The sequence below is a fragment of the Rana temporaria genome, chromosome 10 (genome assembly GCF_905171775.1).
Source record: "Rana temporaria chromosome 10, aRanTem1.1, whole genome shotgun sequence".
NCBI classification, from domain to species: domain Eukaryota; kingdom Metazoa; phylum Chordata; class Amphibia; order Anura; family Ranidae; genus Rana; species Rana temporaria.
In genome coordinates, this window is record NC_053498.1 from 21,338,483 (window position 1) to 21,482,661 (window position 144,179).

General features: G+C 45.3%; 4 protein-coding genes across 5 annotated transcripts; 1 reads left to right on the top strand and 3 right to left on the bottom strand.

Moving 5' to 3' along the window:
- Nucleotides 1-747: 747 nt before the first annotated feature.
- On the top strand, nucleotides 748-14,737 carry LYPD3 (LY6/PLAUR domain containing 3). The gene is made up of 5 exons (XM_040327365.1): nucleotides 748-1,029; nucleotides 5,120-5,257; nucleotides 8,561-8,731; nucleotides 11,400-11,546; nucleotides 14,047-14,737. Exons 1-5 carry the CDS (start codon nucleotides 957-959, stop codon nucleotides 14,427-14,429), a joined length of 912 nt encoding a protein of 303 aa, XP_040183299.1. The 5' UTR covers nucleotides 748-956; the 3' UTR covers nucleotides 14,430-14,737.
- Nucleotides 14,738-47,781: 33,044 nt separating this feature from the next.
- On the bottom strand, nucleotides 47,782-58,893 carry LOC120915804 (proteasome assembly chaperone 4-like). The gene is made up of 2 exons (XM_040326603.1): nucleotides 58,816-58,893; nucleotides 47,782-48,327 (listed from the first exon to the last, which is right to left on the bottom strand). The coding sequence occupies exons 1-2, from the start codon at nucleotides 58,891-58,893 to the stop codon at nucleotides 48,004-48,006; spliced, it is 402 nt and encodes a 133-aa protein (XP_040182537.1). The 3' UTR covers nucleotides 47,782-48,003.
- A 5,956-nt stretch (nucleotides 58,894-64,849) lies between these two features.
- On the bottom strand, nucleotides 64,850-78,189 carry LOC120916409 (phospholipase A2 inhibitor subunit gamma B-like). The gene is made up of 5 exons (XM_040327366.1): nucleotides 78,043-78,189; nucleotides 74,236-74,355; nucleotides 70,371-70,520; nucleotides 68,358-68,504; nucleotides 64,850-65,034 (listed from the first exon to the last, which is right to left on the bottom strand). Exons 1-5 carry the CDS (start codon nucleotides 78,092-78,094, stop codon nucleotides 64,901-64,903), a joined length of 603 nt encoding a protein of 200 aa, XP_040183300.1. The 5' UTR covers nucleotides 78,095-78,189; the 3' UTR covers nucleotides 64,850-64,900.
- Nucleotides 78,190-82,129: 3,940 nt separating this feature from the next.
- LOC120916410 (phospholipase A2 inhibitor and Ly6/PLAUR domain-containing protein-like) lies at nucleotides 82,130-114,902 on the bottom strand. 2 transcript variants are annotated; one of them, XM_040327367.1, is made up of 6 exons: nucleotides 114,818-114,902; nucleotides 109,670-109,789; nucleotides 106,318-106,467; nucleotides 105,229-105,372; nucleotides 98,074-98,079; nucleotides 82,130-82,418 (listed from the first exon to the last, which is right to left on the bottom strand). In XM_040327367.1, exons 1-6 carry the CDS (start codon nucleotides 114,867-114,869, stop codon nucleotides 82,297-82,299), a joined length of 594 nt encoding a protein of 197 aa, XP_040183301.1. In that variant the 5' UTR covers nucleotides 114,870-114,902; the 3' UTR covers nucleotides 82,130-82,296. The 2 variants fall into 2 exon arrangements, with proteins under 2 accessions (XP_040183301.1, XP_040183303.1); XM_040327369.1 differs by lacking the exon at nucleotides 106,318-106,467.
- Between the last annotated feature and the right edge of the window lie 29,277 nt (nucleotides 114,903-144,179).

The window sequence follows — 144,179 nt, forward strand, 5'->3', positions numbered from 1 at the left end:
CACAGAGGATAGGTCACTGTAGACATGGAGGAAAGGTCACAGTAGACATGGACATAGAGGAAAGGTCACAATAGACATGGACACAGAGGATAGGTCACAGTAGACATGGACATAGAGGAAAGGTCACAGTAGACAGGGACAAAGAGGGAAGGTCACAGTAGACATGGACATAGAGGAAAGGTCAGTGTAGACATGGACATAGAGGAAAGGTCACTGTAGACATGGACATAGAGGAAAGGTCACTGTAGACATGGACATAGAGGAAAGGTCACAGTAGACAGGGACAGAGGAAAGGTCACAGTAGACAGGGACAGAGGAAAGGTCACAGTAGACAGGGACAGAGGAAAGGTCACAGTAGACAGGGACAGAGGAAATGTCACAGTAGGCAGGGACAGAGGAAAGGTCACAGTAGACATGGACATACAGGAAAGGTCACAGTAGACTTGGACATACAGGAAAGGTCACAGTAGACATGGACATAGAGGAAAGGTCAGAGTGAACACGGACACAGAGGAAAGGTCACAGTAGACATGGACATTAAAAGGTGCCCACCATGGTCATGATAAGTCCCAGCAGAAGACCCTAAAGTGCTTCACCCAAAACTCTAAATTTTGGGTAAGGCTCTGCTCCGAAGCCTTGTAAAACAGCTGAATGCGATCCTTTCACCTTCATCATGCAGCGACAGCAAAGTGAAAGGCTCATAAAACTGCATTTACAAAGGCTTTCTGTAGGATTAGGGCAGAGACAGAGCTCTGCACATACCAGGATGACTCTGCCAATAGAAGATGCTTCAGGGTTAGTCTAGCTGGTGTTGTTCTACTGCTACTAAGGTTTGGATGGGAGTTCCCCTGTGGACTGGATCCAAGCACAGCTGATACTGGAGAAGCATTGTGCACTGCAGCAGCTCACCGGCTGGAACCAGAATCACCCACCTCCCAAAAAAGAGCCGTGGGGAAATGATGAAATCCAGAATTTTATGGAGTTCTTCAGTCACAATTATCTGTTTGATTCAATTTCTGGGACTCAAAGGTAAATCTAATTTTGTCTTCATATATTGAGCAGAAGTGGTAAACTTTTCATTTTATAGTAGGGACCAGATCAACGGTGTGCGCAGCCTATTGCATTAGGGTGTGCACCCCAAAGATCAAAACATATCAGTATACTGATGGTGTCAGCAGAGTTGTGGACAGTGTCAGTAGTATTTTTTTATTTATTTTAGGAGCCCCATTAGGGAGTTTTGGTGAAATATCAGGGGTCTATTTCTGTGCGTTACTGCACGTTTAACGCAGTATGTTTCTGTGCATTACTGCATGTTTAACGCAGTATATTCCAGTGCGTTACTGCATGTTTAATGCAGCATATTTCTATGCATTAGTGCACGCTTAACGCAGTATATTTCTGTGCATTACTACATGTTTAACGTTGTATATTTCGGTGTGTTACGTGCCATTTAATGCTGTATTTTTCTGTGCATTAGTGCACGTTTGACACAGTATATTTCGGTGCAATCTGCACCACATAGGGTGATTAGGGTGTGCCTAGGCACACCTGGCACACCCTGTGCGCACGCCTATGGACCAGATGTACAGCAGGGTGAAAAGAGGACCTGTCTTTAAAGTAGATCCTAACCCAAACTGAATATTAGCTCTGTGGGTTATGAACTAATGTATTTTTATTTTGTTTTATAGTATAGTATACTGTTTTCACCTCTTTTTCTGGCATCTCAGTCCTGCTAATCCTCCCCAAATTTTCTCAGGCACTTTCTGCCTACATGTGCTCCTTCCAGTGTTGGTTGCACATCATTGATCTGGCTTCCTGGTAGTGAAAACAGTGGGCCGTGTTTGCTAAAAATGTTGGGCCAGATCCACAGAAGAATTACGCCGGCGTATCTATTGATACGGCGCGTAATTTCAAATTTTGCGCGTCGTATCTTTGTTTTGTATCTACAAAACAAGATACGACTGCATCTCGGATCGATCCGACAGGCGTACGTCTAGGTACTAGGTGGCGTTTCCGTCGAATTCCGCGTTGAGTATGCAAATTAGCTAGTTACGGCGATCCACGAACGTACGTCCGGCCGGCGCATATTTTTTTTACGTCGTTTGCGTTCGGCTTTTTCCGGCGTATAGTTAAACCTGCTATTATGAGGCGTACTCAATGTTAAGTATGGCCGTCGTTCCCGCCTCGCATTTTCAATTTTTTACGTTGTTTGCGTAAGTAGTTCGCGAATAGGGATTTGCGTAGAATGACGTCACCGTCTTAAACATTGACTTGTTCCGGTTTCATTTCGAGCATGCGCACTGGGATACCCCCACGGACGGCGCATGCGCAGTTAAAAAAAAAACGTTGTTTACGTCGGGTCACAACGTATTTACATAAAGCACGCCCCCATCACAGAGATTTGAATGCCGCGCCATTACGCCGCCAAAGATACACTACGCCGCCGTAACTTACGGCACAAATTCTTTGAGGGTTAGAAAAAAAAAATAAGTTACGGCGGCGTAGTGTATCTTATATACGCTGCGCCCGGCGGAAAGATGCGCGGAGGTACGTGGATCTACCCCGTAGTCTCCATTAGGGGAACATGTGACAGCGCAGGTGCGTTATTGGGAGAAAGTTGTCGTCTAAAAACAGGAAGTGTCCGAATAAGGATCTTGGTGGCAGGATCTCCAGGTATTATTTAAAAATTAGCTACAGATTTTAAAAAAAATATTAAAAATTACTTATGGAATGACAGTAACACATCAATGCGTATTAGATTTGAGTAGTTTGCATTTTTTTTTCAAATCTAACTGTATTGAAAATGTAATACAGAGAATATATATATATATATATATATATATATATATATATATATATATATATATATATATATATATATATATATATATATATATATATATATATATATATATATATATATGTATATATATATATATATATATATATATATATATATATATATATATATATATATATATACACAATAATTTCCTCAGTGTGAAAATAATGTAATAATTTTAACAGAATCGTATCCAAAAAATAATATATATATATATATATATATATATATATATATATATATATATATATATATATATATATATATATATATATATATATATATATATATATATATTTTTTTATATACGATTCTGTTTTTTTATTCTACATGCATTGTGATTTCTAAGGCACATCCATCAGTGTTGTCCTATCTGCTTAACTTTCGCTGGACAGCTTGGCCTACATGTAAATAAAATAATAGTAGAATTGAAATAAAGAAACGTGAGAAAAAAGGAATTCATAACCTGTAAGCTACTATTACAGATACTTTTGTATGTAAAACAATCCATCAGCATTGCTTGTATTATTACTAACCTTGTCCACTCTGGAATAGGCACACTATTAATAATAATAATAATAATAATAATAATAATAATAATATTATATTGAAAAATTGATCTTTATCATCGTATATTGCATTAGGGATAATTAATAATAATAATAATAATAATAATAATAATAATAATAATATACAGGATTGACATGCCAACAATTTGCACAGTTCTTTACAATATTTAGAGAAACAGTACAGCTACAATACAATTGAAGACAAGAGGGTTAGTTGGGACCTGCTAGTGAGAGCTTACAATCTAAATTGTAGATATGTTGAAATCATTTTTTAAATACTTAACCACTTAAGACCCGGACCTTTAGGCAGGTAAACGACCCGGCCAGTTTTTGCGATTCCGCACTGCGTCGCTTTAACTGACAATTGCGGGGGACGTCCTTTTTTTCCCACAAATAGAGCTTTCTTTTGATCACCTCTGCGGTTTTTATTTTTTGCGCTATGAACAAAAATAGAGCGACAATTTTGAAAAAAAAATGAATATTTTTTACTTTTTGCTGTAATAAATATCCCCCAAAAATATATAAAAAAACATTTTCTTTTCCTCAGTTTAGGACGATATGTATTCTTCTACCTATTTTTCGTAAAAAAAAAAAAAAATCGCAATAAGAGTTTATTGATTGGTTTGCGCAAAAGTTATAGCGTTTACAAAATAGGGGGTATTTTTATGGCATTTTTATTAATATATTTTTTTTACTAGTAATGGCGGCGATCAGCGATTTTTTTTCGGTACTGCGACATTATGGCGGACACTTCGGACACTTTTGACACATTTTTGGAACCATTGGCATTTTTATAGCGATTAGTGCTATAAAAATGCATTGGATTACTTTAAAAATGCCACTGGCAGTGAAGGGGTTAACACTAGGGGAAGGGGTTAAGTATGTTCCCTGGGTGTGTTCTTACTGTGGGGGGGGGGGGTGGCCTCACTAGGGGAAACACTGATCTTCTGTTCATACATTGTATGAACAGAGGATCAGCATTTCCCCCCCTGACAGGACCGGGAGCTGTGTGTTTACACACACAGCTCCCGGTCCCCGCTCTGTAACGAGCAATCGCGGGTGCCCGGCGGCGATCGCGCCCGCCGGGCACCAGCACGGGAGTCACGGACGAGCGGGGGGCGCGCGCCTCCGGCGGTGCGCACGCGCCCCTAGTGGCCGCCAAAAGAGCCGACGTAGAGCTACGGGCCCAGGAGAGCCGACCTGCCGCCGTAGAATGACGGCAGCTGGTCGGCAACTAGTTAAACCACTCAAGTGTTGCTTTAGAGGTGTGTTTGGGGTCTTTGTCCTGCTGGAAGGTGAACCTCTGTCCTAGCCTCAAATCACACACAGAGTGGTACAGGTTTTGCTCAAGAATATCCCTGTATTTAGCACCATCCATCTTTCTCTCAGCATTTTTGTTGCAGGGGATGCCCAAAATCTTATCTTAGTGCAGACTTCTGGGAAGATCAGTGAGCCAATCACACAAGCAGGATATTAAATTTCTGGGGGTGTTCCTTACACCATCCAGTTAGCCACATTGCATTGCATTTTACAGAAAAATGAAAGTGCTGCAGATTAAATTTTTTTTTTAAATAAAATTTAATTACAATATGGCTTGTGCAACAATTGTATATATTATTTTTTTCATTATTTTAATTATTTGCTAGTTTTCCCCCACAAAAATGGAGCTACCCTTCAAGTAACATTCCTTATTCATCCTATGCACCAGGCGTCCAGGCTGAGACCATCGAATGTTACACCTGCATGGATCGAGGAGAAGGGTCCTGCTTACCGGACAGAGCGGTGAATGTTTCCTGCCCTCCAGATCATGACATGTGTGTGGAGACCATCACAGCCATAAAGACAAGTATGTAGAACAAATATTATAAGTGTTATTTATACACTTCAATATCGGACATTTTCACCCCCTTTCTGCCCAGTCCAATTTAAAGCGATCAGTGCTGTCGCTCTTTGAATGACAATTACTCAGCATTGTACCCAAACTAAATATACCGTATTTATCGGCGTATATCGTGCACTTTTTTGCCCTGAAAATCAGGGCAAAAATCGTGGGTGCGCGATATACGCCGATACCCGCTTTCCTGTGCCGAGTTTTGAATACTGCACCGACATATACCGAGCGCAGTACACTCGGGGATAGTCGGCCAGTCTCGGCTTCTTCCGCGCTCACGTCCTGGACGTACAGGACGTACAGGACGTGAGCGCGACAGTTGCCGAGCCTGCCCGAGTGTACTGCGCTCGGTATATACTGGCGCAGTATTCAAAACTTGGCGCGGGAAACGAGCGGGGAGGACGCGAGGACGCCGGACCCGACGAAAGAGGACACCCGAAGCCGCAGACGGACGCCGGATTTGCCGATGGACGCCGCGCAAGACACCAAAACTGTAAGTACAAAAAACTATTTTTTTCCACAGGAATGGGGGCAACTTTAGGGGTGCGCGCTATACGCGGGAGCGCGCTATACCCCGATAAATACGGTAATTTTTTTACACAAATTGAGCTTTCTTTTGGTGGCATTTTTTCACCACTGTTTTTTTTTGCTAATCAAAAAAAAAAAGTTAAAAAAAATACGTATTTTTCTGGTTTGTTATGAAACTTTGCTAATAAATAATCTTTCTCCATTCTTCTCAGGATAAAATATATACTGCTCTCTTTCTTTGGTAAACATAACCCAAATCAGTGTATAATATTTAGTATTTAGTTATTGGGCTAGATTCAGGTAGCTGCGCGCATTATTATGGCGGCGCAGCGTATCGTATTTACGCTGCGCCGCCGTAAGTTATAGAGGCAAGTGCTGTATTCACAAAGCACTTGCCTCCTAACTTACGGCGGCGTAGCGTAAATGGGGCCGGCGTAAGCGTGCCTAATTCAAATGAGGATGAGGGGGGAGCGTTTTATTTAAATTAATGGTGACCCCACGTATTTTACGTTTTTTACGAACGGCGCATGCGCCGTTCGTGAAAGAATCCCAGTGCGCATGCTCAAAATCCCGCCGCAAATCGTCATTTCTTTCGACGTGAACATAAATGACATCCAGCCCTATTCGCGAACGACTTACGCAAATGACGTAAAAAATTCAAAATTCGAAGCGGGAACGACGTCCATACTTAACATTGGCTGCGCCTCCTAATAGCAGGAGTAACCTTACGCCGAAAAAGCCTAACGTAAACGACGTAACAAAATTGCGCCGGGCGTACGTACGTTTGTGAATCGGCGTATCTAGGTCATTTGCATATTCTACGCCGAAAACAACGGAATCGCCCCTAGTGGCCAGCGTAAAATTGCACTCAATTATACGCCGCCGTATTCAAGTTACGTCGGCGGAGGAAGACTATTTTTTCAACGTATCTGCCTTTGAGAAGCGGCGTAAAGATACGACGGCGCAGATTTGAAATTACGGCGGTGTATCTGTACGGCGTAACTTGTTGCTGAATCTAGCCCATAGAGTCCACAATCTATTGTATATACAGTATATCTGAACATTGATCAGTCCTGATGAACTGACGGCCTATATGATTTCTTGAGGTCCAAAAATGTCAGGACAGTACAAATATCCCCCAAATTACCCTTTTTTTGGAAAGTAGACAGTCCAAGGTATTTAGTAAGAGGCATGGTGATTTTTTTTTTTATTTATTATTCATTTTTTTTCCCATACTGTATCCGATGCAGTACAGCATAATCATATAACTGATGTGGCTATGATCAGGGATACTGACTGGTGACAGTATGTAAAACAAAAAAGTGAATGGCCATATCTTCACCATGTGATCACTGTGACCAATCACAGAGATCAGCACAATAATACACAACGGGTGGCTATAAATGGAAGCCATTCTTTGTGTACAATTTTCATGTGATCTGCTGTGAGTGGCAGCAGCCCAGTACAATGATCTGTGTCTAGAGGACACAGCGGGTGACAGACTGTGCCGCAGCTCGTCCTGCGGGGCTCGCTAGATGCGTGATCCTGGGAGAATGTCCCATTACTATAGGACAGACGGGAAGTGGTTAAAGAGGTAAAAATAAAAAATGGCATGCAACTGGTTCATTTAATTGCTAAGCCTAATTTACATTTGTGGTTGGGTTGGTGGTAAAATTGACGGTTGTGCTGCATTTTTACCAGCCTCAACCGCTCCCACCTAACGTGATTGTACGGTCAGTCGTTCTATGCATTAAGATAAAAAGCCTTCTGTGTGCAGCAGCCCCCCCTGTCCCCCAATACTTACCTGAGCCCCATATCTATCCAGCGATGTCCATGAGTGAATCAGCTCTCTCGCACTCTCTCTCCTGATTGGCTGAGACACAACAGTGTCGCCATTGGCTCCCGCTGCTGTCAATCAAACTCAGGTAGCCAACCAGGAGAGAGAGGGGGCGTAGCCGAACTGCAGCTTCGTACCTGAATGGACACACAGGGCTGCAGCTCAGCTCAGGTGCCCCCATAGAATGCTTAAATAGGAAGAAAACTGCGCCAACCAAAAATGTATACTTAGCAAGCAAGGCTAAGATAAATTTAACAGTGTAAAAATACAAATCAAATCATAAAAATGAAGTGTGACCATGTAAAAAATAAAGGATTCTTTAGATCAATAAATAGTGTCCAAAATGTGTGCTGAATAGATTCCTTGATAACCAAAATCAGGACCAATACTTACCTGAGCCCCATATCTATCCAGCGATGTCCATGAGTGAATCGGCTCTCTCGCACTCTCTCTCCTGATTGGCTGAGACACAACAGTGTCGTCATTGGCTCCCGCTGCTGTCAATCAAACTCAGGTAGCCAACCAGGAGAGAGAGGGGGCGTAGCCGAACTGCAGCTTCGTGTCTGAATGGACACACAGAGCTACAGCTCGGCTCAGGTGCCCCCATAGAATGCTGCTTGATGTGAGCTGACTGGTGATCTCAGACTCTCCATATGACAACCTGTATGTACTGTATTCTAATAAAGATTCAATGGGTTTTGACAGCTGGGCTCAGAAATGGTTGTGGGTATACTTATGTCATATATCATTGTAGTAATAAAGTTTTCATTTTCAATAGATCATGACAGACATTTTTTATTTAATAATACCAATAGCCACCCTGTGCTGATGAAATCCTTATAACATGGCTGCGTAATATGTCATCGTATTAATAAAGTTCTCTTGTTCAATAGGTCATGACAACCATGTTGTGCTGAGTAAAGGCTGTGGCTATGGTGGTCCCACTATGCTGGAAAAAAACATAATATCCTACGGATTATCCATATATATGCAACTTAGCCAATGCAACACTAGCTTGTGCAACACCAACATGGACCTGAAACACTACAACCTTGCCCCTGATGGTAATTATTTTAACAAGCATGCTCTGTAGCATTTGTCATAAAAGTGCATACCTCCCAACCGTCCTGGATTTCATGGGAATGTCCCGCGATTCGCGTTAAATCCCGCGGTCCCGCGAGCAGTGCTATTGTCACACGATTTCGCGCCCCCCCCCCCCCTCCGCCCAGTGCTCATTTGTCCCTCATTCTGAAGTTGAAAAGTTGGGAGGTATGCAAGTGAGCCAACCATTTTTACCCTGCTATGTACATTACATGACTTGGGCAGAACCATGGAGGAAGAAAGGCTACCCTGATATACACTCAACATTGTAAAATTATGGCCACAGCTATTAACTGGACATAACAAAAAAGGGTAACCATGTCCCAATACACTGTATTCCTTTATTGTTAAACTGATTTTTTTAGTTTAAATTAGGCAACTACAGTGGAACCTCAGATTGCGAGTAACGTGGTTAACGAGCGTTGCACAATACAAGCACTGTATTTAAAAAAATCCTAACTCGGTTTGCAATCATCATTGGTTCTTTTTTAATGGGCCAGAATCAGTCTTTGTGGCAACCGATAGAAAGAGTACGGTAACAGCTTTGGCTGCTCCAGATCCCTATGCCTGACATTAAAGGGGAGTTCCAGCCTTTTTTTAAGTTTATTAAAAGTCAGCAGCTACAAAAAGTGTAGCTGCTGGCTCTTAATAAACAGACACTTACCTGCTCCACGGCTCCAGCGACGCGCCGGCCGGGGCTCCGCTCCTCGACCCCCCCTCGCCGGCCGGCGTCTTCATTCCTAGTGTGGGCACCCGGCAGTGACAGCTTTCGGCTTCACGGCCGGGCACCCACTGCGCATGCGCGAGCGGCACTGCGCGAGCGGCGCAGCGCCGTCCGATTGGACAGGCGCTCGCCTACAGGGAGCGGCTGCAAGAAGGCGATTAAGCTAATCGCCTTTCCAGCCCCTCGGCGGAAGGAGGAAGTGGGACAGGAAGTCCCCTTCTCCTGAAGCCCCCACTCCCCCCCCCCCAAAAAAATTACATGCCAAATGTGGCATGTAAGGGGGCGAGGAGTGGGTTAAGCGGAAGTTCCATTTTTAGGTGGAACTCCGCTTTAATAGAAATTTCAATAAGTACAAAGAAGCAGGGGCGGACTGGCAACTCATGTGGCCCCCGGGTAATAGGAGATTATGGGGCCCCTGGGCAATAGGAAATTATGGGGCCCCAAGGCAATAGATTATGGGGCCACACAGTATACACACACACGCATACAGTATACATATACAATATACACACACACACAGTATACACACACGCATACAGTATACATATACAATATACACACACAGTATACATACACACAGAATACACACACTGAAAGGGTACTGGAGAGGCGGGGCAGCTATAATCTTGGGATTTTGAAAAAAAGACAGGATTTTTTACATACTGTCCCTTGTCCCTGGTTTTACTGAGGCTGGCAACCCTGATGGGGCCCCCTAGTGGCATGGGGCCCTCGGGCAGTGCCCGAATGGTCAGTCCGCCCCGCAAAGAAGCCACCAATAATGCATTGTTTGCACTTGCATGGTCCCATTGGAAACCAACCACCACTTTAAACAATTAGGTTCTCCCACTGGTTTGCTGCAGGAGGATAACGATTGTAGCTTGGGCTCCTGGACAGGCTGTTGTCCACATTGATTCATGGATGATCCAACTCAAGTACGATGCCCTATGGGCCAGGTTCTCAAAAGAATTACGCCGGTGTATCTACAGATATACCGGCGTAATTCGAAAATCCCTCCGGCGTATCATTGTTTTGTATTCTCAAAAGAAGATACGCCGGAATTAGGCTAGGATCCGACTGGTGTAAATCACTTACACCGTCGGATCCTAAATGCAATACTACGCTGGCAGCTAGGTTGTGTTAACGTTGATTTCAGCGTCGGATATGCAAATGAGACGATTCCCGAACATTTTTGCGCCGCTTCGCCGTAGTTTCCGTAAGCGTAAGGTTACCCCTGCTATATGAGGGGTAACCTTACGTCGGTCCACCGTATGCCATGTTAAGTATGGCCGTCGGGACAGCGTCGGGTTTTTCCGTCGTTTACGTAACTCGTCGCGAATAGGGCTGTGCGTTAATTACGTTCACGTCGCAACCAATGGTTTTGCGGCGTACTACGGAGCATGCGCAGTGGCCGGCGCATGCGCAGTTCGTTCGGCACGGGGGCGCGCTTAATTTAAATACAAGCCGCCCCCTTTCATTTACGCGGGGATACGTCGGGCCATTTAGACTACGCCGCCGCAAATTACGGAGCAAGTGCTTGGAGAATACGGCACTTGCTCCAGTAAGTTGCAGCGGCGTAGTGTTAATGGCATACGCTACGCCCCGCTCGTAGATACGCTGATCTACGAGAATCTGGCCCTATATTCCTAAACTTCTGTAGTTGTAGTTTAATTTATGTAATACAAGAAATATGCTTCCATAGCTGTCAAATCTTGGCAACCTCACCATTAAACATCACAGATACCAACCTTTTTCAGCTTGTTTGGCTGGTTCCTATGTTAAAATATCTTTCTGCCTGATAACCTTATTTCTATATTCTGGCTCACTGGGTACTAAACAATAAAATATCTCACATTTGTGTTCTTGGAACGAAATCCCAAATGATCTCATTGTGTTGTATCTCTATGCAGATAATATAACTCAAGTACCTAACGATGACCAATGCTACAGCTGTGTAGGAACACCTAAAGCAGAGTGTTCGCCATCCAGCGCTCCTGTAAAGCAATGCTACAATGCGTACAACCACTGCTTTGATGGAAATCTCACCATATCCACTGGTAAGTATGTCTTTCATTCCAGGTAAATATTAATTTAATTCAGCCTAGGTTCACACTGCTGCGAATTCAAAATCGCGGTAAAATGCGCGATTTTACCGCGATTTCGCGGCTGCGATTTTGACGCGATTACGGCCGCAATTTAATGTAAATCGCGGCCCGAAATCGCAAAAAGTAGTACAGGAACTACTTTTTGAAATCGCAGATGCGGCGTCGCACTGATTAGGACAGTGCCATTGCCGACAATTGCCGCCGATTTGAGATGCGATTTGACATGTCAAATCGCATCTCAAATCGTTCCAAATCGTACCCAGTGTGAACCAGGGCTCAAGGATGCAGAATTGGAATTATTTAAACCCAACTGCAGCCAACATTTTTTGCCTCTGAGGTCTAAAGCTCCCACACTGGAGTATTACATTACACAATGGCTTTGATTAGGGATTGGTTTAGCTTACAGACTTCTTTGCTCCATTATTTTAAGAGAAACACTATTGTGCTAATAGTAGACCTGAAATACTGGGCAACCACCAAGGAGCCACTGGTTAAGATGGGTGTAACGGTCAGGGGTTAACACCGTTTACGATATTCCATTCCACCAACCCAAGACAGCTTATCAACACTCCGACAATCCAGCAGACAGGACCCATTGGATTCCCCAGAATAACGAGATACACACAGCTCTGTCTCTGTTTCCAAAACAAATGAATGCTTTAATGGTAAACTCTTAGCTTTTTATACAGTTAAAAAGCATGCTGCAGTAATCACAGGGACAATGAAACTCCACCCAAAACATCACACAATGGGTGCTTAACAAGTCCCCCTCAATCCACATCCCAGACAGACATTCTGGCACCAAATCTACATGAATCAATTACTATAGCTGACATGGCAGACATGACTTTTAGAGTGTGTTAACTCACAACACGTTTTAGCATCAATAGAACTTTCACACAATATAGGGCTAGTTAGCATAGTACAATGAAATATCATAGGAGCCAGACTCAATTAACACCTCAACAGTCTATTTGTCCCCACATGAATGAGTGACTCTGCTATTGACCTGTTGTGGACAGAATTAACCACCTGTAATATTCCAAGACATCCTGCAATACATGAATCATAATTATTGTCCCATCTCATGTAATTCATAATATCCTTTCTCAGTCATCCTATGCCCCTACTGGACATAGGAAGACCCTAGACCCAAGAGTCATTAGTGAAGCTGGCACAGGAGTACCCCGAATCCTTCAAAAGTCTCTGGGTATCACGGGCCATTCCGTTACAATAGGTCCTCCAGGCTTTGACCTTTTTAAAACCCTCAGCCCCTCTTACACACCAGGCTGATGCACCAATACACAATATTACATAAAACCACTGACCGTTACACTATTTACACAGCAATAAGGCTATTTCAAGAAATAGGCATCAACTAGTAAAAGCAAACTTAATATATTGTCGCAAGCAAAGAAAAGAATGAGTAGCAATATTACATTTTAGTATACAGAGTAAGTAGCAATGAGGACCGGGCATAAAATGACGCTTGGCATCCAGATCAGCATAACAGTAACAATGCCACCTAAAGTGCAGCAGTGAGCAGCAATACGACTTGATCTATAAAACACCGGAGCTAAACTGCCAGAGTGCACTAATGGTGGCTATGCTAAACCTAAGTGGTAAGCACTGTCAGTATTTGAGATAACAAAAATGGGTATAGGGAGATGGAGGTGGATTTGTGGACAGGTAAGTAACATGACAATGGCAATTCTTAAGACGTTTCTTCTACTGGCCATCGTTGGGGCCCATTAAGAGCATTGGTGCACTTAACGACAGTCCTGATGAACCTGCATACAGTTGAAGAGGAGTGGTAAGGTCTTTGCACTGAATATTGGGAGATACGGATCAGAAACAGTGATAGTTCAGTATAATTGTGGTATGGGTGCAGTATAGTTTTGATAGAAGTGTTGTATAAGGCTGATACAGATGAGGTCTGTTTGAATCGTGGTTAGGATCCTGTAGTCAGCAACTCAGTCTCTGATAAAAGTGTAAACGATGGGCTTCCAAGCCTTCTCAACAGTCCCAATGGTACAGCTGTGGATGTCTGCAGCAGAATGGGCAACCTCAATCTCTCCCCGAAATGGCCAACAAGCAGCGGCATGGCCAGATGTGAAACACAAGCCTCATGTAAGCCTTGACTGAGACAAATCCTCCTTCATATGTATCTCACACACTTCCCACCCAGGTACTGCAGCTCACAGTGGGAGGGTTTTAGCAATTGAGGCAGAGCTGTCAATCCAGAACAGTTGGGTGTGGCCAGGTACTGACTGACGAGCTAGAAGCCATTTAATTAGCCAGTCAACCATTGTTTTCAGAAGGAGGTCAGCAATGGTAAATTATTCTGTTTTCTTAGTACAAGTAACTTGTAGACCAGATTTCTGAATCGGACACAAGTGATTGCTCCCTCAGGCCTTCAGTGACTAACGATGGACTTTTTTCTTCTGTCCAGGTAACGAAACAACAACCGTACCACTCAAGAGCTGCTCCACGAGATACCACTGTGGTAAGCACACTCTAACCTACGGGAGCGTGACTGTCGAGATGATAGGATCCTGCTGTTCAGAAGACCTCTGCAACAGTGACCTGTCCAATAAAACACATCTGGCGGAGCTGCCGTATCTTGTCCTGCTGAATGATAAGAATGAGCAAGATCCCGTCAAAGTGGTTCCGCCTAATTTTGTAAGCGCAACACCAGAGGCAGAAGTAACTCACGATAATCGCTCCCTTGTGCCTAAGGATTATAACGTGGCTAATGGACTTTCCTTTTCACTTTGGCTTTCTTTTATTTTAATTACACTTTCTCTTGTGAACTGTAGCTCTCTTTTTTCCTAGGGAAGGGTCTGCCAATGTATCAAGGGGGAAGGGGGATCATGCCCCAATATCCCCCGCCCCCCCCGTCATTCTAACTTGATTTTTTCAAATGAGAGTTGGCACTGAGTGGGTGACAAGGCCTCTTTAAAGGTAACCTATGCTGATACAAATACTAGCGGTGGCCTCTTTCTTTCAAAAACCCTAGTGCATGCTGGTCTTCTTATTGATCTATGTAACGATCAGGTGTTAACACTGTTTACGATATTCCATTCCACCAACCCAAGACAGCTTATCCGACACTCCACAATCCAGCAGACACGATCCATAAGAATTCCCCAAAATAACGAGACACAAGCTCTGTTCTCTGGGTCCAAACGAATGAATACTTTAATGGTAAGCTCAGCTCTTCTTATACAGTTAGCAACCAAATACTCCACCCACAACATCACACAAAGGGGTGCTAATGAATCCACATCTTCTACAGACTTTCTGACTCTGCGATGAGCTATTCCCACCTGCTACATAAAACACATTCCTTTAGTGAACATATTTGACATGCTAATCCACTACACCTGAAAGGTCAGACATCTGACCTTTCAGACTGCCAACACATAACTATCATCAATAGAACATTCACACAATGCAGAGTCATTAGCATACGCAATGAAAGGATCTTGAGAGGCAGACTTAATTAGCACAATAGACAATAGAATGCAATCACAGCAAGCTTTTATCATTACAACCAGGTAGACTTAATTAGCACCTCAACAGTCTATGTGTCCCCACATGAATGAATACTGTCCTATTGACCTGTTGGGGTCAGAATAAACCACTTGTAATATTTCAAGATATACTGCAATACATGAATCATCATTATTGTCCCATCTCATGTAATTCATGATATAATTTCTCAGTCATCCTATGCCCCTATTGGACATAGGATGACCCTACAGCCAAGAGTCATTAGTGAAGCTGGCACAGGAGTACCCTGCATCCTTCAAAAGTCTCTGGGTATCACGGGCCATTCCGTTACAATCTACTTAAAGTGGAAGTCCATGCAAAAACCAAAATCCCTGCATTTTTCTACAGGCGATCCGACCCGATCTTCAGCGGCGGAAGCTCTGCTGAGTACACGTCCGACAATGTCTGTGAAATGAAAGGGAAGTGACGGCACCCATAGAGTTACTATGGGGCTTCCGTTGACGGACGTGTCCTCTGCACCCACCTCCACAGCGAAGCCGCGGCTGACAGCTCAGCGTGGGGTCAGAGCTTCTGCCTGCAGAAAAGGTGCGTATACTGACTTTTTTTCTTTTCAGGGCTAGATAGGTTAGTGTTAGAATGTTGGTGGCTATAGATGAAGGAATTTTAGTTTTTCCATGGACTGCTGTCTATACTACACTAGTGGAATTTTGTTTTGAAAATGTATAGTTTAAGAGCATTTGTGGGTCAAATTTTTTTTCTCAAAAATCACTTTAACCACTTTCTGCCGGCCGTATGACTTTGTACGGCCGCAGTGTGGATGCCAATTGCCGGGAGGCCGTCTATATACGGCCTCCAGCCACTGGGGCGCGCGCGTACCTGCCGCATCACTGAGATGCCAATGCGCGTGCCTGGCGGCTGCGATGGGGATTGATGCAGATATGCAGCACTGATGAGCACTGATAGGTGGCACTTATGAGCATCACTGATAAGGAGTCACTGGCAGGCATCACTTGTGGGCATTGATTGGCATCAATTATGGGCACTGATTGGCATCCCTGGTGGCCATGGGTGGCATACCTGGTGGTCACAAGTGGTGGACATGCCTGGTGGTCCTGGTGTCATCCCTGGTGGTCCTGGGTGGGCAGCCTCGGTGGGGGGGGGGCTGCGCTGAAAATCAATCAACGCAGACCCCCCTTGTCAGAGGAGCAGCCGATCTGACAGACGCGAGTGAGGAAAAGCCAATACACAGCTTTTCCTGTTTACACCCTGATCAGCTGTGATTAGTAATATCTTTCACAGGGGATTCCTTACGATGCCTTGCCTAGAATCGACCACATTCTAATATTCAACACTCCAAAAAAAAAAAAAAATCAGATTGCATGTATTGTGTAAGCTTTTAATAGAAGTATAGCAACTCTCTACGCGTTTCATCAACAACATTCACTTCGTCAGGAGAGTGTAAGTAAAAAATACATATGCCTTGCTCCACAGACACCAACTCCAGATAACCTCTTATAGTGGTAAAGAGTCTCTGTCAGAGACTCTTCACCTAGATTGAAGTTGCGGTGTGTCAGACCAACACGCCGCACCACCAATCGCCAGCGCACGCCGGCTCGTTATCCTGATCACGTCATATGACGTCCGGTCAGGATAACTAAACCACTCTGAGCACGTCATATTGCTATATGGCGGGCGGAAAGTGGTTAATAGGGGTGTGTCAGATCTCTGCAGAGATACAGCAACCATTTCCAGCTGGAGAGCAAATGTCCTTCTCTACAGCTTGCTAGCAGGGGATAGGCTTTTCTACTCAGGCTGTGGCTGCTTTCTAATAAAACACCCTTTGTTCTGATGCACCTGGAATATACTTAGCGGATTGAAACGTGAAGATCAATTAGGCTTTTAAATCATTTGCCAGCCAGGCAAATAGCATTTTCAGAAGGACAGATTAGTCATGGCAACCTCTATTTTTCTCTTAGCACAGGTTTCCTTTTAAGGGATACAAATTGGTATTTTATTGTGAATTCAGTTCTGAGTTATAATTGTTATTAAAAAATGTATGAGAAAAAAAAAATGTGCCTTTTTTTTTTAAATGTTTACTGTGCTATGTTTTCCTTATTGTATTTCAAATACAGAATTGTGGATTCTCATCTAGTGTTTTTTTTATAAGGCAGACAGATTTCAGTTTCAGAATTAATTCTAACGTGTATCTCCCATATTTAAAAAGCACCGATATACACTGTGGGGTAGATTCAGATAGATCAGCGCATTTTTAGATCCGCGTAATCTATCTGATTTACGATCCGCCGGTGCAAGTTTGAGAGGCTAGTGCTGTATTCAGAAAGCACTTCCCTCAAAACTTGCGGCGGCGTATCGTAAATCCCCCGGCGGAATTCAAATTCCGCGGCTAGGGGGAGTGTAGTATTTAAATCAGGCGCGTCCCCGCGCCCATTTAACTGCGCATGCGCCGTCCGCTAATTGCTCCCAATGACGTTGCTAGGACGTCATTGGTTTAGACGTGAGCGTAACTTGCGTCCAGCGCTTTTCTGAATCGACTTACGCAAACAACGTAAAAATTCAAAACTCGGCGTGGGAACGACGGCCATAGCAGGGGTAACTATACGCTGGAAAAAGCCGAACGCAAGCGACATAAAAAAAAAGCGACGGGCGGGCAAATACTCATTGCTTTAGACGTGAACGTAACCTACGCCCAGCCCCATTCACGTACGCTTACGCAAACGACGTAAAATACGACGGCTGTTCCGTCGTCCATACCTTGCATGGGCTGCACCATCTTTTTGGTGGTTTATCTTTACACCGGCGTATGTCTTACGTAAACGGTGTAGCTTACTGTGACAGGCGTATGTACGTTCGTGAATCGGCGTATCTTGCTTATTTACATATTCAACGCGTAAATCCACGTACACGCCCCTTAGCGGCCAGCATAAATATGCACATAAGATACGACGGCGTAGGAGACTTACGTCGGTCGTATCTTAGCGACAGTGAGGCGTATCTCATTTTAAGAATGCGCGCAAAGATATGACGGCGCTCATTCGGACTTACGACGCCGTATCTACTGATACGCCGTTGTAAGTCTCTCTGAATCCGGCCCACTGTGCCCAGGGCAGCTGTCCTGCCTGCCCCGCCTTCCCTTAGTCCCAGCCCCGGTCACACTAATATGGGCTTGATGGAAATTCCATTCCAAAACCATGGACATCAATATCTAGTTCCATTCCCCATTGGTTTATACACAGGGACACTGTCTTGGCTGGCACCACCCGAGTGCTGGTAACCGGCGCTGATCACACCAGTACCCCCCTAAGTGCGCCACTGGTGCAGACAATGAACCTCACCACAGAGATATCACTGCTCCTCTGCTTGGGATGCTAATGTCAGGTAAGCCAGCCCCCCAGGCAGCAGAGTAGGTCAGCTCAGTTTAATGTACTCTATGGGTTCCCAACACATACAGACTGTGCCCAGGGAAGCTGCCCCACCCGCCCACCCCTTTCTTTGTTCCAAGCCAGATCCCATGGGTATAAGCTTATTGGACATTCCATTATTGCTATAGCAGTCTACGCTCTTCTGGGAAAGCTTTCCACAAGGGCCGTCTTTAACGTGGGGCAAAAGTGGGCACTGCCCCATTGCTGTGGGGCCCAAGTCAGCTGATCTGTCCCTTGAGCCCGCAAATAGTATATACATGGGTTTGGCTCTCACTCAGGAGATGAGGGCGAAATTGAATATTGGCGGCGGCGGTGGGGATTGTTTGGGTGTTATGTCTGCAGCTGTGGGGTGATTGGCCAGCTCGGTTCCTCCACATCAAACTCATTATGCCATGTCTTTGTGCACAGGGACACTGCGGTTTTTATTTTTTGCGCTATAAACAAAAATAGAGCGACAATTTTTAAAAAATTCAATATGTTTTACTTTTTGCTATAATAAATATCCCCCAAAAATATATAAAAACATTTTTTTTCCTCAGTTTAGGCCGATACGTATTCTTCTACCTATTTTTGGTAAAAAAAAAATAAAAAAAAATATCGCAATAAGCGTTTATCGGTTGGTTTGCGCAAAATTTATAGCATTTACAAAATAGGGGATAGTTTTATTGCATTTTTATTCATTATTTTTTTTTTACTACTAATGGCGGCGATTTTTTTTCGTGACTGCGACATTATGGCGGACACTTCGGACAATTTTGACACATTTTTGGGACCATTGTCATTTTCACAGCAAAAAATGCATTGTTTTCTGTGAAAATGACAGTTGCAGTTTGCCACAAGGGGGCGCTGAAGGGGTTATGTGTGACCTTCTGTCTGTTTCTAACTGTAGGGGGGTGTGGCTGTAGGTGTGACATCATCGATTGTGTTTTCCTATAAAAGGGAACACCCAATCGATGACGGCGCCACAGTGAAGAACGGGGAAGTTGTGTTTACACACAGCTCTCCTCGATCTTCAGCTCCGGGGACCGATCGCGGGACTCCAGCGGCGATCGGGTCCAAGGGGCCCGCAGTTACGAAGCTTCGGACCTGGCGCGCGCCCGCTACCCACGGCTGGGCACTTAAAGAGGACGTACCTGTACGTGCTTGGGCCCAGCCGTGACATTCTGCCGACGTAAATGTGCAGGAGGCGGTCCTTAAGTGATTCATAGAAGTATAGCAACTATCTACGCGTTTCAGCAACAACAATCACTTCGTCAGGAGAGTGTAAGTAAAAAATACATATGCCTTGCTCCACAGACACCAACTCCAGATAACCACTTAGAGCCTGTAACTGGGCAGCAGATGCTGAGGATAATAGCCGGCCGTGAAGATTCCTTCATCCTAGCATGGGAAGAGGAACTAGAGAAAATCAGACCATGTATTGCTAGCTTAACCACTTAACCCCTGGACCATATTGCTGGTCAAAGACCAGAGCACTTTTTGCGATTCGGCATTGCGTCGCTTTAAATGACAATTGCGCGGTCGTGCGACGTGGCTCCCAAACAAAATTGGCGTCCTTTTTTCCCCACAAATAGAGCTTTCTTTTGGTGGTATTTGATCACCTCTGCGTTTTTTTGTTTTTGCGCTATAAACAAAAATAGAGCGACAATTTAGACTTTTTGACAATTTACTTTTTGCTATAATAAATATCCCCCAAAAATTTATTAAAAAAACATATGTTTTCTTCAGTTTAGGCCGATACGTATTCTTCTACCTATTTTTTGTAAAAAAAAAAAAAAAAAAAAAAAAAAAAAAAAAATCGCAATAAACGTTTATTGATTGGTTTGCGCAAAAGTTATAGCGTTTACAAAATAGGGGGTATTTTTATGGTATTTTTATTAATATTTTTTTTTTACTAGTAATGGGCGATCAGCGATTTCTTTTCGGTACTGCGACATTATGGCGGACACTTCTGACACAATTTTGGCGACCATTGGCATTTTTATAGCGATCAGTGCTATAAAAATGCATTGGATTACTATAAAAATGCCACTGGCAGTGAAGGGGTTAACACTAGGGGGCGGGGAAGGGGTTAAGTATGAAAATAAATGGAATACCCGCGCTTAGGATAGGATGTGGGAAATGTAAATAGTGGGGTGGATTCAGGTAGGGGCGCGCACTACTACGGAGGCGCAGCGTACCGTTTTTACGCTACGCCTCCGTAAATTACGGGCGCTACGCTTCATTCACGAAGCAATAGCTCCGTAATTTGCGTATGCGCTCCGGAAAACTGCCCGGCGTAAGCGCGCGTAATTTAAATGATCCCGTAGGGGGCGTGGATCATTTAAATTAGGCGCGTTCCCGCGCCGAACGTAGTGCGCATGCTCCGTCGGGAAACTTTCCCGACGTGCATTGCGGTAAATGACGTCACAAGGACGTCATTTGCTTCAACGTGAACGTAAATGGCGTCCAGCGCCATTCACTATTAACTTACGCAAACGACGTAATTTTTAAAAATCGCGATGCGGGAACGACGGGTATACTTAGCATTGGCTGCCCCTGCTAATAGCATGGGCAGCCTTACGCAAAAAAAGACGAACGTAAACGACGTAAAATGCGTACGCAGGGCGCGCGTACGGTTGTGAATCGGCGTGAGTATGCAATTTGCATACTCTACGCTGACCACTACGGGAACGCCACCTAGCGGCCATCGTAAGAATGCAGCCTGCGATACGACGGCATAAGAGCCTTATGCCAGTCATATCTTAGGCTACAGTCGGCGTAACGAGCTTTCTGAATACAGAAAAGTCGTTACGCCGGCGCAACTAAGCAATTGCGCTGCGTATCTATGGATACGCAGACGCAATTGCTTACCGAATCCACCCCAATGTAAATGATAAGACTGCGGCCCCCCCTCTTTTGTATCCCCAAGAGGATACAAATAAAAAAGGAATAAATTGGGGTGTGGGGGTAGTGGCGCTGTCTGTTCAGTAGCCAATGGCTAAAGAGAATAAGGAGACACACGGCAATATATATGCAGTAATGCACACTAGTTCCACCAGAGATGGCGTCCACCAGCCTGGAATTAAGATATAATGCTAGGCACAGCTAAGTATATCTAAACCAAAATATAAAGCAGCATCTAAAAATAGTGGGCCATATTCTCATAGAATTACGCCGGCGTATCAGCAGATACTCCCACGTAAGTCCGAATTTAAGGCCGTCCTATGTTTAAGTGTATTCTCAAACTGAGATACACTTAAACATGCCTAAGATACGACGGCCAGCGCCGTTGTATCTTAGGGTGCAATATCTACGCTGACCGCTAGGTGGCGTTTCCTTTGCGGTCAGTGTAAAATATGCAAATGACTAGTCACGCCGATTCTCGAACGTACGCTTGCCCGTCGTAGTGATTTTACGTTGTTTCCGTAAGCGATATGCGGCGTAAAGATAAACATGCCCCCTAGGTGGCGTACTCAATGTTAAGTATGGCCGTCGTTCCAGCGTCGAAATTTGAAAAATTTAACGTCGTTTGCGTAAGTCGTCCGTGAATGGCGCTGGACGCCATTTACGTTACCGTCAAAACAAATGACGTCCGTGAGACGTCATTGAGCGCAATGCACGTCGGGTAATTTACCCAAAGGAGCATGCGCATTACGATCGGCGTGGGAGCGCGCCTAATTTAAATGATCCACGCCCCCTACCAGGATCATTTGAATTAGGAGTGCTTGCGCGGGTGGACTTTACGCGACGCCGTCGCAAGTTTACAGGTAAGTGGTTTGGGAATCAGAAACTTGCCCGTTAAACTTGCGGCGGAGTAACGTAAAGGACATACGTTACGCCGCCGGATATGTACAAGAATATGGCCCAGTGTGACTATATAGTAAGTCACTAGAGTGGAAAACTATTGCTAGTTAGACCAAACATACTATAAGAATAGGCGCATAGGGTGAAATGGATGCAAATAGAAAATAAATTGAACTAAAACTCTGCTAGCAAAATACAAATATATGTGAACCTAAAGTGAGATAAAGTCCTGTGATGCCCGTAACATACTAATTGAATATAAATATGAATATGCGCACAATTGTGCAAAAAACATCAGCATATATCACCAAAAAGTATTGAATCCTGTGATAACCAGAGTTGGATAAATGTACCCAACTGTGTTAGATAATGAAAAGCGTAACACAAAAACACCAAAAAGTCATAAAGTCAATCCAAAAGTGTGTGTAAAAGATGTCTCAAAAATCAGCAGTAAAGTGATGAATCCTCAAACAGTTAATTGCAATTGAAATTCAACTTGAGTGCAGTAATCAACTTCAAACAGTGCTTCTTGCTGTGCTGGGTGATCACACTATGCAGTTTGTGTCCCGGTGCTCCCCCACTTGGGTCCCCACTCACCAGAAGCCCTCACCCCTGCAGGGGTAGGGTGCAAAACACGCTGCCATGTCTCTCGATCCCAATCCTTCCTTCCCTGAGCTCTCTGGAAACGACTTCCACCAGGTGGCAAAGATCTTCCTAATCGTCCAGACTCCTCCAGAAAAAAAGACAGGCTCCCATAGCGTGATATGTAAAAACCAGGGTAAGCTTTATTGCACTGCCACTAAGAGCTTGGCGTGCTAAATATAGTGCCGTTTCTGCACATCTGCGATCATCGCAGACAGCTCATCTTTTATTTATTTTTTCAACTTATTTTTTTTTTATTCATTTTTATTTTTAATTATCCTTGTCCTGATTAGTTTATGGGCAATACTATACACTGTTTGTACACGCTCATATTTTATTTAGCACGCCAAACTTATAGTGGCAGTGCAATAAAGCTTACCCTGGTTTTTACATATCACGCTATGGGAGCCTGTCCCGATTAGGAAGATCTTTGCCACCTGGTGGAAGTCGTTCCCAGAGAGCTCAGAGCGCAGCACCGTATTGCAAACAATATCCTGGTCACAAAGTGGGTAAAACCCTCTGGAGCTGAAGTGGTTAATTAACCACTTCCCGACGGCCGTACGAATATGTGCGGCCGCAGGGTGGTTATAAATCTCTAACAGGACGCATATATGCGTCCTCCGCTCTTCCAGGCCACTAGAGGGCGCGCGAGCGCCGCCGGCGGCGCGCGCGTGCCCGCCGCATTCCTGAAATACCGATGCGCGTGCCTGGCGGCCGCGATGTCCGCCAGGCACTCGCGATCGGCGGCTACAGGGACAAGACGTGGAGCTCTGTGTGTAAACACAGAGCTCCACGTCCTGTCAGGGGAGAGAGGAGACCGATCTGTGTCCCTTGTACAGAGGGACACAGCATCGGTCACCCCCCACAGTTAGAACACACCCAGGGAATACATTTAACCCCTTCCATGCCCCCCTAGTGTTAACCCCTTTACTGCCAGTCACATTTATACAGTAATCGGTGCATTTTTATAGCACTGATCGCAGTATAAATGTGAATGGCGCCAAAAATGTGTCAAAAGTGTCCGATGTGTCCGCCATAACGTCGCAGTCCTAATAAAAATCGCAGATCGCCGCCATTACTAGTAAAAAAAAAATATAATAAAAATGAATAATAATTCTGTCCCCTTTTTTGTAAGCGCTATAACTTTTGCGCAAACCAGTCGCTTATTGCGATTTTTTTTTTTTTTACCAAAAATATGTAGAAGAATTCGTATCGGCCTAAACTGAGAAAAATTAAAAAAAAAAAAAAAAAAATGGGATATTTATTATAGTAACAAGTAAAAAATATTGAAAATATTCAAAATCGTCGCTCTTTTTTTGTTTATGGCGCAAAAAATAAAAACCGCAGAGGTGATCAAATACCACCAAAAGAAAGCTCTATTTGTGGGGAAAAAAGGACGCCAATTTTGTTTGGGAGCCACGTCGCACGACCGCGCAATTGTCAGTTAAAGCGACGCAGTGCCAGAAGCTGAAATTTCACCTGGTCAGGAAGGGGTATACGTGCCCAGTAAGGAAGTGGTTAAACTTCAGATGAAAATTGATGATTATTAAAATTTCGATTTTTTTGTTAGCTTTTGAACATCCAGCGTTCTCATCCCAAAATGTTAGGCTTATTGGAAATTACTCTTTGTGACTTAATATACAGCACCACCTGCTGGTGAAATATGTAACCGTAGGTGCTGCTTTACAAAACTACCTGGCTTATAGCAGGGGTCTCCAAACTTACTAAACCATGGGGCTGTTTACTTCCATACAGACTTTAGGGGGGGCCGAACTGTGGCCATTGAGAATAGAAAATGTTCTGATGTCAGTGGGAAAAAATAATGTCCAATCGTTGGTGCCAGTGGAATAGTGCCCCATCTTTGATATCAGGGGAAGGAATAGTGCCCCATCGTTGATATCAGTGGAAGGAATAGTGCTTCATCTTCGGTGTTAGTGGGAGAAATAGTGCCCCATAATTGGTGTCAGTGGAAATAATAATGCCCCATCTTTGGTATTAGTGGCAGGAATAGTGCCCCATCTTTGGTATTAGTGGCAGAAATAGTGCCCCCTCTTTGGTATCAGTTGAAGGATTAGCGATCCATCATTGGTATCAGTGGTAGGATCGTTGCCCCATCCTTGGTGCCAGTGTAAGGTTTAGTGCCCATCTCTGATGTCAGTGGAAGTAATAGTGCCTATCTTTTGTGTTAGTGGGAGGAATAGTGCCCCATCGTTGGTGTCAGGGCAAGAAATAATGCCCCATCATTGGTGTCAGTGGAAGGAATAATGCCCCATCTTTGGTGTCAGTAGAAGGAATAGTGCCCCATCATTGGTATCCATGGAATGAATAATGCTCCATGTTTGGTGTCAGTGGAAGGAATAATGCCCCTTATTTGGTATTAGTGGCAGGAATAGTGCCAAATCTTTGGTGTCAGTTGAAGGATTAGTGCCCCATTGTTGGTATCAGTGGCAGGAATAGTACCCTATCGTTGGTGCCAGTGGAAGGAATAGTTTTCAGCTTGGAAGAAGTCTATCTGGGTAGCAGCTTGGAAGAAGTCTATCTGGGTAGAAGCTTGGAAGAAGTCTATCTGGTTAGAAGCTTGGAAGAAGTCTATCTGGGTAGAAACTTGGAAGAAGTCTATCTGGTTAGAAGCTTGGAAGAAGTCTATCTGGTTAGACGCTTGGAAGAAGTCTATCTGGTTAGAAGCTTGGAAGAAGTCTATCTGGTTAGACGCTTGGAAGAAGTCTATCTGGGTAGAAGCTTGGAAGAGGTCCATCTGGTTAGAAGCTTGGAAGAAGTCTATCTGGGTAGAAACTTGGAAGAAGTCTATCTGGGTAGAAACTTGGAAGAGGTCTATCTGGTTAGAAGCTTGGAAGAAGTCTATCTGGTTAGACGCTTGGAAGAAGTCTATCTGGGTAGAAGCTTGGAAGAGGTCCATCTGGTTAGAAGCTTGGAAGAAGTCTATCTGGGTAGAAACTTGGAAGAAGTCTATCTGGGTAGAAGCTTGGAAGAGGTCCATCTGGTTAGAAGCTTGGAAGAAGTCTATCTGGGTAGAAACTTGGAAGACGTCTATCTGGGCAGGGATGGACTGGCCATCGGGACTACCGGGAGATTTCCGGTGGGCCGATGGCTAAGTGGGCCGGTCGGAGGTCTACGGCGATCTACCCGTCAATCGCCGACAGCTGGTGCCTGATGGGTAGATCGAGATTTAGCGAGCATGCAGAGTATCGCAGGAAGCTTGTGTAATATGTTCTCTCTCCTGTCACGGCACTCCCGCTGCTCCCCGGCGGCCCCTCCCCTCTTCTTGTCCATCCCAATTTGCTTGTGACATCATCTAGGATGGAAGAGAAGAAAGGAGGGGCTCCCGGGGAGCTGAGTGAGTGCCGTGACAGGAGAGAAAACATATTACACACGCTTCCTGCGCTACTCTGCATGCTGGCTGGTAAACGATGTGCACCATAATGTGCCCTGTGCCCTGATGTGCCATGTGCCCCTATGTGCCATGTGCCCCGATGTGCCATGTGCCCTGATGTGCCCTATGCCCTGATGTGCCCCATGCCCTGATGTGCCCCGTGCCCCGATGTGCTGTGCCTCAATGTGGTGTGCCCTGATGTGCTGTGATGGGCCCTGATGTGATGTGCCCTGTACGTGTTGTGCCCTGATGTGCCCCGTGCCCTGATGTGCTGTGCCCTGTACCCTGATGTGCTGTGCCCTGATGTGCTGAGCTCTGTACGGTGCCCTAATGTGCACTATACCCTGATGTGTTGTGCCCTGGGCCGGTCTGGATGAAGTCCAGGGCCACATTTTGTCCCAGTCCAGCCCTGTATCTGGTTAGAAGCTTGGAAGAAGTCTATCTGGTTAGAAGCTGGGAAGACGTCTATCTGGTTAGAAGCTGGGAAGAAGTCTATCTGTGTAAAAGCTTGGAAGACGTATATCTGGTTAGAAGCTGGGAAGAAGTCTATCTGGGTAGAAGCTTGGAAGAAGTCTATCTGGGTAGAAGCTTGGAAGAAGTCTATCTGGGTAGAAGCTTGGAAGAAGTCTATCTGGGTAGAAACTTGGAAGACGTCTATCTGGTTAGAAGCTTGGAAGAAGTCTATCTGGGTAGAAGCTTGGAAGACATCTATCTGGTTAGAAACTTGGAAGACGTCTATCTGGGTGAAAGCTTGGAAGACGTCTATCTGGGTAGAAACCTGGAAGACGTCTATCTGGTTAGAAGCTTGGAAGACGTCTATCTGGTTAGAAGCTTGGAAGACGTCTATCTGGTTAGAAGCTTGGAAGACGTCTATCTGGTTAGAAGCTGGGAAGAAGTCTATCTGTGTAGAGGCTGGTTAGAAGTCTATCCAAAACTTCTCTCAGACTTTTGTTAGAAATTTTCTCCCCTGACACTTCTACACAAACAAACGTTTTATTTTGCATTGTAGTTTTATTTAACAATCAAACATATTTATGGAAAGGTATACAATGAGATCCCATAGTCTCCTATTGTTAGAGAAATATTGCCTTCCTCCTATAACTCTATAATGCAAGGAATGTTGTTATGAGGAGCGGTTATCCTATTCGAAATTCTCATTTATTACATAATTTCTAAACATTTGCTATAAAAGGTTTTGTGACAGAACAGTTGAGTGTATAGTCTCTATGAAGAGGCACAGGTTTTTTATATTGTCGTACACAAGATTCGCAGACATTTCCAGTGGTACATCCTTTCAAGGCCCAATCTTCAAATGCACCTGTAAACAAGATTATAGTTATTAGTACTTTTATTATTAATATTACTATGATTATTATTAGTAAGTAGTAGTAGTAATACTATAAGTGCTGACTTTAAATATAAGGACACGTACCTGTCCAGGGATCCTACGTTGTTGGCACCCCTAGCCAATTCGTCAATTGGCTTCGGGTGCAGGAGCCGGCATCTGTAGTAAGGGAAACAGGAAGTGAAGCCTTGCGGCTTCACAGCCTGTATCCTACTGAGCATGTGCGAGTCACGCTGCGCTTTCTGAATGGTCTCGTCGTCTTCTGGGACTTCTGTGTGTCCCAGAAGGCAGCGTGGGGAAGGAGGAGGGGCGGGAATGTCGTAGATCGGCGTACGGCGATCTTACCTAGGCCCCCGCTTAGGGTTGCCACATCATCCCTTTAATCCAGGACACATATGAATTACACAGGTTCTGAGGCTGATTTAATGCAGATAAGGCACCAAATGAGTTTAATTACCGCCTTAACCACTTGCCGACCGCCGCTTATATATGTACGTCGGCAGAATGGCACGTACAGGCATATGGGCGTACATGTACGTCCCTGCCTTTCCCTCGGAACCCCCCCCCGCTACATGCGGCGGTCGGATACCCGCGGGGAGCGATCCGGGACGACGGCACGGCTATTCGTTTATAGCCACTCCGTCGCGATCGCTCCCCAGAGCTGAAGAACGGGGAGAGCCGTATGTAAACACGGCTTCCCCGTGCTTCACTGTGGCGGCTGCATCGATCGAGTGATCCCTTTTATAGGGAGACACGATCGATGACATCAGACCTACAGCCACACCCCCCTACAGTTGTAAACACACACTAGGTGAACCCTAAATCCTACAGCGCCCCCTGTGGTTAACTCCCAAACTGCAACTGTCATTTTCACAATAAACAATGCAATTCAAATGCATTTTTTGCTGTGAAAATGACAATGGTCCCAAAAATGTGTCAAAATTGTCCGAAGGGTCCGCCATAATGTCGCAGTCACGAAAAAAATCGCTGATCGCCGCCATTAATAGTAAAAAAAAAAAATTAATAAAAATGCAATAAAACTATCCCCTATTTTGTAAACACGATAAATTTTGCGCAAACCAATCGATAAACGCTTATTGCTATTTTTTTTACCAAAAATAGGTAGAAGAATACGTATCGGCCTAAACTGAGGAAAAAAAAATGTTTATATATGTTTTTGGGGGATATTTATTATAGCAAAAAGTAAAAAATATTGAATTTTTTTCAAAATTGTCGCTCCATTTTTGTTTATAGCGCAAAAAATAAAAACCGCAGAGGTGATCAAATACCACCAAAAGAAAGCTCTATTTGTGGGGAAAAAAGGACGCCAATTTTGTTTGGGAGCCACGTCGCACGACCGTGCAATTGTCTGTTAAAGCGACGCAGTGGCGAATCGCAAAACCTGGCCTGGGCATTTAGCAACAAAATAGTCCGGGGCTTAAGTGGTTAATCAGCCACAGAACCTGTGTGATTAATGGGCTAGATTCAGATAGGTTAGCGGGTCTTTAGATGCGTTACGCCGCCGCAATTTTTTGAGGCAAGTGCTTTATTCAGAAAGCACTTGCCTCTAAAGTTGCGGCGGCGTATCGTAAATCCCCCGGCGGAATTCAAATTTAGCGGCTACGGGGCGTGTACAATTTAAATCAGGCGCGTCCCCACGCCGATCGAACAGCACATGCGCCGTCCGCAAATTTTCCCAGCGTGCATTGCTCCAAATGACGTCGCAAGGACGTCATTGGTTTTGGCGTTAACGTAAATTACGTCCGGCCGTATTCGCGAACGACTTACGCAAACGATGTAAAAAATTCAAAACTCAGCGCGGGAACGAGGGCCATACTTAACATAGGATACGCCACACTTACCCCTCCTATAGCAGGGGTAACTTTCTGCCGGAAAAAGCCGAACGCAAACGACGTAAAAAAAAAAGCGCCGGGCGGTCGTTCGTTTCTGAATCGGCGTAAATGCTCATTTGCATATCCGATGCGTAAAAGATATGAAAGCGCCACCTAGCGGCCTGCCTGGAATTGCAGCCTAAGATCCGACGGTGTTAGTCACTTACACCTGTCTGATCTTAGGCATATCTATGCTTAACCTGATTCTCAGAATCAGGCGCATAGATATGACGGCCGGACTCAGAGATACCACGGCGTATCAGGAGATACGCCGTCGTATCTTCTTTCTGAATCCGGCCCAATGTGTGTCCTGGATTAAAGGATAACAAACATGTTATACTTACCTGCTCTGTGAAATGTTTTTTTTTTGTCCTGAATAGCCCCAACCCTCCTCTTCTTGAGTCCCCCACTGGCGCTCCCGGCCCCTCCTTCCTGCCTCCTGCGCCCATAGCAAGCAGCTTTCTATGGGGGGCACCCAAACAAGCTTGCTCCTGAGCTGCTGCCCTGTGTGTCTATCCAGACACAGAGCGTGGCTCGGACACGCCCAACTCTCTCCTCATTGGCTCACTGGCATCTGGCACAAATAATGGGAGCTGTTTCCGTGAGTACATACACAATCAATTTCTGAGATCTTTGGGCTGATAACCCTAACTATTATTGTAAATAGTGACACTGATTACTCATAGATAGTTGCATTGCGCCTGCTCCTGAGGAAGTCATGTTTTCACGAAACGCGTCAAGCATATTATTCAGCAATCCCTCTAGTGTTTTGTCATGTACCCAACATATATCTTGATTTTATTGTGAATTATTGTTGTATTTTTGCCGTGGTAATTTTATTGAGTAATTTCTTCATCATGTCTCAACACGGTTACAATACCAATAGACTATCTAATAAAGATCAGTTTCATGTGCATTATCTTGTTTATGTACCGTATTTATTGGCGTATACCGCGCACTTTTTTGCCCTGAAAATCAGGGCAAAATCGTGGGTGCGCGGTATACACCGATACCCGCTTTCCCGCGCCGAGTTTGAATACTGCGCCGACATATACCGAGCGCAGTACACTCGTGTATTGTTGGGCAGTCTCGGGTCCTCTCGCGCTGACGTCCTGGACGTACAGGACGTCGGCGCGAGAATTGCCGAGCCTGCCCGACGATACACGAGTGTACTGCGCTCTGTATATGTCGGCGCAGTATTCAAACTTGGCGCGGGGAGGACGCGAGGACGCCGGACCCGACGAAGAGGACACCCGAAGCCGCAGACGGACACCGGACCTGACGAGGCCGCCGCGCAAGACACCAAAACTGTAAGTACAAAAAAAAAATTTTTCCACGGGAATTCGGGGGCAACTTTAGGGGTGCGTGCTATACGCGGGAGCGCGCTGTACCCCGATAAATACGGTAATTGTATCAAGATTGTGTTTGCTGCACCGACCAGCAGGGCTGGACTGGGACAAAAATTTGGCCCTGGACTTCATCCAGACTGGCTCACTTTGACAGGTCTCTCCCATGGCGGCCGGACAACTCCCGCACCCCCCCCCTTGCCACCCAAGCCCCCTCTCCCCCTTCACTAGCCACTACGAGTGGGGAAGCTAGACAGTATTTCACCCGGGGGGAAGAAAATCAGTTCGGTGCCCCCCCATGGGACAAGATTAGGCAGAAGTGAGAAACTCCCAGGACGTAATTGTTTAGTCAGCTGTCTGTCCCCTCCCCCATGCTCCTTCTGGTCCCCCCCATGCTCCTCTGTCGTCCCCCCTGCTCCTGTGGTCCTCCCCCTGCTTCTCTGTTCCCCACCAAGTGAGTCCTGCGGGAAGGGAGAGACAGAGGAGCGGAGGGGGGCGGCGGTCCGCTGTCACTGAAGCCGGCCCACTGAGCCATCGGCCCACCGGGATCCCTGCCGACCAGCGGTTTGCACACCTCACTCAAAGTCCCAAATCCTTTCCCATGTGTAAATGAATAGGGATGGAGGCACGTGTCTATGTGTGCCTCATTCAAAGTCCCAACCTTTTCCATATAGACATGTAACCGTGTAGCATTGGATACTATGGGCTAGATTCAGAAAGCCCGCCGTAACTTTGTGCGGGCGTAGCGTATCTCAGATACGCTATGCCGCCGTAACTTAGTGAGGCAGGTTCTGTATTCAGAAAGAACCTGCGCCCTAAGTTACGGCGGCGTAGCGTAAATGTACCGGCGTAAGCACGCCTAATTCAAATTGTGAAGAGGTGGGCATGTTTTATGTAAATAAAACATGACCCTACGTAAATTAAGTTTCTAACGAACGGCGCATGCTCCGTCCGTGAACGTATCCCAGTGCGCATGCTTCTAATCACGTCGCAAATAGTCAATGCTTTCGACATGAATGTAATTTACGCAAAGCCCTATTCGCGAACGACTTACGCAAACGACGTAAAATTCGACGCTGTCCCGACGTCCATACTTAACATTGGCTATGCCTCATATAGCAGGAGTAACTTGACGCTGGAAAAAGCCTTACACAAACGATGTAAAAAAATCCGCCGGGCGCACGTACGTTTCTGAATCGGCGTATCTAGCTCATTTGCATATTATACGCAGAAATCAACGGAAGCGCCACCTAGCGGCCAGCGTAAATATGCACCCTAAGATACGACAGCGTAGGAGACTTACACCGGTCGTATCTTAGCAACATTTAAGCGTATCTCAATTTGAGCATACGCTTAAAGTTGCGACAGTGCGGATACAGACTTACGACGACGTATCTACTGATACGCCCGTCGTAAGTGTTACTGAATCTAGCCCCATACTGTATGTGGTTGAACAAAAATGTAAATACCAGCCAATGAATAACTGAAAAGCCTTACTTCCATTAAAGACACCTCCGGAAAATTCAAAACAACGATCTTGGGATCCTGTGCAAATGGCGGTCTCCGTTGGTTTGCAATCACGTCCCTTCTTAATACACGCCGGGCACCTCAACCCATTCACCTTTGTGTCTAAAGGGGGCACTGCGATGAGGACAGAACATTTGTGTTACCAGTTGATGTACAATTTGTTTTTAATATCTGGCAAAGATATTCACATGAATAGTATTAAGAAAAAAATATATAAACTATTAGCTAGATTCAGGATGGCGAGCGCATACTTGCGGCGGCGTAGCTTAAGGCATTTAGGCTACGCCGCTGTAAGTTAGCGAGGCAAGTACATGATTCACAATGTACTTGTCTGCTAAGTTACGGCGGCGTAGCCTAAGCAGGCGGGCGTAAGGGCGCCTAATTCAAATTCGGCTGAGGGGGCGTGTTTTATGCCAATTAGGCTTGACCCGACGTGATTGACGTTTTTTTGAAACTGCACATGTGCCGTGCGCCTACATTTCCCAGTGTGCATTGCGGCTAAGTCCGAAATGTTTACGTCGTTTGCGTAAGTCGTCCGTGAATAGGGATTTACGTTGTTTACGTCCACGTCAAAATCAATAGGTAAGAGGTAATAAGGGAGTGATTCTTACTGCAGGGGGGTGTGGCTGTAGGCGTGACGTCACTGATTGTCGTTCCCTGTATCAGGGAACAGACGATCAGTGACATTGCCACACAGAAGAATGGGGAAGGTGTGTTTACACTCACCTCTCCGCATTCTTCAGCTCCTGTGACCCGATCGCGGGACACCGGCGGCGATCGGGTCCGCGGGTCCCGCAGGTGCGGTCACGGAGCTTCGGACCAGGTCGTGAGCACGCTACCCACAGCTGGGCTCTCAAAGGCAACGTACAGGTACTTGCCTGTGCCCAGCCGTGCCTTTCTGCCGACGTATATCGGCGTTAGGCGGTCCTCAAGTGGCTAAATGTAACCATATTGCTACACTTAGAGGCTCCTCTCTTCTTTTTTATACTCAGTTGTGACATGACGCTACTCTTATATCAAGACATCGCTTGTATATCAAGGCAAAATGTATTAAAACATTTTGCTTGTCTTGCAAAACGCTCTCAAACCAAGTTACTCTCAAACCAAGGTTTTACTGTATTGAATAGTTAGAACCTCATTTAGGCTTCATGTACACTTGGCTATCATTGACCTCGACCACGGGAAAACACAAAACGGTTTTGCCGTGTTTTGCATTTTCCCGCGGCCGGCGGACAAAACGTTCCTATCCTGAATGTGATTGTTCTGCATTCAGGAGAGGGAGGTTGAACCTCACCTAAGTGCAGCAGCTCCGAAACTCTGTTAAAGCCTTTGGGCCAGATTCTCAAAAGAAATACGACGGCGTATCTCCAGATACGCCGTCGTATCTCTGAGTCTGGCCGGTCGTATCTATGCGCCTGATTCTTAGAATCAGTTACGCACAGATTTCTATTAGATCCGACCGGTGTAAGTCTGTTACGCCGTCGGATCTTAACTGCATATTTATGCTGGCCGCTAGGGGCGTGTACGCTGATTTACGCCTAGAAATATGTAAATCAGCTAGATACGCGAATTCACGAAAGTACGCCCGGCCGACGCAGTACAGATACGCCGTTTACGTTAGGCTTTTGCTGACGTAAAGTTACCCCTGCTAAATGGTGGCGTACATGCGGCATACCAATGTTAAGTATGGACGTCGTTCCCGCGTCGAATTTTGAATATTTACGCTACGCCGCCGCAACTTACGGAGCAAGTGCTTTGAGAATACAGCACTTGCCCGTCTAAGTTGCGGAGGCGTAACGTAAATCGAATACATCACGCCCGCGCAAAGATACGCCCATCTACGAGAATCTGGCCCTTTGTGTACATTGAAACATGGGCATTTCATGGAGTTGAGTTTAGCAGTTTTGGTAAAAAGACACCAAAAGCTCCTTAACTCAAGTTTAAGAGCTGCTAGTGTACACGGAGCCTTAATGCCGCGTACACACGATCATTTTTCGGGTTGTAAAAAAACGACATTTTTCAGCCTCTAGAAAAAAAGTTTTTTTCAACCCGATCATTAAAACCGTCTTGCCTACACACGACCGTGAAAAAAAATTGCACTAGCAAAGCGCGGTGACGTACAACACGTACGACGGCACTATAAAGGGGAAGTTCCATTCGGATGGCGCCACCCTTTGGGCTGCTTTTGCTGATTTCCTGTTAGTAAAAGACGATTCGCGCTTTTCTGTCTGTTACCGCGTGATGCTACGCCTCCGCCTTCTGTTCCAGCAACACAGAGTTCCTGTCTTCAATACCTGCCCAGCGATCTCCAGTCATCAGGTCTCTGCCAAGGCTCAGCCAGAGCCATCTACTACACTCTGTGTCCTTCACTCCCTGTCATCTCTACCAGGGGCGTTGGACAGGAGGTGCAAGAGAAGCCCCTTCTACTGCTCGGTCCCCATCAGGTACGTGACAGGATCACTGCATTTTTGTCGGTCCAGTACAAATTTTGATTAGCGTGTAGGCAGGTGCAGCTAGCTAGTCTGATACTAGATGGCTCTGTGCCAGAATAGTGTCTGGATACACCGGGCAGTGTCATCGGTGTCATCACTGTTCTAGCAAGGGAGGAGCAGGGCAGGGACTTGTGCTTTTGGCATCAACATCCATCTAATTGCATAGCTCCTCTTGCCAAGGACTGATGAAGGGTGGACCTTTGGATCTGAGCACAGGTTGTCTAACTCTTATTCTGTCTATTTCTTGTTTATATACCTTCAGTTTCGATTACTACATTATAAATTGCCCTTTTATGGGCACACTTTGTTTAGCATGTAGACAGGTGCATTTAGCCAATCTACCACTAGGTGGCTCTGTGCCAGAATAGTGTCTGATTACAGCAGATAGTACCATCAGGTGGTAGGCCCCTTTTTAGATAGAGCCCACTTGCAGTGATTTTGTAGATGAGTCAGTTATAAGCTAGGTTGGGAGGAGCCCTAGTGCAGTTGGGGCATGGGAGCCAAACAGCCCACGCCAGCACCGATGTAACCAGTATGTAGAGGCCCTGGATAGGACTGGAGGCTGGAGAGAAGTAGACCTCCACCCAGGAGAGCCAGCTGAAGACTTCCTGACCCTTATGGAGGTGGGGGATATGGCAGGTTGCAAAAGGCTTTTCCCCTGGGGGGTCCCAGGAGTGGTGTATTTGTGAAGAAATCCTATTCCAGTGAGTACCAATGACTAGACATGTGCACACTGAAATATTTTGTTTCGGCATTTCGTTTTCGTCCGAAAAATGAATTAATTTAGTTACTCCCGAAATGTGTTTTTATTTATTTTGTTTAGTTAAAAAATGCATTAGTCTGAAAATCCGAATTTATTAAGGTCGAATCTGTCATTGAAGGCTTATGGGGCCATATTCACGAACAATTACGGCGGCGTACTGTATCCCCTTTACGTTACTCTGCCGCAAGTTTTCGTCGTAAGTGCTTGATTCACAAAGCACTTGCGTGTAAACTTGCGGTGGCGTAGCGTAAAGCCGTCTGGCACAAGCCCGCCTAATTCAAATGGGCCGTGTACCATTTAAATTAGGCGCGTTCCCGCGCCGAACGTTCTGCGCATGCTCCGTTAGGAAATTTCCCGCCGTGCTTTGCGCGAAATTACGGCGCCCGATGTGTTTTTTGAACTGCGACGTGCTTTACGTCCTTTCGTATTCCCGGACGTCTTACGCAAAAAAATTAATTTGAAATTTGACGCGGGAACGACGGCCATACTTTAACATGGCTGGTCTAAATCTAAGCCATGAAATATCAGGCTTAAGTTTGCGACGGGAAAAAGCGACTAGCGACGACGTAAGAGAATGCGACGAACGCGCGTACCTTTGTGGATCGCCGTAAACAGCTAATTTGCATACCCGACGCAGAAAACCACGCAAACTCCACCCAGCGGTCGCCGAAGTATTGCATCCTAAGATCCGAAGGCGTACGAAGCCGTACGCCTGTCGGATCTTAGCCAAAAGCTGTCGTATCTTTGTTTGTGAATTACAAATAACGATACGACGCGGCAAATTTGAAAGTACGCCGGAGTATCAGCAGATACTCCGGCGTACTTTTTCTGTGAATCTGGCCCATGGTGTCCGTCGAATGTTCTTATGCCCTTTACACACGATTGGTCAATCCGATGAGAACGGTCTGATGGATTTTTCCATCAGTTAACCGATGAAGCTGACTGATGGTCAGTCGTGCCTACACACCATCAGTTAAAAAACTGATCGTGTCAGAACGCGGTGACGTAAAACACAACGACGTGCTGAAAAAAATAAGTTCAATGCTTCCAAGCTTGCGTCGACTTCATTCTGAGCATGCGTGGATTTTAAAACAAGTTGCACATTTTTTAACCGATGGATAAATAACCGATGGGGCCCACACACGATCGGTTTGGTCTGATGAAAACGGTCCATCAGACCGTTCTCATCGGATTGACCGATCGTGTGTACGCGGCATAAGGGGTTTCGACGGAGCAGCTAAACTGTACGACGCCGCAAACGTACATTTCCGGTCGAAGGCTCCGCCCACAAGATAGTAGAATTCTAATGTTGTATGACTATTAATAATGAAATGTATTAATTATTATTACTATTCAACCAACATTAGAATTCTTCGATAGCCTATGGGTGGAGCATTTGACCATAAATGTCCATTTGTGGCGATCGTATGTTTATAGCTGCTTCGTCGAATCTTCATGTCTCTGTAATGTCAAATCTTTCCTCTCATTGTAGAATAATCTTGGACTAATAGAGTTAAGGTTAGGCACATTTGACCGCAGGTTCGATAGACACAGATCACTATTGTCACCGTCATCTCGAATCTTCTATCTATATCAAACTATTGTCGCAACAAAACGAAAATAAAGCATTTGTTTATGTCGGATCTTTCGGATTTTGGATTCTGCACGTTCGTTATCGTTTGTTAAAATGAAACGCGAAATCCCTGAAATTCGGTGCCAGGGCCTGATGTAGGGTGGCCCTTCGGATCTGAGTACAGGTTGTCTAACTCCTCACAGGTGTGAGCACCAGGCCCAGATTTCCCACAAGGCCACCGAGGCCAGGCCTTTGGGGCGGCAGGGTGCCAAAGGGGCGGCAGTGGCATGGATTCCCCCGACGGCCGTAACATACAGTTGAGGGCGGTAAGTTGCTGTGTGGGAGAATTGTGTGGGGGAATCCGCTCGCTCGTTAAGTGATTGCGGCAATGTCGCCAAAATCACTTGTCAAATGTGTGCTGCTGTCTGTCCTCCCCTCCCCCCACATACCTTTCTCTGCTTGCTCTGCCTTTGGGACTCCTCCGTCCTCCCCAGGCCGCCGAGTCTGTCTCCTGTCCCTGCCGCCGATATACACAGTGAGAGGGGTGAGCTGTGCTCTTCCCAGCTCAGCTGTGACAGGAGTTCTAGCACAGTGCTAGGATTTCTGTTTTGGAGGTGACAGGGTCAATAAAGAGAACATGTCACCTCCAATTGCTATCACACAGGGAATTGTTTTCTCCTGTGTGATAGCAATAAAGTTAAGTGAAAAAAACATTTATAAAAAATAATAATACTTAAATTAAAAAAGTAATTAAGTAAAGAATAAGAAAAATAATATTCAAAATAATAAGAAAATTACACAAAAAAAATAAATAAAGTAAACGACAAGCTACAAAAAAAAAAAAAAAGTGATAAAAAAGTAAAAAAAAAGAAACAAAAAATATTTGAACTAACCGTGCCGCCCCTGTCCCCTCCGGTTGCCATGCTCCATTGATTGGGGGGGGGGGGGGTCGGTTGGCGGGGAGGGGGGTGCATTGCGGAACCTGGCCTTGGGGCGGCAGGGAGAGCAAATCCGGCCCTGGTGAGCACCCCACTTCTACAGTATATGTCATGTCTATTTTCTGTAGTTTCTGTTTATATACCTTCAGTTCCAATTACTACACCATAAATTGACCTCCTGGGGGCTTTTTTTATTGTGATTTTCTTTTTCTTCCCCTCATTAGATATTCAAAGCACATTTTTAGTTTATGTCCTCTTTAACCACTTCTGGACCGCCGCATGTATATGTACGTCCCATCCTAGACGTGGGTCGGGGGTCCGATCGGGACCCCCCCTTGCTACATGCAGCGGTCGGAAACCCGCGGGGAGCGATCCGGGATGAGGGCGCGGCTATTCGTTTCTAGCTCCCCGGAGCTGAAGAACGGGGAGAGCCGTATGTAAACACGGCTTCCCCGTGCTTTACTGTGGCGGCTGCATCGATCGAGTGATCCCTTTTATAGGGAGACTCGATCGATGATGTCAGTCCTACTGCCACACCCCCCTACAGTTGTAAACACACACTAGGTGAACCCTAACTCCTACAGCGCCCCCTGTGGTTTAACTCCCAAACTGCAACTGTCATTTTCACAATAAACAATGCAATTTAAATGCATTTTTTGCTGTGAAAATGACAATGGTCCCAAAAATGTGTCAAAATTGTCCGCCATAATGTCGTAGTCATGAAAAAAATCACTGATCGCCGCCATTAGTAGTAAAAAAAATTTAAAAAAATAAAAACTATCCCCTATTTTGTAAACGCTATAAATTTTGCGCAAACCAATCGATAAACGCTTATTGCGATTTTTTTTTACCAAAAATAGGTAGAAGAATACGTATCGGCCTAAACTGAGGGGAAAACATTTTTTTATATATGTTTTTGGGGGATATTTATTATAGCAAAAAGAAAAAAATTTTCGCTCTATTTTTGTTTATAGCGCAAAAAAAAAAAACCCGCAGAGGTGATCAAATACCACCAAAAGAAAGCTCTATTTGTGGGGAAAAAAGGACGCCAATTTTGTTGTGGAGCCACGTCGCACGACCGCGCAATTATCTGTTAAAGCGACGCAGTGACGAATTGTAAAAACCCTTTGGGTCATATAGCAGCATATTGGTCCGGTCCTTAAGTGGTTAACATGGCCCTTGGTTTTGGCCCTCTGATCCATATTTTTTCCTTGGCTACACCCTTCTTTTGTATGTGTTTAAATTTTATGTGTGATTTTCGGACTTACAAGGTATGGGCTTATTATTGCAAAGGTCTCCCGTACAGCAGGAAGCTGTGCTAACCAACAACTTGTCACCAGTACCCACAGACATGATGAAGCCGTTAATGCATGAACCGATGTACGTAGCGCATCCTCTCGTATTCTGGTAATAGACACGTTCACCTAGGTAAGAAAAACAAAACAAAAAAACAAAGTGTAAAAAGTCTTAAAAGTCTACAAGACAGCTCAAAGGGCCAGATTCACAGAAAAAGTACGCCGGAGTATCTGCTGATACTCTGGCGTAATTTCAAATTTGGCGCGTCGTATCTTTAGTTGTAATTCACAAACAAAGATACAACAGCTTTTGGCTAAGATCCGACAGGCGTACGGCTTCGTACGCCTTCGGATCTTAGGATGCAATACTTCGGCGGCCGCTGGGTGAAGATCGTGTCGTTTTCCGCGTCGGGTATGCTAATTTGCTGTTTACGGCGATCCACGAAGGTACGCGCGTTCGTCGCATTCTCTTACGTCGTCGCTAGTCGGCTTCTCGCGTCGCAAAGTTACGGCTGCTATTTAGGTGGTGTAACAATAGACAGCCCATATGGCCGTCGTTCCCGCGTCGAATTTCAAATTTTTTTTTTTTTGCGTAAGATGTCCGGGAATACGAAAGGACGTAACGCACATCGCCATTCAAAAACACGTCGGGGCGCCGTAATTTCGCGCAAAGCACGGCGGGAAATTTCCTAACGGAGCATGCGCAGAACGTTTGGCGCGGGAACGCGCCTAATTTAAATGGTACACGCCCCATTTGAATTAGGCGGGCTTGCGCCGGACGGCTTTACACTACGCCGCTGCAAGTTTGCACGCAAGTGCTTTGTGAATCAAGCACTTGCGGCGGAGTAACGTAAAGGGGATACGTTAAGCCGCCGTAATTGTTCGTGAGTCTTGCCCACAATGTATACATTTCCTGTCCATTTTTCTTTCTCATGTTAATCTGCATCCGTAAAGCCCAACTCCAGCTTTGTTGTCATTTTAAATAGTTATTCTATAAGTTTGATCATACTGAGTGCCACTTCCTATATGTAGAATAGTATCCAACTGGCTAGGATTAGGGACCTTTTAGCTACTTAAACACAAATTATTATAAACATACACATTTATTAATGCAATGCCGTTAAAAACATCAAAATGATCAACCACAAAGGTATACAGAGACTATCATCACATCTACAGGAAACAACCATGTGTAAGTAGATAAAAATCCAACGTGTTTCAATTCAAAAATCTTCATCAGGGGGACATGATGGTCTATAATTTGTGTGTAAATGCCTCTAATCCTAGTCACTTTATTTATTTCATTGGGCCAAGCTGGCCCAAATAAACTATTTAAAGTTATAGCAAAGCAAGTAAATTCTAGGTCCATCACCCACTTACACAGTTTAACCCCTTCCCTACCGGCCCATAGTCATATGACGTCTGCAGATGGGATCTCCCATCCTGGGTGGACATCATATGACGTCCTGTGCTTGGCCGGCCGTCTAGGGGGCGCGACGCGCGGCATCGCGAGGGACTCGGTGCGCGTGCCCGGCGGACATCGCGGCCGCCGATTGCCCGCAATCAAGGCAGGACTGTGGATCTGTGTGTGTAAACACACAGCTCCACGGTCCTGTCAGGTGAGGAGACTGATCTGTGTTCCCAGGAACACAGATCGGTCTCCTCCCCTTGTGAGTCCCCTTCCCCTACAGTTAGAATTACACATTAGGGAACATCTTTAACCCCTTCAGCGCCCCCTAGTGTTAACCCCTTCCCTGCCAGTCACATTTATACAGTAATCAGTGCAGTTTTATAGCACTAATCGCTGTATAAATATGAATGGTCCCAAAAATGGGTCAAAAGTGTCCGATATGTCCGTCGCAATGTCACGGTCACAATAAAAATCGCAGATCGCCGCCATTACTAGTAAAAGAAAAAAAATGTAAATGCAATAAAACTATCCCCTATTTTGTAGACGGTATGGGCCAGATTCACAGAAAAAGTACGCCGGAGTATCTGCTGATACTCCAGCGTACTTTCAAATTTGCCGCATCGTATCTTAATTTTGAATTCTCAAACCAAGATACGACGGCATTTGGCTAAGATCCGACAGGCGTACGGCTTCGTAAGCCTTCGGATCTTAGGATGCAATACTTCGGCGCCCGCTGGGTGGAGTTTGCGTCATTTTCCACGTCGGATATGCTAATTAGCTGTTTACGGCGATCCACGAAGGTACGCGCGTTCGTCGCATTCTCTTACGTCGTCACTAGTCGGCTTTTCCTGTCGTAAAGTTGCGAGTGCTATTTGGGTGGTGTAAAAATAGACAGGCCATGTTAAAGTATGGCCGTCGTTCCCGCGTCGAATTTTAAATTTTTTTTTTTGCGTAAGACGTCCGGGAATAGGAAAGGACGTAACGCACGTCGCCGTTCAAAAAATTACGTCGGTGCGACGTCATTTCGTGCAAAGCACGGCGGGAAATTTCAAAACGGAGCATGCGCAGTACGTTCGGTGCGGGAACGCGCCTAATTTAAATGATACACGCCCCATTTGAATTAGGCGGGCTTGCGCCGGACGGCTTTACGCTACGCCGCCGCAAATGTATGTGAATCTGGCCCTATAACTTTTGCGCAAACCAATCAATACATGCTTATTCCGTTTTTTTTTTTATCAAAAATATGTAGAAGAATATGTATTGGCCTAAACTGAGGAAAAAATTTTTTTTTTTTATAGATTTTTGGGGGATATTTATTATAGCAAAAAGTTAAAAATATTGGGCCAGATCCACAGAGAAAGTACGCCGGCGTATCTACTGATACGCCGGCGTACTTTCAAATTTCCCGCGTCGTATCTTTAGTTTAAATCCTCAAACCAAGATACGACGGCATCTGGGTTCAATCCGACAGGCGTACGGATTCAGCCTACACATACATGGTTTGAATCTCGGCCAGTTCCTGTTGAACTGGCTGAGATTCCAACCATCAATAGATGGCAGAGGCGGCTCTAGGCTTTGTGAGGCCTTAAGCAAAACTTGACATGGGGCCCCACCCACACCCATGATGGGAAAAATAATTCAAGGACAAGAGCCTCTTCCCCACAAACCTGGCCGGTGGTTGTGGGGGTCTGCGGGCAGGGGGCTTATCGGAATCTGGATGCCCCCTTTAACAAGGTGGCTCCCAGATCCTGCTCTTTAATAAATAAGGGGCAGGGGCCACCCGGTGATGTCACCTGGTGAACCCACCCCCTTTGTGACGTCACTGACTGAGGGAATGCTGAGTCATTGACATCACAAGGGGTGGTGTCACCGATATTTACTGGTTGTTAGGGATCCTGGCGATCCAGGGCTCCTAACGCTGCCTGAGCACATCAGCGTTAAGGTCCCCTTTCCCTCAAAACTGGGGTAATACATTGGGTAAGTTAGGCGGCCACGAGGCCCCTGTGAGTGTGAGCCCTTAGGCGACCGCCTAATTTGCCTAATTAAAGAGCCGCCTCTGATAGATGGCTTAAGTACGAAGATCTGGAGTTCTGACTAATATGTTTCAGGTTAGTGACTCGGAAACCAGCATTTTCAGAAGGAGAGCAATAATTGTATCCTCCATATGTCTGCACGTACGTCTTCCTCCGAGTCTAATGTTGTGCTTGGAAACCCTGTCATGGTAACAGAGAGAAAAAAATTCTATTTAGGAGGTTGGGTTACCCATTTTCTCCATCATAAGATTAACATAACATCGATTGATGCCCGGGAGACAGGTCTCGTTGGTGTATGTGGTACAGATGCTTCCTTGGTAATTCTCACATTTCTGGCAGACAAGTGCCTCTGTCAAATAAGGAAGAAAGAATATTTAATCATTTCTAGAAATAAAGGAATTGTAAATACATTACAAAAGGTATTCTTTTCTTTTATCTGACCATAACTATTAATATCAAGCACAAATAGGAATTATGGAGTGACTTTGGAAGAAAAGGAAGGTCATATTTACTTTTATACACTACTTTTGTACTAATCTAAACATCAAGAGAGATAAACATAGAATGATCAGGCAGCATGCAATAAGGTCTATAGAGTTCTTCCTTGCTCCCATGAGGTTACACAGGTCTATGGACTTCTTTCCTTCCCCCATGAGGTTACACAGGTCTATAGACTTCTTCATTGCCCCATGAGGTTACACAGGTCTATGGACTTTTTCCCTTTCCCCGTGGGGTTACACAGGTCTTCCCTTTCCCCATGAGGTTACACAGGTCTATAGACTTCTTTCTTACCGCCATGAGGTTACACAGGTCTATAGACTTCTTTCCTTCCCTCATGATGTTACACAGGTCTATAGACTTCTTCCCTTCCCCCATGAGGTTACATAGGTCTATAGACTTCTTTCTTACCGCCATGAGGTTACACAGGTCTATGGACTTCTTCCCTTCCCTCATGATGTTACACAGGTCTATAGACTTCTTCCCTTCCCCCATGAGGTTACACAGGTCTATGGACTTCTTCCCTTCCCCCATGAGGTTACACAGGTCTATAGACTTCTTCCTTGCCCCATGAGGTTACACAGGTCTATAGACTTCTTCTCTTCCCCCATGAGGTTACACAGGTCTATGGACTTCTTCCCTTCCCTCATGAGGTTACTCAGGTCTATAGACGTCTTCCTTGCTCCCATGAGGTTACACAGGTCTATGGACTTCTTCCCTTCCCTCATGAGGTTACACAGGTCTATAGACTTCTTTCTTACCACCATGAGGACAGGTCTATGAACTTCTTCCCTTTCCTCATGATGTTACACAGGTCTATAGACTTCTTCCCTTCCCCCATGAGGTTACACAGGTCTATGGACTTCTTCCCTTCACTCATGAGGTTACACAGGTCTATGGACTTCTTCCCTTCACTCATGAGGTTACACAGGTCTATGGACTTCTTCCCTTCCCTCATGATGTTACACATGTCTATAGACTTATTCCCTTCCCCTATGAGGTGACACAGGTCTATGGACTTCTTCCCTTTCCCCATGAGGTTACTCAGGTCTATAGACGTCTTCCTTGCTCCCATAAGGTTACACAGGTCTATGGACTTCTTCCCTTCCCTCATGATGTTACACAGGTCTATAGACTTCTTCCCTTCCCTCATGAGGTTACACAGGTCTATGGACTTCTTCCCTTCCCCCATGAGGTTACACAGGTCTATAGACTTCTTCCCTATCCCCATGAGGTTACTCAGGTATATAGACCTCTTCTTTGCTCCCATAAGGTTACACAGGTCTATGGACTTCTTCCCTTCCCTCATGAGGTTACACAGGTCTATGGACTTCTTCCCTTCCCCCATGAGGTTACACAGATCTATGGACTTCTTCCCTTCCCTCATGAGGTTACACAGGTCTATAGACGTCTTCCTTGCTCCCATGAGGTTACTCAGGTCTATAGACTTCTTCCTTGCCCCATGAGGTTACACAGGTCTATAGACTTCTTCTCTTCCCCATGAGGTTACACAGGTCTATAGACTTCTTCTCTTCCCCATGAGGTTACACAGGTCTATAGACTTCTTCTCTTCCCCATGGGGTTACACTGGTCTATAGACGTGTTTCTTACCCCCATGAGGTTACACAGGTCTTTAAGTCTTTGAGTCCGGCCGGTTGTATCTATGCGCCTGATTCATAGAATCAGATACGCCTAGATTTGACTAAGATCCGACTGACGTAAATCTCTTACGCCATCGGATCTTAACTGCATATTTACGCTGGCCTCTAGGGGCGTGCACGCTGATTTACGCCTAGAATATGTAAATCAGCTAGATACGCGAATTCACGAACGTACGCCCGGCCGACGCAGTACATTTACAACGTTTCCGTAAGGCTTTTCCCGGCGTATAGTTACCCCTGCTATATGAGGCGTATCCTATGTTAAGTTTGGCCGTCGTTCCCGCGTCGAATTTTAAAAAGTTACGTTGTTTGCGTAAGTCGTCTGTGAATGGGGCTGGACGTCATTTACGTTCACGTCGAATCCAATGACGTCCTTGCGGAGCAATGCACACTGGGAAATTCCACGGACGGCGCATCCGCCGTTTGGGAAAAACGTCAATCACGTCAGGTCAAGCCTGATTTAAATAACACACGCCCACCTCTTCAGAATTTGAATTAGGCGGGCTTACGCCGGGCTATTTACGATACGCCGCCGAAACTTTCTTTTAAAAATACGGCACTTGCCTGTAAAAGCTGCGGCGGCATAACGTAAATAGGATACGTTACGCCCGCACAAAGAAGCGCCATTCTACCTGAATCTACCCCACAGTGTATTTCCTAAAAAGGGACTACTATGTCAATTTAGTTTTTGTTTGGGCTCAGATTGATTGTATATTTTTTCCCCTGGTTTGTCCCTAAGCTTAAGTTGGCTTGTGATCTCTTATGTTGCCAGTAGATGTCATGGGTATCACTGGTCATAGCATGAGATTTCACAAAAAAAAAGTTATGAATACCGTATAAGCCGACCCGAATATAAGCCGAGGCATCTAATTTTACCACACAAAACTGGGAAAACGTATTGACTCGAGTATAAGCCTAGGGTGTCCATCTGCATGCCTTACTGTGCCTCACTTTGCCTCACTGTGTCCATGTGCATGCCTCACTGTGCCCATGCCTCACTGTGCCCATGCCTCACTGTGCCCATGCCTCACTGTGCCCATGCCTCACTGTGCCCATGCCTCATTGTGTCCATGACTAGACTGACTGTTTAACATGGGAGTCTATGGAAGTGTGCGCGGCTTTGAAAAATCGTTGTCCCTGGCAGTAGGTCCCCCGGACAACAAACGTTGCTCACTTGTAGAGGAAGATTGGGGCTACATGTGTGCCAAGTTTGGCCGGTTCTGGGTCCCCAATGTCCGGGAGATCAAGCGCAAAAAGGTGACCCGAGGAGGGCATTTTCAGCACCAAAAAATGTGCTGAAAATCTCGGCTTATACTCGAGTATATACGGTAGTTATATTTTCTTCAGCATATCCAGTAGGTGGTTTATGCCACTGGTGTATGCTGGAGGGATATAAATACTTGGGTCAGTATTGGGTCTGCTGTTAGGTCCAATAGCCTATTTTGGGGCCTAACATGTGCTCCTGAAGCTGTCCTGCCTGGTCTAGAGGAAGGTGTGCCAAGGAGGAGACCCAGGGGAGGCCCCTTGCTGGAGAGCGTCAGGAAGAAGGATGGTCTCTCAGAAGGGCCTGGCAGGGATGGACTGGCCATTGGGACTACAGGGAGTTTCCCGGTGGGCCGATGGCTCAGTGGGCCGGCTTCAGTGACAGCGGACCACCGCCCCCCTCTGGTCCTCTGTCTCTTCCTTCCTGCAGCGCTAACCTCCTCTCCCTCCTGCAGCGCTCACCTGGGGGGAACAAAGAAGCAGGGGGGAGGAGCAGAGGAGCAGGGGGGACGACAGAGGAGCACGGGGGAGGGGACAGACAGCTGACTCAACAGCTATGGCCTGGGAGTTTCTCACTTCTGCCTAATCTTGTCCCATAAAAGGGGGCACCAAACTGATCCTTTGCCCCGAGTGAAATAATGTCTAGCTTCCCCACTGGTACTGCCTATAAAAGAGAACCAGTACCAGCCGCTCTACTCTAATAAAGTAGAACAGCTAGTGGCTAGTGAAGGGGGAGAGGGGGCTTGGGTGGTCAGGGGGGTGCGGGAGTTGTCCGGCCGCCATGGGAGAGGCCTGTCAAAGTGGGCCAGTCTGGATGAAGTCCAGGGCCACATTTTTGTCCCAGTCCAGCCCTGGGACCTGGTGACTCACTTGGAGGAAGCACTACAATTTGGGAATGTGCTTACAGTGTTCCGGGTCGGCTTAAAGGTTCTGACACCGTGAAACTGGACATTGATCTGCATCTGGAGAGTCTGTAAGCGATCCTATACGGTATCTGGGACCCCTAACCCTTACCTCATTAACCATTCTGAAATAAACCTTTAAAAAAACAAAAGTGATTGGCACCCAATGTACTTTTTTATTCCCCTCATTTTAACCATGGACTCAGCACTGAAATGCTAGTCCGCCCTTGCCGGTGTCTTTTTGCCTTTGGGTTGTTAGAGGGGTGCTACATAAGGTCCCTATGGGACATACTGGGGCCAGTTTAGACAGCAGTCAATTAACCCACAAGAATGGCTTTGGAGTGTGAGAGAAAACCCACGCAAACACAGGAAGAACTTTCAAATTACATACTGGTAATGTCTGAACTGAGATCCTCAGTGCCACAAGGCAGATGTGCTAGTAACTTTTCTTTTTTTTTTTTTTTTCAAAATAATCTTATTTGAAAATGTGAGCTTTATCCCTTGAATCCCCTAATACATTTAAATCTGGTAATAGGGGCTAATGTTATGCATTTGGTCTTTGGTACGTAATCAGCTTCTACTGGCTTCTTTTCCCAGCACTCTCTGCTGCTCCTCATTGACTTCCAATGACCGTGATGGCGCTGTAGATCTGCACAGGCAGGGTTAGGTACCTGGTCAGTGTAACATTCTGTCCTTTAAAACTTTTCAGGAAAGGTCTCCATTTCCTGCTTGATTCGTTTCTCGATCAGCAACAATAGCTGGCTGTCAGTTGTTGGAATGCTGATGCTAACAAACACTTGCTTTTTAGTCTTCATTGCCAACCTCTGTGCAAAAGAACTTGAAGTAGGATCAGACTTGTCTCCAAGTATCAAAGTAGACAATGGTACCGTGTCATATCTGCTGCACATGGCCATCGCCAGGTTCCTCAGGCTGGGAGAGAAGCCGACCCACACTAGGAAGCAGTCCTGCAGGCTCATCACATGGAAGTGCACCGCTCTGTCACAGAGATGGGACGAGGGCTAGTAACTTTTCTAAAGCTACCAGTGTCTGCTAGGTCCCCTTGGACGAAGTCTTGAGGACAAAATGCACTGGGCCGTGTCCCTGGGGGCGCAAGGGCGGATCCAGAGTCTAGTCTCGGGAGGGGCACTGCCAGAAAATAAGGTGTTGCTTACAGAACTCAATTAGATGTCCGATGTGTCCGCTGCAATGTTGAGATGGTCAGAGACTGCAGACATGGTACAAGGGATGGTCAGAGACTGCAGACATGGTACAAGAGATGGTCAGAGACTGCAGACATGGTACAAGGGATGGTCAGAGACTGCAGACATGGTACAAGAGATGGTCAGAGACTGCAGACATGGTACAAAGGATGGTCATGGTACAAAGGATGGTCAGAGACTGGAGACATGGTACAAGAGATGGTCAGAGACTGAAAACATGGTACAAGAGATCAATGCAGCCTCATCAGTGCCCATCATTGCAGCCTCACGGTACATATGAATGCAGCCCCACTGTATATATGAACGCAGCCCCACTTTTGTATATAAATGCAGTCCCACTTTTGTATATACATTCAGTCCCACTTTTGTATATGAATGCAGCCCCACTTTTTTATATAAATGCAGTCCCACTTTTGTATATAAATGCAGCCCCACTTTTGTATATGAATGCAGCCCCACTTTTGTATATGAATGCAGCCCCACTTTTGTATATGAATGCAGCCCCACTGTTGTATATTAATGCAGCCCCACTGTTGTATATTAATGCAGCCCCACTTTTGTATATAAATTCAGTCCCACTTTTGTATATTAATGCAGTCCCACTTTTGTATATGATTGCAGCCCCACTGTATATATAAATGCAGCCCCACTTTTGTATATGAATGCAGCCCCACTTTTGTATATAAATGCAGTCCCACTTTTGTATATACATTCAGTCCCACTGTTGTATATTAATGCAGTCCCACTTTTGTATATAAATGCAGCCCCACTTTTGTATATAAATGCAGCCCCACTTTTGTATATGAATGCAGCCCCACTTTTGTATATGAATGCAGCCCCACTTTTGTATATGAATGCAGTCCAACTTTTGTATATAAATGCAGCCCCACGTTTGTATATAAATGCAGCCCCACTTTTGTATATTAATGCAGTCCCACTTTTGTATATAAATGCAGACCCACTTTTGTATATAAATGCAGCCCCACTTTTGTATATTAATGCAGTCCCACTTTTGTATATAAATGCAGCCCCACTTTTGTCTATGAATGCAGTCCCACTTTTGTCTATGAATGCAGCCCCACTTTTGTCAATGAATGCAGTCCCACTTTTGTCTATGAATGCAGTCCCACTTTTGTATATTAATGCAGCCCACTTTGTATATTAATGCAGCCCCACTTTGTATATGAATGCAGCCCCACTTTGTATATTAATGCAGCCCCACTTTGTATATGACTGCAGCCCCATTTGTATATTAATGCAGCCCCACTTTTGTATATTAACGCAGCCCCACTTTTGTATACAAATTCAGTCCCACTTTTGTATATTAATGCAGTCCCACTTTTGTATATGAATGCAGCCCCACTGTATATATAAATGCAGCCCCACTTTTGTCTATGAATGCAGCCCCACTTTTGTCTATGAATGCAGTCCCACTTTTGTATATGAATGCAGTCCCACTTTTGTCTCTGAATGCAGTCCCACTTTTGTATATTAATGCAGCCCCACTTGTATATTAATGAAGCCCCACTTTTGTATATTAATGCAGCCCCACTTTGTATATGAATGCAGCCCCACTTTGTATATGAATGCAGCCCCACGTTGTATATGAATGCAGCCTCACTTTGTATATTATTGAAGCCCCACTTTTGTATATTAATGCAGCCCCACTTTTGTCTATGAATGCAGCCCCACTTTGTATAAGAATGCAGCCCCACTTTGTATATGAATGCAGCCCCACTTTGTATATTAATGCAGCCCCACTTTGTATATGACTGCAGCCCCATTTGTATATTAATGCAGCCCCACTTTTGTATATTAACGCAGCCCCACTTTTGTATACAAATTCAGTCCCACTTTTGTATATTAATGCAGTCCCACTTTTGTATATGAATGCAGCCCCACTGTATATATAAATGCAGCCCCACTTTTGTCTATGAATGCAGCCCCACTTTTGTCTATGAATGCAGTCCCACTTTTGTATATGAATGCAGTCCCACTTTTGTCTCTGAATGCAGTCCCACTTTTGTATATTAATGCAGCCCCACTTGTATATTAATGAAGCCCCACTTTTGTATATTAATGCAGCCCCACTTTGTATATGAATGCAGCCCCACTTTGTATATGAATGCAGCCCCACGTTGTATATGAATGCAGCCTCACTTTGTATATTATTGAAGCCCCACTTTTGTATATTAATGCAGCCCCACTTTTGTCTATGAATGCAGCCCCACTTTGTATATGAATGCAGCCCCACTTTGTATATGAATGCAGCCCCACTTTGTATATGAATGCAGCCCCACTTTTTATATTAATGCAGCCCCACGTTTGTATATGAATGAAGCCCCACTGTTCATGGCACTCACACATTTTGTATATTAGTTTGTTGCATCTAATTATTTCACAGATTTTTTACATATTTTTATATATATATATTTTTTTGCAATTGTGTACCCACCGGATTTCTCTGGGTAGAGATTTATTGATTGTTGGATTCACATATATTAGAGCGTTTATTCATTAGTATCACCCTGCCATTTGGGATCCTCCTAGTGAGGGTGTCCCAATTGCTAGGAATTATTCACATTAGGTGTCTTATCTCACTAGCGCCCTCTCCCACATTTCTATTCATTGCACAGTAAATAATTTTATGTATTTTGTCTTCAGAGGAGCTGCTTGTTATTTGAAGTAGATAATAATATTTCACATAGTGTTGCTTATCACATTTGGCGCGGAAATACACCCCACTTTCATAACATGTTTGTTATTTAAAATTTTTTTTGCCTTTAGCGTTCCTTTAACAAAAATATTTTCTCCTTTTAGCCCTGGTTCACACTAGTGTGGCTTTGAACAAAAATAGTGCAGGAACCTAGCTTTTTCAAAGGTTGAATCGCACCGGTTTGAACGGTTCCATTGTTGCTAATGAGGTGAGACGTGTCATGTGACTTTGAACTCTCAAGTTGAATGACAAGTCGCACTGGTGGCCTCTTATACACTATGGGCTAGATTCAGGTAGGGGGACGTAAGTTTGTGCGGGCGTAGCGTATGTTATTTACGCTACGCCGCCGCAATTTAGAGAAGCAAGTGCAGTATTCACAAAGCACTTGCTCCGTAAGTTGCGGCGGCGTAGCGTAAATCTGCCGGCGTAAGCGCGCCTAATTCAAATGTGGAACAGGGTGGCGTGTTTTATGTTAATGACTAGTGACCCGACGTGATTGACGTTTTTAAAGCGGGGGTTCACCCTTAGAGGGCACTTTTTCCCCTTAGATTCATGCTCGTTTTCTCTAGGGGAATCGGCTATTTGTTTTAAAATATGTGCAGTACTTACCCGTTTACGAGATGCATCCTCTCCGTCGCTTCCGGGTATGGGCTGCGGGAATGGGCGTTCCTTCTTGATTGACAGTCTTCCGAGAGGCTTCCGACGGTCGCATCCAACGCGTCACGATTTTCCGAAAGAAGCCGAACGTCGGTGCGCAGGCGCAGTATAGAGCCGCACCGACGTTCGGCTTCTTTCGGCTACGAGTGACGCGATGGATGCGACCGTCGGAAGCCTCTCGGAAGACTGTCAATCAAGAAGGAACGCCCGCTCCCGAAGACCCATACCCGGAAGCGACGGAAGAAGATGCATCTCGAAAACGGGTACGTACAGCTCATATTTTAATACAAATAGCTGATTCCCCTAGACAAAACGAGCAGGAATCTAAGGGGAGAAAAAAAAATTTTTAATAAATGGGTGAACTCCCGCTTTAACGAACGGCGACATATCCCAGTGTGCATTGCTCCAAAGTACGCCGCAAAGACGTATTGGTTTCGACGTGAACGTAAATCACGTCTAGCCCCATTCACAGACGACTTACGCAAACGATGTAAAATTTTCAAATTTCGACTCGGGAACGACGGCCATACTTAACATTGGCTAGGCCAGCTATTTGTTCGACTAACTTTACGCCGGAAAAAGCCTTACGTAAACGACGTAAAAAAAATGCGCCAGGCGCACGTACGTTTCTGAATCGGCGTATCTAGTCATTTGCATATTCTACGCCGAACTCAACGGAAGCGCCACCTAGCGGCCAGCGTAAATATGCATCCTAAGATACGGCGCTCGTATCTTAGTCTTATTTAAGCGTATCTGGTTTCCAGAATACGCTTAAATTTACAACGGCGTAGATTCAGAGTTACGGTGGCGTATCTACTGATTCAGAGGTGTAACTGTCTCTGAATCTAGCCCTTAGGAGTTACAAAGTAAATCATCTGTCCAGCACAGGACACATCCGTAAAATAAACAGCTATGGAACACCAAGTGTAAAATGATAAAGCTAAAACTGAATTCTTACCTGTAGCAACAGAGATCCAGAGGACCAATGTCAGGATCGGCAGAGTCTTCATGATCGATGTGATCGGAGAACACTGACCTGTCCACGTATGTTTATTCAGACTCAATAAAACTCTTATTTATGACTCTCTCTTAGGGAAGTGCCTTTAAGTAACAGACACTTGAGATGCAGAAATGCAGTAATGAGTGGGTATGAAAGTGCAATTATTATAGGATTGCCAAGATCTCAGAATTATCCAATGAGACAGCAAACATTATGCTAATTGTCTTCTCAAATACAGTCACTCTATTTGTTTCAGCGACAAGATAATTAATAATATGATAATCGGATATTGGGCAGCACTCTGAGTCAATCAGGACTGGGCTGCCAATCGGAAAAAGTTTAAATATAATTACAGTATCTCCCAAAAGTCAGTACACCCCTCACACTTGTGTAACTATTTTCTTCTATCTTTTCATGTGACAACACTGAAGAAATGACACTTTGCTACAATGTAAATGTAGCTCCCCCTTACTTTCAGTATGGGCACTACGCTAAAGTTAGTGGGGAATGGGAGAGTTACTTTGCTCCCGTTCAAAATTTGCTAAAATTGGGACTTCTGTCACTCCAGAAAAGTCAACTGGGTCAGTCTGTGCTCCAGGGATGCAATACCATCCCTGGCCAGCAGGTGGCACCAGAGGGGTTCTGGCAGAGCAACTTTCCCCAGCAGCCAATCAGAGAAGTTTCTCCCTCGCAAGGCATGCTAGGGAGGGGTATATCTGTGACAGGTAGGGGTGCAACGGATCAAAAAACTCACGGTTCGGATCGTTCCTCAGATCAAGAGTCACGGATCGGATCGGCAAAAAAAATAAAAAAAATTCTCCCCCACTGTAATATCCACACCTCTCACCCCCCCCCCCCCACACTGTAATATCCACCCCCCACTGTAATATCCATGTATGCAATATTAGCTAGAACATCATGTTACTATGTGCAGAGAGGTACCATGCTGCAAGCCCTAGAGTAATGTCATGCAACTAAAGTATTTGTTGTATGATTTTACTGTGGGCTTTTTATCAAAGGCGGGTAAAGATTTGTTTTAGAGACAGAAGTGCCATATTACCAAAGACAATACTCTCCTCCTCCTCTGTGGGTGTAAACAGAGGAGGAGGGCCTCTGCCGGGTGTACCAAGATGGCCGCGGCTCCGGAGCTAGGCCGAATCCGCGGCCTTTCCTAATGTTATGTCCGCGGCTTCGGAGCTAGGCCGAAGCCGTGGCCTTTCCTAATGTTATGTCCACGGCTCCGGAAATTGGCCGAAGCCGCGGCCATAACATTAGGAAAGGCCGTGGCTTCGGCCTAGCTCCGGAGCCGCGGACATAACATTAGGAAAGGCCGCGGCTTCTGCCTAGCTCCGAAGGCGCGGCAATCCGTGGATCACAATGTGTTCCGATCCGAAGGGGGTGACCCGTTTGGATCACGGATCTGTTGCAGCCCTATTGACAGGTGTCATGTGCTAAGCAAGTTTCGCGGGGTCCCGGTTCCAGGTGCGACATCCACCTTCAGGGTGCGCGCATCCATGGACCCCGCCAGCGAGGCCCACCAGGTCAGAATTGCAGGCTACACAAACCCTCATCCGGAGGTAAAAAGGGACTCCAGTGACTTACTGGGTCCCCAGTTTTATTGAGAGGATCCCAGGCTGGGTGCCGTTCGATTGGGGGGTCGGCTTGAGGAGAACCTGGAGGCAGGTTGTCCAACAGGGCTTGAACGAACCAATCGGGGATCTGGTGACCGGAATGCTGACAGGTACGTTTTGCTGTCATCCGGTGACCTATGCTAAGACCTACTGGGAGGATTCGCTCTGCTCATCCATTTAGCTCACCTAAAGTAATTGGCCTGTGGCAGAGGTCCTAGAGCCAGGTCTGTGAGAGAGATCTGTTCCTCCCAGCAAATCCAAAGTGACACCTCAGCTGCCAGGCTTGTGAGAGGGGTCTGACCGGGGGCACTGTACCCACTCCAAATAGAGTGGCGACGAATAACATTTGGTACTATATTGAGCAAGTACTGCTCAATTAATATCCGGACCTGACACTGCAAGGTTCTCTTTTTCCTTCATCAACCTGCTCTTCCCACTAAATGTTGATGTTGGCCGTGTTTGGCCTGGAATAAAGCATTGGAAAACCCTTTATTCGCTGTCTGGACCTTCGCTCACTGCTTTGTTCTCCACCTGCACCCATATGCCACATTAAGGTAACTCAATATGTCGATCCAATTATTTTCCAGCTTTGCCTTATCCCTCCTGGGCATGGAGTTCACCAGAGCGTCACATGTTGCCACTGGAGTCCTCTTCACTCCTCCCTGATGACATCACAGAGCTGGTGGATGTTAGAGACCTTGCGCTCCTCCACCTTCTGTTTGAGGATGTCCCACAGATGCTCAATAGGGTTTAGGTCTGGAGACATGCTTGGCCAGTCCATCACCTTTACCCTCAACTTCTTTAGTAAGGCAGTGGTCATCTTGGAGGTGTGTTTGGGGTCATTATCATGTTGGAATACTGCCCTGCGGCCTAGCCTCCAAGGGTAGGGGATCATGCTCTGCTTCAGTATGTCACAGTACTGGCATTCATAGTTATTCATAGTATTGGCATTCATAGTTCCCTCAATGATCTGTAGTTCCCCAGTGCCGGCAGCACTCATGCCGCCCCAGAACCTGACACTGCCACCACCATGCTTGACTGTAGGCAAGACACACTTGTCTTCGTTCTTCTCACCTGGTTGCCCCCACACACGCTTCACACCATCTGAACCAAATAAGTTTATCTTGGTCTCATCAGACCACAGGACATGATTCCAGTAATCCATGTCCTTAGTCTGCTTGTCTTCAGCAAACGGATTGCGGACTTTCTTGTGCATCATCTTTAGAAGAGGCTTCCTTCTGGGATGACAGCCATGCAGACCAATTTGATGCAGTGTGCGGCGTATGGTCTGGGCACTGACAGGCTGACCCCCCACCCCTCCAACCTCTGCAGCAATGCTGGCAGCACTCATACATCTATTTCCCAAAGACAATCTCTGGATATGACGCTGAGCACGTGCACTCAACTTCTTTTGTCGACCATGTCGAGGCCTGTTCTGAGTGGAACCTGTCCTGTTATACCGCTGTATGGTCTTGGCCACCGTGCTGCAGCTCAGTTTCAGGGTCTTGGCAATCTTCTTATAGCCAAGGCCATCTTTATGTAGAGCAACAATTCTTTTTATTTTTATTTTTAGATCCTCAGAGAGTTCTTTGCCATGAGATCCATGTCAGATCAGTATTGAGAGGGCATTTGACAGGTGTTGTGAGGCGGTGTTATGTCACCTCCTTATTTAACCCTGTAAATAACTCACTACCACGTGTTTTGCACATGTGCGTGGCCCCAAGGACTTTTATTGATTGCATTTGGTGGTGGTAACATTTAATTTATGTTGTGGCCACTAATCACAGCATAGCAACCATAGAATGTGCACAGCCCTGAGCAGCTGCATGCCCAGGTTCAGGTAGGTGGTAAAACCATGGCTCAAGCGCCAGGTATTACTGCCCCCTTGCTGCATGTGTGAGCAAAGCCCAAGAGATGTGTTCCCAGATGCTAGTAGTAGTCTACTGGTTCAATTTTCTTGGTTTGTCTAAGGATCAGCTAATTAAAACAAATTTAGTTCTTACTCAACACATAATTCTGATCGACTTTTTCCCATGGATTCTTGTGCATAATTGCCTTTGTTTCACAATGCTGCAAGTTAATTAGGCTTCCTAATGATGTGAGTGTACACATCACATTCTGGAAAGGTTTAACACCTTCCTGACATGATACATAACCATATAGTTACACAGGTAGCAGGGCTGCCATCAGGGGGGTACAGGCAGTACACCTTTAAGGGGCCCGGATGGCAACCCCCTTTTTTTTTTTTGTGTAAGGGGCCCGGAGGTCCCCAGGGCCCCGGATGGCAACCCCCCCCCCCCTTTTTTTTTTATATATATATTTTTTTCTTTCTTTTTTTTTTCTTTTTTCTTTTTATTAAAGAGCCCGGATTTCCCTAAATAGCTACCTTTACCTTAGTGCAGTCCTCCTTCACTTACCTCATCCTTCCATTTTGCTTTTAAATGTCCTTATTTCTTCTGAGAAATCCTCACTTCCTGTTCTTCTGTCTGTAACTCCACACAGTAATGCAAAGCTTTCTTCCTGGTGTGGAGAAAGCTTCTTGAGGGGGGGGGGGGGGGGTCCTGACCCTCCTGCTCGCCCCCTCACCCCTCAAGAGGCTTTCTCCACACCAGGAAGAAAGCCTCGCATTACGGTGTGTAGTTACAGACAGAAGAACAGGAAGTGAGGATTTCTCAGAAGAAATAAGGACATTTAAAAGCAAAATGGAAGGATGAGGTAAGTGAAGGAGGACTGCACTAAGGTAAAGGAAGCTATTTAGGGATTTTTTTTTTTTACCTTTACAACCCCTTTAAAGCCTCGTACATACGATAAGTTAACCAGAGGATAACGGTCTGATGGTCAAAACCGATCGTGTGTGGGCCCTATAGGTTATTTACCCTTCGGTTTAAAAAAAGCCAACTTGCTTTAAAATTTAACCGATGGATTGGAAAAGGATGGGGGTGGGTGAATGATTTCCTAGATTGAGAAACAGTGACTCACAATCCCATCAAAAGAAAAATAAAGGAAAAGACAGTTATAGGGAGGAGAAATTCTCCTCCGAATATAGGGATTTTTGAAGTGAGGTGTTACTCTTAATATTCAAGGCAAGCGCACAAAACACAATGGTTTTTGAAAAATATCAAAATAAGTTTAATTTTCATATAAAAATCCATAAAAGTTTTCATATAAACAGTTTACATGATTATGACCACAAAATTTTTTTGTATAAAGAAATGAGAAAGAAAGAATTATAAATGCAGACTGCCAACTAGTTTTGCACTATTGTGCTTCGTCAGGGCTTGCAATTCGTTCTTTTCTTTTTAATTCTTTCTTTCTCATTTCTTTATACAAAAAAATTTTGTGGTCATAATCATGTAAACTGTTTATATGAAAACTTTTATGGATTTTTATATGAAAATTAAACTTATTTTGATATTTTTCAAAAACCATTGTGTTTTGTGCGCTTGCCTTGAATATTAAGAGTAACACCTCACTTCAAAAATCCCTATATTCGGAGGAGAATTTCTCCTCCCTATAACCGTCTTTTCCTTTATTTAACCGATGGATTGGTAACCGATAGGTCAAAACCGATCGTTAGTACGCACAACCATCGGTTAAAAATCCATGCATGCTCAGAATCAAGTCGACGCATGCTTGGAAGCATTGAACTTCTTTTTTTTCAGCACGTCGTTGTGTTTTACGTCACCACGTTCTGACACGATCGGTTATTTAACCTATGGTGTGTAGGCGTGACGGACCATCAGTCAGCTTCATCGGTTAACCTATGACAACGGTCCTTCAGACCATTGTCCTCTGGTTAACCTATCGTGTGTACGAGGCTTAAGAGAGCAAATTTTCCAAGGATGAGGGCTGCTCTCCAAGACTTAGACCGGGAGGGAATATTGGCATTAATGAACAAAGAACAGAAACGGGAATTCTTTAAAAAGACTGTATGCAAACTCACTGCGGTCAATAAGTTTAAAAGGCTAAAAAATGAAACCTATGAGGCTCATGGCAAAAGTTAAAATATCTATAAATGATAAGAAAGGAGCTTTAAAAAAAAAAAAATTGTTAAGGAACACTATCATTGTTTAAATGCTACAAAGAATATAACAGAATATGTAAAAAGGAAATCAAAGATGTAAAAATTCAATACGAACAACAAATTGCAAAAGATAGTAGGACAAACCCCAGAAAATTCTTCAAATATATTGATAAAAGGTCAGGTCTGAGCATGTATGCCTTTTAAAAAATAATGTGGAGCGGGTAACTAGGGACAAAGAGAAGGCAAATTTATAACATACCTTCTTCAGCTGTGTATACAAAGGAAAAGAAGCAGAAAAAGGGGTGCAGTGTGGGAAAGAACTTTCAACAACAAGCATCCAAGCGGTTATTTAGGCAAACAAGGATCATTAGTCGGGTCTCAATTCCAATCCTTACGGAGGTATACACACGGGTGTGATGCATGCTGCAGTCCCCTTTATAGTGTGGAATTGAGACCCGACTAATGATCACTGGCATTAGTCTATACTGTACTATACCATATAACCTTGTCTTCCTGCTGTGCGTATGCAACTGTGCCATTCACAGGCTCACCCGAGCCACTTCTGCTAACATCAATCAACTCAAGCTATTTGTTCCCAGCCGCACCTTATGTTTGCAGGATATTGGTAGGGCTCCAGGGCATACAGGATCTACAGATGTAAATGCACCATTTTTGACCATTCCTTTTTTTAGTCCACACCTCAATGTCCTTTAGGGCATTGTATTTGCATCTGTTGTCCTCTAGTCCTTGATATGATCCGGATCTGTGTGCTGTGTGTTTGTTTCTGCTTTTGTCTGGTTTTTAATCTTTGGTGTTTCCGTGCATGCACTGAGTGACACTAAGAAGCTTTGCGCCTTTTTTAATGTTTAAAACGTTTTCAATAAAATGCAAGTTTTTTTTTACTACCCATCTAGCCTTGTCTGCCTAAATAACTGCTTGGATGCTTGTTGTTGTTGGGAATTCTTTCCCACACGGCTCCCCTTTTGGTTAGAGGGCTGACCACCGAATGGTGTAGTAGGCCTTGGAGTAGCGCTTCATTCAACTATAGAAACCCCTGTCTTTTTTCTTTTCGGGTGTATACAAAGGAGCATAGAGGAGCCCATGTCCATGATGGGGGTGGTAGTGACACAGCCCCAAATGATCCACAATGGCTCAAAATGATATGGTCCATAAATATTTAGACAGAATAAAGGTAGATAAAAGCACCTGGACCAGATAACATACACCCACAGATCCTAAAATAATTTAGCTCTGTCATTTCAAGGCCATTGTTTCTAATTTTAGTGATTCTTTAACTACTTGCCTACCAGCTGCCGTCATTTTACGGTGGCAGGTCAGCTCCCCTGCGCGAGAGCCCGTAGCTATACGTCGGCTCTTGCGCAGGCCACTAGGGGCGCGTGCGCGCACCTCGCTAGCCCCCGGCTCGCGTGCGCGATCGCCGCCGGGCACACGCAATCGCTCGTTACAGAGTGGGGACCGGGAGTTGTGTGTGTAAACACACAGCTCTCGGTCCTGTCAGGGAGAGAAATGTTGATCTTCTGTTCATACAACGTATGAACAGAAGATCAGTCATTTCCCCTAGTGAGGCCACCCCCCCTACAGTTAGAACACACCCAGGTAACATACATAACCCCTTCCCCGCCCCCTAGTGTTAACCCCTTCATTGCCAGTGGCATTTTTATAGTAATCCAATGCATTTTTATAGCACTGATCGCTATAAAAATGCCAATGGTCCCAAAAATGTGTCAAAAGTGTCCGAAGTGTCCGCCATAATGTCGCAGTACCGAAAAAAAAACGCTGATCGCCGCCATTACTAGTAAAAATAAAATATTAATAAAAATTGTAAACGCTATAACTTTTGCGCAAATCAATAAACACTTATTGTTTTTTTTTTTTACGAAAAATATGTAGAAGAATACGTATCGGCCTAAACTGAGGAAAAAAAATGTTTTTTTATATATTTTTGGGGGATATTTATTATAGCAAAAAGTAAAAAAAAATTTTTTTTTCAAAATTGTCGCTCTATTTTTGTTTATAGCGCAAAAACTAAAAACTGCAGAGGTGATCAAATACCACCAAAGAAAGCTCTATTTGTGGGGAAAAAGGACGCCAATTTTGTTTGGGAGCCACGTCGCACGACCGCGCAATTGTCAGTTAAAGCAACGCAGTGCCGAATTGCAAAAAGTGCTCTGGTCTTTGACCAGCAATATGGTCCAGGGGTTAAGTGGTTAAGAGCGGTCTGAAAAGCACCAGGCCGCGCATCGCAAAGGGACTGCGCTTTTGGGATTGCTCAATCTCTGGCCAAAAAAGTTAAAGTGAGTTAAACCGACATCTATTAATCATAATACCACATCAACCAAAGTTATTGTATAGTTACAATCAAGACATAGAAGTATGTTGTGTACTCAAAAGTCCTCGCCGGGAATTCACATAAATTGAAAAAAAGTTCAATCAAAAGGTATGCTCAAAAATAAATGGTATGTTCACAAATGGGACTGTGGGCCAGATTCACGTAGGGCAGCGGCGGCGTAACGTATCATAGATACGTTACACCGCTGCAATTTTTCATCGCAAGTGACTGATTCACCAAGCACTTGCGATGAAAACCTACGCCGGCGGCCTCCGGCGCAAGGCGGGCCAATTTAAATGGGCGTGTGCCATTTAAATTAGGCGCGCTCCCGCGCCGGACCTACCGTGCATGCTCCGTTTCCGAACTCCCGCCATGCATTGCACGCCGTGACGTCATTTTTTCGAACGGCGACGCTCGTATCGTAATTCCGTATTCCCGGACGGCTTACGCAAACTACGTTATTTTTTAAATTTCGACGCGGGAACGACGGCCATACTTTATACAGCAATACGATTGCTGTGTAAAGTTAAGGCACCAAAAAAAAAAAAGACTAACTTTGCGACGGGAAACTAGACTAGCGGCGACGTAGCGAACGCGAAAAACCATCGGGAATCGCCGTAACTCCTAATTTGCATTCCCGACGCTGGTTTACGACGCAAACTCCCCCCAGCAGCGGCCGCGGTATTGCATCTTAAGATCCGACAGTGTAAAACAATTACACCTGTCGGATCTTATGGCTATCTATGCGTAACTGATTCTATGAATCAGTCGCATAGATAGAAACAGAGATACGACGGCGTATCAGGAGATACACCGTCGTATCTCCACTGTGAATCTGGCCCTGTGTATCTTTTGTAATTAAGCTCCATGCTGCTCCTTCAAAGCATATTAGAAACATTTGTACAATTGGTATATTCGTTTTTACAGGTAAGCCCTGTAACATATCTCTAGCATTCCTTATCAAGTGCGCAGATTCACCTATAAAAAGTAATTGCGTGGGAATATTCAAATCCCATATCTCTTCATCATGCTATGTCAGGTGAATCATTCATGTGCATAGCTTAACCCATGTGATCACGTGGCTTGTGAATGAGCAGATGCATACATGTTCTCAGCAAACTATGTGCAGGTGAATTCATATAAACTTGACACGTAAATGCACAAATATGCACTGAGGAACCTTAGGGGGAACTTCACAGAAACAAGCCCATCTTGAATAGAAAACAATTCTTCATACAGGATCCATAAAATAATAATATACAAAAAGGTGTAATCTCAATGGTTCTATATACCTTATGCATGGCTCAAAATGTCAAGTCCTGAGCTACTAGCCAGGCCATAAGGGTTACTCGCCACCAGTTGCCCCACCCAACTCCTACCATGACCCGCCCCTAATCACGTCCTCGTAAATTATCTCATGAGATTACCCTTAAATGTTTTATGCAGAATTAAGTTACAAAAATAAATATTAACACATTTATCAGTGTTGCCTATCAGTGCAGCCTCACCATTGCCCATTAATGAAGCCTGACCAGTGCCTGATAAGGATTAAACCCCTGACTCAACTTCAGGGCAAAAACCCATTCTACCGTTGACCCAAATTATGAAAGCATGCAGAAAGCTGAAGAACAGACTGCTTCTTTCGGTATTCCAGCGTCAGAGAGACCGAACCCATTTATTTCCATAGCTTTATAGATAAAATGGCATCACACACATGAGCACAATTGATTGGTTCAGTCCACACATGGTGGTTTATCCTTGCAAGTCCATATTTGGCACAAACAGCCTCATGTTATACAGGGCTCTTACACCCAAGTTTACAGGGGCTTTCTTCACTCAGAGCCATATTTGGTCCTTTGGTGGAAGAAGAGGGAGGAGGGGGTTTGAAGTGACATCCGTTTCTTATTATTAGTCCTTCTGTGTCTCCATTTCAAGCTGAACTTTAAAACATTATAATCTGTTTCTTCATTTAAGGATAATAACAGTATTGTAACATATACCCATACATACATATGTATTCATATCTTATATAGATCAAGAAATAAAAGAAGATAAAACAAATAAACGATATAAGAAAAGAAAAACAACACTTCAGTGGTTATATAAAAGAAATGGCATAACACAAAAAATATTCATTTTAGGGGAAACCTATTGGATATTTAGGCTTAACACTAAGGCCCGGATTCAGAAACGACATACGACGGCGTATCTCTGAGTGTGCGGGGTCGTATCTATGCGCCTGATTCAGAGAATCAGTTACGCATAGATTTCTCTAAGCTCCGACCGGCGTAAGTGTCTTACACCGTCGTATCTTAGGCTGCATATTTACGTTTACGTTAGGCTTTTTCCGGCATAAAGTTACCCCTGCTATATGAGGCGTAGCTAATGTTAAGTATGGACGTCGTTCCCGCGTCAAGTTTTTAACATTTTACGTCGTTTACGTAAGTCGTTCACGAATAGGGCTGTACGTAAGTTACGTTCACGTCTAAAGCATTGACGATTTGCGGTGTAATTTCGAGCATGCGCACTGGGATTTTTTCACGTAAAAAAAAAAACGTCAAATACGCGGGGACACAGTTAATATACATAAAACACACCCACATCATCCACATCCGACACACATACGTTACGCCGCCGTAACTAAGGGCGCAAGTTGTTTCTGAATACGGAACTTGCGCCCAAATTTACGGCGGCGTAACGTATCTGCGATACGTTACGCCCACCCATAGATAGACAATTCTATCTGAATCTGGGCCTAAGTCTTCCAATGGCCTCAATGAGGAGCTCAATGTGAATACCTTCTTCTAATCCTATTGTGCTCTAGGCAAAGCTTTTTGATCCTCCTGGTGAGCAGTTGCAGTCACTCCTGGACTCGCTCCTATAGCACTGCGTTTATTTTCAGCGTTAGCCACTTTAGATCGAAGAAGCAACATGCTTTGAAATGTGTTCCTAACTTCCAGCACACTCCCAGCGGTGTCAAGCATGCTTTCCATCTGGGCTTATCTACCAATTAAGGATAACTTATAATTTTTACCAATAAATAAACTGTAAACCACCAAATACTACTTGGTTAACAAAGAAAAAAAAAAACTTGTAAATGTATATGAATCAATGTTTATTATTTAAGAAAAAAAGAAAGAAAAGAAAACAATTAAAAAAGTTATTTGAAGAAATTCAGATTAAACAAAATATAAAATATTTATATTAAGATCAATTAATTATCATTTATAAACATCAATCAACATATATGAATTTATTCATAAATTCATATATGCCAGTCACATTTACACAGTAATCAGTGAATAGTTATAGCACTGTTTGCTGTATAAATGTGAATGGATCCAAAATAGTGTCAAAAGTGTCCCGGGGTGTCCATCGCAATATCACAGTCACGATAAAAATCACTGATCGCCGCAAAAAAAATAAAAATGCTATAAATCTATCCACTATTTTGTAGCCGCTATAACTTTTGCGCAAACCAATCAATAAACGCTTATTGCGATTTTTTTTTACCAAAAATATGTAGAAGAATAACGTGTCGGCCAAAACTGAGGAAAACATTTGTTTTTTTTTTTATATATTTTTGGTGATATTTATTATAGCAAAAATTAAAAAATATATATATATTTTTAAATTGACGCTCTTCTTTTGTTTATAGCGAAAAAAATAAAAACCGCAGAGGTGATCAAATACCACCAATAGAAAGCCCTATTTGTGGGGGAAAAAATGACCGCGCAATTGTCATTCAAATTGTGACAGCGCTGAAAGCTGAAAAATGGCTTGGGCAGGAAGGGGGTGAAAGTGCCCGGTATTGAGGGGGTTAAACTCATACATAACCTTATCCCCACGTACACATTTTTTTTTTTAAACGCACACTCTTAAACTTTTTATTGTTTCCCTTGTATAGATAATGGAACAGTATCACACTCCTATAATTCTACAATAAGGCAATTTTATTTTAATCAGAATTCCTCAAGCATGTGGGCTTTAGTGCTTATTTTTTAGTACATTGCAACTTGGTGCTTTTATCAAGATAAGGTATATCAAATCCACCATGGGTCTCAATGTAATCGCAGACTTCTTTGTTGATACATCCCTTGAATGTCCAATCAGAAAATCCACCTGTAACTAAGATTATAGGTATTATTAGTGATGATCTGCTTGAACCCAAAATGGGTGTTTAGCAGAGCTGAACTTGCAACTGCAGCGAGAAGTACTTCTGCTAAATAAATATGTCAGTTTCCAGCTCAGAATGACCATCAGTATTCTAACAACCAGTAAGCCATCTCTACCTGGCCCATTTAGTTATCTGCCTGGGAAGGGCAGGGCCGGGACAAGGGGTGGGCAGGAAGGGAGGCTGCCCTGGGCAGAATGGTTTACTGACGCTAACCCTAAGAGAAGGGGGGGCGCAGTTAGACATCTTTGCCCTGGGCTTTGGTGGCCTTGTCCCATCACTGAGCCTGGGATTCACAAATAATTCACAAATAACTGTAAAAAAGAACAGAACAGAAATAGTGTAACCTCCCCCTTTAGAATTTACCCCAGATCATTTGATCATGTGTATATTTTCAGGGGCAAAAAAGCCACATTCAATACTAAGCCCTTTAGGTCTTTTTTGGGGGACTCCATGCTTTTGTTTATGTGTTTTTTTTTATTTTATTTTTTGTGGGGACCCACCCAAAATCCATACAACCATTATCAGAGCCTTCAAAAAAGAAGATGAACGTGTTGCCTCCTCCTGAATTTACAAGGCCACGTGCCCTTAATATCGGGCAGTGATGGTGAACCTTGGCACCCCAGATGTTTTGGAACTACATTTCCCATGATGTTCATGCATTCTGCAGTATAAATGAGCATCATGGGAAATGTAGTTCCAAAACATCTGGGGTGCCAAGGTTCACCATCACTGATATAGGGAGTTACCTTAGATAACTTCATGTTATAGGAATGTAGGGTGCCCACGTGTCCTGGATTGCCCGGAAATGTCCTGCAATTGACATGTCTGTCCTGGTCCCCGGGCACCTTCATTCTGGGACAATACAGTGTCCCAGAATGAAATAGAGGACACAGCCACCCCCTACTAACTAATAACTACATTTCCAGAACTGGTTGCTAGGGCCGTTGGCTCCCGCTGCTGTCAATCAAAGCCAGTGACACGAGAGCATTGGGCGGGGCCGAGTCCTGCTGTCTATGACAATGGAAACAGACAAGCGGCTCTCCGTGGGGGCACTTGATGAAGGGAAGGCGCCAGGAGCACCGTCGGGGCACCCCAGAAGAGAAGGGTCGGGGCTGCTCTGTGCAAAACACTAGCACAGAGCAGGTACCGTATATACTCGAGTATAAGCCGACCCGAATATAAGCCGAGGCACCTAATTTTACCACAAAAAAACTGGGAAAACTTATTAACTCGAGTATAAGCCTAGGGTGTCCATCTGCATGCCTCACTTTGCCTCACTGTGCCCATTCCTCACTGTGCCCATGCCTCACTGTGTCCATGACTAGACTGACATTTTACATGGGAGTCTGTGGAAGGGGTTCCCAGCTTTGAAAAATCGGTGCTCCCCAGCCGTAGGCCCCCCAGACAACAAACTTTGCACACTTGTAGGGAAGAAATGGGGCTACATGTGTGCGAACTTCCGGGTCCAGGGGACCTACGACCGGCTGGTACCGGGTCCCCGAAATCACCGGGGAAATGACCGTTTAACATGGGAGTCTATGGAAGGGGTGCCCGGCTTTGAAAAATCGGTGCTCCCCGGCCGTAGGTCCCCCGTACAACAAACTTTGCACAGTAGTAGAGGAAGTTTGGGGTTCAGGGGACCTACGGCCGGCCAGTAATGGGTCCCCAAAGTCCGGGAGATCAGGCGCAAAAAGTTGACTCAAATACAAGCGGGGGCATTTTCAGCACAAAAAAATGTGCTGAAAAACTCGGCTTATACTCGAGTATATACCGTAAGTATAACTTGTTTCGTTTTTTTTTTTTTTTTTTTTAATAACAAACCTTTACAATCACTTAAAAGCGGAGGTCCACTCAAATATTTTTTTTTTTTAAAGCCAGCAGCTACAAATACTGCAGCTGCTGACTTTAAAAAAATGGACACTTACCTGTCCAGCGCACCCCCAATGTTGGCAGCCGAGCAATCACTTGTCTCTCGACTGCCCCCGCCGCCATCCTCGGTGAGGGAGTCTATGCCCAGAAGTGTGTGCAAATACCTGTCTTAGACAGGTATCTGCACCCCCCTCCCCCTGAAAGGTGCCAAATATGACACCGAAGGGGGAGAGGGTTCCGTAAAGTGGAAGTTCCATTTAACCGCGATAAAATATTTGGTACCAGAAGTGGGGTTTTTGATTTGTGTAAACTAGACCTATGAATACTAGAATGTGTAGCGGCAGGATTGTGCTGTATTGTTTGTGTTGGATTTAATATTAATAGTGGGGTAGATCAGTAAGCAATTGCGTCTGCGTATCCATAGATACGCAGCGCAATTGCTTAGTTGCGCTGGCGTATCGACTGCTCCTGATTCAGAAAGGTCGATACGCCGACTGCAGCCTAAGATATGAATGGCATAAGGCTCTTATGCCGTCGTATCGTAGGCTGCATTCTTACGATGGCCGCTAGGTGGCGTTCCCGTAGTGGTCAGCGTAGAGTATGCAAATTGCATACTAACGCCGATTCACAACCCTACGCGCGCCCACCGGACGCATTTTACGTCGTTTGCGTTCGTCGGGTTCCGCGTAAGGCTGCTCCTGCTATTAGCAGGGGCAGCCAATGCTAAGTATACCCGTCATTCCCGCGTCGCGATGTTTTAAAATGACGTCATTTGCGTAAGTGAATCGTGAATGGCGCTGGACGCCATTTACGTTCACGTTGAAGCAAATGACGTCCTTGCAACGTCATTTGCCGCAATGCACGTCGGGAAAGTTTCCCGACGGAGCATGCGCACTACGTTCGGCGCGGGAAACGCGCCTAATTTAAATGATCTACGCCCCCTACGGGATCATTTAAATTACGCGCCCTTATGCCGGGCAGTTTTAGGGAGCCCACACGCAAATTACGGAGCTACTGCTTCGTGAATGAAGCGTAGCGCAGGTAATTTACGGAGGCGCAGCGTTAAAACGGTACGCTGCGCCTCCGTAAGAGTGCGCGCCCCTACCTGAATCCACCCCATTGTATTTCTGTATTGTACGCCATCGTACAATTAGAAAGCGTAGAAAATGTTTCAATTGCTTAGCTGTGTTAAAAGAAAGATTCTAGTAAGTGATCGGCGTGCGATCCCCTTTCAAGTTCACCTTCACCTTGGGCAAGAATGAATCTCACCAATATAGTGAAATGATGCCAAAATCACACAACTTCCACCCATATTTTGGGGACATAAAAAAAGAAAAGCTCTCAATTTTGCTCATCCGGTATTAGTATAACACGATCTATTGAATAATTGAAGGTGACTTCTTACTTCCAGTATAGATTCCACCAATGAGACTAAAGCATCGATCCAGATTTCCCGTGCATTTGTGGACGTTCTCTGATGTGCAGCTCTTTCCTTTCTCAGCACACATCGGACACTCCACGCCATTCTCCTGCAAGTTATCTGGGATCACAACTGTCAGGACACAATATATATGGTACTATAAAGTATACACTCTCTTAACAGCAAATATATTTTATATGAATAGTATCGAGGTCAAAAAACATATTTTCAGAAAATCTCTAATACCACGTTGTTCTCAAGCATTTCAAAAGCACTAGAATTTTTTTCTCTTAACCACTTCACCCCCGGACCATTATGCAGCCAAAGACCAGGCCACTTTTGCGATTCGGCACTGCGTCGCTTTAACTGACAATTGCGCGGTCGAGTGACGTGGCTCCCAAACAAAATTGGCGTCCTTTTTTTCCCACAAATAGAGCTTTCTTTTGGTGGTATTTGATTACCTCTGAGTTTTTTATTTTTTGCGCTATAAACAAAACTAGAGCGACAATTTTGAAAAAAATTCAATATTTTTTACTTTTTGCTATAATAAACATCCCCCAAAAATATATAAAAACATTTTTTTCTCAGTTTAGGCCGATGCGTATTCTTCAACATATTTTTGGTTAAAAAAAAAACGCAATAAGCGTTTATTGATTGGTTTGCGCAAAAGTTATAGCATCTACAAAATAGGGGATAGTTTTATGGCATTTTTATTAATATTTTTTTTTACTAGTAATGGCGGCGATCTGCGATTTTTATTGTAACTGCGACTTTATGGCGGACACATCGGACACTTTTGACACATTTGTCCTCTGCCCCACTGACACCGTCCTCTGCCCCACTGACACCGTCCTCTGCCCCACTGACACCGTCCTCTGCCCCACTGACACCATCCACTGCCCCACTGACACCAACCACTGCCCCACTGACATCATCCACTGCCCCACTGACATCATCCACTGCCCCACTGACACCAACCACTGCCCCACTGACACCATCCACTGCCCCACTGACACCAACCACTGCCCCACTGACACCAACCACTGCCCCACTGACATCATCCACTGCCCCACTGACACCAACCACTGCACTACTGACACCGTCCAGGCGTCCACTGCCCCACTGATTGACAGTGTCCACTTTTAAGGTAGGCTAGGTTCATATTTTAACTGTGACATTTCTTTTATTAATCTAATCATATTTTATGGGCACACCATGCCCCTTTAAGTCCACCCCCTCTCCACTGTTAACACAATTTGGCCACAGCCACTGTTCACTGCAGCGCACTATGCGCGCCTCCTTACTACTCTCCTAGGGTAACTCAAAGGTGTCCTAAGTCTCTTACAATCCTATAGCATGTACTACAAAAAAATTGTGGTGCGCCGCTAAAGTGTTCGGGTTTGGCTTGACGAAAAGGTGGCAACCCTAACAGTGTGTGAGTAGAAGAGGGTCGATAAGCGGCTCTCCTGACAGGCAGGGCTGGCGCTGATAATCATTGCAATGATTATCAGTGCAGCCCCACCAGTGATGCCCACCTATGCCCATCAGTGCTGCCTTTCAGTGCCCATTAGTGATGCCTGCGTTGCCTCCCCATCAGCACTGCCTATCAGTGCCCATCAGTGCTGCATATCAATGCCGCCTATCAGGGCCCATTAGTGCCACCTCATAAGTTCCTGTCAGTGCAGCCTCATCAGTGCCCATTAGTAAAGAAAAAAAATACTTATTTACACATTTTTATAACCGAAACTAAGAAAAACTTTTTTCTTCCAACATTTTCGGTTTGTTTAGCAAAATATGTAAAACTCTAAAGCTCTGTTTAAAAAAAAATGATACAAATGATGTTTGCGTACAGTGTTGCATGACCACGCAATTGACATTCAAAGTGTGACCGCGCCGAAAGCTGAAAATTGGCCTGGGCAGGAAGGGGGGTTAAAGTGCCCGGTATTGAAGTGGTTGAAATGGTTTTGTTAAATTCCCATTATTTTCCCCCCAACTTACGTTGCGGTGACTCGGTATTGCAGTTGTCTCCCTCACAGCACTTTACTCTGCTATGCGCCTCAATGGTCCCCATGGCCATATCGTAGTTACTAGCGCACAAATCCTTGCCCCTTTGACATCCTTTTGAACTCTGGTAAAGGGTAAGAGGTCCTAGGTAAGCAAGACATATAGGTTAGTATTATTGAGAGAAATTCGATTTTTTTTTTTCGATTTTGATGTTTAATCTTTATTTTATTTCTAAAAATGTAGGGGCAGATCTGGGTTAGATCCAACAGGTGTACGTCTTCGTACGCCTTCGGATCTAAGATGCAATACTTCGGCGTCCGCTGGGTGGCGTTCTCGTCGTTTTCCGCGTCGAGTATGCAAATTAGCTATTTCCGATCCACGAACGTACGAGCGGCCGTCGCATTTTTTTACGTTGTCTGTAGTTGGCTTTTTCCGGCGTATAGTTAAAGCTGCTGTTTCGTCGCGTATAGTTACACCTGCCATGTTAAGTATGGCCGTCGTTCCCGCGTTTAATTTGAATTTTTTTTTTGGCGTAAGTCGTCCGTGAATCGGGATGGACGTAATTCACATCTATGTTAAAAAAAATGAAGTCCTTGCGACGTCATTTAGCGCAATGCACGGCGGGAAATTTAGAAACCGAGCATGCGCAGTTCATTCGGCGCGGGGACGCGTTTCATTTAAATGAAACACGCCCCCTAATCGCCAATTTGAATTACGCGCCGTTACGCCGCTTGAGATACACTACGCCGCCGTAACTTATGGCGCAAATTCTTTATGGATTCGATTTAAAGCCAGGTAAGGTACGGCGGCGTAGCGTATCTCAGATACGATGCGCCGGGGCAGATCTCTGTGAATCTGCCCCTTACTGTGAGTCCTTTTTATAATTTTAATTGTAACCACTACTGATTCACATAATTAGGTGGGTGCTTCTTCAAGCACAAATACTTAAATAAAAAAAAAAGTGTAAAAACAGCAGGAAATTAGCACAGCGCTAATACCAGAACATACAAATATAATTTATTATTTTAAATCAAAAAGCATTCATAGCAAAGAACTGAGTGATAATGCATAAATGCAAACTACAGTGTTCTATTCCACAACACTAAGGAGGGTAATTACTAAAACTGGTGCACTCAGAATCTGATGCAGCTGTGCATGGATTTTTGACACCCTAGGCGAAACCTGATTTTGCCACCCCTATTGGCTCCACCCCCAACTCCACCCTCTTTGCCCTGCCTACGTATACTACCCCCACCTTTTTAATGAAACGCCCATCAAATGCAGCCCACCAGCGCCCATCAATGCAGCCTCACAAGCGCCCATCAATGCAGCCTACCAGCGCCAACCAATGAATGATTGCTTGCTTCCATTCATTCGGGGGTCGGGACAAAGACACAGTTCTCTGCCCGCGCTGCACCTCTGGCACTATGTGCAGATGGAGCGGCGGCTGCCTGCTGATGCTGAGACTTAGTTTCTTGCTGCAGAGAGAAGAGAGTAGGAAAACCAGTGGCCGGGCGCCCCTAGGCAGCAGGGACGCCCTAGGCGGCTGCCTAGTTTGCCTAGTGGTAGCACCGGCCCTGGTTTCACAATCTCCAGTTTCAGCATGCACGGGAGTGATGTCATCACGGGCCCTGGCCAATCAGAGTGCCGGAGCCGCAAACCCGGAAGTAACTCTGGTGGAAGATGTCAGCCAAGTGCTCGGAGTGCCAACGCTGATTCACGACATCATTCTGATGCAAGTATTTCATAATGAGCTAGTATGCGATGCATACTAGCTCATTATGCCTTTGTCTTGCAGGGTTTTGCTGGAATGCTGGACAGGCGGCCACCTGCTGTCTCCACCAGCACCTGGTCCAGTTGGCTTTATTTACCTTTATTTACCTGTGGCCCAGGGACAGGGTGCAGCGCTTTTTTTGGAGGATCCTCCGAGGCTGAGAGCCCATGGCCCGTAGCGTCCCTCCCTGGTGTTAACTGAGCTGTGCAACATGGTCCATGGCAGAAAGAGGACTATTTACCCACTTTTGGATACAGCCGGGGTGATCTACTGCACAGTGGTTCAGACCACTGACCAAGTAAATTAAAGCCCCGGCCTGCTCAGAGGATTGATATAGAAGAGACCGGGACTTTAATGCAATTGTCAGAACTACAGTGCAGTAGATCACACCGCCTGCACTCAAAAGTTTCTAAATAATCCCTTTTCTGCCCTCGGGTCCTTAGCTGAACAATATTTTTTTAAATAGCAGCAGAGTGTGTGTGTGTGGGGGGGGGGGGGGGGTTGCCCAAAATATGTCAGTCCGACTCAGTCCTCGCGATGTGCATGAGTGATTAGGGTGTGCCCGCGCACACCCAGCACACCCCGTGTGCACACTTATGAGAGGGACCATGGAGAATGAACGCAGCCACCCTCTAACAGGAAGTCAGGTAGTAGAGGGGAAAAAAGTAATTTGGGGATTTGCAGGAGGCTGAGAGCAAAAGAAAATACTTTTTTGAGTAAGCATACATACTTTAATAGAATATATATATATATATACATGCCCGGATTCCCCACAAGGCCATCGAGGCCAGGCCTCGGGGCGGCAGGGAGCCAAGGGGCGGCAGTGGCATGGAGTCCCCCAGGGCTGGACTGGGACAAAAATTCGGCCCTGGACTTCATCCAGACTGGCCCACTTTAATTCAATAAAATGCTGCCCCCCCCCCCCCGAAAAATCACGCCCACCAAAAGGCCCCTACATCCATTATTGTATATTATGAGAGGGTGAGAGAGGGAGGGTTGAGGGAAAGGGGGTGAGAGGGGGTGAGTGTAAGAAAAAGAAAGTGAGTGTAAAAGAGAGGGGGTGAGTGTAGGACCCCTTTTTACACTGAGGCGTTTTTTAGGCGCCTTTGGGCGCCTGTAAAGCGATTGAAAAACGCTTCCGCTGCAGTCTCAGAGTAAAAGCCTGAGTGCTTTCACACTGGGGCGCTGCCAGGGCGTTAAAAAAGTCCTCCAAGCAGCATCTCAGTTTTAAAAAACGGCCCACTGAGCCATCAGCCCACCGGGAAACTCCCTGTAGTCCCTATGGCCAGTCCATCCCTGGAGTCCCCCGACGGCCGTAACATACAGTTGAGGGCGGTAAGTTGCTGTGTGGGAGAATTGACTGGGGGAATCCGCTCGCTCGTTAAGTGATTGCGGCAAATGTGTGTTGCTGTCTGTTCTCCCCTCCCCCCACATACCTTTCTCCGCTTGCTCTGCCTTCGGGGACTCCTCCGTCCTCCCCCCAGCCGCCGAGTCTGTCTCCTGTCCCTGCCTCCTATGTATACAGTGAGAGGGGTGAGCTGTGCTCTTCCCATCTCAGCTGTGACAGGAGTTCTAGCACAGTGCTAGGACTTCTGTTTTGGAGGTGACAGGGTCAATAAAGAGAACCTGTCACCTCCAATTGCTATGACATAGGGAATTGCTTTCTCCTGTGCGATAGCAATAAATTTAAGCGAAAAAAAAAATTGATAAATAATAACAATTAAATTAAAAAAGTAATTAAAAAGTAAAGAATAAGAAAAATAATATTCAAAATAATAAGAAAATTACACAAAAAAAAAAAAAAAAAAGGAAACAACAAGCTACGAATAAAAAAAGAAAAAAAAGAAAAAGGGATAAAGTAAAAAAAAAAAAAAAAGAAACACAAAATATTTGAACTAACCGTGCTGCCCCTGTCCCCTCCGGTTGCCATTCTCCGTTGATTGGGGGGGGGGGTTCGGTTGGCTGGAGGGGGTGCATTGTGCAACCTGGCCTTGGGGCGTCAGGGAGAGCAAATCCGGCCCTGTATATATATCATTTTTTTTACCCAGAGTTTTTAGTGTCACTTTAAGAAAGAGATCTTCTTACCAATTTTCTCCATTATAACGTTAGCGTAACATTTTGTGACATTTGTTGGGCAGGTCTCGCTGGTTAAGGAGTTGCAGGTCGGTGCTAGGAAACTCTCACAAAGATGGCAGTCAAGAGCCTCTGTAATATAAGGAAGATCGTGTATTAATCGTTTCTAGAAATGAAGGATCTGTAAAGACATCACAGAATGTTAGTGACTTATAATGTGACAAATGATATCAATATCACAAGTGATTATGCAGGGGCTTTGGAAGAAACAGAAGGCTGTATCAACTTCAATAGGGTATATTTCACTAATGCCTCGTACACACGACCATTTTTCTCGGTAGGAAAAAAAAAACAAAGCTTTTCCCGACATGATTCCTCTCCAGCCTGACTTGCATACACACATTCATGCAAAAAAACGTCCGACCAAAGCGCGGTGACCTACAACACGCAAGACGGGACTATAAAGGGGAAGTTCCTTTCACATGGCGCCACCCTTTGGGCTGCTTTTGGGCTGCATACTTGATTCTGAACGTTTTTTTTCCCCTCGGAAAAGCATACACACAACCGTTTTCCGCGAGGAAGAAAAAGAATGACGGGAAACGCGACGAGAAAAAAGAGAGTCGCGAAAACTGCTAGGGAGCATACACACGATACACCAATATAAAAAATGGCAGTTTTCTCGTCGTGAAAACCGGTCGTGTGTACAAGGCATAATACACAGTACAATAAAGCCTCGTACACACGATAGGTTAAACCGATGAAAACGGTCCAAACCGATCGTGTGTGGGCGCCATAGGATATTTAACCTTCGGTTAAAAAAAAAAAAAAACTTGCTTTAAAATTTAACTGATGGATTCCTAACCGATAGGTCAAAACCGATCGTTAGTATGCAAAAGCATTGGTTAAAAACCCGTGCATGCTCAGAATCAAGTCGACGCATGCTTGGAAGCATTGAACTTCGTTTTTTTCAGCACGTCGTTGTGTTTTACGTCACCGCGTTCTGACACGATCGGGTATTTAACCAATGGTGTGTAGGTGCGACGGACCATCAGTCAGCTTCATCGGTTAACCTATGACAACTGTCCTTTAGACCGTTTTCATCGGATGGTTACAAGTCCTATCATGCCTCTGGGGGTCTTGCTTGTGGCTGTCAGAATCTTGCTATGCCTCATGGGACTTGTAGTTCTTCAACAGTTGGAGGTCCGCTAATTGCATATCCCTGCCCTAAAGGATAGGCAAGAAAATAAAAGTCCTTTCATTTTTTACTAGTCCTTTCAGCAGTTTCTACTAAAAACGGTAGAAATTGATTTTAGAGATACTGCTGAAAGAAACGGCTTGCATGCATTCTGTTCATTCTTAGGTTGGCGCTCCAAAAAATAAAATAAAAAAGTTACTCAGCTGAAAAGCTACCAATAAATGATTTCCTCTTTTCTCTCTTTTCTAAACTTTATTTGCTCTTGAAACAAAAAGGGAGGGGGGGGGGGAGGGTAACAAACCCAGGGACTTTAAACGGTGTCAATAAAGAAAAAAGTATATCAAGTAGAAAAATACATATTTTATTAGATTTAAACATACATAATTAAAAATGGAAGTAAAACAACCAAAATTTGATCCTAGGAGGATATACGTGACTTCAGAGAGAGCCACATTGATGACCTGTACATGGAGTGCCCAACATGTTTCGCCCTGAACAATGCGCATACTTAGGACAAGTATAGTATATTGAAATGATCGTTTTTACTGTTTTTATGTAAAAACGATCATTTCAATATACTATACTTGTCCTAAGTATGCGCAGTGTACATTGAGCTTATCAATTGATTATTGTCTCAATGCTTGATTTTTCATACATGATTATTCCCTTTTCCTTTTATAGTATGCCTTGTACAAGCTCCTGACGAAGCCCTGTTCAGGGCAAAACATGTTGGGCACTCCATGTACAGGTCATCAATGTGGCTCTCTCTGAAGTCACGTATATCCTCCTAGGATCAAATTGTGGTTGTTTTACTTCCATTTTTAATTATGTATGTTTAAATCTAATAAAATATGTATTTTTCTACTTGATATACTTTTTTCTTTATTGACACCGTTTAAAGTCCCTGGGTTTGTTACCCTCCCCCCCCCTCCCTTTTTGTTTCAATTAATATATGGGATGTGGTGTCTACAGTAGATTTGATCTCATATGCCTCACATTTGTCTTTTATTTGCTCTTGGCAACAAACTGACAGCCAAGTGCATAAGAATGATTTAGAGACAGCTACATCCTGTTTATTCTTATGCCGCGTACACACGATCATTTTTCACGATCATTTTTCAACATGAAACATTAAAATGATCGTGTGTGGGCTGCACATCGTTTTTCAGGTTCTGAAAAACGACAATTATTATATTTTTTGAACATGCTGCATTTTTTAACGTCGTTTTAAACTATGTAATTTTTCGGGTTGTAAAAAATGATCGTGTGTGAGCTAAAACGACGGAAAAAAAACCCACGCATGCTCAGAAGCAAGTTATGAGACGGGAGCGCTCGTTCTGGTAAAACTACCGTTCATAATGGAGTAAGCACAATCATCACGCTGTAACAGACAGAATCGTCTTTTACTAACACGGAATCAGCTAAAGCAGCCCCAAAGCGAATAGAACTTCCCCTTTAGGCTCGATTCACACCTATGCATGTTGCTTTTGAGTGTTTTTGCAATGCTTTTTGCAGTGCTTGCTGCATTTTTTGACGTACGTTCTTACCGCGATTTGCGTTTTGTTTTTTTTGCCAGTAATTTTTATTTTTTTTACATTTCCTTTAACAACCAGCTATAAACAGGTAAAAGAAAACGCAAATCGCGGCAAAATCGCTTTACTTGCGTTTTGGATGCAGGTCCATTGAATTCTATTGCATGCAAAAAACTGCTTTTTGGAGGAAAAAAAGTCCCTGACCCTTTCCAAAAATGCAGAGGCACAAAAAAGCATTGATGTTCCATAGGAAACCATGTTAAAAAATGTCTCTGCATTTCTGGAAAATGCATCAAAAAAAGCATTAGTGTGAATGGAGCCTTATAGTACCGTCGTACGTGTTGTACGTCACCGCGCTTTGCTAGATCATTTTTTAAAAACAATGGTGTGTGTGCAACGTCGTTTTAATGATGAAGTTGGGAAAACGTCGTTTTTTAGACATGCTGAAAAATGATCGTGTGTACGCGGCATTAGGTTGGCTCTTCTTGGGAGCACTTCCCAAAAAAAAAAAGTACACACAGTACATAAATGATTTCCTCTTAAGAGCTCCTTTCTAAGCTTTGTTTGCTCTCAGCATCATAATGACAGCCAAGTGTATGAGGTTGAGTAGAATGCTCCTAGAATTAGTTTGCATTCATCGGGCTAGATTCAGCAAGAATTTACGCCGGAGTATCTATAGATGCGCCAGCGCAGCTTTAAATTTACGCGGCGTATCTTCTTTCTGTATTCAGAAAGCAAGATACGCCGAAATTAGGCTAAGATCCGACTGGCGTAAGTCTCTTACGCCGTCGCATCTTAGTTGCATATTTACGCTGGCGCTAGGTGGCGCTTCCGTCGATTTCAGCGTAGAATATGCAAATGAGCTGGATACGCCGATTCAGGTACGTACGCCCGGCGGAATTTTTTACGTCATTTGCGTAAGGCTTTTTCCGGCGTAACGTTGCTCCTGCTATATGAGGAGCAACCAATGTTAAGTATGATCGTCGGGCCAGCGTCAAATTTTGCGTCGTTTAAAAGATTGTAGGGAAAATCATGCATGGTCATGTGGAACCTCCAGTATAAGATGAAATGTTATTAGTGAATTCTTCTCACCTGTAGTAACAGAGATGAAGATGACCAATATCAAGCTCAGCAGGGTCTTCATGGTCGATGTCACCCGGATGGCACTGGAGAGAGAACACTGAACCCAGTGTGCTTATTCACTCTCCGTAGCGCTCCTATTTGTACCTAATAATAAGGCAGTGCATTTATTTTGGCACATTTCAAATGCGTAACCTCAATAAAAAATGGGTGTGCAAGTACTAAATAATTGTCAGGTGGACACAGTTATCTAAGCATATATGAACCCTTCCACTGCCAGAGACGTTTTTTTTGCACATGTTAAACCACTTCCATACCAGGCACTTACGCACCTTCCTGCCCAGGCCAATTTTCAGCTTTCAGCACTGTCGCAATTTGAATGACAATTGCGCGGTCATGCTACACTGTACCCAAATGAAATTTTTATTATTTAGTTCCCACAAATAGAGCTTTCTTTTGGTGGTATTTGATCACCTCTGGGATTTTTTTTTTTTTGCACAACAACTAAAAAAACACCGACATTTTTGAAAAAAATTAAGAGCTAGATTCAGGTAGCTCGGCGCATCTTTTGGCCGGCGTAGCGCATCTGATATGCGCTACGCCGACGTAAAATAGGGAGCCCAGAATAGTATTCTCTAAGATCTGGCGCCGTACGTTGCGCCAGCGTAGTGTAAATAGGCCTGGCGTAAGCCCGCCTAATTCAAATGTGGAAGGTACCTCATATAGCAGGGGTAACGTTACGCCGGACGTAAGCCTTAAGTAAACGGCGTAGCGGGCGCAAGTACGTTCGTGAATCGGCGTATCTAGCTCATTTACATATTCTACACGTAAATCTACGGAAGCGCCCCTAGCGGCCAGCGTAAATATGCACCCAAGATACGACAGTGTACTAAGACTTACGTCGGACGGATGAAGCAGGAATTCAGGCGTATCTAGTTCTCTGAATAGCGCGCATAGATACGACGACGCATCTTTCAACTTACGCGGCGTATCAATAGATACACCGACGTAAAGGGTACGTGAATCTAGCTCTAAGTTTTTTTTTTTTTGTAAATAAGTACGTTTTCTTCTTTAATTATGGGCACTGATATGGCGGCACTGATGGGCACCGATGAGGTGGCACTGATTAGGTGGCAATGATGGGCACCGATAGGCAGCGCTGGTATGCTGCACTGATGGACATTTATAGGCGGCATTGATGGGCACTCATAGGCGGCACTGATGGGCACTCATAGGCGGCACTGGGCACTCTTTGGCAGCAATGATGGGCACTCATGGGTGGCACTTATGGCTGGCACTGATGGGTACTTATGGGTGGCACATATGAGCACTGATAGGTGGGCACTGGGCATAGATGGGCACTAAGAGGTGGCACTGATGGACACTGGGTGGCACTGATGGACACTGAGGGGTGGCACTGATGGCATTGCTGGGCATCATTTCAGCCAGTGCCCATGTTGCCAGTCAGTGCCCATTTGTGGGCACTGATTGGCATCGATTGTGTTAAATTTTTTTGGTGTTTTTTTTTTTTGTTTATGTTTATGTTTTTTGCTCTGTTGAGCCCCGGGGGGCACTCCCTGGTGGTCCAGTGTTGGCATCCGAGGGGGGGCTGCGCTGATAAACAATCAGCGCGAACCCCCCCCCTGTCCGATCGGCTCTCCTCTACTGCGCGCCCCCACGGCATGAAATCCTGCAGGACGTCAATAGACGTCCAGTCAGGATTTCACAACCACTTCCTGGACGTCAATTGACTATTGACCGGACGGGAAGTGGTTAAACAATTTTTTTTTTAGGGCTGAAGATTACATAAACCTCCAAACCTGCATATGCTATATGAAAGCAGACACTCTAACCCGCATCCAATTCACATATATATGACCCCAGCCTTACCAGCCCTACCTTCTCAATGGTTTAGCACAGAGAGACTCTGATTCTCCTCTTCTGGGGTCTCCCAATGGCTCCTCCCCCTGCCAAATAAGTGGGTTAGCTCTTGAGCCGGGTTCTGTTTGTTCATTATCCATTATTGTGGCTCCAGGATTGCTGACTGCAGTTATGAGCAAAGAGTGTCTATTACACTCTCTCTCACACTGCCCAGACCCAGAATGGACGGGAAAGGTGAGAGAGAGAGTAGGATCTGCTCCTCCTCCTGCCCCTCTCATCTTGTGTGTGCCTTTGGCCCCCGCACACATTCCAGTTACCAGAGACCCCCTTATATCAGAGTTACCCTTTACACCACAGTCTTCAGTGTCCCCCCATTACATCAGAGTTCTCACTGTTCTTCCTTAAATGAAAGTCCCCAGAGTTCTCCCTTATATCAGAGTCTGCAGAGTCACCCTTAGTGCCGGTTCACACTGGGGTAACACGACTTCCAGCGCGACTTACAAGGCAACATGGAGAGGACTTGAGCGCGACTTCATCGCTACTTGGAGCAACTTCAAGTCGCCTCCAGGACAGGCGACGTTGCCAGTGGCCAATCACATAATAATCAGCTCTGTGGGAGGGAGGGGTTTGCCTTAGAAAACTATTTTCACTTCCTGGAAAGTTGCTTCAGTTAAGACAGTGATCCGACTTGGAGGCGACTTCCATTGAAATCTATGGGTACTAGTTGCCTTGAAGTAGTACAGGAATCTTTTCTGAGGTCGGAGCGACTTCAGTAGTGTACATTAAGACTAACATGTCATTTCTCATGTCACGCGACTTGGGGGTGACACAAGTCGGATCCCAAGTCGCGGTAGTGTGAACCGGCACTAACAGTCCCTCCTTACAGTGTAAAGGAACTCTGCAAGTTCAGATGTAAAGGGGAACTCTAAGGCCTCATACACACGACCAGATCTGTCCGTTGGGATTTATCCGCGGATCAGTTCCAGCAGACAAATCCGGTCGTGTGTACGGCCTAGCGGACATTTTTCGGCGGAGATTTCTCCAGCCGATGGTTTTCAAGCGGATAAAAATTTCTTAGCCTGCTAAGAAATCTATCCGCTGGAAACCTGTCCGTTGGACTGATCCGGTCGTCTGTACAGACTCATCGGATAAGTCCAATCGATCCCCATCCCTCGCATGCGTCGAAGTGATTCGACGCATGCGTGGAAGTATTTACCTTCCAGGGTCGCGCACGTCATCGTCGCAGCGACGGCGCGGCACGTCACCGCGTATGTTTTCCGTTGGGATTTTGATCTGATGGTGTGTACAGCCCATCAGATCAAAATCGGGAGCAGAAATGTCCGCTGGAAACGGTCCGGCGGACCGTTTCCAACGGATATCCTCTCGTCTGTACGAGGCCTAAAGATTCAGGCGCAAATGGGAAACTCTGTGTATTCAGATGTAAAAATGAACTCGATGGACTCTGATGTAAAAAGGGGGGTGGGGGGGGACGCTTGTGAATAAATATATACAATTAGAATAATTATTTAATCACAAAATATATGTAAAGTGTACACTACTAAAAATAATGTTCTGTGTGCCGCTTCGGGTTAGGCTTAAAGAAAAGGTGGCAACCCTACTCAAGATGGCAGGAAGGGGTCCCGCTGCAGGGTCATAATAAAGGGCCCCATAATGGGAGAAAAGGACCCTGGGATCAGTGAGAAAGGCCCTGGAACTAGAGGTATCTTTGGTTTTCGGATATTTATGTATGAGGCTATCTCTACTAAAAGGTACCATGTTTTTATTTGTTTTTTTGGGCAGGGGCGCAACCAAACTGAAAAAAAAAACATCAATTGCAGCGACTGTGCCTATCAAGTGCAGCCACTGTGCCATCAAACGCAGCCACTACCATATGTGGATCCGGTCTGGCCAGTCATCGGCCGTCTTGGGTGCACCTGTCACTCCCCTCCCCAGGCAGGAGAAATATTAGCAATTGCTGTGCCGGCACCTCGCTTCAGCAGGGCGGGCGCGGCCCCGGGAGCTACATTAGTGCGGGAGAACAGGTGGGTGTTTTTTCATGCAGAGGGTGGCTTTTTGCTGCCCCCTCCCCAATGGCGCCCATGGCACTTGCCATGGCTGCCATACCCTAGATACGCCACTACCCCCATGTACCCCTAATTTCAACTCAGACACATATTTTTTTTTAAACACACACACAGAAATTACACTACAAAAAAAATGATATCTTGCATTGAGATTTTATTTGGCAAACATAGGTATTCAATGGGATTGAAGAGTATGCCACTCTTACAACAATGCTGCATAAGAGACAAGTAGCGGTAAGGCAGTTTTTCCCTAATCTGAATTCTTCTTTAATAGCGTCATTTTAGCACTCCTGTATAGTGCCTATTTTTTAGTACATTTTATCTTGGAGTCTTTTCTCGTGTAATGTACTTCATATCCATCATGGCTCTCAAGATAATCGCAGACTTGTTTGGTGGTACATCCCTTGAATGTCCAATCATCATTAGTGTTGCTCACGAATATTCGCATTGCGAATATTCGACTCGAATATAGCATATTCGAGAAATCGCGCTATATTTCGAAATTCGCGGTGAATATTCGCAATTCCGAATATTCGATTTTTTACAATTTTTTTTTTGAATCAGATCACATCCTAGATATCTCCATCGACGTCTAAAAGCATTGCTGGTATCATTAGAGACCCTGGGCCGAGTAGCTGAAGCGTTCATTGAATTTTCCAGAAAGATCGCAATGCGATTATTCGGCAAACGCAATATCGCGCGATTATTTTCCTCGCCCCGATCTTCCGCATCAGAGCGATTTTTACAGTTTCATTTTTAAAACAGATCACATCCTAGTGATCTCCATAGACGTCTGAAAGCATTGCTGGTATGATTAGAGCCATTGGGCCGAGTAGCTGAAGCGATCATTTTATATTGCCGAATATTCGCAATGCGAATATTCGGCAATAGGAATATTGCGCGATTATTTGCTCCGCCCTTTTGCATCAGAGCCAATCAGAGTTCTCCTTCCACACTCGTCACAGGTTAGCAACCAATAGGAACCTGCCTGCATGGACATTATATAAGCTCACTCCCAGCACCATTTCATTGCAGATTCAGAAGCTGGCTATAGAGTGTGGAGGCTGTTTCTGTGTTCCTGGTTTCCTGTGTCTTTGTTCTTGATTGATTTAGATCATCACCAGCATTGCTATTTAGTGATTCCAGTGGATCTTTTCCAGTATATCAACTGCTTTTTTCAAAGCAATAGACCCAAGAGCTTTTTTCAAAGCTACGTTTTGTGCTGTTTTGTGCTGTTTTTTTCATTTGTGTTACTGTTTGATCCTGCAATCCTCCCTGTTCAGTTATATTTGCAAGAGATTTCAGAACACATATTGATCTGAGCTTTATAAAAGAGCTTTTCTAAAAGCTAAGTTTTGTTCATCTTGTGTTACTGTCAGATCTTGCAGGTTCACTGTTCAGTGATATTTGATAGGCATCTCAGTTCAAATTTTGTTTAGTTTTCCCTAAAGAGCTTTTATAAAAGCTAAGTTTTGTGTTCAGTTTAGTTAAATTTTGTGTAGTAAGTGTACACACTGTTAGTGTACATTTATTTCATCTAGCTTAGCTTAGTGTGTGTTTAGTGTCTGTGTTTTGTGTTTAAAAAAAAAAAAAAAAAAAAAGTTAGTGTTTGTTTAGTGCTTTTTTTTTTTTTCTTTAATTTTTTAGTCCTTGTCTGGTGTACTACTTTTCTTATAGTTTAGTAGCTGTCTGTGTACGTCTTTGTCTGCGTGCCTGTCTTGTAAAAAAAACACAAAAACACATTTTGTTCACATTTTCCCCCCCAATAAAGTTTAACCCCCCCACACACATATCAGCAATTATGAGCGGCATCCGTGGCCGTGGCAGTAGGGGTAGGGGAGTTACTCCCAGTGCTGGATCGCTGCCAGCACGGGGTACCTCTCGTGCCCCTACTAGTGGTAGAGGATCGGGTGCAAGGGGAGTACGCCTGATCCGGGAGTTCTTCCCATCGGGCAGCCGCCCGATATTGCCATCTCAGGCTCAAGTAGTGGTGGACTACATGGGGCACAGCAGTGCCACTGAGTCGTCGGTCCCGACTCACAGTAGTACCACCATTACACCGTTGCCTGTACTACCCCCCCCCCAGCCCCCAAGAGTCCAGCATCTTACTGTTCGACAGCGACAGTGATAGGGATCTCTTGGGGGAGGCCATGCATCAGGCAGACCTCCAGCTCTGTCCTGATGGTCAGGACCTTTTTGAAGGGATGGATGAGGAGGATGGGATACCTGCTGGCAGTATCCCAGAGACATCCCTTCAAACTGGTGCTGCTGTTTTGGTGCAGGAAACAGCAGCACCTAGTCAGACCCAGGCGTGGGTGAGGGGACAGCGGAGCCAGGCTAGAGGCTCCATGTCACGTGGTTCCCTCAGACCAACACATCTCAGCCCTTGGTCTGACATCTCTGGGGGCGAAGAGGGTGACCCATCATGGTTGCCATCTGACGCGTCGGCTCACTACGTCAGTGACGACGGGGAAGGTAGGCACCCTGGTGAAACGGTGCGCCAGGTCACCACCAGGGAGACCATCGTCAGGGTCTCCACTGGTGATGGCAGCAGGAGGTGTCAGGAGGAGGAGCAGCAGCAGCAGCAGCAGCAGCAGGCAGCTCCACCTGTGCGCACCGAATCCCAGCAGGTGCAAGTAAGCGTCACCCCATCTGACAGGAGGGCGGTGCTGAAGTCACCTGTCTGGAATTTCTTTACCCTGGTGGCAGACAACCCTACCGTGGCCATCTGCCGGATTTGTAAAGTGAGGGTGAAGAGAGGGAAGTGTTTGGCTCGGGTGGGTACCACAGCCCTGAACCAGCACCTCAGGATAAACCACTGGGCGTTGTATGAGGAGATGAAGCGTGGTGGTGGTAGCAGCGCCACCACCACAAGTGAGCAGGGTACAGCAGCCCCTGCCACATCTTCATCTGTTTCCAGCAGGTCATGCCCCCCCGCTCCCTCTAGTAGAGGTACTGGTACCGGCAGCCAGACCTCTACTTCCACAGCACCCTCCACGTCTGTGTCCCGCACTGCCGTCCGGCGCCAGGCGTCGATTTCAGACGCCTTTGACCGCACCACTCCCTTCCCCCCTGGAGACCGACGTGTGCGTTCCCTCAATGGGCTCCTGGCAAGGGTTATTGCCCAACATCTGCTGCCCTTCAACATAGTTGACAGCAACCCCTTCAGGCAGATGTTGGAGCAGGCCCAACCCCAATGGCGTGTCCCCAGCCGCCATTTCTTTGCCAGGACTGGTGTCCCTGCCCTACACCAGCACATTGTTCAGAATGTAACCCTGTCGCTGGATCACGCTGTCAGCGACAGGGTTCATCTGACAATGGATGGCTGGACCAGCAGGCATGGGCAGGGACGCTACATCAGCTTCACGGCCCATTGGGTTTCCCTCCGAGGCGTCGGTGAGGGATCGTCGGCAACCGATCTTGTGGTGCCGCCCCGGGGTGTCCAGGGGAGAACTGCTGGTCTCCCTCAAGCCACTGTCTCCGCAGCTGCTGAGCCTCCCAGCAAGCGCCCCCGTAGCTACTCAAGTGTGGGGCACGTGCGCTGTCAGGCCGTGCTCCAGCTTGTTAGTTTAGGGGACCGGAGACACACTGCAGAAGAAGTGCTGAAAGCACTTCAAGCTCAGGTCCAGAAGTGGCTGACACCCCGAAGGCTCCAGCCAGGTATGGTTGTCTGCGATAACGGCAGCAACCTACTCGCCGCCCTCCATGCTGGCAGTCTGACGCACGTGCCCTGTCTGGCACATGTCCTCAACCTGGTGGTGCAGAAGTTCCTGCGCACTTATCCAGGGTTGAGTGACATTGTGGCAAAGGCGCGTAGGATTGCCAGCCACTTCAGGCGCTCCCCAACCGCTACCGCGTCCCTGTCCAAATTGCAGCGGAAGTACAATCTGCCCCTTCACAGGCTGATTGTGGACAGTGTGACGCGGTGGAACTCCACCCTCCACATGCTGAAGAGGTTGTGGGAGCAGCAAAGGGCGGTGAGGGAGTACCTGATGGAACTAGGCACTCAGAGGGCTTCACCACAACTCCCTTTCATCGCCTGTGCGCAGTGGGGGCAGATAAACCAGGTCTGCCAAGTGTTGTCCTCCTTCGAGCAGGCGACCAAGATGGTCAGCAGTGAGCAAATTGGCCTCAATAGCGTGCTGCCAATACTGTTCATGCTGGAGAGGACACTAGATCGCCTGCTCGAGGCTGGGGAGAGTGCCTTGGTGGAGCAGGAGGAGTCAGCAATGCTCCACCGAGACCAGGGCCAGGACCAGGAGGAGGAGGAGGAGGATGATGATGAAGAGGAGGAGGAGGTGGTTGCTGGTGTCGTCCCGGAGTCAGGGCCTGGTCAGGAGGGAGAGCCGGTGTTGGGGGCACCGATAGTCCGGGGGTTGGGCATGTCTGAGTTTGACCAGCAGCGCCTCAGGGAAGAAGAGTCGCACCTCATTCACCTGGCCAGCATTGAGGAGTCACAGCGGGCTGTGCTCTTCCCCATGGCTGCCCACATGCTCAGATGCCTCAGGAGGGACCCCCGGGTTAAGACCATCAAGACGAGGGATGATTTCTGGATGGCCACCCTTTTGGATCCCAGGTGCAAGGGGAAACTGGAGCAGTTCATCCCAGCCAGCCGGAGGCAGCACCGGATGGAGGAACTGCAGGCAGCCATTGTCAGACGGTTGGAGCAGGCAACTCCCCGGCCTCCAGTTGTCCCCCCTCATCTCACCCAGCAGGTGGCTGCACCCAGCTGCAGCCGAGCAGGGGACCTAATGGAAGAGATGAGGATGTTCTTCCAAACCGAGCGACCCAGTACCACCACCAGCAGCAGCAGCAGCAGTCACCACCAGCGGCTGGCCCACATGGTGGCAGACTACATGGCGTCCGTCGGTGCTTCTGACAGTATGAGCACCGACGACCCCATGGAGTACTGGGTTGCCAGATTGGACACCTGCCGCGAGCTCGCTCAGTATGCGCTGGAGTTATTGTCTTGCCCCCCCTCCAGCGTACTATCTGAGCGGACATTCAGCGCGGCAGGTGGGGTGGTCACGGACAAGAGGACCCGTCTGTCCACAGAGTCCGTGGACAGACTCACATTCATAAAGATGAATGAGTCCTGGATCGGCGGTGACTTTCTGGCACCCGTCGTCGGTTCAGGGCGCTGAAGGGTCCCTTGCCATGCATTCCCTGATGAAGCCCCGGACCTGATGTATTTACAGTGCTGAATATAACTATTTCAACATCAGAGAAAATCAATGTTAATATTTGGTACAGTAGGCTTTCTTTGCAATTACAGCGGTCAAAAATTTCTTGTAGTTTTACACCAGCTTTGCACACACTGGAGGAGGGATTTTGGCCCACTCCTCCACACAGATCTTCTCTACATCAGTCATGTTTCTGGGCTATCGCTGAGAAACACGGAGTTTGAGCTCCCTCCAAAGATTCTCTATTGGGTTTAGGTCTGGAGACTGGCTAGGCCACGCCAGAACCTTGATATGCTCCTTACAGAGCCAATCCTTGGTTATCCTGGCTGTGTGCTTTGGGTCATTCTCATGTTGGAAGACCCAGCCTCGACCCATCTTCAAAGCTCTAACTCAGGGAAGGAGGTTGTTGCCCAAAATCTTGCAATACATGGCCCCGGTCATCCTCTCCTTAATACAGTGCAGTCACCCTGTCCCATGTGCAGAAAAACACCACCAAAGCATGATGCTACCACCCCCATGCTTCACATTAGGGATGGCGTTCTTGGCATGGTACTCATCATTATTCTTCCTCCGAACACGGTTAGTGAAATTATGATCAAAAAATTATATTATAGTCTCATCTGACCACATGATTTTCTCCCATGACTCCTTTGGATCAGTCAAGACAATTATGTCAGCAGTTATTTCACACCCTATATACTCTTATTAAGACTGCTGTACATCATGGCAACTCCTGCCCATGTGATATGACTCTGTATCAACTACTACTGTTAATACTACTACTGCTGCTTCTGCTGCTGCTGCTGCCCAGTCAAGACACCTATGTCAGCAGTTATTTGACACTCTATATACTCCTATTCCTACTGCTGTTCATCATGGCACCTCCTGCCCATGTGATATGACTCTGTATCAACTACTACTGTTAATACTACTGCTGCTTCTGCTGCTGCTGCCCAGTCAATACACCTATGTCAGCAGTTATTTGACACTCTATATACTCCTATTCCTACTGCTGTTCATGATGGCACCTCCTGCCCATGTGATATGACTCTGTATCAACTACTACTGTTAATACTACTGCTGCTTCTGCTGCTGCTGCCCAGTCAAGACACCTATGTCAGCAGTTATTTGACACTCTATATACTCCTATTCCTACTGCTGTTCATGATGGCACCTCCTGCCCATGTGATATGACTCTGTATCAACTACTACTGTTAATACTACTGCTGCTTCTGCTGCTGCTGCCCAGTCAAGACACCTATGTCAGCAGTTATTTGACACTCTATATACTCCTATTCCTACTGCTGTTCATCATGGCACCTCCTGCCCATGTGATATGACTCTGTATCAACTACTACTGTTAATACTACTGCTGCTGCTTCTGCTGCTGCTGCTGCCCAGTCAAGACACCTATGTCAGCAGTTATTTGACACTCTATATACTCCTATTCCTACTGCTGTTCATCATGGCACCTCCTGCCCATGTGATATGACTCTGTATCAACTACTACTGTTAATACTACTGCTGCTGCTTCTGCTGCTGCTGCTGCCCAGTCAAGACACCTATGTCAGCAGTTATTTGACACTCTATATACTCCTATTCCTACTGCTGTTCATGATGGCACCTCCTGCCCATGTGATATGACTCTGTATCAACTACTACTGTTAATACTACTGCTGCTTCTGCTGCTGCTGCCCAGTCAAGACACCTATGTCAGCAGTTATTTGACACTCTATATACTCCTATTCCTACTGCTGTTCATCATGGCACCTCCTGCCCATGTGATATGACTCTGTATCAACTACTACTGTTAATACTACTGCTGCTTCTGCTGCTGCTGCCCAGTCAATACACCTATGTCAGCAGTTATTTGACACTCTATATACTCCTATTCCTACTGCTGTTCATGATGGCACCTCCTGCCCATGTGATATGACTCTGTATCAACTACTACTGTTAATACTACTGCTGCTTCTGCTGCTGCTGCCCAGTCAAGACACCTATGTCAGCAGTTATTTGACACTCTATATACTCCTATTCCTACTGCTGTTCATCATGGCACCTCCTGCCCATGTGATATGACTCTGTATCAACTACTACTGTTAATACTACTGCTGCTTCTGCTGCTGCTGCCCAGTCAATACACCTATGTCAGCAGTTATTTGACACTCTATATACTCCTATTCCTACTGCTGTTCATGATGGCACCTCCTGCCCATGTGATATGACTCGGTATCAACTACTACTGTTAATACTACTGCTGCTTCTGCTGCTGCTGCCCAGTCAAGACACCTATGTCAGCAGTTATTTGACACTCTATATACTCCTATTCCTACTGCTGTTCATCATGGCACCTCCTGCCCATGTGATATGACTCTGTATCAACTACTACTGTTAATACTACTGCTGCTTCTGCTGCTGCTGCCCAGTCAATACACCTATGTCAGCAGTTATTTGACACTCTATATACTCCTATTCCTACTGCTGTTCATGATGGCACCTCCTGCCCATGTGATATGACTCTGTATCAACTACTACTGTTAATACTACTACTGCTGCTTCTGCTGCCCAGTCAAGACACCTATGTCAGCAGTTATTTCACACCCTATATACTCTTATTAAGACTGCTGTTCATCATGGCACCTCTTGCCCGAGTGATTTGACACTGTATTGTCAATGTCTACTACTACTATTACAGCTCAGTCAAGACACCTGTGTCCCAATTTTTTGGTACACTATTGACTACTATGACCACTACTGATGCTGTAAAGTATTCCCCAAGTGTTTTTATGCTATGTATTACTATTACCACTACTGCTTGTAAATCATGCCTGTGTGATACTTAGTGGGAATGCTTTAATAAGCATTCCTAGTATGGATACCCGTAAATGTATTAATCTTAATTAGTGTGAATGCTTTAATAAACATTTCCAGTATTGATATCCGTAAATTTAGTAATCTTATTATTCCTTAAGTTTTTTGGTTCTGCGTAACTTCGGCATACTTTCAACTATTGAGACCATTCAACTGTAAAAATGTTCGTCTCGTTCAGCTAATGATGGGACTTCTTCAAGTTTTTTTCTACTTTTTACACTTTTATAAATTTTAAGCTTTTAGACCCTTTTTTTAAACATTGAAGTCAATGAGAACATCCTTTTCCCCTTTGAATTCACATGCCATGCCAAAAGTTTCAGCTACTTCATACTTTCACTTACAGACACTGAAAAAACTTTAAAGCGGTCACAAAATATTTAGCTATCCGGCTATGACTTTTCAAATCGTTATCGTTTACAATTTTTTGGTGAAAACGCAATTTACGTTTTGCGAATTTTTCACAAAAATGCAATAGGTTATAATGTAATCCTATGGAGGGGATTTAGAGTCTGTCAGGTGACCTTAACATTGGAGATCTTTGTAATTAAAAATATCTTTACAAAAAGGGGAAACAAATTGGTCTCACGCCCACAAGATCTACTTTTCATACACAATTTTTAGATCAAAACGTAGCTATGCTTGTCTGGTTTATGGCAATGTGACCAATTCTGCGATACGTATTTTAGTTTTAATTATTGGAGCAACAGCCAGAAATTATGTCTCAAAGACTCTCATGTGAAATTATCTAAAAAATGTTGCTGCAGAACTCACAAAGACGCTCTTTTCTAAATCGCAGAAATGGCCACATTTTTAAGTTTATCTACATAAATTTCATATCGATGCGTTTACAAGGGCCGTGTATTTCAAACGGTGTAGTCGTTGTATCAATTGCATGTACGTTTGAGGATTTATTAAGCTTTGTTTGGAGGCTTAAATCATGTATTAGATCTGTGAATTAAAAGCGTTTGTAATGTTATTTCTTTCCATAAATAACTTTCCTGACCTCAGTGCAATATTCCTCCTCACTGACCTGGGGGGGAGGGGAAACCTATTGAGGGGGGAGGGGCGACCAGGAAGTCAGCATACTCTATACTTTGCAGATAGAGAAAGAAGCTGTGTGTCCTAAAGATAGTGTAGTGGTTATGGTGAATGTCTTTGGCAAGGGGCTCACCAATTAAGCTATTCAGCATTCCCACTCGCATTTTCCTCAGGAAATGCATTGTCTAGTTATATTATATTTTAATACTCCTGCTGCTGCCTCCATGCTGAGTAAAGCTTCATGAGCTTTCTGGCACAGCGGATCCACCAACAGCCTCCGCTACAAGCTACCAGACCGGACTACCAGACCGGATCTAAACAGCAAGTGTAACTATAACAATGAACCTTATGTTAAACCCTGTTTTGCGGCATTTATACTGCAACCATTGGGCTGACTGCAAGAGCTCATCTGCATTCTCTCTCTTTCTTGCTCTCCCTCTCTCTCTCTTTGTATATATATATATATATATTGTTGCTTTTGTTATGTTCATTTTTCAACAGTTTATTTTGTGTTCGTCGTGTCTGTGTCGTGTGCTTTAGTTTGTCCTAGGTTAATGTTAAATAAAATAATAGTATAAAATGTTTTTGCTTATTATGAAGTTAAATGTGTTGATGTTGATTTGTTTGATGTGAAGTTAGATGTGTTGAAAAACCTACAACTCTATCTCAAAAAGAAATGAAACATTTCCAAAAAATAAGTTTTTTTAATACAAAAATAAATTTAAATATAGCTCTCAATCCGTTTTTGAATGCGGTGCATTTCCGCAATCTGACCCGATAGCTGCTGCTCTAGCAGAGCATTTTGTTGGTTGAGGTAGCTCATCTTACGCTGGTTCTGAAGGATCTTCTGGTGCGTCTTTTCAATGAGTATATTTTGCCTCTTCAGATCTCTTGATGCTTTTAGGATATAATAAAAAAACATTTGGATTTCAAATAACGTTACCAAATAAATAAATATTTTTTTTTGCTTATTAATCAATCATTATCATGTGTATACACTTGTTATGTGTCTAACACATCCCGGGAGTGCAGAATTATTAGGCAAATGAGTATTTGGACCACATCATCCTCTTTATGCATGTTGTCTTACTCCAAGCTGTATAGGCTCGAAAGCCTACTACAGATTAGGCATATTAGGTAATGTACATCTCTGTAATGAGAAGGTGTGTGGTCTAATGACATCAACACTCTATATCAGGTGTGCATAATTATTAGTCAATTTCCTTTTCTTTGGCAAAATTGGCCAAAAGAAGGATTTGACAGACTCTGAAAAGTCCAAAATAGAGAGATATCTAGCAGAGGGATGCAGCACTCTTAAAGTTGCAAAGCTTCTGAAGCGTGATCATCAAACAAAAGAAGCGTGTGGAAAAACAAAGGTGCAAAATAACTGCCCATGAACTGAGAAAAGTTAAGCGTGCAGCTGCCAAGATGCCACTTGCCACAAGATTGGCCATATTTCAGAGCTGCAACATCACTGGGGTGCCCAAAAGCACAAGGTGTGCAATACCCAGAGACATGGCCAAGGTAAGAAAGGCTGAAAGACGATGACCACTGAACAAGACACACAAGCTGCAACGTCAAGACTGTGCCAATAAATATCTCAAGAAAGATTTTTCTAAGGTTTTATGGACTGCTGAAATGAGAGTGAGTCTTGATGGGCCAGATGGAAGAGCCCGTGGCTGGATTGGTAAAGGGCAGGGAGCTCCAGTCCGACTCAGACGCCAGCAAGGTGGTGGTGGAGTACTGGTTTGGGCTGGTATCATCAAAGATGAGCTTGTGGGGCCTTTTCGGATTGAGGATGGAGTCAAGCTCAACTCCCAGTCCTACTGCCAGATTATGGAAGAGACCTTCTTCAAGCAGTGGTACAGGAAAAAGTCACCATCCTTCAAGAAAAACATGATTTTCATGCAGGACAATGCTCCATCACACGTGTCAAAGTACTCCACAGCGTGGCTGGCAAGAAAGGGTATTAAATAAAAAAAAGTAATGACATGGCCTCCTTGTTCACCTGATCTGAACCCCATTGAGAACCTGTGGTCCATCATCAAATGTGGGATTTACAAGGAGGGAAAACAGTACACCTCTCTGAACAGTGTCTGGCAGGCTGTGGTTGCTGCTGCACGCAATGTTGATGGTGAACAGATCAAAACACTGACAGAATCCATGGATGTCAGGCTTTTGAGTGTCCTTGCAAAGAAAGGTGGCTATATTGGTCACTGATTTGTTTTTGTTTTGTTTTTAAATGTCAGAAATGTGTATTTGTGAATGTTGAGATGTTATATTGGTTTCACTGTTAAAAATAAATCATTGAAATGGCTATCTATTTATTTTTTGGTTAAGTTGCCTAATAATTCTGCACAGTAATAGTAGTCACCTGCACACACAGATATCCCCCGAAAATAACTAACACTAAAAACAAACTAAAAACTACTTCCAAAAAAATTCAGCTTTGATATTAATGAGTTTTTGGGGTTCATTGAGAACATGGTTGTTGTTCAATAATAAAATGAATCCTCAAAAAATACAACTTGCCTAATAATTATGCACTACCTGTATACTTCTAGCATCAATACCATATTATGGTTATACAATCTGACAGGTGCGCTTTATATGTTGTCCATTTTTATATCTACATTTTGTTGTTGAAATGTTATTAATCATTGTGCACATATTTACCTTCCTGAATGAGGCTCACAGGACCGCTCTCTTCCTCCTGCTCTTCTGCTTGAGAAGTTGGGGTGGTGGGGGGGGGGAAGCTCCTCAGCTTGCTCCTCAACAGGAGCTGGGGTTGGGGAGTGGGAGGGCCCTGGCTGCTCCTCCTCATCCATGTCCTCCTCTGCCGCATCCTCCTCTGCCGCATCCTCCTCCTCCTCCTCATCGGCCTGGCGCCTTCTGCGCTTGGCGCGGACAACTGGCATTGGAGCTCCTATAATAACACAATGTTCATATATTATAAAAATGTTTTCTAATGACGTATGCAAATTCTGTGTACTGTGCTGTATTGTATATGAATACAAATTGATTTATATAGACAGTTAACCAATGGGACAATGTTATATTAAAGGGTCTTGTGGGCACTACAGGGGACTGAGCGTGAGCTGGGATGCAACCATGTTAAAATGAGCTGTTTTTGTCTCCTTTGTTTTGTTCAGACCATCTCATGTTAAAAAAAGGGCCTGATGGAGCACACGGGATTACTATAACAACCCCACTCCTAACACAGGAATTTAGTGGTAATCTATATATATAAAACTCAACGTGTGTGTGTGCATAAATGTATGTATGTATGTATGTATGTATGTATGTTCCAGCATCACGTACAAACGGCTAAAGATATTTATATGAAACTTGGCACACAGGTTACTTATATGTCAGCCACAAACATAGGATAGGTGGTTTAAACCTTACCCACCCCCACTTGCCATGGTCGGGGTTTTTCTTTAAAGTCCCATGCAAAGCAATGGGAAAATTATGTTCCCACATAACTTCTGTGTTCCTGTCTGCTGCCCCATGTCTTTTTTCAACAGTACTATGAATACCTTGGCCGGTGGTGATATATGTTAGCACAACATGGCATCTTGGTTAACAACATCTGACCTTACATGAATTACATATGACCTTACATAACTGTCACCAAAGGAGCTGCGGTGGCTCCACGCGATTGCCACTGCACTGACAACTGATTCACCTCTGCAGCTAGGGGTTCGGATCCCGCTCTCGGCTACCTGTGAATTGAGTTTGGTGGTCTCAGCCCCGCCACTGGTGGGTGTGCTATGCGAGGTTGGGTTGGGAGGACCCCCTCACACCCGCCATTGCCAACCGGGGCATGGAGAAAGGTGGCAGATTGCCTCTGGGGGAGGCCTCCCAACTCCTGCAGGCCGGCTCCTCTCTCTTTCGAGTTCACGCACAAAATACACTTTTTTAAAAAAAAACATAACTGTCAACAATAACTTACCTGGATGATATTTAGCCCGAAGACGTCTGACATTACCCATTTGGCGCCTCTTGAGGTCAGACCACTTCTTAACAATGGCCTTGTGGTCATGTTGGCCGCCAAAGTCAGCGATTAGGGCGCTGACCACAGCCCTTTTCTGTGGCTGCCGCCGCAGGTCATCGTATCCTGTTTCCAGGAACTTCTGCAAGATGAAGAACAAAGTATATTGTAATACTTCTGTTGACAGCCTTATGGATATATGACGTAAATGTATGCTATTCAACAATTGGAAGCATTCTCGCCTTATTAATCAATGACAGGGGTAACATGAAAGATTTTATATCCTGCCATTTCGGTCGCCACCTTTTTTGCATAAATATAGCAGCCATTATCATTTGCATAATTATGAATATATTATTAACAACACAGGATACACGTATAGGGGAGATATGCGTTGCTAACTCTTTTCCCTGTCAGGAGCCTAACGCCCCGGGGGGTCAGAGACGGGACCTTTTTCGGAGGACCACTGACGTATGTACCAGTCGCAGTTTTTTGTGATGTCACTCTTTAGGTGTGTGCACATTTTTCACTGCATCCGGGTGGAGTTTTTGGGTTGTGTTTTGCACGCCACAGGCTTTTCAACAGGAAAAAAACAGCTGGAGGCAGAATGGTTGCAAAACACTACGTGTTTGTTACTTAACTCTGGGTTTCAAGACCAGTCCACCTCCAGCTGTTGCAAAACTACTACTCCCATCAGCCACGGTCTGTCAGTGCATGCTAAGAATTTTACTTTTGCTGCATTTAGGGTGCCACAGTTTAGAGACCCGTGCATAAAGGCCTGAAAAATGGGGGCCTGCAGAACTTACAATACTAGAAGTGCCAGCATTCCCAGGCATGCTGGAAGTTGTAGTTCTGCAACATCTAAAGGGCAATATGTATTCGAACGTCCTTGGGCCTTGAGGACACTGAAGTCAGGACGTTCGCATACGTCCTATGTCCAAAAAAATTTTAAATTCATTATGCTAAATAACAAGGAAAAGTGCCTAAATACACATTTGCCAACCAGGGTGTCTGCAGCTGTCCAGGCATGCTGGGACTTGTAGTTTTGTAAAAGCAGGAGACACATTTTTTGTGAAATACTAATATATGATCATATATACTAACTTTTAAACTAGACTTAAATGCTGGGCTGGGCTGGGACTTGTAGTTTTGTAAAAGCAGGAGACACATTTTTGGTTAAATACTAATATCTGATCATATATACTAACTTTTAAACTAGACTTAAATGCAGTTGAAGATGATGAAATAACAGTGGTCAAAATACTTACACAAATCAGCAACTTTTCCTCAGACTTAGTGAAATTGCTTCCAACCATGTTGCTGTGTGATTGCGCTGCGATCATAAGTTGGAAACTGGCAAGGCTCCAGGAAATGGTCGCGTGTTGTTCGCGTGTTGATTGCGCTGCTTGGACCGAGATGGGTCCATATGGCTTCGGCTGTATGGACCACAGTAACTCTTTTCCCTGTCAGGAGCCTAGGAGCCTAACGCCCCGGGGGGTCAGAGACGGGACCTTTTCGGAGGACCACTGACGTATGCAACCGTCGCAGTTTTTTGTGATGTCACTCTTTAGGTGTGTGCAAATTTTTCCTTGCACCGGGTGGAGTTTTTGGGTTGTGTTTTGCACGCCACAGGCTTTTCAACAGAAAATAACCAGCTGGAGGCAGAATGGTTGCAAAACACTACGGGTTTGTTACCTAACTCTGGGTTTCAAGACCAGTCCACCTCCAGCTGTTGCAAAACTACTACTCCCATCAGCCACGGTCTTTCAGTGCATGCTAAGAATTTTACTTTTGCTGCATCTAGGGTGCCACAGTTTAGAGACCCGTGCATAAAGGCCTGAAAAATGTGGGCCTGCAGAACTTACAATACTAGAAGTGCCAGCATTCCCAGGCATGCTGGAAGTTGTAGTTCTGCAACATCTAAAGGGCAATATGTATTCGAACGTCCTTGGGCCTTGAGGACACTGAAGTCAGGACGTTCGCATACGTCCTATGTCCAAAAAAATTTTAAATTCATTATGCTAAATAACAAGGAAAAGTGCCTAAATACACATTTGCCAACCAGGGTGTCTGCAGCTGTCCAGGCATGCTGGGACTTGTAGTTTTGTAAAAGCAGGAGACACATTTTTGGTTAAATACTAATATCTGATCATATATACTAACTTTTAAACTAGACTTAAATGCAGTTGAAGATGATGAAATAACAGTGGTCAAAATACTTACACAAATCAGCAACTTTTCCTCAGACTTTGAGAAATTGCTTCCCACCATGTTGCTGTAATATTGGGAAACTGGCAAGGCTCCAGGAAATGGTCGCGTGTTGTTCGCGCAATTGCGCATGCGCGATCGAAAAATCGCAATCGCAATATGTATTTTGGTTAAAATATCATACATATTCGATTTCAGAGTGCTGCTACAGCAGTTTTCGAAATATCTGCAATAAATTTCGCATTCGCATGTTGCGATATTTCGATAAAATATCAGGAATATTCTGAGCCAATCAGAGCGCTCCTCCAGCATATCTCGAAATTGCGCAATAAATATCGCATTCGCATGTTGCGATATTTCGATAAAATATCAGGAATATTCTGAGCCAATCAGAGCGCTCCTCCAGCATATCTCGAAATTGCGCAATAAATATCGCATTCGCATGTTGCGATATTTCGATAAAATATCACGAATATTCTGAGCCAATCAGAGCGCTCCTCCAGCATATCTCGAAATTGCGCAATAAATATCGCATTCGCATGTTGCGATATTTCGATAAAATATCACGAATATTCTAAGCCAATCAGAGCGCTCCTACCGCAGTTATTAAAAAAATCGCAATTATTTTCGCATTCGCAATAGCGAAAAATCGCATTCAATTAATTTCGATAAAATATCACGAATATTCGAATTTAGCGAATATATCTCGAATATTCGAATATATATTCGAGATATATCGCGAAATCGAATATGGCATATTCTGCTCAACACTAATCATCATATCCCTCTGTAAAATAAAATTATAGGTATTACATAGTTGTCAACATTCTCCAAAAAAACTTTAGGGACACTTTTTTTCTGTAAGTGGAGTATTATTTTAATTGGGGGCGGGGTATTCATTTGCAGACATGGTCTAGCAGGAGCGGGAAAATGCTGTATGTGAAGTGAGATGTGGCGAAAAATTGCGTGGTTTTAATCACGTTAAATAGAAGGTGGCGTTTAAACGAAAGCCTGCTACAGAACTCTGAAGTTAGGGAAGATGTGGCCCGGGAGATCATAGCGTATTTCCAAATGAATGATACACCTGGGAGTGACCCGGGAATGGTATGGGAGGCGCATAAGACTGTGATCAGGGGGGTCCTGATTAAACATGGATCGAATTTGAAAAGGAGGCGAGAACAACAGGTTAAAAACCTATTATTGGAAATTCAGGAATTGGAACTCCAACACAAAAAGACACAAGCCCCCCAAATAGGAAGAGAGTTAGGTCAGTTGAGAAGGCACATTACAGAGATCTTACGTTATAAGGCCAAAGCAATAATACAAAGGGGAAGAAAAATAAACTACGAACTGGGAGACAAATGCAGTAAATTGTTGGCCGGGAAATTGAAGGAAAAAAATCTTTCAACGTACGTCCCGCAAATTAAGGGGAAGGAGGGACAATTAAAACGAAAACCAAAAGATATAGTGGAAGAGTTCAGTAGATACTATTCTACTCTGTATAATTTGGCACAAACACCAGTGGCCCCGTTGAAAATTGAAGAATATCTCTCTTCAGTAGACTTATCGAGGCTCTCATCACCTGCCCGAGCTAGCTTAGAAACCCCCATCTCGATAGAGGAATTAAATGCAATATTAAAAACCATGAAGGCCGGGAAAGCCCCGGGGCCGGACGGCTATACAATAAGATATTATAAAGAATTTGCTACACTATTAAGCAGCCAGATAATAAAGGTTTTTAATGCAATGGGCCAGACTGCTGCATTTCCGCCGGACGCACTGTTAGCACACATTACAGTTATTCCCAAAGAAGGGAAGGACCCGGCGGAGTGCAGTAGTTATAGGCCGATCTCATTATTAAACACTGATTTAAAACTTTTTACGAAGATACTAGCAATGCGGCTTCAGACGTGGCTACCTGAGTTGGTAGACAAGGATCAGGTAGGATTTGTCCCTACAAGGGAGGCAAGGGACGACGGTACAATAAAGGTCCTTAACTTGGTACATTGTGCCAATGAAGGGGACATTCCCTGCGTGTTCCTAAATACCGATGCCGAGAAGACATTTGATAGAGTAAGTTGGGGTTTCCTTTTCTCAGTGCTGCGTCACGTGGGGCTGGGGGAGAATATGATTAGATGGATAGGGAGTGTTTATACAGCCCCACGGGCCGCAGTAAGAGTTAATGGAATATTTTCCAAAACTTTTCAAATCACAAATGGTACACGGCAGGGATGCCCTCTGTCACCTTTATTATTTGCATTATCTTTGGAGCCTTTATTAAACAGAGTACGTCAAAACCCGGACATACAGGGAATACAGATAGGAGAGGGGAAGTACAAAGTATCAGCCTATGCGGACGATCTGTTATTCTCTATATCAAACCCACATGTCTCACTTCCCAATCTTGTGAAAGAGCTTGTAAAATATGGCGAATTGTCAAACCTAAAGATAAATCAGGCCAAATCCGAAGCGATGAGTGTGGCAATGTCACCTCAGAAGCGTAAGACAATACAGCAAAATTTTGGATTCAAGTGGAAAACTGCACTAAAATACTTGGGTACCCTGATTCCAGCAAACATAAAGGAAGTCTTTAAAATACATTTCCCACCACTTTTTAATTCGGTAAGAACTCTGCTTGAGAAATGGCAACATGGACTACACTCATGGTTCGGCCGAAACAACATAGTTAAGATGAGTATCCTGCCAAAAATTATGTATCTGTTTCAGACTCTGCCAATTACTATACCAGCGGCCTTTCTCCGGCAAATGAGTTCCCTCCTAATGAAATTTATATGGGCAGGGAAACGACCAAGGATAAAAAAAGAGGTGATGAGGCTACCCAAGTGCTTTGGGGGGATGGCAGTCCCAGATATTGCTAAGTACTATCAAGCGGCCCACCTGACAAGATTGGTAGATTGGTGCAGACATAGGTATTACAAACGTTGGGTTGATATAGAGCAACAGATTAGCCCAATATCATTATGTAGAGCCCCCTGGTGCTACAATGTATTACCAAGTAAGTTGAAGAAACACCCTATAATCGGCCCAACGCTGCTAATTGCAGCTAACGTCTGTAGAAATCCAAAGTTTTCAACGAGCCAATCTCCCTTGTTCCCTATAATGGGGAACCCAGGTTTTAAACCAGGAACAGAAGGAGCAGTATTCAACAAACTAAAAGAAAAGGGCATGGTGCAGGTCTCACATTTTTTGCAAACAGAAACTTGGCCATCCATTGATGTCTTAATGAAGCCAGGGGGAAACTTTGAGTTAAGCTTTTGGCAAGCTTTACAAGTAAATCATTTTATGAGATCCCTAGGACAACCGTTTAATTTCCGGCGACAGTTAACAAAATTTGAGAGCTATTGCGATGATGAGGAACCAACACAACGAGTGAGTTCTAAGATGTATAGACTGTTGAATTCTCCTCAGGAGGATTTTGTGTTGCCGGGAATTAATAAGTGGGAAAGAGACCTGGGGAGGAAGTTTTCACTAACTCAGCGTAAACACATTATCTATCTAGCACTAAACTCCTCAGTATCTACGCGAATACAGGAATCCAACTACAAACTATTGACCCAATGGTACTACACTCCAGTAAAGATGCATACATTTTCTATAGAAAATTCAGAGTATTGCTGGAGATGTGGACTGGAGCAGGGAACTTTGTTGCACATATTTTGGTCTTGTGTAAAAGTAATAAAATATTGGTTGGAAGTCCAGAGAATATCTCCAAAATTCACGGAAATTCAGATACCGGATGATCCGGCTTTTTTCTTGCTCCACAGTTCACAGATCCCGGTGCGAGCGTATAAAAAAATCGGTGCTATGTCATTTGATAAATGATGCTAAAAGTGGAATAACTTTACAGTGGAGAGACACTAGACCACCCTTCATTACGAGATGGCTTAATAGAGTCAGAGAGATAGGAGCCATAGAAGATCTAGTTCTTTCAGCCCGAAATAAAAGAGAACAGTATGTTGAAACATGGACAGGATGGAATCTGTTTATGTATTCTGAAGAGGGGATGAGACTGTTTGAGAAATAGAATAAGGAGTGAAGAGTCCTCCCCGGGAGGAGTGTGTATAGGAATCCGATGAATAGAAATAAGAGATAGTCCCTCCATTTCTTGTGCAGGGGATGGGGGGGGGGGGGGGGGGGAGACAAGGGTTGGAAGGGGAGGGTTTTTTTTTTTTTTTGGTTAGAGGGAGGGATAGGTAGGGTATAGGGACAAGGGAACAGAGAGGTCTAAGGTGTATGAGAACAATACATTTTTTCTAGAGATTCCGATTAAAAGGTTTAAGATGTGTTGTTAATTAGTACAACAATAGGGTAAGGGAGAGGAATGGACATGCCTTTGTTGGTTGCTATTTCTTTGTGTTTTTCGCTGACTGGAGCGATAATATGTATATGATTATGAATTCCTTGCTTTTGTTATGTTAACATCTCTTTGTGACCTTGAATATAAAAATAAAAACAAATGATATGAAAAAAAAAAATATTGGGCGTGGCTTAAAGATGGTGTGGTTAAATAGAGTCTGAGATTACTTGCATAGTGGAGAATGTGGTAATATATAGGGAAATTAAAAAAGAAAGAGGGATGGAGGGAGAGAGAAAGAAAAAAGAAAGAAAGAGGGATGGAGGGAGAGAGAAAGAAAGAAAAAAGAAAGAAAGAAAGAGGGATGGAGAGAGAGAGAAAGAAAGAAAAAAAGAAAGAAAGAGGGATGGAGGGAGAGAGAAAGAAAGAAAGAAAGAGAAAGAGGGAGGGAGAAAGAAAGAGAGAGAGAGAGGGAGGGAGGGGGGAGAGAGAGAGAGAGAGAGAGAGAGAGAGAGAGAGAGAGGGAGAGAGGGAGGGGGAGAGAGAGAGAAGGGGAGAGAGAGAGGGGGAGAGAGAGAGAGAAGGGGAGAGAGGGGGAGAGAGAGAGAGAGGGGGAGAGAGAGAGAGGGAGGGAGAGGGAGAGAGAGAGAGAGAGAGAGAGAGAGAGAGAGGGAGAGAGAGGAAGAAAAAAAGTAGGGGGAAGAGAGAGAGAGGGAATTGGAGTGGGGATAGAGAAGAAGGGGGGTAAACAGAGTTGGGGAGGGGGTGGAGAAGAGAGGGGGGTGAGCAGAGTTGGGGTGGGGAGGGAAAAGAGGGGAGTGAGCATAGTGGAGGGGGGGGGTGGAGAAGAGGGGGGTGAGTAGAGTTGGGATGGGGTTAGAGAAGAGGGAGGGTGAGCAGTGTTGGGGCTGGGGATGGAGAAGAGGGGAGTGAGCAGAGTTGGGGGGGATGGAGAAGAGGGGGGTGAGCAGAGTCGGGGTGGGGATAGAGAAGAGGGGAGTGAGCAGAGTTGGGGGGATGGAGAAGAGAGGGCTGAGCAGAGTTGTGGGGGGGGGGAACACAGTGCAGCCCACCTCTTGTTACCTCCTCAGCCAATGACTAAATTCCCCATGAATAAGCTCCGAGGGGCGGAGCGAAACACGTTGGAGGCGTGGCCTGGCTGGAGCCCAGGCTGAGGTTATCTTTCCTACCATCGCACCACTCACGTGGGTGTGCGGAATCGGGGATCCCTTCCTTCCTCTCTCCAGTGGTTACAGGAGAAGGAACAAGCTCCACTCCCTTGCTGGTACTCCTGCAGCAGTGGACACATACACCATCCACATTATTCCCCTAATCAGCACACCAGTCTTCCGTGGGTCCTGCTACCTCCTCAGCCGATAGGGAGCTACAGTAAAGTTTGTGGTTACATCCCTCCATTTTTACATGATCCAGAATCTCCCAAGTCCCGACTCCCAGCCCACCCAGATTACTATGTGGGCAGGCTGGGATGACACCTTAGGCAACCATCCAACCATGCACATACCCCATACGGTGGAGTGCTGCAGGCTTTTTATGGGGGGATCAGATCTAGGACTCTGCCCATGACAAAGGCTATTTTTAGGGATTTTGCCCGGGACAGGCTCAGACCGGGATATCGGTCTGTTTTCCATGAATGTACCGGGTAAACCGGGACTGTTGGCAACTATAGGTATCATCTCCACCAGGCCAGTCTGTCAGCCTGGGATTCCTAGTTGACAAAGAATTGTAAACAAAGGGTGGGAATAGTTTTACCCCCCCCTTCAAAATTGACACCAGATCCTTTATGCCTCGTACACACGGGCAAACATGTACGATGAAAACGGTCCGCCGGACCGTCATACAGAAATCCATCGCCGCGACGATGATGTGGCGACGTGCGCGGCCCTGGAAGTTCAATGCTTCCACGCATGCGTCAAAGTCATTCGACGCGTGCGAGGGATGGCGGCCGCTCGGACATGTACGGTAAGTCTGTACAGGCGACCGAACATGTCCGACGGGCAGGATTCCAGCGGGCATGTTTCTAAGCAAGTTTAGAAACATTTGCCCGCTCGAAAACGGTCTGGCGGCCAAATGTACGCTGGAATCCTGTCCGATCGGCCGTACACACGACCGAACATGTCTGCTGAAACTGGTCCGCGGACCAGTTTCAGCAGACATGTTCGGTCGTGTGTACGGGGCCTTAGGTGTAGTAGAGAGGGGCACAACAACAACACAACAAACAAAGACCCAAATTCAATACCAGACCCTTTGGGGTTGATTTACTAAGACTGGAAAGTGCAAAATCTGGTGCAGCTGTGCATAGTGACCGTCTACTGATCAGCTTGTAACGTCATCTTGTTCAATTAAACTTTGACAAACAAAAAAAATAGAAGTTGATTAGTTTCTATGCAGAGCTGCAACAGATTTTGCACTCCCCAGTTTTAGTAAATCAACCTCTTTGAGTCTTTTTGGGGGGACCCCGTGCTTCTAATTTATTGTTTTAATTGTGTTGGATCCCAATATAAATATCCATATGACCTTTGACATAGAATTCAGCTTGACAGGCCAGTAAAGGAGGAAGACGAGCGCATTGCCTCCTCCCTCTACATAGGGGGGGGGGGGTAGCTTTTCAGAGGGAACCTTTCTGGCAGAAAAGCTGAAAGGAGCTTTTGTAACCATGGGGAACAATTTGAAGCCAATTGCACCCCTAAAAAGCACAAAATCCCCCTTTGATTTCACCTTTACCTTTAGGAAGCAATGAATTTCACCAGAATAGTGAAATTAGGCCCAAATCACACAATTTTCACCCACATTTAGGAAAATGTTTTAAAAAAAACTATGGCCCGGATTCACATACATTGGCGAATATACGCTACGCCGATGCAGCGCACAGAGGCAAGCACAGTATTCACAAAGCACTCGCCCCCAGTCACTCTCAAATCTACGCTGGGTTTCCTCAGCGTAAGCCAGCGTATGTGGAAGTGGGCGTGAGCCTTGCTAATGAGGCGTGACCCCATGTAAATGAAAGACTGAGCGTCATAAAGTTACGGATAACGTACGGCGCATGCGCCGTCCCGCGGACGCATCCCAGTGCGCATGCTCAGAATCACGTCGAAACAACTGCCTAAGATACGTCGAATCACTGCCTACGACGTGAACGTAACCTACGCCTAGCCCTATTCACGTACTACGTAAACGACAAAAGATACGACGGCTTGTGTTCCCTGGTCCATACCTTTGCAAGAGTTGCGCCTCCTATATGGGGAATAACTTTACGCCGGACGTACGACTTACGGAAACTGCGTATATTATGCGCCGGGCGCAACTACGTTCGTGAATCAGCGTATATCCCTCATTTGCATATGTGCATAGATTAAAAATCAATGGGAGCTGCAAATGCACCCAGCGTAAATATGCGCCCACAATACGACGGCGTAGGAAAGTTACGTCGGTCGGATGAAGCCTATTTTCAGGCGTATCTCAGTTTATGGGCACGGCACATACTTACGCGGCGTATCTGGAGATACGTCGGCGTAAGTGCTTTGTGAATCCGGGCCTATAAATTTTGCTCATCCATAATTAGTATTTCTATCAGCTACTGAATAATTAAAGGTCGCGTCTTACCTCCATTATAGAGTCCACCATAGAACTCAAAGCATCGATCCTGAGTTCCTGTGCATTTGTAGATCTCTGATTTGCATTGCTTTTCCTTCTCATTACACGCCGGACACTCTACCCCATTTTCCTTTAGGTCTTTTGGGGTCACAACTATGAGGACAGAATATTTGGTGTATTATAAAAGATGTACTCTCTTTACAGCAAATATATTTTACATGAAAAGTATTAAAGGCAAATCCCAGACAATGCCACATTGTTCTCTAACATTTCAAAAGCCCAAGAATCCCTTCTTAAGCCTCGTACACACGCTCGGTTTTCTCGGCCAGAAACAGAAAGAAAACTGCTGGCAAAGCTTTTATGCCGAGTATACCGTGCGTGTGTACGAGGCTTTGAGGTTTCTCGTCGAGAAAACTGCCCAGAATCTTGATGAGAAAAATAGAGAATCTGCTCTCTATTTTCTCGTCGGGAATTTCGGCAGTGTTTTCCGAGAAACCCGAGCGTGTGTATACTTACCTGCCTCCATGGAAACCCTGCATGCTCGAAATTACTTCAACGTATGTGCGGTAGCTTCCAAGTCATAGGTAGGGTGAAACAAGATGGCGGGCGACGGTATCGAATGTGACGAGCGCATGCATGTCGTAGTCAATGACGACACCGCATTCGTGCCATTCAAAAGAACCCCCCCCCCACCCCCGGGCTGCTCAGTCTAAAATTCCCGGGCCTATTTTTTGTCCCAGTCCGGGCCTGGGTGTGGAGTGTATGGCGGTACATGTTACACAATTTTTTATGCCACATGATATTTGTGCAGCAATTTTTCCAAACACGATTTTATTGATTAAAATAACATTGTTTTCCATTAGTGCAGTTCACATCAGTGCGGTATGAATCTAAGCTGCGGAAAAAAGGGTCCTGTGCGAGTTTGATCTGTGTGCTATGCAAATTCAGTTCTATAGACTGGCATTCCCTGAAATCGCGGCTGCGAATCGTGGTAAGTCGTAATCGTGAGAGCCTAGCCTAAAAAAGGTTGTGTCTGATTTCCATTTTTCATTGGTACTTTACGTACTTAATTTTTTTCCCTGTGGTTTTCCAACTTACTTTCCAGCTGGTCAGTATTGCAGTGGTCTCCCTCGCAGCACTTAGTAATGCTATGTACCTCCGTTTTCCCTGAGCTCATGCTGAAGGTACCGGCGCACAAATCTTTTCCCTTTTGACATCCTCTTGTACTCTGGTAAACGGTAAGAGGTCCTGGTGGAGAAGCAAGTAAGCAATAAATTTTAGTCAACCTTAAAGTGCTATTAAACCCAGGACCCTGCATTCACTATATCTGGTTTCCCACAATGCACAGAACATGGAAATTCAATTATTTTAGTAAATATAAAACTGCTAAATATTTGATTATAGTTCCGCGCTTAGGTGTGTGCTAAGCTGCTGCCTCCCTATCAGTGGCGGTGCGTCCATAGAGGGCGCAGGAGCGCCACCCCCCTCTCTCCTGCACCGCCACTGAAAAACAATACATAGAGATTCATGCATTGCAATCTATGTATTGTCGCCGCTGCCGCCCACTATTCAGATGGCCGGCCCCCTGGCGAGCGCCGGCCATCTGAATAACGGCAGCTGGTTGGCTGTGGAAGTGTCTATCAGAGCCAGCGGCCAGAGGGCACGCATCTCAGCAAATCAGGTTCACCGGATCTGGTTACCGGTAACCTGATTGGCTGAAGTGACATCGAGGGTGGGACTACATTGAGGGATCGTGGAGGAGGATCCAGGGATGGCTGACCCAAAAAGGTAAGTGCCAGGCAGGGTGGGGGGGGGGGGGAGCAATCTGGCAGAATTTTAGGGGCAAACTGGTGGCAATTGATGGGCAAAGTGGCAACAATGACATGGCACAGTGGCTGTGTTTGGCATGGCACAGTGGCTGTGTTTGGCATGGCACATTGGCGACAATTGATGGGCACAGTGGCAACAATGGCATGGCACAGTGGCTGCGTTTGGCATGGCACAGTGGCGACAATTGATGGGCACAGTGGCGACAATTGATGGCACAGTGGCTGCGTTTGGTGGCATGGCACAATGGCGACAATTGATGGGCACAGTGGCTGCGTTTGATAGCATGGCACAGTGGATGCGTTTGATGGCATGGCACAGTGGCGACAATTTTATGGCACAGTGGCGACAATTTTATGGCACAGTGGCTGCGTTTGATGGGCACAGTGGCGGCAATTGATGGGGTTTTTTTTCGTTTGTTTGCGCCCCCCAAAAAAATTTGAGCACCAGCCGCCACTGCTCCCTATTGAAAACTTTACAATAGTAAAGTCCAATAATTGTTTATAAAGAAAAGGGGGCATTGGCGCTGCTTTAGAATACTTTTAAAACACCTGTGATCCTATAATTAGTGACAGATACAAATACTAATAAACATAAGTAACCAGAGGTTTAAAGTGAAAAAACCTGTGTAGAAATTGGATAGAAAGCAGTGAAAGCAGATCAATGTCAATGTTGAGCCCCCCAGGCACTAAAAGACCCCAAATCGGCAGTGGCGGTGCGTCCATGAAAGGGCGCAGGAGCGCCGCCCCCCTCTCCTGCTCGCCCCCCCCCTCCTCCTGTCACTTACCATAGATAGATTCAGTCATTGCATGAATCTATCTATGGTCGCCGCTGCCATCCTCTATTCATGTGCCCGGCCCCTTGTCGGGCGCCGGGCATATGAATTACAGCGGTGGCTTTTGTATCGAAGCACCTGATTAGAGCCGTAGGCTCTAATAGGCTTACGGATTAGAGCCGTGGGCTCTAACAGGCTTCCAAAAGGGTAAGCAGAGGGCCCAACGCTGTGCGTTCGCTGCTTACTCAGTGGTGTGTTAGGGAAGCTTCCCTAACACTGACCCGCCTCTCAGCCAATCAGGTTGCTGGGTATGTTACCAGTCACCTGATTGGCCGAAACGACAGGCGCCTATCAGGCATCCAATCATAGCAGAGACAGGAAGAGAGGATGGAAGATTAGAAAACATCGAGGAGCGTGGAGGACCATGATCGGGCCCCACCGAGACAAGTAAGTGCCAGAGCGGGGGATGCACAGTGACAGCATTTGATTGGCACACTGGAAACAGTTGATGGGCACAGTAGCGGCAGTTGATGGGCACCCTGGCAGCAGTTGATGGGCACACTCGCAGCAGTTGATTGTCAAAGTAGCGGCAGTTGATGGGCACACTGGCAGAAGTTGATGGGCACACTGGCAGCAGTTGATTGGGCACAGCACTCAAATGTTTTTTGCAGAAATAAGTTAAAAAAATAAATATTAACAACAACTTTATACGTGCCCAACAATGCAGCCTGCCCGTGTCCACCAGTGCAGCCCATGCCCACCAATGCAGCTTCTCATGCCCACCAATGCAGCTCCTCATGCCCACCAATGCAGTCCGTGTCCACCAATGCAGCTCATGCCCACCATTGCCTCCCGTGCCCACCAATGCAGTCCGTGACCGTGTCCAACAACGCCTGCCGCCTACCAATGCCTCCCGTGCCCACCAATGCAGCCGTGTCCACCAATGCCTCCCGTGCCTCCCAATGCACCTGTGTCTACCAATGCCTCCCGTGCTCACCAATGCAGCCGTGTCCACCAATGCAGTCCGTGTCCACCAATGCCTGCCGCCGCCCACCAATGCAGCCGTGTCCACCAATGCAGTCCGTGTCCACCAATGCAGCCATGTCCACCAATGCAGTCCGTGTCCACCAATTAAGCCTACCTGTGCAGGGGAAGAGAGGAGAGGAATTGCCGGCCTGGATAATGAGAGCGCAGGGAACATCACAGCTTTCATTTCAATTGCTGTGTTTTCCAGCCGTAGGGTACAGCCCCGCCCCCTGGCTGGTGAACTTTGAAACACATCACCTGGCCTGTCCCAGGATTGGATGGGTGATCTGTCTATCAAAGTCCCCGGACAAAGAGGAGGGCTGTATGTGACAGTGAGTGGTGGAAAACACAGCAATTGAAATGAAAGCTGTGATGTTCCCAGCGCTCTCATCATCCGGATGGCGGCTCATCTTCTCTCTTCCACTCCACAATTTCTGGGAGAAAAGCTCCCATGCAACCCCCCTGCCGGCGGCGTTTGCCTCCCCCCCTGCTCACAGTCAGCTCTTCCTCGCCAGCCCTCAAAATCCACTCGCAAAATGCGAGCAGGTGAGTGGAATTGTTGATGGCTGCACTATAGGATTGTAACAGACCTGGGACACCTATGTGCTACAAAGATAAGAGTAATGTGGCACACATAGTGCCCCCTCACACTCCTGTTAGGCCCTGTTGCAAGCCACATTCTTATCTGAATGTTGTGTCTGGGTTTCAGGCGCACTGAAACTCGGACTGTCCGGGGGAATCCTGGACAGGTGGCAACCCTATTTAAGCTGCCTGTGGATTAAAGCTGACGTGGATGTTAAAAAGAAATATAGTCTAGGTTACCAAATTTCTCCATCATGAGATTGGTGTAGCATTTTTTGACATCCTTGGGGCAGGTCTCACTTTTTGTGGCTTTGCAGTTGGGTCCTGAGAGATCCTCACAGAAATGGCAGATCAGTGCCTCTGTAATATAAGGAAGAGCGTGCATTAATAAAGGAGCTGGGAAGACATTGAACAATGTTAGTGATTTATAATGTGATCATGGAGAATGCAGGAGCTGTGCAAGAAATGGAAGATTTTTATCAACTTTAATACACAATATTCTACTAATATCTGCTTTAGAGAGATGAACACAAAATGAACAGAGAGCATGTAATGGAAGAACAGAGATTTATCTTCCTTTTTACAGACTATGATCTACCCCACTGTCCTCTGTACATGTTACGTTGTATCTTGTTTAACTACTTCATGACCAGACAGTTTCACCCTCTTTCTGCCCAGGCCATTTTTCAGTTTTCAGCACTGTCACACTTTGAATGACAATTACTCAGTCATGCAACACTGTACCCAATTGGATTGTATTTATTAACCACTTAAGGACCGGACCAATATGCTGCTAAATGACCCAAGGGGTTTTTACAATTCGGCACTGCGTCGCTTTAACAGACAATTGCGCGGTCGTGCGACGTGGCTCCCAAACAAAATTGGCGTCCTTTTTTCCCCACAAATAGAGCTTTCTTTTGGTGGTATTTGATCACCTCTGCGGTTTTTATCTTTTGCGCTATAAACAAAAATAGAGCGACAATTTTGAAAAAAAAATCAATATTTTTTACTTTTTGCTATATAAAATATCCCCCAAAAACATATATAAACATTTTTTTTCCTCAGTTTAGGCCGATACGTATTCGTCTACCTATTTTTGGTAAAAAAAAATCGCAATAAGCGTTTATCGGTTGGTTTGCGCAAAATTTATAGCGTTTACAAAATAGGGGATAGTTTTATTGCATTTTTATTATTTTTTTTTTTTTTTTTACTACTAATGGCGGCGATCAGCGATTTTTTTCGTGATTGCGACATTATGGCAGACACCTCGGACAATTTTGACACATTTTTGGGACCATTGTCATTTTCACAGCAAAAAATGCATTTAAATTGCATTGTTTATTGTGAAAATGACAGTTGCAGTTTGGGAGTTAACCACAGGGGGCGCTGTAGGAGTTAGGGTTCACCTAATGTGTGTTTACAACTGTAGGGGGGTGTGGCTGTAGGTCTGACATCATCGATCAAGTCTCCCTATAAAAGGGATCACACGATCGATGCAGCCGCCACAGTGAAGCACGGGGAAGCCGTGTTTACATACGGCTCTCCCCGTTCTTCAGCTCCGGGGAGCGATCGCGAGGGGGGCGACTAGAAACGAATAGCCGCCCCCTCATCCCGGATCGCTCCCCGCGGGAACCGCCGCATGTACAGGGGGGGGGGCCCGATCGGACCCCCGACCCACGTCTAGGCAGGGACGTACAGGTACGCCAATGTGCCTGTCCGTGCCATTCTGCCGACGTAAATGTACATGCGGCGGTCCGGAAGTGGTTAAAAAAGAACTCCAGGTTTTCACATAATTTACTTTACAAAGCTTCCTCTGATTGGCTGGAGTCAGAGAGGCAGGCTGATGATGTCATCTCTGACTCAAATCAAAGGAAGGTTTGTATTTTATTAATTGAATACATCACTCCCTGTGAACGGCTGAGCGCCGCTGCTGTAGAGCCTCCTGTGTTCCGGGTATGAGACAGGAAAGTGCGGTATGTAGCCTTCCCCCCAAAATAACTCAACACACATGACATTAATGTCTAAACCGCTGGCTACAAAAGTGAGTACACCCCTAAGTGAAAATGTCCAAATTTGGCCCAAATTGTCAATATTTTGTGTGGCCACCATTATTTTCCAGCACTGCCTTAACCCTCTTGGGCATGGAGATCACCAGAGCGTCACAGGTTGCCACTGGAGTCCTCTTTCCCTCCTCCATGATGACATCACAGAGCTAGTGGATGTTAGAGACCTTGCGCTCCTCCACCTTCCGTATGAGGATACCCCACAGATGCTCAATAGGGTTTAGGTCTGGAGACATGCTTGGCCAGTCCATCATCTTTACCCTCAGCTTCTTTAGAAAGGCAGTGGTCATCTTGGAGGTGTGTTTGGGGTCATTATGTTGGAATACTACCCTGCGACCCAGTCTCCAAAAGGAGCTGATCATGTTCTGTTTCAGTATGTCACAGTACACGTCGGCATTCATGGTTCCCTCAATGATCTGTAGCCCCCCAGTGCCGGCAGCACTCATGCCGCCCCAGACCATGACACTCCCACCACCATGCTTGACTGTAGGCAAATCACACTTGTCTTTGTACTCCTCACCTGGTTGCCGCCACACACGCGCGTCACACCATCAGAACCAAATATGTTTATCTTGGTCTCATCAGACCACAGGACACGGTTTCAGTAATCCATGTCCTTAGTCTGCTTGTCTACAGCAAACTGTTTGCAGCTTTCTTGTGCATCATCTTCTGGATGCAGTGTGCAGCGTATGGTCTGAGCACTGACAGGCTGACCCCCCACCCCTTCAACCTCTGCAGCAATGCTGGCAGCAATCATACGTCTATTTCCCAAAGACAACCTCTGGATATGACGCTGAGCACGTGCACTCAACTTCTTTGGTCGACCATGGCGAGGTCTGTTCTGAATGGAACCTGTCCTGTTAAACCGCTGTATGGCCTTGGCCACTGTGCTGCAGATCAGTTTCAGGGTCTTGGCAATCTTCTTATAGCCTAGGCCTGTGATGGTGATCCTTGGCACCACAGATGTTCTGGAACTACATTTCCCATGATGCACATGCTTTATGCAGTATAGTGGAGCATCATGGGGAAACGTAGTTCCAGAACATCTGGGGTGCCAAGGTTCCACATCACTGGCCTAGGCCATCTTTATGTAGAGCAACAATTCTTTTTTCCAGATCCTCAGAGAGTTCTTTGCCCTGAGGTGCCATGTTGAACTTCCAGTGACCAGTATGAGAGAGTGAGAGCGATAACACCAAATTTAACACACCTGCTCCCCATTCACACCGGAGAACTTGTAACACTAACGAGTCACATGACACTGGGGAGCGAAAATTGCTAATGGCCCAATATGGACATTTTCACTTAGAGGTGTACTCACTTTTGTTGCCAGCGGGTTTAGACATTAATGGCTGTGTTTTTGGTTATTTTGAGGGGACAGCAAATTTACACTGTTATACAAGCTGGACACTCACTACACAACATTGTAGCAAAGTGTCATTTCTTCAGTGTTGTCACATGAAAAGATAGAAGAAAATATTTACAAAAATGTGAGGGGTGTACTGACTTTTGTGAGATACTGTATATGTTTGAAAATTGATCAGTCCTGATGTACCGACTGCCAATCTCATTTCTTGAGACCCTATAATGCCAAGACAGTACAGAGACTCTCCACGTGCCCCATTTTTTGAAATGTAGACGGTTCAAGGTGTTTAGTAAGAGGCATAGTGAGTTGGTTTGTCACAATAATGTTTTGTAAATTTTGGGGGAAATTAAGAAATTTAAATACAATTTCTCACACACACCATACTCTGGGGGGTGGTTGGGATATTTAATGTTAACATTTTTATTTATTTTACACTGTAATTGCTTACACAGCCATGTTTTGTATTTCTACTTCTACTCACAACATAACTAAAGTTGCTACAAATACCAATATGTTATTTCCCATCTAAAAACAACTATAATAATGAGTATAGCAAAAGTAAATAAATAGAGCTCCCTGCTACCCTCTACTGGCTGTTGTTGTAGTTGCATTCCTGTGCCTCCCTCATACTCGATTCACACCCATGCATGTTGCTTTTGAGCGTTTTTGCGGTGATTGCTGCATTTTTCGACACGCGATTTTACCGCGATTTGCGTTTTTGCTGTATTTTTTTTATGTATTATTTATTTATTTTTTTTAGCCGGCAATTTTTATTTTTTTTACATTTCCTTTAGCAACCAGCTATTGTTTATAGCTGGTTGCTAAAGGAAATGTAAAAAAAAAAAAAAATTGCCGGCTAAAAAAAAAAAAAAAATTATAAAAAAAATAAAATACAGCAAAACGCAAATTGCGGTAAAATCGCATGTCGAAAAACCACTTAAGGACCGCCTCCTGCACATTTACGTTGGCAGAATGACACGGCTGGGCACAAGCACGTACAGGTACGTCCTCTTTAAGTGCCCAGCCGTGGGTCGCGGGCGCGTGCCCGCGACCCGGTCTGAAGCTTCGTGACCATGACACCCGCGGACCCGATCGGTCCGCGATCGATCACAGGAGCTGAAAAACGGGGAGAGGTGTGTGTAAACACAGATTCCCCGTTCTTCACTGTGGCGCTGTCATTGATTGTGTGTTCCCTTATATAGGGAATCACAATCAATGACGTCACACCTACAGCCACACCCCCTACAGTTAGAAACACAGATGAGGTCATACATAACCCCTTCAGCGCCCCCTTGTGGTTAACTCCCAAACTGCAATTGTCATTTTCACAGTAAACAATGCATTTTTTGCTGTGAAAATGACAATGGTCCCAAAAATTGGTCAAAATTGTCCGAAGTGTCCGCCATGAAAAAAATCACTGATCGCCTCCATTAGTAGTAAAAACATTTTTTTTATAAAAATGCAATAAAACTATCCCCTATTTTGTAAACGCTATAAATTTTGCGCAAACCAACCGATAAACGCTTATTGCAATTTTTTTTTTTACCAAAAATAGGTAGAAGAATACGTATCGGCCTAAACTGAGGGAAAACATTTTTTTTTATATATTTTTGGGGGATATTTATTATAGCAAAAAGTAAAAAATATTGCATTTTTTTCAAAATTGTCGTTCTCTTTTTGTTTATAGCTCAAAAAATAAAAACCGCAGAGGTGATCAAATACCACCAAAAGAAAGCTCTATTTGTGGGAAAAAAGGACGCCAATTTTGTTTGGGAGCGACGTCACACGACCGCGCAATTGTCTGTTAAAGCGACGCAGTGCCGAATCGCAAAACCTGGCCTGGGCATTTAGCAACAAAATGGTCCGGGGCTTAAGTGGTTAAAAAAATCATAATTAAAATCATGCATGGCCCGTGGAACCCCCAGTAAAGGATGATATGTAAAGTTATTGCGGAATTCCCACCTGTGGTAACAGAGATGAAGATGACCAATATCAAGCTCGGCAGGGTCTTCATGGTCGATGTCACCCGGATGACGCTAGAGAACAGTAACTTGACAAAAGTGAGTTTCTTCAATCTCCCTAGAGCTCTTATTTATACCTAATAATAAGGCAGGGCCTTTATGTTGGGTACATACGAAATGCAGAATTTCAATAAAAAGTGGGTGTGCCATCACTAAATAATTGTCAGGTTAGCACAATTATCTATAGATATATATTTAACATGACAATAATAACTCTTTAACCCCTTCAGATCCGCACTATAGCTGAATGAAGGTTACAGTGCATACCCACTTTGCCGGGAGGCCGTCAGACATCCTCCCCTTTGCATGCTCCCTGCGCGCCCCCTGCAGGGCACAAGTGGCGCGCTGTGATCACCGATCCTGGCCCCTTACCACGTGATCGGCTGTCAGCCAATGACAGCTGATCATGTGATGTAAACCAACGCTCTGTAATTGTTTTTTTTTCTCCTTACGCTAACAGTGCCACCTATCAATGCCCATGAGTGCCACCTATCAATGCCCACCAGTGACACCAAACAATGCCACCTAGCAGTGCTGCCTATCAGTATCACCTTATATAAGGAAATCCTGCGGACCACCACTTCCTAGTTGCTTAAGCTGAATGAATTACCTAAAAAGCTGCTAGCGTTACACATGTCACATCACATATATCGTGCAAAGACAGAATAATAAAACTATTTACGCTGCACTAAAGTGATATAAATAAGTGCGCAGTAAATAATTTATACTTAATCCAAAAATAAGAATACGTAAAAATATATAAATACAATAAATATTAATACTGTATATCATAAGGTGAAAAACATAATTAACCACTTAAGACCCGGACCTTTAGGCAGGTAAAGGACCTGGCCAGTTTTTGCGATTCAGCAATGCGTCGCTTTAACTGACAATTGCGCGGTTGTGCGAAGTGGCTCCCAAACAAAATTGTCGTCCTTTTTTCCCCATAAATAGAGCTTTCTTTTGGTGGTATTTGATCACCTCTGCGGTTTTTATTTTTTGCGCTATAAACAAAAATAGAGCGACAATTTTAAAAAAATATCCCCCAAAAATATATAAAAAAAAAAAATTCTCATCAGTTTAGGCCGATACGTATTCTTCTACCTATTTTTGGTAAAAAAAAAAATCGCAATAAGCGTTTATCGATTGGTTTGCGCAAAATTTATAGTGTTTACAAAATAGGGGATAGTTTTAGTGCATTTTCATAAAAAACATTTTTTTTTACTACTAATGGCAGCGATCAGCGATTTTTTTCATGACTGCGACATTATGGCGGGCACATCGGACAATTTTGACACATTTTTAGGACCATTGTCATTTTCACAGCAAAAAATGCATTAGAAATGCACTGAATACTGTGAAAATGACAATTGCAGTTTGGGAGTTAACCACTAGGGGGCGCTGAAGGGGGTTAAGTGTGACCTCATCTGTGTTTCTAACTGTAGGGGGACGGGGCTGGACGTGTGACGTCATTGATCGTGTTTCCTTATATTAGGGATCACACGATCAATGACACTGCCACAACAAAGAACAGGGAAGGTGTATTTACACACACCTCTCCCCGTTCTTCTGCTCCGGGGACTGATCGCGGGACTCCAGCGGCCATCGGGTCCGCGGGTCCCGCGGTCACGGAGCTTCGGACCGGGTCGTGGGTGCGGGCCCGTGACCCACGGCTGGGCACTTAAAGAGGACGTACAGGTACGTGCTTGTGCCCAGCCGTGCCATTCTGCCGACGTATATCTGCAGGAGGCGGTCCTTAAGTGGTTAAAGTGCCTGGTGCATAACTGTGTATTTAAACAAAGATAAAAGACAGTAATGTATCAAAGTGCTCCTGTGCTTTCATACAGAGTCCAAATCTGCCAATGATGACCGTGCTGAAAGAAAATGGGTGGGGGCTATCTTCCCCTCACTCTCCATGTCAGCCCAGGGACAGCACTTAATCGCCTCCGCTGCTGCCGACGGCTCTGGTAAGTGGCGGGGTGCACCGGAGAGCGGCGGAGGGGGGGGGGGTCTTCTCCCACCGCTGATAAAAGTGATCTTGCGGCGAATCTGCCGCAGAGATCACTTTTATCTGAAAGCCCGCTTTAGTAGGGGATATCGGGGGTTATGGTAGCTAGCTTCCACCATAACAACGGTATTCCTCTTCAAAGTAGCGACGTATTCATGCGGCGGGCGGGCCGCAAGTGGTTAATGGCACAACTACGCAAAGCCATAGGAAGGTTCATTTGGGCTCAGAATCCATCACAAATAAAAAGAGACATCCTAATTGGAACAAAAGAGAATGGAGGCCTTGCCCTTTCCGGACTTTATAATATACTTGCGTGCAGCGTCTATAATTAGGATTATAAATTGATTTCACAATGCAAAGTATAAACAACGGGTAACCTTAGAAGAAGATATTATTTCTCTGCAATTTAAGTCACTCCCATGGATTAAAGCCCAGTTTCGACCCAGGAAAAAAGAACCAACACTTTTTGTTACATCAACATTAAACATGTGGGACACTATGACCCAGATTCTCAAAGGACTTACGACGGCGCAGCGCCATGTACGCCGTCATAAGTCCTAATCTGACCCGTCGTATCTATGCGTCTGATTCTTAGAATCAGTTACGCATAGATATCCATTAGATCCGACAGGCGTAAGTCTCTTACGCCGTCGGATTTTAACTGCATTTTTTTTGACCGCTAGGTGGCGCTTCCGTCGAATTCCGCGTCGAGTATGCAAATAAGCTAGATACGCGAAATCCCGAACATACGCACGACCGACGCAGTAAAGTTATGACGTTTACATTAGGCTTTTCCCGGCGTAAAGTTGCCCCTGCTATATGAGGCGCAGCCAATGTTAAGTATGGCCGTCCTTCCCGCGTCGAAATTTAAAAAAGTTACGTTGTTTGCGTAAGTCGTCCGTGAATGGGGCTGGACGTCATTTACGTTCACGTCGAAACCAATGACGTCCTTGTGGCGTACTTTGGAGCAATGCACACTGGGAAATTCGCATGCGCCGTTCCGCAAAAACGTCAATCACGTCGGGTCACAGTAGTTTTGCATAAAACACGCCCTCCTGATCCAAATTTGAATTAGGAGAGCTTACGCCGGCCGATTTACGCTACGCCGCCGCAACTTACGTTACGCCCGCACAATTTTTACGCGGTTCTACGTGAATCCGGGCCTATGACCCCACTATTTTCTAATCCCGAATTCCCATCAGCATTAAAGGGATACACATTTTATCAAATGGAATAGGAGAGAGAACACAAGGATAGTACAGACCTTAGTAGATGGTAAGCTTCCCCCGTTAGCTGAATTAGGGCATGAATACGGACAACAATTGATGCAATGTTGGCTAATTATATACATATAATGGATCAAGTTTACAATTCTCCGTGATCGATAGACCATTAACTAACTTTGAGTAAATCTTAATACGAGAACAGAAACCGACTCATAATTTGCCAATCATATATACCGTATTTATCGGGGTATAGCGCACTCCCGCGTATAGCGCGCACCCCTAAAGTTGGCCCGAATCCTGTGGAAAAAACGTTTTTTTTGTACTTACAGTTTTGGTGTTTTGCGCGGCGCCCATCGGCGGCCTCGTCGGGTCCGGCATCCGTCTGCGGCTTCGGGTGTCCTCTTCGTCGTGTCCGGTGTCCTTCTGCGGCTTCGGGTGTCCTCTTCGTCGGGTCCGGCATCCGTCTGCGGCTTCAGGTGTCCGCTTCGTCGGGTCCGGCGTCCTTCTGCGGCGTCCTCCCCGCTCCGAGTTTGAATACTGCGCCGACATATACAGAGCGCAGTACACTCGTGTATTGTCGGGCAGGCTCAGCAACTCTCGCGCTGACGTCCTGGACGTGAGCGCGGAAGGAGCCGAGACTGCCCGACTATACCCGAGTGTACTGCGCTCGGTATATGTCGGCGCAGTATTCAAACTCGACGCGGGAAAGCGGGTATCGGCGTATACCGCGCACCCACGATTTTGCACTGATTTTCAGGGCAAAAAAGTGCGCGGTATACGCCGATAAATACGGTAAGCTTCTACTCCCTTCTGGGAGGCATTTCAGTTAATACACAAATTATCAATGGCGACTAAACATCTGAAAAAGAAATTATAAAATTATGATGAGATGGTATTGGAGCCCTGTCACTTTACATAAAATAAATGGAGATAACTCGGAAACATGTTGGAGGTGTTTTAAGGGAAAAGGTACAATGATACATTATTGGTACTGGTGTGGTGTCCAATGGTGAATTTATATATATAACCATCTTCTGAAATTCGAAATTCATATAGAATGAACTCAAATTCGAATAGAAAAATATTAGAATAGAGTAGGATAAAAAAAAAAAAAAAATATATATATATATATATATATATATATATATATATATATATTTTATTATTCTACTATTCTAATATTTTTCTATTCGAATTTGAGTTCATTCTATATGAATTTCGAATTTCAGAAAATGGAAGATAGATAGAAGAAGCCAGGTCATATTCTATTGTATTTGATTACATTCTATTCAATTCCATTCTGTTCTTTACTATTCTTTGATTTTCATTCTATTGTTTAATTATTTTATATTCTATTTTATTGTATTCTTTTTTAGAAATCGATTTATATTTTTTAAGATTTTGATTCAAATTTGGTTTCAATTTGTTTTCGAATTCGATTCGAATAGAATTTGTTTTCGAATCCGATTGAAATATTATCGAATCCGGCCGAAATATTATCGAATCCGGTTGAATCCGATCGGGTTTTTCGAATTCGGTCAAAAACGAACAAATTCCGAAAACGAATTTAACACATGTAACGAGTCTAACAAAATTAATTAAATAACTAATTAAAACGAAACAATTTTTTCCCTTTGGCACATGCCTGGCCACTATTCTTCTGACAGAAGATTTGGGAGCCTGTTCATCTCTTGGGGCCACTATTCCACTGTCAACAATGATTTAGCGGACTATGCTCCCGGGGCCACTGTCCCACTGACTGTGACGGGAGGGCCCGTGGAACCCAGAATCCCTTGGGTGTCGTTACACTGACTGACCTCAATGATTTGGTGGCTATTCTTCCTTGGGGCCCACTATTTCACTGACCTCAATAATTTGGGGGTGCTCTTCTCACATGGAGGTCACCGACACCAATAGTTTAGGGATCATTCTCCCTTGGGTGCCATTATTCTACTGACACTAGTGACCCAAGGAACTATTATTCCCAGGAGCCATTATCACCAATGATTTTGGGGGTCACTATTCAACTTACAGTAATGATTTTTAGAGGCTCTGGAACCCTCACTTCCACTGACATTGAAGATTTAGGGGCTAATCTTGCAAGGCCTGGCTCACGGTATCACGGGTCTGCAGGCTGGGTTTGCGTGGGCATGGCAGGTCTTCTGTTTGAATGGGTTTGCTGTGCCTGCGTTACATGAAGGTAAAAGGCTCCTGCGCCATTTTCAGAATGCAGCAACCAGGAAATTACATGATGATTTTGCACCATGCGATTTTTCCCACGGTCCCTGCAAATGCACTGCGTTTTTAGATGTGTGGGGGTGCCATTAAGAAAGAATGGCAGCCCAGTGCAGTTTTATGCAGCAGTGAATTTTATGTTCGGTAACAGGTGCGATTCCCCCACCCACAATAGTGTGAACTAGACCTGAGGGGCCGCTATTCCACTGACAGCATCAATCTGGGGGGCTGTTATCCCCTGGGGGCCACTATCCCATTGATCTCAATGATTTGGGTGCTAACTTACTGTCACCAAAGATTGGGGTTCACATTCTCCCCTGGAAACCATTATTCAATTGACCCCAAAAATATGGAGTGCTATTCTCCTCTTGGGTTAACTATTCCACTGACAGCAGTGATTTGGTGGCTATGGCTATGCTCAGGGCCGCTATCACAATAACCTCAATGATTTTTGCGACTATTTTCTCTTGGGTCTCACTGTTCAGTGATGCAAATAATTTGGGGGCTGTTTTCCCCCTGGGGCCACTTACCTACTGTCACCAATGGGTAAAGGGGCTATTTTTCCCTGGGGGACATTATTCCAATTACAGCAATGATCTGACTATTATTTCCTGGGGCCACTATCCCACTGACATCAATGGTAATCTTCCATGAGGGCCACTACTACAATGAAAGCATCAGTTTGGGGGCTTTTCTCCCTGGGGGTCCTCTCTTCCACTGACATTAATGATTTGAGGTGCTGTCATTTTCATGGGTCCACTATTCTATTGACACCAGTTATTTGGTGACTTTCCTTTTTAATGTTTCTATTGAAATTCCAGATGCCCATATCATTTTTTTATTTATTGACAGATAGCAAATAGACCATTACAAACAATATCCTGACAGATCCAGACGTTCACATCTTTAACTGAATATTCCCTTTTCCCATATTTTGCATTTGTGTACTTTCATGATTAGTAAAGTGTAAGTCCACTCTTACTCTACATCGAGGTATCCACGATCTAAGACTAACCTAACTAGTCCTGTATAGAAGAAATCAATATACATACCTTTTCTGAAGCCGCTTCGGTCTCCAGCGGTGGAAGCTCTGCAGAGGAGACAGCCAGCAACGGCTGTGAAATGAATGGGAAGTGACGTCACCCATAGATTTACTATGGGGCTTCTGTTGTCGGCTGCCTCTCCTTTCTAGCAAACTTTGTATAACAAACAGGGATTTTTAGTTTACATACATTGCAATGCATGTTTAAGCTGGCCAATTGTATCACAGTAATCCCTCTCTGGCCAGTCCGTAATCTGCTCTACAAAATGCAGAATACTGATTTGCTTATAGTGTAATTCAGTTAATTTAGTGCCAATATGGGGAAAATAGACACAAGTTGTAGGAGAGCTACAGGTTCAGATCTTGTCACTGACCTACACCATAAATACACACCAATATACACCCTTTCTAATAACCGCAGAATAAAAACGTGGATTTTTAGTTAACATGCATTGCAATATATGTTTAAGCTGGCCAACTGCGTCAAAGTAATCCCTTTCTGGCCAGGCCCTACACTACAGCGCTTTACTCTCTACACTACAGCGCTCTATTCTCTACACTACAGCGCTCTATTCTCTACACTACAGCGCTCTATTATCTACACTACAGCGCTCTATTCTCTATCTTACAGTGCTCTACTCCCTACACTACAGCGCTCTATTCTCTACACTACAGCGCTTTACTCTCTACACTACAGCGCTCTATTCTCTACACTACAGCGCTCTATTCTCTATCTTACAGTGCTATACTCTCTACACTACAGCGCTCTATTCTCTACACTACAGCGCTCTATTCTCCACACTACATCGCTCTATTCTCTATCTTACAGTGCTCTACTCTCTACACTACAGCGCTCTATTCTCTACACTACAGCGCTCTATTCTCTACACTACAGAACTCTACACTACTCTCTACACTACAGGGCCCAGATTAACGTATCTGGGCATATCTTTGTGAGGGCGTAGCGTATCCTATTTACGCTACGCCGCCGCAACTTAGACAGGCAAGTGCAGTATTCACAAAGCACTTGCTCCCTAAGTTGCGGCGGCGTAGCGTAAATGGGCCGGCGTAAGCCCGCGTAATTCAAAGTAGGCTGGTAGGGGGCGTGTTGTATGGAAATGAATCGTGACCCCACGTAAATGACGCGCCTAACGAACGGCGCATGCTCAGTATCACGTCAAATTTACTCCCTAAGATACGCCGGCTCAATGCCTGTGACGTGAACGTAACTTGCGCACAGCCCCATTCACGTACGACTTACGTAAACGACGTAAAAATATACGCTTGTTCCGACGTCCATACTTTGCATTACCTGCGCCTCATATAGCAGGGGTAACTTTACAACGGACGTAAGCCTTACGTAAACGGCGTAGTCGGCGCAAGTACGTTCGTGAATCGGCGTATCTAGCTCATTTGTATATTCGACGCGGAAATCGCCCCTAGCGGCCAGCAGAAATATGCACCCCAAGATACGACGGCGTAGGAGACTTACGTCGCTCGTATCTTGGCCGAATTCTAGCGTAACTAAATTCTAAGAATCAGGCGCATAGATACGACGGCGCTCATTCGGACATACGACGGCGTATCAGTAGATATGCGTTCGTAAGTCATTTGAGAATCTGGCCCCAGCTCTCTATTCTCTACACTACAGAGCTCTATTCTCTATATTACAGTGCTTTACTCTCTACACTAGCACACTGCACTACTCTCTAAACTACAGTGCTCTACTTTCTACACTACAGTGCACTGCTCTACTCTCTACACTACAGTGCACTGCACTACTCTCTGCACTACAGTGCACTGCACTACTCTCTACACTACAGTGCTTTACTCTCTACACTACAGTGCACTGCGCTACTCTCTACACTCATGGACTCAAAGAAACAGATATTTCATGAGTCAAACAGGCTTAGGGATCGATATACATTCCAGAAGGATCTCTTATGTAAAACATTAGGTTAACATTAAAACAAAGTAACATTACATTTTAACAGTAAGACCCTACCATACCATACCTGCAAAGCAAATACCAAAAAAAAACATAGTCAAAAATAAAAAAAAATGTAAGGCAACTTGTGCCTAAAATATATATATGCCGAAGCATGGGGACATCCTCCCGCAAAAAAAGTTATGCCGCGTACACACGGTCAAACTTTTCCACTTTCAAGCCTCCGTCGGAATTTCGACCGTATGTACCCGGCATTAGGAGCAAAATCGCTCCTCCGCCCCTGCTGCCCCCATGCTTCGGCATATATGCTCTTTTTTTTTAACTGTGGTGGTAAAATCACCTCCTACAGCACTGGAGTCACGGCTTTATGTATCGTGGGAGCAAACGCTGTTGTTGTCAAGATACATAAATCCGCACTACAGTTGAATGGTGTACATGCTAAGCAAATGATGGTCAACAATAAAACAAACCTTACAGTATAACATACCATACCTGCAAAGCAAATACAATAAAACATAGTAAAAATAGAGAGAACAATAGATATAGAACAATAGTGAGTGGACAGTAGAGAGAGAACATAAGACAGAACAATAGAGAGAGAGGAGAAAAATAAAACCACAACTATTTTTGGATTTTTTATTTTATATATTTTTTGTGTTTTTGTGTGAGTTTTTTAATTTTTTTTCACTTCTATAAAAACTGTAAAAAAAAACTATAAACTGAACGTTGCAGAATAGGGTCTCTCAAAATGTGATGGCCATCACATCATCCGAGACCCTCTGTTAGTGTGCCTAGGACTGTGTGGTGCTGTACCCTACGCTAAAACTCAACTAGTGTTGAAGAAATATAATGTATAATAAAACAATTATATTCAGATACAATGAAAATAATAATATAACAAATACAATTATATATAAATAGTCCAGTAAATATTGCACAAAAGATGCAGTTGGTGTGCGGTAATCAAACCAGATAGTTAAATGTCCATAAAAAACGATATGTGACAAAACATCCACCACGTGTCACAACTGTGATTAAAACTCAAACGTTGAAGTGAATAAATCTGTTAGAAGTGACTTCTCAAGTGCAGCAAAACGACCCACCACCAATGAAGATGTAGGCTTACCAGAAATCATGGACTCAAAGAAACATATATTTCATGAGTCAAACTGGCTTAGGGATCGATATACATTCCAGAAGGATCTCGTATGTAAAACATTAGGTTAACATTAAAACAAAGTAACATTAAATTTTAACAGTAAGACCCTACCATACCATACCTGCAAAGCAAATACCAAAAAAAACATAGTAAAAAAAAAAAAAAAAATGTAACGCAACTTGTACCTAAAATATATATATATGCCGAAGCATGGGGACATCCTCCCGCAAACAAAGTTATGCCGAGTACACACGGTCAAACTTTTCCACAGGCAAGCCTCCATCGGAATTTCGACCGTATGTACGCGGCAATAGGAGCAAAATCGCTCCTCCGCCCCTGCTGCCCTCATGCTTCGGCATATATGCTCTTTTTTTTTTAACTGTGGTGGTAAAATCACCTCCTACAGCACCGGAGTCACGGCTTTATGTATCGTGGGAGCAAACGCTGTTGCTGTCAAGATACATAAATCCGCGCTACAGTTGAATGGTGTACATACTAAGCAAATGATGGTTAACAATAAAACAAACCTTCCAGTATAACATACCATACCTGCAAAGCAAATACAATAAAACATAGTAAAGATAGAGAGAACAATAGATATAGAACAATAGTGAGTGGACAGTAGAGAGTGAACATAAGAGAGAACAATAGAGAGAACAATAGAGAGAGAGGAGAAAAATACAACCACAACTATTTTTGGATTTTTTATTTTATATATTTTTTGTGTTTTTGTGTGAGTTTTTAAATTTTTTTTCACTTCTATAAAAACTGTAAAAAAAACTGTAAACTGAACGTTGCAGAATAGGGTCTCTCAAAATGTGATGGCCATCACATCATCCGAGACCCTGTGTTAGTGTGCCTAGGACTGTGTGTGATAGCGTTTGAAACATTCACCAATGCAGAGACCAGGTTGGTCAGGACAGAAGGGACAATAAAAGCGGGTGTCATGCCTAAATCCACGTTTGCTGCAGACACGACATCTTTTTAGGGGTGTCTTTGGGTAGGGGTACCAGGGAGGACAAAAGGAAAATGCCTCTCATGCAGCCGGCTCACTGCATTTGCGTTGGGAAGTTGGGCAAGAGCACAGTCTGGAAACAGAAGGGCTCTGAGGATCTCTTCCTGGAATTTAGGGAGGGATCCAGTCCGTACTGAAGCTCTGTATAGAACATGAGCATTAAGCAAAGCCAATTGAAATAAATATACAGACACTTTTTTGTACCAGCGTCTGGACTTACGGGCAATTAGGTGCGGCGCCAACAACTGGTCATTGAGGTTCACCCCTCCAATGTTAAGGTTTTATTCGTTGATACAGAGGGGTTTCTCCACAAAACCAGTCGCCGTAGGAATTTGGACTGCTGTGTCTGCGTGAAGCAGGGCCGTCTTAATAGCATTATGGGCCCCTGGGCAAAGTAATGCACTGGGGCCCCACCAGCTTTCCCTAATCTACACACCTACTTTCAAGAAATAAAGTATAAATAGTTGATAGAATTAAACATATATTCATTAGTACCGTACTTTAAATAAAATACATTTTACAAAAGGAAAACATTTCATAATCCAAAGACTAGTCAACACAAATGGCACAGTACAGGGGGGAATGCAGAAGGGCACAGTATGGGGGGGGGGGGGTCAGGAGGGCACAACACTGGGATCAGGATGGCACAGTATAGGTTCTGGGACACTTCCTTGGACACGACCATATCGGGACAGTTTAGTAAAAAGCATGACTGTCCCAGCAAATCCGGGACAGTTGGCAAGTATGATGTAATGCAAGATTATTGTGGGGCCCCCATGTACCTGGGGCCCCAGGGAAAAGCCCAGGAGTGCCCTTGCATTAAGATGGCCCTGGCGTGAAGCGAAAACATTCCATGAATCCCTCCACTTCACTGCTAACAAAATATTACACTGCAAGCAGGCTCTCTCCCCCGACTAAGACAGGATTCTACAAGCCGTTAGGGGAAGCCCCGGTGATTAGGTCGCACGGTGCCACATGTGCCAATTCCACAATCAAAAAGGTGACTAAAAAGTGGCACGCTCGTGTAATAATTGTCCACATACACCTGAGCGATAGAGGCTGCATCAGGATGAAGGGACTCCCCTTTTGGCGGCATTGGTCTGGTAGCCTTCACCCGACCGCTAGAGGTTACATCACGGTGAAGGGACTCCCTTTTGGTGGCAATGATCTGGGAGCCTTTACCCGAGGGATAGAGGCTGCATCAAGGTGAAGGAATTCCCCTTCGGTGGTATTGGTCTGGGAGCCTTCATCCGACTGCCAGAGGCTGCATCAGGGTGAAGGGACTCCCCTTCGGCGGCATTGGTCTGGGGGCCTTCACCCGAGTGATAGAGGCTGCATCAGGGGGAAGGGACTCCTGTTTTGCGGCATTGGTCTGGGAGCCTTCACCCGACCGCCAGAGGCTACATCAGGGTGAAGGTACTCCCCTTGGTGGCATTGGTCTGGGAGCCTTCACCCGACCGCCAGAGGCTGCATCAGGGTGAAGGGACTTCCCTTCGGCGTCATTGGTCTGGGAGCCTACCCCCCCAGTGCTAGAGGCTGTGTCAGGATGAAGGGACTCCTGTGCATTGAGGTCCCTTCACCATCGCCCACTTCTGTGCACTGCGATTTCAGCCATACAGTTTGTATGGCTTAACTCACATTGGATTCGCACAGAAAAGGTGCAGGGACTTTTTTTTCCCGTACTGGAATCGGATCACAATTGGTGTTCACACCCATCCTATCCAATTCCTGTCCGAATCCACATCACCAGAGGCGACATCAGGGTGAAGGGACTCCCCTTTCGATGGCATTGGTCTAGGAGCCTTCACCCAAGCGATAGAGGCTGCATCAGGGTGAAGGGATTCCGCTTTGGCAGGATTGGTCTGGGAGCCTTCACCCGACCGCCAGATGCTGCATCAGGGTGAAGGGACTCCCCTTCGGTGGCAATGATCTGGGAGCCTTCACCCGAGCGCCAGAGGCTACATTAGGGTGAAGGGACTCCCCTTCGGTGGCATTGGTCCAGAAGGCTTTACCTGAGTGGTAGAGGCTGCAGCGGGGTGAAGGGACTCCACTTTGCGGCATTGGTCTGGGAGCCTTTACCCGAGTGATAGAGGCTGCATCAGGGTGAAGGGACACCCCTTCTGCGGCATTGGTCTGGGAGCCTTCACCCGACCGCCAGAGGCTACATCAGGGTGAAGGGACTCCCGTTTGGTGGCATTGGTCCAGGAGGCTTCACCCGAGCGATAGAGGCTGCAGCGGGGTGAAGTGACTCCCCTTTGGTGGCATTGGTCTGGGAGCATTCACCCGAGCGATAGAGGCTGCATCAGGGTGAAGGAACTCCCCTTCTGCGGTATTGGTCTGGGAGCCTTCACCCAAAAGCTAGAGGCTACATCAGGGTGAAGGGACTCCCCTTCGGTGGCATTGGTCTAGGAGGCTTCACCCGAGCGATAGATGCTGCATCAGGGTCAAGGGACTCCCCTTCGGCGGCATTGGTCTGGGAGCCTTCACCTGACCTCCAGAGGCTGCATCAGGGTGAAGGGACTCCCCTTCTGCGGCATTGGTCTGGGAGCCTTCACCCGAGCGCCAGAGGCTACATCAGGGTGAAGGGACTCCCCTTCGGTAGCATTGGTCTAGGAGCCTTCACCCGAGCGATAGAGGCTGCATCAGGGTGAAGGGACTCCCCTTCGGTGGTAATGATCTGGGAGCCTTCACCCGAGCGATAGAGGCTGCATAAGGGTGAAGGGACTCCCCTTCTGCGGCATTGGTCTGGGAGCCTTCACCCGAGCACCAGAGGCTACATCAGGGTGAAGGGACTCCCCTTTGCGGCATTGGTCTGGGAGCCTTTACCCGAGCGATAGAGGCTGCATCAGGGTGAAGGGACACCCCTTCTGCGGCATTGGTCTGGGAGCCTTCACCCGACCGCCAGAGGCTACATCAGGGTGAAGGGACTCCCGTTTGGTGGCATTGGTCCAGGAGGCTTCACCCGAGCGATAGAGGCTGCAGCGGGGTGAAGTGACTCCCCTTTGGTGGCATTGGTCTGGGAGCATTCACCCGAGCGATAGAGGCTGCATCAGGGTGAAGGGACTCCCCTTCTGCGGTATTGGTCTGGGAGCCTTCACCCGACCGCTAGAGGCTACATCAGGGTGAAGGGACTCCCCTTCGGTGGCATTGGTCTAGGAGGCTTCACCCGACCTCCAGAGGCTGCATCAGGGTGAAGGGACTCCCCTTCTGCGGCATTGGTCTGGGAGCCTTCACCCGAGCGCCAGAGGCTACATCAGGGTGAAGGGACTCCCCTTCGGTAGCATTGGTCTAGGAGCCTTCACCCGAGCGATAGAGGCTGCATCAGGGTGAAGGGACTCCCCTTCGGTGGTAATGATCTGGGAGCCCTCACCCAAGTGCCAGAGGCTACATCAGGGTGAAGGGACTCCCCTTCGGTGGCATTGGTCTAGGAGCCTTCACCCGAGCGATAGAGACTGCATTAGGGTGAAGGGACTCCCCTTTGGCAGGATTGGTCTGGGAGCCTTCACCCGACCGCCAGAGGCTGCATCAGGGTGAAGGGACTCCCCATACAGTTTGTATGGCTTAACTCACATTGGATTCGCACAGAAAAGGTGCAGGGACTTTTTTTCCCTGTACTGGAATCGGATCACAATTGGTGTTCACACCCATCCTATCCAATTCCAGTCCGAATCCACATCACCAGAGGCTACATCAGGGTGAAGGGACTCCCCTTTCGATGGCATTGGTCTAGGAGCCTTCACCCGAGCGATAGAGGCTGCATTAGGGTGAAGGGACTCCCCTTTGGCAGCATTGGTCTGGGAGCCTTCACCCGACCGCCAGCGGTTGCATCAGGGTGAAGGGACTCCCCTTCGGCGGCATGGGTCTGGGAGCCTTCCCACCCCAGCGCCAGAGGCTGCATCAGGGTGAAGGGACTCCCCTTTGGCGGTAATTGTCTGGAGTATATATATATATATATATATATATATATATATATATATATATATACACACGCATCAGGATCAAGCGACCCCTTTTTGGTAAGAATTGTCTGGGACGTCCACCTGAGAGCTAGAAGCTACATCAGGATCAAGAGACCCCTTTTTGGTAGAAGGTGCAGGATCTGTAGGAAGACTCTGGGCCAGATTCATGTAGCACTTATGCCGGCGTATCTCGAGATGCGCGGCGTAAGTCTAAATGTGCACCGTCGTATCTCTGCGCCGTACCCACAGAACCAGATACTCCTCAAAATAGACTTCTTCCTACCGGCGTAACTTTTCTACACCGGAGCGGCGTTGGCGCATATTTACGCTGGACGGATCTGGCGCGGCCATGGTTTTTTGGTTTTAAATATGCAAATGAGGGAGATACGCCGATTCAGAAAAGTATGTTTGGCCGGCGCAGGCTACTCCCGGTGCGTGTAACTGGAAATTCCGGCACAAAGTTACCCCTCATAAAGCAGGGGTAACTGTGCACCACACTTGCACAGGTCAGCTGGAGAGCAGCTGCAGCAGCACTGTTACAGACGACCTGAGCAACCACACTTGCTGGACAACACATCTGTGTGCCAACATGCCAGGGGCAGCCATGAATGAATGAATGAATGAAAAACTTATAAAGCGCGGCGCATGCGAACTGAATCGCCTCTGGTCATAGCACTACTGCGTCGACGGGTACGTAGGGGGGCACGGGAGAGGATCTCCAGCAGCCATAATTCCCCCAAAAACCAAGTGCAAAAGACCTAGCAGGAACCAAAAATGCTTGGGTACTTTTGCACTTGTAGGGCGCATGTCTGGGTGTATTTATGGACTGGGTGGAGGCAGTGGGCCGGCGTATCTTAGGGGTCACGCCGGGGCGCAGTTCTGAGCATGTGCAGATGGGGGCAGTCAGCCCGTCGATGTCACTGAGCATGTGCAGTAAAAGTTGCGCCCGGCGTATCTCCCTGCGCCACCGTCGGAGCTTCATTAGCATAGGGTGACGCCCACTTACAGTTACGCCGCCTTACGCCGTCTAAAATACGCCCCGCTGGTGCATCTGGGTGAGAATTTTTTTTGTGAATCATGTACAGGCCTCTCCGCGCTGGTCCGGTGCAGCGGAAAAAAGATTCACTACGCCGGCATAAAGATCCGCCATTGTATGTGAATCTAGCCCTCTGTCTACATTTATTAATTTTTATAAATAACATTTTTTTTTTTTTTTGCAAAGCATAAACAATTATCATTACAAGCATGCTATATAAAAAGACAATATCTGATATATTTATACCTATAAACTAATAGGCCCAGATTCACAAAGCACTTACGCCGACATAGAACAAGATACGCCGACGTAAGTGCAAATGTGCGCCATCGTATCTGTGCGCTGGACCCACAAACTAAGATGCGCCTAAAACCAGGCTTCATCCCGCCGACGTAACTTGCCTACGCCGGTGGGCGCACATTTAGGCTGGACGCATGGTGGCGCTCCTATTGATTAGCCATTCAAATATGCAAATGAGGAAAATACGGCGATTCACGAATGTACGTGCGCTCGACGCAGGCTACGCAAGGTGCGCGTAAGTTGTACGTCCGGCCTAAAGTTATGCCCCATAAAGGAGGTGCAACCCAGCAGCAGACATGCAAAGGTCTGCACCAGGGAATACAAGCCGGCGTATTTTACGTACTTTACGTTGGACGTGTGTCTGGCTGGGCGTAGGTTGCGTTAACGCCGTACGCAGTGATCCGGCGTAGTTTAGGCAGTTGTTCCGACGTGGTAGTGAGCATGCGCAGAGTGATGCGTCCACGTCACAGGGCATGCGCAGTTCGTCATATGTATTTGTCTGGCGCTCTGCCCATCATTTGCTTGAGGTCACGCCTCATTTGCATGGCTCACGCCCACTTCCACCTACGCCAGCGTACGCCTTCGAAAGCCAGCGCAGTTTTGGGAGCACTGGCTTGGTGAATTCCATGCTTGCCTCTCTGCGCTGCGTTGGCGTAGCGTATATTGTTTTTTTTTTGCAAAGCATAAACAATTATCATTACAAGCATGCTATATAAAAAGAAAATATCGAATATATTTATACCTATAAACTAATAAAAAAAAAAATTTATGGGGTATTTTTTTGTTTTTTTTATACAATTTTCTTTTTCAAATCGCTAACTAATACAGAAACCTCTATATATAAAGAAAAAAGATGTTACGCTATAGTGATCATCACCACATATTTATTACCATCTTCATTACCCTGAAAGTTATAACAACTCTTCAAGGTTAATGAACCAAAAAATATAATTTTCAAAGCACTTGCCTGTAAAGTTGCGGCGGCGTAGCGTAAATCCCCCGGCGCAAGCCCGCGTAATTCAAATCAGCCGAGTAGGGGGCGTAGAACATTTAAATTAGGCGCGTTCCCGCGCCGAACCTAATGCGCATGCGCCGTCCCTAAAATTTCCCGACGTGCATTGCGCTAAATGATGTCGCAAGGACGTCATTGGTTTCGACCTGAACGTAATTGACGTCCAGCCCTATTCACGGACGAGTTACGCAAATGTCGTTAAATTTCAAAATTTCGACGCGGGAACGACGGCCATACTTAACCACTTGCTTACTGGGCACATAAACCCACTTCGTGCCCAGGCGAAATTTCAGCTTCCGGCACTGCGTCGCTTTAACTGACATTTGCGCGGTCGTGCGACGTGGCTCCCAAACAAAATTGACGTCCTTTTTTCCCCACAAATAGAGCTTTATTTTGGTGGTATTTGATCACCTCTGCGGTTTTTATTTTTTGCGTTATAAACAAAAAAAGAGCGACAATTAAAACAATTTATATATATTTTTTACTTGTTGCTATAATAAATATCCCAATTTTTTTTTTTTAAAAAAATTATTTTTTTCTCAGTTAAGACCGATACGTATTTTTCGACGTATTTTTGTAAAAAATCGCAATAAGCGACTGGTTTGCGCAAAAGTTATAGCGCCTACAAAATTGGGGACAGAATTATGATTTTTTTTTATTATTTTTTTTTTTACTAGTAATGGCGGCGATCTGCGATTTTTATTGGGACTGCGATATTGCGGCGGACGTATTGGACACTTTTGATACAAATTTGGGACCGTTCACATTTATACAGCGAACAGTGCTATAAAAATGCACGAATTACTGTATAAATGTGACTGGCAGTGAAGGGGTTAACAATAGGGGGTGAGGAAGGGGTTAATTGTGTAGCCTGGGTGTGTTCTAACTGTGTGGGGGGAGGGGGGTGACTGGGGGAGGTGACCGATGCTGTGTCCCTATGTACAAGGGACACAGATCGGTCTCCTCTCCTCTGACAGCATGTGGAGCTCTGTGTTTACACCTCATCATTACACACAGAGCTCCACGTCCCTGCTGTGTTACCGACGATCGCGTGTACCCGGGGGACATCGCGTGTACCCGCCGGGACAGTGTTTACCCGCTGTGCGCCCCCCAGAGGCGCGCGCGGGTAATGCACTTGAAATGATGTCCAAAGACGTCCAGTTGGCACCTGAGAGCCGCGCTGTTGATGTCTTTTGTCAATAGCGCGGGTCTCAAGTGGTTAAAATAGGATACGCCACCTAGGGGGCATTTTTATCTTTACGCCGCGTATCGCTTACGGAAGCGGCGTATCTTTACTGCGACGGGCAAGCGTACGTTCGTGAATCGGCGTAACTACTCATTAGCATATTATACGCCGACTTCAATGGACGCGCCACCTAGCGGCCAACGTAAATATTGCACCCTAAGATACGACGGCGCAGGCCGTTATATTTTAGGCATGTTTTTTTTGTTTTTTTTTTAAATCTTTTTTTATTTTATTTGCGTATCTTAGGCATGTTTAAGTGTATCTCAGTTTGAGAATACATTTAGAAATACGACGGGCTTAGATTCGGAGTTACGTCGGCGTATCTACTGATACGCCGGCGTAACTCTTTGTGAATCTGGCCCTTCATATATATATATATATATATTTATGTCATGAAAAAAAAAAAAAAAATCCGGCCTCCACCAAAAGCCCCAATAGCCGGCCAGTCACACACCTTTTTTGCTAGATGGTCTGGGGGCCTTCACCCGAGCGCCAGAGGCTGCATCAGGGTGAAGGGACTCCCCTTTGACGGTAATTGTCTGGAGAATATATATATATATATATATATATATATGTATACACACACATTAGGATCAAGCGACCCCTTTTGGTAGGCATTGTCTGGGGCGCTCTCACCTGAGAACTAGAAGCTCCATCAGGATCAAGCGACCCCTTTTTGGTAGAAGGTGCAGGATCTGTAGGAAGACCCTGTCCTCCTCTAAGATTTCTATATTATACATTTAATTTTTATAAATAAATGTTTTTTTTTGCAAAGCACAAACAATTATCTTTACAAGCATGCTATCTAAAAATAAACTATCTTATATTTATACCTATAAACTTATAAACATTTTTTTTTTTTTTTAGGGGATTTTTTTGTTTTTTTTATACAATTTTTTTTTTTTTTTAACTAATAACAAAACGTCTATATATAAAGATATATAGCTATAGTTACCCTGAAAGTTATAAAAACTCTACAAGGTCAATGAAGCGAAAAATTCCATTTTCATCCTCATCCACATTAAACCTGTACCTTCTCCTCTCTGCGATGTTAGTGAACCACAGAGGACCGTTTCCAACACGCTGAATGGCAGACCTGTACATGAGCATCTCTATAGGGTTAAGGAACCACATATAACCATGTCCATCACCCTGAAGCTCAAACCTGTACATCATCAGCTCTCTAACAAACCACACATTACCATCTTGGTCATCCTGAGTTTCAATCCTGTTGTCGGTTAAGGCGTCCATGTTAAACTGGAGTCTCTGGTCCTGTTGGGGGATGGGAGCTCGGCACAGTGGACAGGTTGACGTTTCCTCTATCCACTGTTGAATGCATCCTGCGTGAAATCTGTGAGCGCAGGTGAGAATTGTTGTTTCTTCTCCAAACTCTATCCCTGCAAAACAAATGACACAGTTTACCTGCACCTCGCCACGCGGCTCCATGGCCGGCGGCGGTGCTGGGAGATGTGCAGCGGGCCTGACGCGTTGTCTTGGCGAACGTCTCCTTGGTGGGTCCTCCTGTTGTCTCTGCCGACGTAGGGTTCTGGATCTCGTCCGGTGAGCGATTGGTGATTCGTCGCCGTCCTGACGTGAGCGTCGTCGCCGGGATGTCAGACGAGGCATCTTGTTGGTGTTGAAGACCTGAAAAAGGCCAAAAAAATATAATTTTAATAAGAATATTACTATAAGAGTTAGTAATAGTGATAAATATCTATAAAAATGATACAAATTGCGGTTATTCGCCGTAAGTCGCTGAAAATCGCAGTGAAATACAGGAGATATCTCTCTGAATGTCACTCTGGCAACTTAGTAAGGAGAAGTGAGCTGAGAGGTCCTCAGACTGAAGTGATCAACAACCTGTGACCAATCACAGCGCCTCGCACTGAAGTAAACAACCTGATACCCCTCACACCAACAGTCCTATAACACAAACCCTTATCAATTTTATATCATTTTATTGATTTTACTTATAATTAAAGAGTATTGGGTGATTTTAATGATTATTATTGAATTTGGCCACAAGATGGCAATCTCTGTCTTCTCTGGCTGTAATACCGATCCCCGCCATCGATGTCACCTATCCCGAATGCTGTGATTCTATGGTTTCATCATCAGCCGTCGGCCATTTTTATTACTGGATATCTCTATATCTGTAGAGTAAGGATGAGCTCTGGCGTGTTCGCGTAGAACATGTGCAGAGCCCGCCAGGAAGTGTGCACGGCGCTGCGCTAATAACAGCCAGGGAGACATTTCACGATCCCTGCAGCCGAGCATCGGGACAATGTCTCCCTGGCTGTGATTAGCGCAGCGCCGTGCACACTTCCTGGCGGGCTCTGCACGTGTTCTATGCGAACACGCCAGAGCTCATCCTTACTAAGGAGAGACTGTTACTGAGGGGGAGAGCTGAGAGGAATGGTCCTGGGGGGCAGAAATGGCGGCCAGGGGGAGCAGAGCTGTGCAGGTGAGGAGGAGAGACCGCAGGAGTGGTGAGAAGGAACATCCGGGGGGACAGAGCTGGAGACCACCAATCGACCCCCCAGTATTCACTTATCTGCCCCCCTCCCCACATTCACTCATCTGCCCCCCAGTGTTCACTTATCTGCCTCCCATCACCCCCCCAGTGTTCACTTATCTGCCTCCCATCACCCCCTCCATGTTCACTAATCACCCCCCTCTGTGTTCATTCATCTACCCCCATCATCCCCGCATTCACTCATCTGCCCCCCATTACCACCCCCTGTTCACTCATCTGTCCACCCCATCACCCCGTTTCACTCATCTGTCCCCCCCATCACCCCCCATTCACTTATCTCCCCCCCCGTTCACTTATCTGCCCCCCCATCACCCCCCCCATTCATTTATCTACCTCCCCATTCACTCATCTGCCCCCCCATTCACTTATTTACCCCCCCCCCCGTTCACTCATCTGCCCTCAAATTTACTGTCCCGTTCACTCATCTGCCCCCCATCACCCCCCCTATTCACTCATCTGCACCCCTTCACCTCCCCTATTCACTCATCTGCCCTCCCATCACCACCCCCATTCACTCATCTGCCCCCATCACCTCCCTTATTCACTCATCTGCCCCCCATCACCCCCCCATTTACTCATCCCCCCCCCCGTGTCTATTACCCCCCTGAATCTGATCGCCACCAATTCCCAATAAGTATTTCCTGTATTACTTTTGGTGACATTTGAATTGTCTGTGTGAAATTTTGTGGGTTCAGCTGACATTTCTATCCCCTCCATGTGATCCTCCTGGGAGGAGTCTGTTTTTTTTATCAGCAGAACAAGCTGTCATGCAGATGTAGCAGTTCGAGGGTTGAGACAAACCATTTTTTGCCACTGATAGGTGATTGCAACGATCGGCTCCTTTATTTATCCATTCATGTAAAACCTTTATCCCAAAATATCTTTCTCTAACTGCTTGTGAGTCTAAAGTGTGACCTGGAGATTGGCTTCAATTTGGTAGTGTATCTAAATCTGCTAGTACATCTAATACCCCCTCCCCCCCCCAGACCACCAATGCTGCTGTCCTAAGGTGTACCCCCTGTGCTCCTTCATCCAGAGTGTGGGCACTCTAGTACAGGATGTCTGATACTGGTCGGGTTACCAAGGGGAAAAGCCTTACAAAAGAAAAGGAATACAGCCACCACATCTAATGATTACAATAGATGACACCCAATCAGACGGCTGGCTGAACGTGTCGCCACACGTCCGTTTTTAGCGGATCGGATGGCAGGCCGGTGTTGGGGGGACACATCTCTGCTGACATCCGTCTCCTCATAAGAGTCAATGGGAGACCCGCTCAGATCCGCCTGAAAAACTGACAAATCAGATCAGAGCGGGCAGATCGTGTGGGAGGGGCCAAAATGTTTGTGTGTTCCTTTATTTACTCTTCAGGTACATTTCATGTTCTATTCCAATGGAGAAGACAATGGAAGTGGAAATAACGGCGACATGTAAGGAGATGTCAGGAACACTTAGGGCGACTTCACATCGCAAAAACACGCTCTGGGTGCATTTTGCATGCATGAGTTTAATGCGTTTTTGGCACGTTCCGGTGTGTGTTTGACGCATTTTTTTCAGTTTTTCTCTGTATTGGGGTCCGATGCATTTTTGATGCATTTCAGGAACTGAAGCATTTGTTTTTTCTGGAACTGGAAAGCCCCGGTGCTCTGCACTGGTGTGACTGATGTCATTGGAAACCATATAACCTACTTTCCGATGCGCTTGGGGAAAAAACGCACTGGACTGTATGTGGTGTAAATCACATTTTTTTTATTTCGGACATTAACCACTTCAGCTCCGGAAGATTCCCCCCCCCCCCCTCATGACCAGGACATTTTTTTGTGATAGGGCACTACGTTATTTTAACTAACAATTGTACCCAAACAAAATGTATGACCCCCCCCCCCCCACACACACACACAAATAGAGCTTTCTTTTGGTGGAATTTGATCACCTCTGCGTTTTTTGTTTGTTTTTTTTTGTTTTTGTTTTTTGTGCTAGAAACAAAAAAAAAGACAACATTTGGAAAAATAAATATTTTTTGCTTTTGTGCTATAAGGGCCGGTTAAATGAATGACTCTGGGCGCTTTTTGCAGCCAGTGTCTTCCTGGCTGGTGCGGTCATTTTACCCCGTAGGATCTTGACACGCTTGGGACACACAGTCCTACACACAGATATACATATATATACTGGGCCAATTTGGCCAAGACCCAATTAACCTACCAGCATGTCTTTGGAGTGTGGGAGGAAACCAGAAAACCCGGAGGAAACCCACTCAGACACAGGGAGAACATGCAAACTCCAAGCAGATGGTGTCGTGGTCGGGATTCGAACCAGCGACCCTTTTGCTGCTAGGCAAAAGTGCTAACCACTACACCACTGTGCTGCCCCTCACTGGTTCACACTGGTGCGCTGTGCGAGATCGCATGTGATTCGCACCGCACTGCAAATCACATGCAATGTTCATGCGATTTCAGACACAGATAGTATGGCTGAAATCGCATCACATTCGGACTAAACTTGCACAGGACCCTTGTTTTGGTCCGCACCAGAAATCGAATTGCAGGGGTGTTCACACCTATGCGATCCGATTCATTCAGTTTCCAGTGCAATAAGCAAGCTGAAATGGGGGTGTCATTACAATGTATTGACGCTCCCAGCAGTTCGCATATGGCGGTGCGAGCTGCCGTGCGAGTCGGGTGCGATGCGGGAACCCACAGTGGATTCGCAGGGTGTGAACCCGGCCTTGCACACATCCAATAAAAATATAGAAAATCACATTTCATTATCAGTTTAGGCCAATATGTTTTTGTTACAAAATCCCAATAAGCAAATATTGACTGGTTTGCACAAAAGTTATTGTGTTTATAGAGTATGGCAGGGTTCAACAAAATCCGGGCGCCAGGTCGCAACTGCGACTAGAATAAGCGACCTGGCACCTGGGGCGGCACAGCTGGGGTATCCTGTGTCTCTGTGCGCCCCCACCTCCCCCGCCGCGCAATTACGTGGGGACGCGCCGGCCGGTAATTGAGGATTTGCGGCCTTCTACAGGCCTATGCTTCCTTCTGTGATCTGGCGACATCTTGTGGTGGTCGTTGGTATGACAAGACAACCAGCAATGCTAATAGAGCTTCCCCTGTCTGTTTTCACTGCCATCCTTCCCTCTAATTAGAACCCCTAAATATATATAAATATTTATATATATATATATATATATATATATATTTTTATTCTAACACCCTAGAGAATAAAATGGCGGCCGTTGCAATACTTTCTGTTACACCGTAGCTGCGCAGCGGTCTTACAAGCGCACTTTTTTGGGAAAAAATAAGACAACAGTAAAGTTAGCCCAATTTTTTTTTATATTGTGAAAGATAATGTTACGCCAAGTAAATTGATACCCAACATTTCACGCTTCAAAATTGCGTCCGCTCGTGGAATAGCGACAAACTTTTACCCTTTAAAATCTCCATAGGCAACGTTTAAAAAATTCTACAGGTTGCATGTTTTTCGATTTAGAGGAGGTCTAGGGCTAGAATTATTGCTCTCGCTCTACCAATCGCGGCGATACCTCACATGTGTGGTTTGAACACCGCTTTCATATGCAGGCGCTACTCGCGTATGCGTTCGCTTCTGCGCGCAAGCTCGGCGGGACAGGGCGCCTTCCTGGCTCCTAATCTTTTTAGCTGGCTCCTAGATTCCAGATGTCAAACCCTGGACTATGGGATATATTTATGGAATTGTTATTGTTTTACTAGTAATGGCGGTGATCAGTGACTTATAGCGGGACTGCGATATTGCAGCAGAAAAATTGGACACCTTTCAAACTTTTAGCACATTTTTAGAAACCAGTGACACCGATATAGTGATCAGTGCTAAAAATATGCACTGTCACTGTACTAATGACACTGGCAGGGAAGGGTTTACCATCTTGGGCGATGAAAGGGTTAAATGTGTGACCAACGTGTGTTCCTGTGTGTGTTCTGTTCTGTTTTCTACTTCCTGCTTTGCAGGGAGAAACAAACCGCACATTGCTGCTGTCAGAAGAGATTACATCCGACTCTCTTCAGGAACGTCCGGAGAAGATCTTCGGGCGCAACGACCAATCAGCAGGCTGCACCCTCTGGTTGGTACTGCAGCACAGCTGAGGGCATCGGCAATGTACTGGTGTTCTCTCCACCCTACTAGAGCAGCCGCGGTCTACTGTGGGCGGTCCGCAAGCGGTTAAAGTTCACCTTTGGGAACATGTTACATGGTCCACCTGATTTTAGGGTGGAATATGTAACCCGTTTCCAGTTCTGTAGCTGCCCTACAAAGTCCACACCTCATCAGTGCCACCTATCGGTGCCCATCAGTACTGCATATTAGTGTCGCTGTCACATGACATAAGATTAAGGCTTACCTGTAGGTGCAACAAATATCTCCCAAACCTAAAAGGTTTAGGAGATATTTGCAGAAAAAGCGGCACCAATGTCCAGAGTGCCACTTCTAAAGGCGATCATGCCGTTAGTGGCGGCACCCGCGCTGGAGAGACGTCATCGCTGCTCCAGCCAGTCACAGCGCCGGAGCAGCGATACCCAGGAGTCACTCCGGGTATCATGGCGGCGACGGAGGAGGTGACCGAGGAACGCTGCAGGGGCTTCGATCTCAGGTAAGTAATTCATAATGAGCTAGTATATTTTTCTAGATTTTGTGTATTCTTTATTACACCAGGAGATTTTTGATTGTTTTCAATGAATAATGGAGGTCCCAGACGTATTCCCCCCCCCCCCCCCCCCCCCCCCCTCCTTGTAGCTTTTTTTAATTTGTTTTTTAAAGGACGTTTAGTCTCCATTCACATCTAGGCGACAAAACGCCCGACGCCGGACGCTTGTGCCGCTAGAGGGGGAAATTCCCATTGCTGTCTATGGAGATGGTTCACATCTCATAGACGCCGTACGCCTGTCGCCTGAAAAAAAGTCCCGGACCCTTTTTTTCAGGCGACATTGGCGTTCGCCCATTGACAGCAATGGGAAGAATTTGAATTAAAAAAAATGATACTATCCGCGGCAAAATACGCCGCGTACGCGGCGTTGCTTGTCGCGGAGATGTGAATGGAGCCTTATAGTGCAACTCTTGGTTACCCCAGCAGTATTTTCAACTATAAATTTATGTACTTTATTTACTTGCTCTCTTAATTTGTTTTATTCATTTTTTTCCTCCACTGCTTGTGTGTAAAAAAAATAAAAATGTTCTCCATTTATTTACAGTATTTATCTCAATTTGCTGATATTGAATACATTATAATATGTTTGTTTAAAAAATAAATAAAACGTTTAAACACAATTATGGCTTTGTTAATGTGTCCTTTTTTTTATTCAGTCCAGCAGACATTGTGTGTGGTATTAGCAAGGCTGTTTAACCACTTAACCCCCGGACCATATTGCTGGTCAAAGACCAGAGCACTTTTTGCGATTCGGCACTGCGTCGCTTTAACTGACAATTGCGCGACGTGGCTCCCAAACAAAATTGGCGTCCTTTTTTCCCCACAAATAGAACTTTCTTTTGGTGGTATTTGATCACCTTTGCGGTTTTTAGTTTTTGCGCTATAAACAAAATAGAGTGACAATTTTGAAAAAAATTAATATTTTTTACTTTTTGCTATAATAAATATCCCCCAAAAATATATAAAAAACGTTTTATTTCCTCAGTTTAGGCCGATAAGTATTCTTCCACATATTTTTCGTAAAAAAATAAAAAAACAATAATCGTTTATTGATTGGTTTGCGCAAAAGTTATAGCATTTACAAAATAGGGGGTATTTTTATGGCATTTTTATTAATATTTTTTTTTTTTACTAGTAATGGCGGCGATCAGCGATTTTTTTTTTTTCGGTACTGCAACATTATGGCGGACACTTCGGACACTTTTGACACATTTTTGGGACCATTGGCATTTTTATAGTGATCAGTGCTATAAAAATGGGTTGGATTACAATAAAAATGCCACTGGCAGGGAAGGGGTTAACACTAGGGAAGGGGTTAAGTATGTTCCCTGGGTGTGTTCTAACTGTAGGGGGGGGGGTAGACTCACTAGGGGGAAATGACTGATCTTCTGTTCATACATTGTATGAACAGAAGATCAGCATTTCTCTCCCTGACAGGACCGGGAGCTGTGTGTTTACACACACAGCTCCCGGTCCCCGCTCTGTAACGAGCAATCGCAGGTGCCCGGGCACGGGGGTCAGGGGCGCGCCCGCCTCTGGCGGCGCGCACGCGCCCCTAGTGGCCTGCGTGAGAGCTGACGTTATATTACGGTTATATTACGTGCTCTCGCGCAGGGGAGCCGACCTGCCGCCGTAAAACAGCGGTGGCTGGTCGGCAAGTGGTTAAATGGGCTTTTTCCTGCATCCTCTGCAGCATAAAAGGGTATACTGCAGGGCACATATTAACAAGGTGCATTGGCTCGATCAGATTCAGGGTGAAAGTTTGTTCTGCTAACTCCAAGCCAGGATGTGGTATGAGCATTGAAAAGTATACCAGAGGTATGTGGCCTGCGCAGGCTAAGGTGTGTGCGAAGAGATCCAGTCAGAGTATGAGGTAAGGTCAGGCCCGTCTTTAAGGCGGGGCAAAAGGGGAAGCTGCCCCGGGCACCAGTTATTTTTGTGGGGTCCAAAGCAGCTGCCCCTTGAGCCCAGAGGTTGCTCATGGCTACAAGGGCCCATGCTGCCTCCCTATCATATCAGTGTAGCTGAGCGCTCTCCCCTCACACCGCTGCACAGGCCACTACAGGTCTCGGTTTACTGTGCTATCACAGGGAAAATGCGCAGCTGCAGGTTGTCTGTGTTCTTGCAACCTGCTGCCCCCTCCTGTCAGCAGCCAGCTCTGTCTAATTGCTGCTCTTCCCCCTCGCTCCAGCTAAGCAGAACGAGCTGCCAATCAGAAGAGACTTGAGGGGCATGAATGGGACATGTAGTCTCAAGGAATGGCCATGGGGTCTGAACCCGACCCTGCTTTTTGAGGAGGGAGCAAGATGTGCCCAGGCAAAAATTCACCAGGGTGGCGCAGTGTTATGGGAAGAGTTGGTGAGTGGTACAGTTACAGCCCCCCCCATGAGAGACTGCGGAAAAACCACCAAGCGAGTACTATGTGGGGGAGACTGGAAGAGTGAGAGGACGTGTTGCTGAGCCACTGCCAGGATACAGACCTTCCTGCAGTGCCTACTGGAGATGTCACAGGCAACCAAGCAGTGAGCTGTAATGATGTGCTGTTATCTCTAGCAACCATTAACCACTTAACGACTACCGCACGACGATATACGGACCCGATCGCCGCTGGGGTCCCGTGATCGGTCCCCGGAACTGAAGAACGGGGAGAGCCGCGTGTAAACACGGCTTCCCTGTGCTTCACTGTGGCAGCTGCATCGATCGTGTCATCCCCTTTTATAGGGAGACACAATCGATGACGTCACTACTACAGCCACACCCCACCCCCCCTACAGTTGTAAACACACACTAGGTGAAACATAACCCCTTCAGCGCCCCCTGTGGTTAACTCCCAAACTGCAACTGTCATTTCCACAATAAACAATGCATTTTAAATACATTTTTTGCTATGAAAATGACAATGGTCCCAAAAATTTGTCAAAATTGTGCGAAGTGTCCGCCATAATGTCGCAGTCACAAAAAAATCGCTGATCACCGCCATTAGTAGTAAAAAAAAAAAAAAAAATTAATAAAAATGCAATAAAACTATCCCCTATTTTGTAAACGCTATAAATTTTGCGCAAACCAACCGATAAACACTTATTGTGATTTTTTTTTAACAAAAATATGTAGAAGAATACGTATCGGCCTAAACTGAGGGAAAAAATTAAAATTTTATATATTTTTGGGGATATTTATTATAGCAAAAAGTAAAAAATATTTCCTTTTTATTCAAAATTGTCGCTCTATTTTTATTTATAGCACGAAAAATAAAAATCGCAGAGGCAATCAAATACCATCAAAAGAAAGCTCTAATTGTGGGAAGAAAAGGACGCAAATTTCGTTTCGGTACAACATTGCATGACCGCGCAATTACCAGTTAAAGCAGCGCAGTGCCAAATTGTAAAAACACCTCTGGGCATTTAGCTGCATATTGGTCCGAAGCTTATGTGGTTAAGTGGTTAAGTGGTAATGATGCAACGTAACCTATAGCAACCAATCAGTGGGCAGTAACTTTTAGCAACTAAGCAGCTGTAATGTGTGCTGTAACATCTAGCAACCAGTTATTGAGTGGTAATGATGTGCTGTATCCTCTGGCAACCAATCTCAATTGCTGCCTGATCTGCTGTAGTAAACCGATTTTGAGTCTAGCTGCTCTCCTAGCAGGTGGGGAGCGAAATTGCATGGCGTGCGGCTCAAGAAAATGTATGCCCAGGGTCCAATCAATATTAAAGACAGCCCTGGATACGTTGCATGATAGTTGTGTGAATCAAGTGTTAGCTTTGCAGGGGGGACCACCATACCCAGGAACCCCCCTTGTGCTGCCACTGACTGACTGTGTCATCATTAATGTGTATGTGTAGCCAAATCTTTACTAAAACCCCTTCTTCCGTTTGGAGACTTATTCTCCGTTTTGTC

Coding starts and splice junctions, on each gene's coding strand:
- LYPD3 (XM_040327365.1), top strand. CDS start 957: ATGATGAAATCCAGAATTTTATGGAGTTCTTCAGTCACAATTATCTGT. Junction 5,258..8,560: donor CATCACAGCCATAAAGACAA/GTATGTAGAACA, acceptor CTTGTTCAATAG/GTCATGACAACCATGTTGTG. Junction 8,732..11,399: donor CTACAACCTTGCCCCTGATG/GTAATTATTTTA, acceptor ATCTCTATGCAG/ATAATATAACTCAAGTACCT.
- LOC120915804 (XM_040326603.1), bottom strand. CDS start 58,893: ATGCTTGTTGTTGAAAGTTCTTTCCCACACTGCACCCCTTTTTCTGCT. Junction 48,328..58,815: donor TGTATACACAGCTGAAGAAG/GTATGTTATAAA, acceptor AAAAGTTACTAG/CCCTCGTCCCATCTCTGTGA.
- LOC120916409 (XM_040327366.1), bottom strand. CDS start 78,094: ATGAAGACCCTGCTGAGCTTGATATTGGTCATCTTCATCTCTGTTACT. Junction 68,505..70,370: donor CAATACCGAGTCACCGCAAC/GTAAGTTGGGGG, acceptor GTGTCCTGACAG/TTGTGATCCCAGATAACTTG. Junction 65,035..68,357: donor TGGTGGAATCTATACTGGAA/GTAAGAAGTCAC, acceptor CTATAATCTTAG/TTACAGGTGGATTTTCTGAT.
- LOC120916410 (XM_040327367.1), bottom strand. CDS start 114,869: ATGAAGACCCTGCCGAGCTTGATATTGGTCATCTTCATCTCTGTTACC. Junction 109,790..114,817: donor CTTCATCTCTGTTACCACAG/GTGGGAATTCCG, acceptor CTTATATTACAG/AGGCACTGATCTGCCATTTC. Junction 106,468..109,669: donor TCTCATGATGGAGAAATTTG/GTAACCTAGACT, acceptor CTTCTCCACCAG/GACCTCTTACCGTTTACCAG.